We start from the raw sequence: 130,344 nt of genomic DNA, 5'->3' as shown, positions 1-130,344 counted from the left end.
TCCCTGAAAATGAGTCCCCGCTTGCTTTTTAACTTTACGCCCTGTCTGCATCTTTACACAGAAATTATGAGATCCACAGCTGAAACAGGCAGCTTTATGCATAGCACCCCCCCCTCGCTCCCTGAGATTGCCTTTTGTTTTATTGCCAGGGGCTGGTGCGGACAGTAGGTAACCTGTATACAGCTAAGCCCCGCATCAGGCGCTAAATGTCACGCATAGCCTGTTTTTATTGGCTGATATGGCCTGTTGTGCCCTTCTCCTTTTCCTGGAAGCCATTGTTAAAAAGCTGGTTGTTAATGCTGCTGACCAGATGGGCTCCTTCCCCTCACAGGTCTGACTGAGGGTGTTTACCATGCACTGGGCTGTGGATAACAGGTGAGACTACTGCTGGCTTGTCAACCAATCAGAACGCAGCAGATGTCTGGCCTCTGCCTGTAAACCTTTATTTGGCATTTGCGGCCTTATGGGAGTGGGTTTAATAATGACACTGAATCAAAGTGAGTTCTGGTTTATATGTTTTTCTGTTTTTACTCAATGCTATTATGTGAAATGTTCATGCAGGCTATAAGTCCTCACACTAATCCACTTCATACCCACTGCTGAGTACGTCAGTCCTATGTACTCAATATTTTTGCAGCGAGTAACTTGGATTAAATCAAGCCAGAATATCTTTCTGAGTATCTGATACTTCAGATGACAAACCACCCAGCCAATTAATTTTCAGTTCATGAAGTTCAGACATCATTTCCAGAAATGTTCCCTCATCTCCCTGTGTGACAAAATGTTTCCAGCATTAGATGGGCAAACACTGAACATTCCTTTCCCCCGTCCAATTCAGGCCATCTTGAATTACTGCAATTTGGTATCATGGCAACAGCAAAGGTAAGGCCGGGCCAGGGATTGTTGAAGAACAGTCTTTTAAAGCTTTGAATCAATCTGCCTTAATGGATGACCTGTGTCTAGCATGCATGTATGGATTAGTTTGGCTGCAGCACCTGTCCCTGTTCTGTCAACAGCAGATCATGTTACTGACTACACAGTCACCTGGCTGACACAACTTCCTGTGATTGGCAATGCACAGGCCTTTGTTCACTGCGGCTGCATGCGGAATAATGAAAGTTGCTTTACACATTCAAGACAGCAAACATGAGATTTTAAAATACTTTTGGAAACAATGCAAATTATCTGTGCAAAGAAAAAAAATCGTTTTAGATTATGCAGAAGGCCCTGGGTTTGAACCTGCTGGCTGGTTGGGGCCTTTATGTGAAGAGCTCAGCCTCCCCACGACCTTCTAAAAGGATAAGCAAGAAGAGCTAATGGATGGCTGGATAGATCATATAAAGTAAACAGCAGATAACCCCCCGTTATATAAAAATGCAGCACAGTGTATTTCCTAACAGGGTTGGCCTCAGGTTGATTATGGGGTTAAGCTGCCAGAGCGGCCCAGTGAAGCGAGGCTGTGGCTGGGCTTAGCATCCTCCCAAGGACAGCTTGCATCTAACACCAGGCCTGAACTGGGAACCAAAGCTCAGTCAAGAATGGGATGAACACTCTAGTCGAACTTTGCTCCTGAGTATTGAGATTTAAAAATTAAATGGAAAAAGTCTCAACCATTTCCCTCTGATTTCCAGTCAGATATTGTGCATTATGCATATCTGTCTGGGGTCTGGTGGTATTTGGAAGAGAACTGGGAAATTACAGCATCTGACAGGTTGTCAAGCATATCCTCTTCACACTAGACAAATTTTAGTCTCCTAATCAGGGTGGATATGTCCTCTGAGTTTCTGAGAGCATAGTACTGGGAATATCTTCACTCAGAATTAAAAACTGAAGACGCTGATCATTCTGAAATATCTAGTCAGCTCCATTAAGCGATGTTCAAACAGACATCTTCTAGCTCGTACACCCTGGAGGTAAACATTTAATGCAAAGCTCCATTTGGGATGCTAATATTTTTTATTTTCCAGTCAGGATTGTAGAAATGGATATACCCACTGATTTCATCCAGCTGGCATTGAGCCCCTTCATATATGGCCTTATACTTGTGGTGCAGCCTCCCTGCTGCTCTGTCATCTCAACTGATGACGGATCCCCTGATGATGAAACGATTAGCTAGCAACCGTTATGCCAACCACAAAGCTGGACGGGTGATAGATGGGCTAAGTGATAGACTCGGGCGCTCGGTTGGAGGGCTTTGTCCCGGATCTCTGACACTTTCTATCTTGTGATCCATTCAACCCCCACATTAGCTCCATCCAGGCCCCAGATCCACCCCGGTTACCCCCACCAGCTGCCTCTGACCCCTCATCATAGCGCTGCCTCTGCTTGCCATGTGCTGGGAGTCAAAGGGTTCCCACCTATCGCTCATCAGAATGGAACCCCACCATCTCCTGCCCCGTGCACTAAATCACAATCAATCGCTTGGCAGACAGAGATGGATTGGGACGTCCACGACCCTGTACCTTTCAGGGAGGCCTCCACCCTCCAAAGGGCTGCTGTCGCTAACAAATAATAGAGGGGATTCGAGGAGGAGTGTGCAGGTCAAGTCTCCTGCCCCTGGAAGGAAGTTATCACAAAGTGGTGGAAGGAAATCCTTTTCTCTTTAGGAACAACCGTCACAATGTCTAACAGCACGTCTGACAGAAGGTAGAGAAAGGGCTGCTTTGATGCAAAAAAATGACTCGATTTAAAATATATCAATGTGCAATTTAGTGCACATTTTGAGAGATAAACAGTGGAATTTGCAGGTCTTATGAGGCATTTGTTGGTTTACACCACTCATAAGAGCTTATTCCTTAAATCAAGTAACCTTTTGCCAGGTTCAAAATTAGATTTGTGCAGAAAACAGAAGCTTTTATGTTTTTTTCTAGCACTCTCTTTTTACTTAGACTATCTGTTGCAATTTAACTATCCCTATGTGCTCAGCATGAGCATTTAGGAGTAACATACATGCAGGAATCAAATTAAGCCCTCAGGTGTCGGTTAACATCTGTTAGTTAGCCTGTTAGATCAACTTAAAACGTTAATCAACAGCTGAAGGGTCACCAAGCAGCAGTTAGAGTGTAATCAGGCAGAAACAGCTCAACAAGTCTGTCTTCTTTTAATTTATATCAAAGATTTTTTATTTCAGCGGGCAGTCTAACATTATAACAATGCTTAAAACATGTAACAAATTCTAATATGCAATATAAGCTGTAAAATGGAATATTGTACTGTTTGGTGATGCCATACCAAGATACTGGACCTAGAAATATTCAGCACAGAGCCGCTTGCTGTAAAGCTGGCAGAGAAAAATCCTATCTGTGCTATTAGAGCTGTGACACATACACAGCGGCTTTTTTCACTTCTGATTAATTCACTTGTGTACTACCAGTAAGCTGCCTGTCTGCTTTCCCTTTCTGCTCTCTCAAAATAATAGTCTTGACATTCTGCCGCACACCATCATGTGTATTTGAAGAGTTGCGCTCTAGTGCTTCCTGATTTACTTCACAACAGACTGAGTGATTGCATCATTCACATGGGCATTGTCAACAAATATCATTCAGACATGTAAAAGTCTCCACAATGCCATAACACGATGATTAGGAGTGAAAGATCTTATTCTGTATTCACTGCCAAGGGCTCAAGGAGGATCATTCACATGTAGATGTGTCCTTCTGGAAGTGCCTCAGCTATACAATTTCCATTTAGATAAGGTGTACACACAAATAAAGAAAGGACATTGGGTTCTTCATTTGATTAACTAATCATAGTCTTTGTAATTCCACTCGGAGACCTTGAAGGGCAGTGCCGGGCTGTGCACCCTGATTAGCCAATGCATGATTGCTGCTGCAACGGCACAAATCAGTTCAAGCAACTCAGCTCTATATGCTACACAGTGGCAGTGATTAAAAAGGCGATTAAGACATAGAGAGTTTTTGTCTGTTTAATCCCTTTTCCCATTGTCTAAATAGATAGCCACAGTGTTGTCCCTGATCTACAATAACTGAACACCACAAGAACTGGAGTGGGAGGTGATTAGGGTCTTTAAAGCTCCCTGGAGTGCACATGCAGGTTGTTTGTGATTAGCTTGAACTTAAAGGTACATTCTGTTCTTATTTCCTCTTCCAGGACCAGGGAATTCATTATCTGATTCTTAAGCTGAAAGAGAAAAAAAAAAAACACCCACCCACAGCCCCAAGACAAATGTGATATCTCCAAGTGACAATGGAATAATCCTCATTTGCGGTACAAGTGAGGAAGCTTCTGATTCGAGGCATGTTGACAAACCAAACAAAACACTCCTCAACCTCACGACTCAAGCCTCAGAGTGCTTTCACCCTCTTCCCACTTCTCTGCTAGCCCTCTTCATGCGGTGCAGTGGTGTCTGTGTATCATCTGAAGGCTGTATAGAAACTCTCCATGACTGATCTCTTTTGATAGAGCTCATTATGCAAACTGCTCCCAACTCCCGCCGCATAATTAGTGCTTAATTAATTTGAGTGAAATCTTTCATCTGTCTGTGTCCGGCCAGCTCCTTCCTTCCATTTACAACATGATATTAATTTCAGAGGGGGGAATGGTAGCCCAGCTGATGAAAAGGCTGATATAATTAATCAAGTACTGTATCTTTTTCCTTCATTTTTTGCAGGAATAATAATAAGTGTGATGAGCAGAGTCTGATTAACCCTATTATGCTCCCTAATTAGGGTGATCATTTAATAATCAAGGAAGCAGCACAATTATAAGAGAATGCAAATTATGCCATCTAATGAAGAGTGTGCCAATTCTGGGAATTCTTTGTTTGGAAAATGTGGCATTCCCAAATCAGATGTCAAGAAAAGGTCCTTCTCTTGACATACATATGTTAAGGATGTATTTACACAGCTGAGCCCTGCATCTTTCTGATGCTTTTCATTTCTTAGAGTCTCGCAAATCTCTATGAAGGACAGACACAACAAGAGAAAACAATGAAATACATTATGAAATAGCTCATATTATATAGTGGCTAACTAAGAGATGAAGGCTGAAATGAAAGTGTAGTCTTGACATTAAAGGTTTGCCTTGCTGCTTTGTCATACAGGTTTGTTAAGTGCTAAGAGAAAATTATTTTAGTTGTCATAGCTTTAAGGAACTACAAAGCTTTAGCTTAGCTTAGTGTAAAAACTGGAAGCAGAGGAAACAGCTAGGCTGGCTCTGACGGTCCAGAGTCAGGAAAACACACAAACAACAGCACAAGTTTTGGTTTTACAACTGATTACTTGCTGGACAAGACCGGATAGAGTAACCCTTCGGTGTCCCGCTGCTCCAGTAAAACCACAAAGTGATGTTTTTATACTGCTACTGTTGATTTTCCTGGTTTCTCTGTCTCTTTGCTAAGGAAAGGCCAAAGAAAATGGTTTATAGGCTGTGATGTTTGAAAAGGAAACTATTTTTTCAACTTTCAACACAAAACAAAGGATTTATAATGCTGTAAATTTTAGATTCTTCTCCGGTCATTGATTAAACCCCTAAAAACTCATTGCTGTGTATTAGAGTTACATATTTTTGACATTTTTTCCATGAAAATAATTCATCCATGTCTTAAAATGACTTATATATAACTCTACACTGTTGCTTCCTCTAGAATACGCAGATCTATGAAGAGTCCACTTCTATCTTCAGTCACCTCAACCTATCGCTGCATCTTCAGCACACCAGTTCACCTACAAGTACGCACAAACACTGTAAAACGCTACATAAATAATAAAGTACTCCAAATTAAACTATGACAAATTCAGTCGTGTGGAGTTCAAGCCAATAACCAATTCAGGAGAAGAATAGTGACAAAGAAAGGCTCACCCTGCAAGCTGACAGGATTTGTTTTCTTATTTTTGCTACACATGAAACCACAAAAGTCTGAATCCATGTTTTTGAGATTGTCTTCAGTACACTGCAGCTTCAAGGTGGAAATACTCAGGCGTGGTGCTCACTGTTTATTTTGCTCATGATAATTCTTCTAGCATACAAAATACATCATTTGGACATGTTAACAATATAAGCCTCTAATCAAGGATCAGCATCATGAAGAAATAAACGTATTTAAAGTGTACTGTATCACTCATCTGAGAGCAGAAATGAAACCCTGAGTGTTCTTTAGTTTGGCTTTCATCACTCCAGCTGCTTAAAACCACTGACGGGGCACCAACTTTTATTTCCCAGCTGCCACTGTAAACTCAAGGACAGAAGTTCAGTACCATGGACAACAACCAGTCTCCTCTGCAGCCATAACACCAGGTGCACAAATCCATTCAGAGTAATTGTTTAAAACGCAACTTTGTGAATAATTCAGGAAAAAGACAGTTATGTGTTAAACAGAGATTTTCACATGGGTCTAATGCATCTTCAGATGAATGGATAATAGTCAATAGATAAAGGATATGGCCCATTAGGTCTGCCACAGCCCATCTTTCATGCTCCCAGATGATACAGCTGCTGTCTACACTTTCATCAAGATAATGGCGACCTCATATATGGAGTCCATGAGCAATGGCCTTGATTTCATTTCTCTTACACAGGAGCCATTATCAATATAATTACAATAGTCAGGGAGTCAGTGAGCAACATAGGATGGACCTTTATCACGTGTGTGTGAGAAATGTGTTGACTACTCAGCCAAATGCCTGTCAGGAAGATCCTTTATCTGCTGGCTGCTCTTGCTACAGTGTGCTTCAGCCTCCTGCACTTCTTTGTATCTCTGAGGTGTGTGAGTGTGTGTGTGTGTGTGTCTGGGTCTACATGAATGTACCTCAATTTGCTCCTCTTTACCCCCATAGTGCAGCTGTGCCTCAGAGAACTCTTGTGAAGTAATTGAATGAGCTGGGGCAGGGGGGAAACCTGTGGCAGTGAATGTGGTGCCCGCTGGACTTATTATCTGTAATGCGGCAGCCGCTCAGCCTGCGCTTTCTCATCCACTCATGAATACAGAAATGAATGTGATGGACGTCAGAGGTGAACGCAGAGGGGAGAAATGGGCCAGAGCCTGCTTTAATCAGCTCCCAGATAGAACAATCGCTTTATCCACCTCCACAGCCCAGAGGTGAATTAGTGTTTAACATTCCAGGGCATGCTTTCTGACAGGGGACTCCACCCCAACAACCAATGGACTGCAGAGATTATTGAGAGACACTCGGATGTTCTTGATGAGTAAATTAGAGCTAAATATGCCCCTGGGACTCCAGCAACCGATATGCAGGAAGATCTCTTTTTAATAAGAGGCTCTTTACAAGAAAAGGAAATCTGTGGTTGTCCCTTTTGAAGCTTTTGTTCATACGTCTGTGCACTCACAATATCAGATATAGCCACTAAAAGCATCTATGGTTTCCCCTTTTATACTTTATTAGCCTTGGATTTGATCATAATCCCACTGTAATGATGCATTGCATTATGGGATATATCTCACCAAATGACCATTTTACTAGCCAGCTCCACAGAACCTTTTCAGAAATGTCATTAAAGCCCCCCCAAAATATCTGTCCTCGTCCTCGTAGAGTCATCAGCATCATTGTCAAAAGTGCAGATGACATTGGGGACAGTTCCAGTCAAGTCCATGAGGTCCATTAGTCTTATGCTCAGAGCTATACCACTTTACAGGGCTTTTCACAGTAACCTGGTCTCATGGGCATCCTTCTAAAGTACACTTTAAAGTCTAGACAGTGACCTCTGTGCTGCTCTCATGGCCAAACAGGCAATTTCCCCATTGATCTTCTGGGTGCTACAGTCTGACTTCTTTTTCAGAGGCTCTTTACAGGTGCAGTTTGACTGTGGTTTCACAGTAACATATTGAATTCCCAGAGATTGCCTTTAGACTGTGGTGAAAAGTAAGTCAATTTATTCAAGTTTGTACGTAAGTGCAATTCTAAAGTACTTATACTTCGTTTGAGTAGTTTGATATTGAGCCACTTTCTTTTATTCGACTATATTTCAGAGGGAAAACCTGCAAGAATGTAATGATTTATATAAACAATATCAGTTTTGCCTCCGTCAGCAACTAGATTTAAATGCTGCTTGTGTGTTAATGCATGAGTAATAATAATAACAATAATTCTATGGTATAACATAAAAGTAGAGAACTGAAAGAGCACATTTAGGCATGTAATGAATATTTAAAGTGCATTTTGCTGATAATACTCACATACTTTTACTTGGTTATGGTTTGAATACAGGTTTATGTTATATTCTAAATTGTTGTATTGATTCTTTTACTTAAGTAAGAGATCTGAATGCTTCTTGTAGCACTACCTGCAGATGGTTTTCCAGAGAATAAAGAATATATGACCCTGGTAGACTGTGGTAAAATTACGACAAGGATCTTGCCCCTGAAAACAGCAGACTAAGTCACTTCAGGTATCATCTGAACCAAACCTGTTTACATTCAACATATGTATAAACTGGTTTGCTAAAAGACCAGGGATGTACAGGTGGCTTCTATGATCCGCACAGGAGCAGAAAAGTCATTTAAAGGCTAATATTCCTTTCATAAATTTCTTATCCAGTACAGCAGAGAGATGCTTTGATCCTAAACTACAAATTAAAGCAGTGAAACAAGCTTAATAAAATCCCTACTGAAACTTCTCTTTGGAAATAGCAGGTCTAGTGCATTATAAGATCATACTGAGCATCATTTTTTATCAGAGTCTAATGCCTTCACTGGAAAGAATCCATATCCTAAAAGGATGTTTCAACAAGTAGCAAAATGACTTATTTTGCGAGGAAAGACACAGCAGTGCAATTAATTGTGACATTTCAAAGAGCAGAAACAGTTAAGCCTCATAAAATACTATAAGTTATGCACACATTAAACTCTATGCAACATTAAAAACAAACAGATTAGTAAACAACATATCAGTTAAAAAGAATTAAACAGTATATGACTGACAATAATAAAAAAGATTTGAGTCACAATGAAGCCACTTTGAGCTGTTCTCCCCAAGAAGAAATAGTTAAAATGTATTTTGGAACAAACCCATTTAGAACTATATTTAAAAACCAATCACTTCATTAAACTCGGGCTCTTTTGTTCAACTGTGTCTTTGTTCTCTTGTTGGTTCCTGCCTGCTCTCAGTTTTGGGGACAAAGGCTGAAGCCGAGGCTGTGCTGTTCTGCAGCCAGTCTGATTAAATCTGGAGCCCTCGCTGGCTCTCTCCATGGTGCTGAAAGAGCCCTCTATCAGATTACAACCAGCCAGAATAGGACCTCAGCTAATCCATTACAATAATTGATTGACAGTGCATTGAAGGTGGTCCTGTCGTGAGCACCAATTACAGTCATGTCCTATTGCACTTTCAAATTGGCTGAGGTTGGCACGGCACAAGGAGGCAATCACTCATCTGGGAAGTACAGGAGGTTTCTGTACGACTACGTGAGAATAACTATAATCTAATCTTTGCGAAATAACCAAACTGCTGCACAGCTCCCCTGGTAACCACTGTTTAACAGAAACAACATGGGGATGGCTGCATAAAGACCAGAGTAGACAGCTTTGGTTGCTGGAGGTAAACTTTCCCTGTGTCCTCCAGATTAATCCTTCATCCTGTAGGTGGAGCAATGAAGTAACAACAGAGGTCTGATAAACTCACAGATGGACTATACTCTAAAAAATAATAATACAAAACAAAAACAATCAACACATTATTTTTCTTGAGGTATAAAAGTGTTCAGCTAAGAAACTACATTGAGTTAGGGGATTTAGCTTTTCCTCTGCAATCAAATGTATTTTTTAATTACCAATCTTAAATATTCAGGTATATTGAGATAGAAATTCTGAGCTCAAGGTGAAAAAAAGGTGAAGTTACTCCGAATTTGATTTAGTTTTAAATCAACTAATGCAGAAATCTGAGTTTAAATTACACAGAATATTAGGCTGATACAATTGCTAACAATAAAATGTCAGCAAATCCCCTTAAAGGAATGTTTGCAACTTAAAAGTTGATATAATAAGCTATAAATTAGATTTATTTATCAAGCAACAAATTAGGTGATGGTAATACACTGAAGAAAGATAAATGTTAGACTAACTTTAGTGAATTGCTTTAACTAGTAACACACAATTGAATTTGGTTGATCCAAATTATGTTAGTAACACCACTGGTTTATGTTAGACATATTAAATAATTTGATTCCTCTCAAATGTACAGTTAGAATTGCTGCAACTTAATATTAAGGAAAGTCAACTTGAAGTTTCCAGGTTTTAAGTATTTGCTTTACCCACAAGTAAAACATGATTTTGTCATTTAATGTGTTGTTTTGGCTTTACTCTCTAATTCTATTTCAAGGAAACAGCAGTTGAGTAGCAGCAGAAAAAAATTGAGGTCACATAATTCTAATTTTTACACCTTCACTGACATTACACTACCAGTTTAGAGCTACAAGGTGTAATTTCAAGCTGATAGAATCCACAAAAGCAAACCTGTATCACCAAAGTACAACATTACTCCAATTGCAGCTCAAATACACTTTTTACAGTGTAGGTGCCCTAAATTACTTTTTAGAGTGCAGTCTTCAGCTCAGACTTGTGGGTCTACAGTTAAGCCATAAACTGCAACAGTTCAGGCTTCATCTTCAAGTGCACCGCTTGCAGAAAGCTGCACAAGTTTAGCTCTATTGTAAAGAAACATGTTCTCAAATCATTGAAAAACATTTGAAAACTCTTTTTGTTTACATATTTTGCATGTAAACAAGTAGTGACAACATAACCTAGATGCAGGAGTAGAATGAGAGCACCATTTCCATCCTATAGATGAGCTGGGTCTGAGGAGGATGTGCAGCAGCCTGCCTTAAAGCTGCTGCAGCTGTATGCTAATGAGGCGCCTATGCTTCCCGTCCGCGCGGGGCAGCACGCGCCACTGAGCAAACACGCGCATGCGTCAGTGTGACCAAGGCCAGCAGAGCGGCCCACGCGCCCCACAGAAATGATCTCGGGGGAAAGAGGAACTCGTTAAAATGCCATCAAAGCTTGTCGTCCCAACAAACCACGACTAATGAACGCGCAGCCTGAAAGAACAACAAGGAGCCAAACACGGCGGAACCACAGCGAGTCAGTTTGTGTAGAAATCACATCAGGAAAGTCAGTGAAAGCCATTAACAACTAACAAAACTACAATTAGGTGACTTTAAACTGAACAGAAAATGTGATTATTATGGACTTTATTATTTTTTTTTAAAGTTTTAATTTAGTTTAAACTCTAAGAACAACTTTTATGTATTTCTAAAACTTTATTATTATTTTATTTCACCCAATCTTTCATTTAACCAACATAACGGTGTGTTTGGCGGCAGGTGAGAAGGCACCGGGACACAGAGGCCCATTGAAAGGAAGGCACAGGCCTGCGGCTCAGCTCCGATTGTGTAATTATTTGACTTGGTCATACTGCAGCTTTATGCAAATGAGGGGAACAATGTACGACGATGGAGATTAATTCCTCCCTGGTCTGCCGACTGAAAGGGAAAAGAATGCACTCTCTGCCAAGTGGCGCACCGCCGCATACATTTAGTCATTATAAGGGGAAAAAAGCAGACAAATGTACAATATATGAGATATGCACAGGAACCAGAGCAGATAAAGAAAATAGGTGACAGCTGTTGGAAAAGTTGGAACAAAGGAGGCCTTGGACTTTAATTGTTTCATTGAAATTAACTTGTGCTTTAAGAAATTCTACTCTTTACTTGTTTAATTATCAGGTTTAATACAACGCAAACTGGTGGGTTTCTTGGAATACTGAAAACTACACATCGGTCACATTTGAGCTCTGAATATCTGCGCAGCATTTTCCAGCACAAGCCACGGCTGCGGCCTTCTTTGTCTGGAGTCCTGATTCCGCCCAGCACGCGTCTAGCTGTGGGCCAGATTGGCCGTGAGTCCCGTTTCACAGTTAAGAGGTCAATTTGCCTTTCAAACGAAAAAAAAAAAGACAGGATATCCAAGCACGGGCAGACGTGGCCATTGTGCACAAAGACCAGAGGGCCTTCTTATTACTTATGTATGCAGCGAGATGTCTGATTTATATGTCGAGTTAAACTACCGAGACAGACACGTGCCCTAAAATAAAGAAACACTCCCTCTGTAGTGTTTATTTAAGACATAATAAAATAAAGTTCTATAAAAAGCTGTTTGCGTAACGTGCGTAAAGGTCGTGCGTAAAAGTGCCTGGAGCATGGATAGAAAAGATAAACTGTGAACCGTTTTGGAGGTTATAAGCAACCAATTTGGGAAGAATGTGCACTAGAGGCATGGCTTCAGCAAATCTGCTTCTTCTGAGCAGCATCACAGCAGAAATGAAAAACGGAAAGAACCTGAGCTCTGAGTTTGGATTTTACCAAACTCGTCTCACCCTGTCTTAATTCTAAGCTGTGATGATTGTGACAGTGACGGACATTTCCTTTTGGCAGCTCCGTGGCCCCCAGAGGAGAGCCACAAAGCAGTGGCACGTGTGCATTTGTGTAGGGGCCCATCAGACCGTAAAAAGAGGAGGGTCCCGGCGTGTGCCTCTGCTGGGGAGGGGCTGAGCGCACACATTAATGTAATAAACCGCCAGTACATCTGCTAAACTATCTGCACATCCTCCAACGAAATCCACCAAACCCAGGCTCTGAGCCCTCCCACAATAAAATCCACTGGGATCTTGGTTTCATCCGATTGGTCGGGGATGCTGCAACAAGGGGGGCGAGAACAATAGCATCATTCCGGCATAAAAAGAGTGGAGCTATGCCTTGGAGACGAAAACATTTCAGCAACAGAAGGATCGATATACTGGGGAGATAAAGTCCCATAAGCTTCTAGTGTTGCCATATTTTTAACCAACCTGGATACTCCAGACTTCACCCACCTCCCCGAAGTGCCTTTCCGCTGTTACTCGCCAAGATGCCCAAAGGATTCCTGGTAAAAAGAAACAAGAAATCTGCACATGTTTCCTACAGGACTCGGTCAGACGATGATGACCTCCAGGAGCCACCCACCCCAGCTGCCTTGCCGAGTCAGACGGACCCCTCCCCGCCGATGTCCGTGGCGTCCAGTCCGGACCGCGCCTCAGCATCGCCAGATTTCACCGCAGCTGAAGCGCCGGTGCCAAGACTGGAGAAGCCGGCACAGTTCGGTAACCCAGAAGCGGTGTGCCAAGCCCTCTACAGCCCCACCCGGCCCATCAGCAAGGAGCACGACAGGGGATATTTTGAGCGAAGTTTCAATCTGGGCTCGCCTATTTCTGCCGAGTCATTCCCAACACCCGCCTCCCTCTCCGGCCTGGACCATCTCCTGTACGCCCCGGTAGACCTGAAAATCGGCACCAGCAACAGCAGCCGCAGCGGCACCACCAGCAGCCTCCCGGGACCAAGCAACCGGGTCGCCACCAAAAGACCCGCAGCTGATGGAGCAGAGCGTAAATCGAAACCCGCCTCCAAGAAACCCAAAGCCATTAGAAAACTCAACTTTGAAGACGAGGTGACGACTTCTCCGGTGCTCGGTCTCAAAATCAAAGAGGGGCCGGTGGAGATGAAGCCGAGGACGCAGTCCTCCGGAGGAAACAAGCCTTTGGGGGAGTTTGTGTGTCAGCTGTGCAAGGAGGCGTACGCGGATCCCTTCTCCCTGGCGCAGCACAAGTGCTCCCGCATAGTCAGGGTCGAGTACCGGTGTCCTGAGTGCGACAAGATGTTCAGCTGCCCGGCAAACCTCGCCTCTCACCGCCGCTGGCACAAACCGAGGACCACCGGCGCACCGGCGATGCCACCAGCACAGGGCATCAAACCCGAAATGGCCAAAATGCCGCCGCTGGGTGTCAAGTCAGTCTCCGACGAAGCCAAAGACATGAGTGACAGAGACACCCCGAGCCCAGGTCTGTCCGAGTCGGGCTCTGAAGACGGCTCATATGACTGCCAGTTCTGCGGGAAGAGGTTTAAGCGACAGGCATACCTAAGAAAACACATCATGGGACACCAGGCCCTGCAAAAGAAAGTGCTGGAGGAGCACGGGTTTCAAACCGGCGACCGCGCAGCAGAGCAGGCTCCAGTGTCAACCTCCTCCTCCTCCTCCTCCTCAGCATCATCTTCTTCATCATCCTCAGAGGAAGCGTCAAACCAAAGCCCCCTCAATCTGAGCCCGGTGGACTGCCTGCTGTGCCCGGTGTGCGGGGAGAGTTTCACCAGCAGGGCCGGCCAGGAGAGACACCTGCGCCTCATGCACTCCTCCCAGATTTACCCGTGCAAATACTGCCCCGCCACTCTGTACAGCTCGCCGGGGCTCACCAGGCACATAAACAAGTGCCACCCCTCGGAGAACAGGCAGGTGATCCTGCTCCAAATGCCGGTGCGCCCCGCTTGCTAAAGACAACACAGAACTTGTGCCTTTGATGGGTTGAAATAAAAAAAAGGAGAAACAAAAAGAAAAGTGGCTTTGAGGTTTAAAAAAATAATAATTTAAAAAAAACAAAGAGTTTGTGATGCTCACTGCCATAACTTTAGGCCAATGAAAGGCAGGGTGGTTTGATGTTTCAGTGGTGTCTTTTCCATGCCAATCAGTGATTGTTGAATGCTTCTCTCTATATTTGAACTACATATAGGCCTATTTTGAGATTTTCTTTCTCAAATTAGTTTATCAAGTAAAAGAAAAAGAATACAAAGCGTTAGTTTGACTGTTAAAGGGTATTTTTCTAGGACAGCACATGCTCAATGATAGCTTCTAGACCTAAGAAATGTCTTAAAATTCTCAGAAATCCTTTCCACTCCCTCATCAAAGCCTTTTTTTTCAATTCACTGACCGTGATTGCTGTCTCACTGTAGCTTTACGCTAGTTTGTGAATGACAGAACTTCATTGTCTTGATGGGGATAAAAAGAAAGAGTGACTGAAGAATTCCCTGTTTAGTAGAAACCACAAATGCCTTTAGTATACAGATAGTCCGAAATAGCCTACATACACATCCAAATCCCGCTGTATAACTGCCTTAATTTAAAAAAAGAAAAAAAGTCAACATAGATTGTTTTAATTTTGAATGCTGGCACATATTTTATTATCATTATTGTTATTATTATTGAAGATTGTTGCAATATTTTTCATCATATGTTTATTTATTTATTTATTGGAATTATTTTAATGTAACTTATTGTTGTGTTTGTCGTGACTTTCTCTCCTGTGAATCGGTCTGGCAGTTTACATGTCGTATAGCCAAAACGTTTTTTTGTTTTGTTTCGTTTATTTTATTGTTTGATTTATTTTGTTGTCAGATTTCTGAGTTGTGATTTTATGTGTCGTGGGTCGGGTTTTAATCTTCAATCTCCACAGCTCTTGTAAAAAGAAAAAAAAACGTAAAGCTCTTAACTTAGATGCAATCTTTTTTAAGGACAAGTTATTTTTCTTAAATGTTGGCTTTTATAGCGCTTTGATTGTATGTGTATATCGTTGTTGTCTATCGAAATAAAATATTTTCAAAAGGAGACATGGTCTGAGTGTGTTTCAACTATTAATCAACTTTTTGTCTGAACGAAAAAAACAGCTCCTTATTTCTTTAGGGGCTCTTGTATAACGGATATTTTTAAGCATAGTGGCCTCACTGATTATTATTCAGTGAACAGAATACCGTGTCGATGCGCACATTTTTATTACTGCTGATGTGTTTATGGGAAGTTTTTCTAATCGGAAAGTCTGACTGATGAATTATTTCTTAAGATAACAATCTTAAGATACCGAGACGACTATAAAAACAGGAAATGTGTGTTTGATATGAACTACTCTGGGGAGTTGCAGAAAGGCCTCTAATTGTGTCGTCTTATTTTCAAAATACAATTAGAAATCATTATCGATTGCGCATAGAAAAAGCTCAAAACATCTGAAAAGTCAAATAGAGATGAATCCCTGCACATTTACTGTTGAACTATATGGATTTAAGATCGACTCATGTAGATGTATTTTTGTTAATTTCCATTCTGAGCAAAAACAGGAGAAAAAGTGCAGTTTGAATGTGACTTTTTTTTTCCATCAATTAATTTAATTCTGCTTCTTACAGTAAGGCCACTGAGCAACTTAGAAATGGCTGAATTTCTCACTCAAAGTTTTAATAACGCCAACATTCACAACATGATGCCAGTCTATGAAGTCGTCACCAACATGAGACCTTCTAACCCCCACCTGGCCAAACCTTTGCCTTCGATCCCCCGTTTATCAGATTCATCCTCCATAAATCATTGCTGCAGTGGCTCAATAGACGCCGTTTCGCTGCCATAGAGAAGCACTTAGGGCCTAATCATAAATTGCCTCCTTAATACCATGTCAGGACATGACAGGAGGACAAAGAGGTGGTGGATCAGAGCTCACCTCTGGAGCTGTAAAACATCTGCCTGCTTTGGGAAACTCACAGCTCGATTTTTGTTGGTTTTCAGCTGATTTAGGACGCATCGGGGCACAGCTGGCTTCATATCTGACCTGGAGAAGCCATAAAGCATTAAGTTAGTTGTAATTTAGTGGGCAGCCTCTCATTGTGTCACTTCAGGGTAAAAGGCATCGTCAGTACAGAGCTGACCCCCATCAACGGTGGACAAACTTAGCTAAAAGTCTGAATCAACCTGGTGCAACAATAAAACAAGTCTCACCTTTAGACAAACTTTGGTCTGTTTTCTGGCTTCTTCTGCTTATTAATGCTGTACATCTCTGCAAGGCCAAAGAAAATAACTTTTTGTTAAATGAGTGTCACTCCCCCTTGAAGCAACAGTGACAATATCAAGAAAGAGAGATATTTGAAGAGTGAAAATTGACTACAGCCAGCAGTGTAAGACATGAAATAATACAATTTGGCAGTAATCACAATGTCAGCCTGTTCTGTGGTAACTTATCCCAGAGTCAATGACTGAGGCAAACACTGCTGAGCCACAGTGAAAATGAGGCAACATTAGGTTTCTTTCTCACACACATACAGTTATAAGGCTCCAATTATGGTCAAGTGCTTTTGTGGTGTCTTTATGTGGCCAAGGAGGGGCAGGGCACCCCTAGGTGCTGCAGCCATTGCACCTGTACCTCCTGGTGAGGCTCCATTATGCTGGCCTCCTCTAAGCAGGGCTGAGCAGCAGGGGAGACAGATGGGAGGAGGGTCAGGTTACCCCTGCTGCTGCTGTTAGCATGGCCAGGCCAGGGTCAGACAGCCCATGGTAAAGCACCCACGCACACACTGACAGAAGTCACAACTTCAAATCTCTCACACATCACAGAGGTGGTGTGTTGCTGAGAGAGAAAACAACACACCGAGTGTAGAATTTCAAATTGATTTAATGAAATGTTTCAATTTTCACATTTCTAATAAAGATAGCAGGACTTCGGTCATTAAAAACAGTTTGATATGTTGACAAGAAATGATGAAATTTTCAAGCTTTTTTTCCTCTTTCTCTTATACAAAGATTATATTACAGGCATTAATATATTTAGAGTTGGAGGGCAATGACGCCCTCAAATTTGACACAATGTACAAGGATTTCTAAAACGAGAAGAAAGAAATAACATACTAAGACTAGGTCATTTTCTTCACGCATGTAAGACATACAGTCTTGGTCCAAACTAACACCTCCTAAGCCACCAAAAGGGGAGCACAAACCCCTTCAACAGACATTTTTCTATAACCTACAATCTTTAAGATCGACATCCTGGGTGGTTCCTTCAAGTGGCTCGGGGGGGGGGGGGGGGGTTAAAAACCATAGATGTGATCCAGGCCTATAAATCTATACATTCTTCAAAAAAAAAAAAAAAAAAAAAAAAGCACAAAAACAGATCTGTCAATCCTCCTGCTGTTTAGATTCCCCATATTCTGCTCGGGAACGAACAAACAAAAGGAGGTGAGATGTGAGAGAGAAAGACAGGGGAGCATGGGGAAAGTAAGGCATAGTAGTGCAACAGATGGGGATAGTGTTGCAGCTTGGGTGGAGCCCTCTGAGGGTGCGAGTCCATAGAGTGTGTGTGTCCATAGAGTGTGGGGGGGGGTTAGGACGACACCTGGCTACCATGACAACCCATGCGGGCAGGTTGGAGGAGTGAGAGCACCGGCCTGGCTGTTGCTAGGAGGGCTGTTGAGAGTTCAGCTCTGGCATGCCACCTAAACCCAGCCTCCCCTCCTGCAGCCTCAGGAGGCAAGGTGGGGAGAAGATCATGGGAAAGAGGAGGAGTTGGTGCCACTCGATTCCATTCACAGATAAAGATGGGGCAGCGCACCCCCAATGAGTGAAGACTAAACACAAGAACCCCATAATTCCAAATCCATCTGTTGTTGTTTTTGTGGGAAATGCGAGACACTGACCTTTAGAGATGCGGAGGGGAGGGAAACGCTTTGTTTAAGACGGCTAACGAGGAGGTGAGATCCAGGGCAGCCATGGTTTGTCTCACACAGTGAAGGTAAATGTGATTATGGGGTGCGGAGGTGATGTGGGACATCATCTAAGAGGACAGACAGGCACTACGAGAAGCTCCCCCACAAACTCACACACATGCACACACTCAAACGCTCACACACACACACACACACACACACACACACACACACACACACACACACACACACACACACACACACACACACACACACACACACACACACACACACACACACACACACACACACACACACACACACACACACACCAGTGCATGAAGTTAAGATTCACCTGAGGCTCTGGTGGTATTTTTCCTCTAAACAGCACATGAATACATAGTACAACACAACAGCAAAATAATTCATCAAATAGTCCTCTCTATATACATCTAGCAAACAAACATCAGCAAATAAAATTTAAAGCAATTTACATCCGAGAACAAAGAGACACATTCAACGCTAACTGATGAGAGCGAGTGCAAAAACAATGGTTGGTTGGGAACGTTGGAATGTCGTTGTCTCCGCTTCACAGGACAGGGAAACTGATCGCAGAGGAAAGAGACAGGAGGAACTTATTCAATTACCGGACATGAGCCTATGTTAATGACATCAGAAAACAATTACAAACGCAGTCTTTTCTCATTCCAGCGGAGTTGCATAAATCAAATCGTGACACAATCCATTGGAATTCATTTAAAAAGGAAAATGAGAGCAGTAAAAAAAAAACAAACAAAAAAAAACACATTTAGTTTCAGCTCAAGTTAGAAAGACGTCATCGATTGTCCACTCTGGGTTCAAAACAATTAAAAAGCCTCCGACTGCTACATGGACTGTGCAGTAGTGCAGTGAGTAGGAATCATTCTGGAGAGGCGTTTTCTATTTATCAGTGTTTTCTCCTTTCCGCTGTGAGAAGAAAAGTCCAAACTGGTGCTACTGTCCAGGATCTTCATCGCTCTGTCACTAACTGAAGTGGTATTTTTGACACAGGAAGGCCGTGGTCGATGCAAAAAGAGGTGAAAAGGCAGAAATGTAAAAATGAAAAACAATCTCTTGTGCAGTTTTAGCATGTCTTTTACAGCTGTGCCATTCAGTGCTTCGTTATAATGAACGTGGAGATGGATGAGATGCAGAAACAGGGTAAAGCCGTTCCCTTACTATAGTAAGAACCTTAAGTGTTTTTCTAGTGCATTGAGAGTGCACTAGAAAATGAGAATAAAAATTGTATTTTCATCACTGGTTGCTTTAAGACTTCTCATTCAAGTCTTCCTATGCGGCTCATTCTTAAGGTGAAACCACCAGGATGAACATAAATAGCTTAGTCTCCTGTCCATCTCAGTTAACGCAATTAAACACCACAACAAACTGAAATGTATCGACAGAAATCAACGATTGCCACTTAAATTAAAAATTGCAATATGCTCCAGTTACATTGTTTTATGATGAAAAATAAAACACAAGAAAAAAAAAAACAAACAACAAAACTCTTGCAGTCACGGCTGGGTGTGTGAGGTTCTTCAAGAGGAGATTAAAGGCTGCACTCTGGGAAAAGGGGACGGGTTGAAGAGCTCAGTTGGAGGATTTGCTTATAGCGCTGGCTGATCGGCGGAGTTTTCCGGAAACTCGGTTCTTTGTGGCACGGGGCATCGTGGGAGACACCTGGTCGGCTGTGTCCGTCGCTGTGTTTCCAGCTTCAGTGCTCGCACTGCCGGTGAAGGACCCTGAGAGAGAGATGGAGGCAGACAGACAGAAAAAAATAAACATGATGGAGAGAGACAGAGATGGTTAGACGTGGCAGGGGTTCACTGGGCTTTGTTTGATTGTTGTATATCCCAGCATGCTTTGTCATGCATGTGCCTGCTCCCAAAACCAAGATTATCCAGTTCATAGGATTTTCACCAACATTCAGTTACAATAGAAACTGTAAAAAAAAAAGACAAGTGTTAGGATTTGAATTAGTTCTGAATTCATTAGAATTAAGATGGTACGTACAACATTTTAGAAATTACATGCCTTTTTCACATGCTGTAGAGGAGCAAAGCTTGTTAAAAGAGAAGCCACCTGTATTCCCAATAATTTTTCCAGATGCTTATATGATATAAAAAATGAGAGGCAACCTTTGTAGCTAAAAAAAAGTATTCAGTTCACAGTGTGACAGCAGAATGCTTTGAATGAAAATAAAATTACACATTACGCTCTTGTTGTGAACATGTGGAGCCTTCCCATTGTCAAACATTGTCCTTTTCCACAAAAACTTCACATCAATGATTACGGGATGGCAAACAGCAATAAGCTGGGAGGTGGGCATGAAATGCTGGCGAGGACAATCAAGTATTGTGAACGCTGACTTCCTCGCTGTGCCCCTGACCAAACCCCAACTACGCCCCCCCACCCACCCGCCCGCCTCGGCCCCATGCTTCGAGTTTAAACAACTTTTCTGCTTTGTTGAGATGGCATCTGGTTGCCTATTTTCTTTCCTATCCTTTTATTTCCTGCCATTTTTTCGGAGGCATCTCAAGTTGCAGCGGCTAAAAGGAATGGCAGATGGCTGGAGTAACAGACACTCAGCAGCACAGTGGACACCGGCAGCATCCAGGGCCGTGGCTCACTGGGAGAGGAGGCTGGGCTGTGGATGAAACGCTGGGTGTGTGTATTGTGAGCGGGCTAGAGGGGAGGTGAGGGGGTCTGAACGTGGATTCTCAAATCTGCATATGAATATGAAAAAGGGACGGGCTTGGCTAAAAATGTAGGCGGCCTTCTGGACAGAACAAATCCTGCATTCCCGTATTCTTCTACTCATTCCTACAGTAAACACTTTGTGTTACAAATTAAACATCCACTCTAATGTTGGCCCGAAGGGAGACGACCACCTATTAAAGGTAATATACACAGAAAACAGCGTGGTAAAGTTCACCTCCCACACAACCAACTTCCCTTTTCGTTTAGCAGCCATTAGAGCACGCTGCACTACGCAGGCATTGCTCCCACTGAGGCACTTAATGACTGTGGTTGCATCTGTTTTGACATAATGTTCTTCACTGTATGGTCTTATGTAAGAATGAATTTTCCTAGTAAGCTACTAAGTGAAAAAATAACCCAGATCCAGAAGAGGCTAATGTGTCATTAATATCGTCATTATAACCCAGCACTTCCGCTTCTTACTCAGCCAAGACTGCCTCACGGTGAGTTTCATTTCTGACGGAAAGAAGAACGGAGACGGAGGGAGAAAGAAAACAAAGAGAGTCTTTAAATGGCCCTGCTATCCCATTGGTCCCCACTGCAGCAGTTCAAACAAGGCTTTAGATGACAAAGACGTCTTCCAGTGCGGCAGGTGTTAGTCTCAGAGTCTGCCCCAGGCAAACAGGCACACTCCAACAGGAGGAAATGAGGAGAGGGGAGGGTGGAGGGATTGAGGGAAAAAAAGGAAGGAAAGAAAGAAAGGAGAAAAGTGTTTGCTGGGGGAAGAGATAAAGGCGCGCCACATGCAGAAGCGAGGGCCAGAAGTGTAGCCGTATTGTTCATGCTGCTACTTAGTCAGGTGCTAATTGTCCCCACCATGCATCACTCTCAATTACCAGCCTGGCCTAAACAGTAGGACACCCCCACAAATAAACAGCCTGGTTTCTCTGTCCTTTTCCCTTTGTCACAGCGCTCAGTAAATAAAGCTTGGTTAGTACTCAATGAAAAAAGGAGGACTGGAGGGGGGGGCACAGCCAGGATGAGTGATTGAGCGAAGGGTAGGTAGGCTGCTGGACCAAAAACAAGCTTCCGGTCTGACTCGGGGCTTACCTTCGCCACATACAGTATTTGGACCTTTAAGTATTTTTAATCTAAAAGGGAAAAACAGAGTAGAGCATCATGTGAGAAAGCAGTGGACACACACCATACGGCAGAGCAGCAGAACCAAACACAACGCTGCTGAAACACCTGACGTCTCACGGGCGGATGGAGGAGCGTTCAGACAACGTGTGTGGCGTTGTGGTTAGTCGTCACTGAAAGGTTTGAGAGTCAGAGAAGGTTAGCTGATCTGGGTGACGAGTTAATCAACAAGTGTTATCTCTCTGAAGATACCTGGATGACCACAATATCTGATGGTACCTGACAAATTTGTCATTCACAGATTTCAAAAGTGAGAGCGTTTTGAAATCCAAAGCACGAATGGTGGGCAGTTCACATGGAAACAACAGGCTGAGAAGCATTTACCACCGATGTTACGAGTAGAGAGGGTTAGGGTGAGAGAGTAAAAGATGCTGGGGCACCTCAGGGGGTCATGTTGAGCTTTTATGTAGTTGTACCCAGAGAGGAGAGTTGTTTTTTTTTTCATGTGCACTTACTTATTGCAATAAGTACAGCGAATGATCACAAAAAACAAAACAAAACACTGAGCAAAGCAGTGCAAGGTGTAACAGCAGTGAGGATGAAGTCTTTGGCCCATATGACAGATGGACTAGCTCATGCAGGAAAGCCTTGATACTGGACTGAGGTTGCAGGGTGAGAGTGAGGCTACGGCAGCACATTCACGGTCATGGAGGACGAGGCTACGGAGGGTTAGCCAAGAGGGTAAAGAGATGGATGATTCACAAGAGAGGGCTAAATGCCTCACAGCACGCTGGTGAAACACTGCAGGAGCGCTTTATTTAGCGATTAGCATGCAGGACTTCGACTTAAATTCAAGACCTGCTCTGCATTTCTGCATTTACAAAAGGGCTAAATCAAGCGCAACAGCTAGTTATTTGAAGACACTCGGGCTCACAGGAAGCTAAATGAATGGATGGACATTAGCGGGATGTGGTTGGGGCGTCATGCCTAGTGTGGAGGAAGCAGGCAGAGTCTTACAGTCCAGTTTGGCCCAGGGGTACTCCATGTCCCAAACCATCCCCGGCCAACGCCTGCACACTGTCATGGAGCATGGATGACATGTTAGTGGCAGCAATGGGAGCCAGAGCAGGATGGACAGATAGGCAGATGGATGGACAAACTCACAAAAACACATGCACACACACGCACACACACACACTCTCACACAGACACTCCTGCACAAACAAAAGACATGGGAGAGCTGTAGCATGTTTGAGAAGGGTGAGAATGAGCAGCAGTGTCAGCCAGCCATCACAGCCACATTGAAGCTATATACCTGATAAGAGACGAGCGGATGAGTCATGATGGACAACAGTAATAGAAGAGATGCATTATATACAGCGTAGGAGACATAAAGCATTACACATATCATGCTTATGGTTTGAAAAGGCTGGAGTAGCTTTACTGTTTGGCAAAGAGAGTAGACAAAAACACATTAGAAGTATCTGCAGGGACTGAGAGTATTTGCCACAATTGAAAAAAAAAAATAGTCAAATAGTCTGCAACCATTTCAATTATGAAACAAAAATTTTAGCTTTTGAAGAGAAATGCAAAAGTATCATTGGTCCCAGCTTCTGAAATGAAAATATTTACTGTTTTTTTGACAGTGATAAGCAAACAAAACAATCTGAACATGTCAACTTGGAATTTTAAAAATCCTGAAGGAATTTTTAAAAATGTTCTTTAGTATTTAGCATTTTGTAGATCTGATAGATATATTCTGATTCATCTGGCAGAAGCCCCACCGTAGTCACAGAGGAGTATAAACTCTTTTAAATTTAGAAGGAAAAAACATTATATGACTGATTCACACACACACTGAATGATATTAGTGGGTAAGGTCATATTTGTATCAATTTTCCACTGAAACAAATATAAAATCAGTGATTTTTGCTCTGATCTATACACAACACTTCTTTTATATTGATATTTTGTGGCCCATTATACCTTTATCAAACAACTGCAGCTCATGCAATTTAAATATTTCACTTGAACATTTTGCCATTTCTGACCTATTTTAATTAATTTCAGTCTTAATATACAGTACATTTTGTGTGCACAGCTATGCTGCTTGAATTTTAAGGTGAAATATTTATACCTAAATAAAAGAGAAATATTCTAGATCATGTAGCATAAACTTTTATTTACAATGACAAAATTTATCCTTGTAAATTTTAAATGTTGGGTTACTTTGGTGTCCAGCAGAACTGACAAACATTTCTGTGGGTATGAACAATGCTTGTCCATGTTTTAAAGTTTTCCTTCACTGATTAAACCCCTAAAACTCATGCCTGTGTATCACAGTTACATATTTATTTATTTTTTCCCCGTAACAATAATCCCTTCCTATCATACAACGGCTTAGATGTAACTCTACACTATTGTGTCCTCTTGAATGTGTACATCTTTTAAGTTCATCCTCTTATTTTCACTCACCCTTTCTCGGTTACATTCAGTATCTCAAGGACAACTGGAACATCTTTCTTCATTGTAAAACTACTCTACACTGTACAATGGCAAGTTGTATTGGTGATTGGTGATGTACTTCAGCCATATGTGAAATAATGATACAAAAAGTCCGACCAATCCTGTCAATTTGCATGGGGCAAGTGGGGGGCAAGATGGGCTCCTTAGTTTTGTTGCGTATAGAAACTGTGCAAGTTTGAATCTATATTTTTGAGACTGCTGTGGTTTTAAAGCAGAAAGGCTCAGTTATGGAGTTCAATGCTTATTTCAGCCATGAAGTGTCCTCTAGCATATAAACACATTCTATGTCAACAAGGTAAAAGACGAGATTTTCTCTGGAGGAGTCTTTAAAAACACTGGATTGACCAGAAGAAGATAATTTGTTAAATCACTCAACAGCACTGTTACAATGCCGTGCAGAACAGTATTTCAGCATGCTACATGGGGTCAAGGATGTCCTGAACAGCACGTGAATGGACAGACATACACATAGCCTCACATTATTCTATTAATCGGTTTACATGCAGCAATTCTGAAGAAATACAAACTGCCATTCGTATTGAATAAGTGACTGTACAGGCTTCATTATGTGACAGCCTCTCACATTAGCTGCAGCATGTGTCCCATGCTGTTCTATTTTCAGTTCTGGCTAACCTCTCTAACCTTTTTTTCTGAGCAACCACAACAAAGGAATCTATGGTTGAAATAGTCCACAGCATCAGCTACCAGACATGAAGGACCAAGCTTTGGGCAGTTACAAGATTTTCCACTCCCCCTCCCCTGTATCTTCGCTGTGTGCTGTTTTTGTGCTGAGGATGAGAGCAGGCGACTACAGGTCAGACCGGGGAGATTTTACACCTCTGCAGGAGAGATGGCCCACCAGTATGGTAATGTGGCTGACCTCCTCTTGCCTGCCTGAATATCACACCTGCTGTCTGAGTATCTGAAGTCCGACACACACGTACACAGGCAGACGCTCAAGAAAAAAAAAAAATTAAATAAAAAATTGCAGACAGTTAATTTTCACATGCTCACATAACACAACAGAAATACTGCATACCCTCTAAACCAGTTTCAAAACATATAAGCCCTGACAGATTTGAAAATGACAAGGCATCTATGGTGTGGTATTGTGGAGTGCCTTCCTTGTCAAAACAGAACGTGTGTCGGGATCCAATAGAGTGGAAAAGTGCAATCCTGTATTGATTTCAGTGCTGTTGCAGATCGATCAGAGCTGGTACAAGTAGGAAGAACAAGATAAGACACGTTTTCCATTCTATTCATCATGGACTGATAAGAGTGCTGTGCTGACATCCGTCAGCTGTTTGTTGGTCGGATCTCTTAAGTGTTGGTGGATGAGCTCATGAAGACACACATACACACACACATGCGCACACTCTGCAACTGCCATTTAAAAAGGCTGCTTATATTCATAGGAAAGTAATTGCATGGAAAGATGCAGTTAGAAAAAAGAAGAGATGAACAAAGTAGTGGAGTGGGGCTTAGGGGAGTGGAGAAAGCAGAGTGTTTGAAGTCGGTTGGACAGCGTGAAGAGCCAGGGCCCGTCGTTTGATATTCATCAGCCAGCGTGGGCGTGGAAAGAGAGTGGAGAGAATGAGAGGGGTGGAGGAGGAGGTGAATGGGGAAAACAGGTGTGATGTGAAGGAAAAGACTGATATTTAAAGAGAGTTAAAAAAAGAGATGTTGAAGAAAGGAGAAGGCATGAGAGAAAAATGCCCAAAAAGTAATGAAGCAGCAGTGAAATAGAAAGACAGAAAGAGAAATGGAGTGGAAAGAGGATAGAGGTTCATTTCTCACCTGTCCCGCTTATCGGATAGCCAGGAGAGGGGGAGAAGACCTGTGAGGCAAAGTCTTCAAAGGTCATGACCTCTCTGTGGTTCTGAACAATGGCCTCCAAGTAGAGTGCCCGCTCCTCATAGCTGGTTAGGTCTCGTTAAAGAGGGAAACATAATGGCATATGGCAGAAGAAAACAAGGCAATTGGTAAAGTCTTTACCTGTAATTTAACTGATGATTTCAAATAGAGTAATTACATTTCAGACACAAAAACACCAATTTATGCATTGCACAGTTCAACAGTTAGAACAAATCATCGCAACAGTTAGATTTTTTCAGTGCTGCACTGCACACGCTATGAGAGTGAGTTATGAGAGTGAGAGCCGGCTTCACCAGGGCAGGACAGCTCCACCATCAGCAACCCAGCCAGAAGCAAAGATGGAACAATCAGCCATGCCACACAGCACCAAATGAGAACGCAGTCTCCAAAATAATCACAAAAAAAAGGAAAGACAGAATACATCACTACTGGCGTGATGCTCAAAACCTCTCCTCTCCTGCCTCTCTTCTCTCTAATAGAACCCCTGCTGCAGGCAGCATGTCTAGGACCACCCTCCCCGATGTGCTGCCTGCCACTTCTCCGTGCCATCAGGGGGAAAATTGGAGCCATTTGAAATTCAGAGTGACAAGCAGTGACTGGGGCCTGGGCAGCCAGCATGCAGGATGGATGGCTGGATTTGAAATGGGAAAGCTCCAATAAATAAATAAATAAATAAGCCTGCAAAATGGCTGCTGGGTGAGGGTGGAAAACATTCTGATGGCCATTATCATATCATTATCATAGATATATCGTGCTAAGTCTGTTGTGGAATGGAGGCAAGTGCGGGATAAAATATGGTGTACGGAACTATTGGAGTAAAAAGGTCTATCTGATGGCATAATGATAGTAAGCACTCTGAGATTTAGCAGTGTGTGTGCGCATGTTTGAGAATGAGCCTGATTATTCTCAGCTGTCTGTTGTGGCCATGTTTCCGTCACAGGCGACACCTGACAAATTGCTTGACAAATACATGCACTCTCGCTCTAAAACACACACAGCTCTGGTTACTGAACGCTGATGCCCACCTCCCCCTCATCTCATTCTGATTGCCAGGGTGGAGTGACACTAGGCTGTTGCTGCCGCCAAGGATGTACCAGGCTGAGCTGAGATAGGATGGACTGGGCCGAGAGGCTCTGGTCTGGGTTAGATAGATAGGACGAGACAGTGACTGGGCAGGGGGCCTGCCGTGGGCACATGCCGCCACAGCAGGGGCCAAGGCAACCATGACCAATGGCTTTGAGGAGAACCGTGGCAAAGCGGGGATGACGGGCACCTGAGCCGGGACACACCAGAGAGTACGATGGCCAAGCTGCTCAGAGTTTCAGACAAAATGCACAAAGGGTAAAGTAAAACAAGAAAACAGTGAACAGGATGAATCTGTACTGTCCATTGACAGCAAAAAAAACCCCCAAAACTAAACATGATTAGTATTCTTCTGACATGTAGAAGATAAATACCAATGAGAAAAAAACTGAAATACTCAACTTATTCTCTGTAAAAAGTTAAAATGTAAATCCAGTGATTCTAATTCAATACAGTTTTTTGTCAAAGGGAGTGAATATCTCCTTTCAGTCCACTAGCTGTTGGTGATTTGCATGTGCTGAAAAAAAATCAGGTGTTCATGCACAGTATTTGCTCTGTAAATGGGAAACAAACTGAGTGACTCAGATTGATCCACACAGCACTTTTCCAGCATGCCTCGTGTCCGTTTGAGCTCACGCATGTTTGTGCTTGTGTACAGGACAGAGGAGAAAGTAGGGGGAGTGGTGGGATGGGGCTAAAGGGGACAGTTTGGGCAACAGAAACGCTAAATCTGGCTAAATGTGCAGCCTATCGGACTGTGCTACAAGCTAAATATCAATAATTTTTCTACAGAATCAAAGACTCCACCTACTCCACTGAACAAGCAAACGTTAACAGTCCACACTGCTCAGTGATTTGTTTTGGCATTTTCATTTCTGCAAATTGAGAGCCATGGATAAACACATAAGATTTGGACATTTGTCAGGACAAAACACAAAGAAATCCATTAAATAAAAGCTCATAGTTCCCACCACAGGTAGAAGAGAGAACAAGGGGACAAAATAAATTAGTTAGACAAAGCAAGTGGGCTGTAAGACGTGACAACAGTTATCTAACTGATCATTCCACAGTGGCAACATTTCCATTTAAGAGAAGCAGAGCAGCATTGACTTTAAGCACGTAAATGTTGGTCCCATGGAACTCAGTATCTGTCTTCCAGTCATAGCCAGACATGCAACGTCACTGTTTTCTGTCACTTGCTGGAAACAGTGTAGGACAAAGAGTGGGCATCCCGCGCTCTGCTGCCATGGTAACTTGGGTCACAGCGCTGTGAGGTGGGTCATATCCAGGTTTTTGTGGATGACAGATAGAGTGAAAGGATGTTTGTAAAAAGAACAAAATGTGCCCAAAGACGTGATAAGTAGAGGACAAAATATAGAGGAAGGAAGGACTTGATGAAAAGAAATGAGACAACTTAGAAAGAAGCTGATAAATGAAAAACAGGGAAGGATGGGGAGAGAGAACCTCGGCACAGCGTGGGTCAACAGAGCCATATGGCTGTCCATTATCAGAGATGCAGATGACTGCAGGCCTGTTATTGAGATTCCTAAAGCAAATATTGACTCCAGCTGGAGCAGACGCTCTCCCCGACTCTGACACACGCCTCTCCTCCACTACTTCCTTCCGCTGCCCTCTATCCAAGTTAGACAAATGGATTATAGTGGGTGAGAAAAAAAATTTCAAAGAATAAAATGAAGAGAGATAGTGTAGAATTATCAAGAGACGAGAGAAAATATGACAGGCAGCGGTGGTGAAAGACAGGTGGTGAGGGAGGGAGACTAATAAAAGGCATTTTGGAGATGAGTGAAAGCGAGAGCCATAATCAGCTCACTTAAGTAAATGTACGATGCTATCTGTGGGTAAAAAAATTGCTGCACAGAAATCAGACCTGACGCACAGTGAGGGGTGATCTTGCTTTCTCTCTGGCACTCTCATTTTTATGCTTGTCTCTAATTACTAAGCCACGGGCACAGCTTGTTCCCCTGCATATGCACAGATGCTGCTACCTCCATGGAGTAACTTAATCAAGGGACACGTCCAGAACAGTGACGCAAAGACTATGTCCATGTCATGGACACCAAACCCGCTGACACTGACCTACTTCTGGGGAAAAAATAAGCTGAGGCTACAGCTGATGAGTGCCCGGAAAACATTTTATGTCGGTAAGGCTAGAAAGGTGGATGATAACATATAAAACATTACACTCTCTGGAAACACTACCTGCTATGAAAGCTTTCCTGATGAACTGTATTTCTGCATCACAGAGGGCTCAACTATATTTTGTGCCATAAAAAAATCTCATAAAGCAAGGGATGGAATATAAAAAGGAAAATTCACAGGTCTACATTTCCACAGATGGACTGCAACTCAAGTCACCCTTGACATAACTGTCATTTACAGCTGAACTGGGCAGACAAGCAAGACAAGCAAGTGTGTAGGAGGAGAGCATGTTGCACCACTTTGGGAATTTCCAAGTAACCCCTACGTTCCAAGCGGCTGCATTCTTATTAGGGAGAAGAGAGGGAAACCAATGTAATGTCTATGGAGCGTGGCAACCACTGGGATAGTAACGAGAAAAAAACCCTCCCAGTTCTGAGTTGATGTAAAACAACTTTAGTTAGGAGACTGACATGTGGAGGCTGGAAGGTTGTCGTTATGGAGTTATGAGGGTGGGGTGGGAGTGGTAGCTATAAAGAGAAGAGCACAAATCCAATCCAATAATCTGTCTGAGTGGAAACGGTCCTTTTTCACCCTGTCCCCAGCTTGCCCTCTCTTTCTTTTGTCATTACTGGTGACAAAGAAAGTGACTTATGGCTGGCATGTAGCAAGTAAGTGTAGGTGTGTCACCCAAAGACACAGACAGAGTCCCACTACTGCTACCTGTGTAGACATGTGTGTATGCATATACAGACCAACATACGTGTGCATGCATATGTATCTGTGGGTGTGCACACATATGTATACATATGCATGCGTGCTGTCCAGATGGCAGGGAGGTAGCTCTGGGGGAATGGTGGGGGTCAAGCATCTTTGTGGATCAAAGCCAAGGTCAGGGCAGCTGCAGTGGCCCATGTTCAAGGTGAATGGAAGCCTCAGATGGCTCTTCATTAGCAGGCTGCTCCATCTCTGCTGGACCTCATCGGCCAACCGCCACCAACCCTCATCATCCTCTCGCTCCCTTTTCTCTCTCCATCCACAGGGACCTGTCCTGAAAATGCCAGTCCACTGGGATCCATTTTGATCTGTGTGTAACCTCACCCAGCACATGCGGACACATACACATGCTCGCACATAACACACACACTGACGCCCTCCATCCACACTCCCGTTTCCCCAAAAGAGCCTAAACTGACCTCTGAACTGGTGTCTCTCTGGAGAGCAGCATCCTGACCATCTAGCCTCATTCTTTGTGTTCTCATACTCCCTGCTGACAAAAGTCCTCACACCACCAATGGCCTCTGACACACTCTCAACATCCTTCAAACACACAGAGCCTTTAAACACACACAGCCAACAGGGCTGATTATGCATCAGAAAACACTGCTTTACTAACGGTTGTTCTGAATGTGAACATTTTACATCCAGTGTTTCCTTACAACCGACACATTGTGCTTATCCTTTAGCATATTAACTATAAATGCTTTTTCTTCTCCCTAAAACTTTGGATTTTAGAATTAGCTTTAACTTTGCATCATTAGTATCCAAATTCAGCAATCACACAATAAGAGTTGCGGTCAGGAGATGTCCCGACAACCTATTAACTTTTGGGAGTTGACCAATGTTAGTTCTGTGATTCTGACAACACAATGAGGCAAAACACAGTTTAGTGTGAATGCCAGGTGAAGACCCATGCTATATCTGGTGAAGACAAGATAAAGCTAGACTCCTCAGGAATACCATCCCAACAGTGAATCGCATTGGTTGCAGCATCATTGTATAGATACTGGAGCAGCAGGGACTAGTTGAGACAAGGATGGTTTCAGACCTTGAGTCCAAGAGTAGCCTTGCCAAAATCTGAGATTGGAACACAGTTTTATGCTTTATTAATATGAAAAATGAAAGACCATAGTCACATTCATATGAAAGACCACGAAAGAAGACGATTTGTGCATTGATTGAACAAATGAACAACATGAATAAGCCAGACAGTGACAGAGACTCCCACACACTGCTAATCTGCTGATAAGGCAGCGTAGGGGGTGAAGGTCCAGATTAGGCAAAGGAGCATTAGAAGGGGTCTTAAGACGCCCCATACTGACATTTCACTTCTTAAACCCTATTTCTATCCACTTCTCAGTCACAGAAGTCAGATGATGTGTGTAGGGAGGGTGGCCTTTTCCTCCTCCTCTTTTGTCAAAGATGCCTTTTTCATGTTGAGTTTCATATAGTGTACTGCCTAAAGCTGCAATGTCTTTGCTTAATTAGTTTTCAGAGTAAAATTACAATATGGGCCTTGTAGTTGTTTACTCCTGCTGAATGCAGTTAACATCCATGTTTGCTCAAATGTAATATATGCATTGAGGACTTTGAAGGAATTTAATAACAGTGTATTTTTTTTTAACAATTTAAATTATCTCTATTTGACATTCATAACTGCAGTTAATTACTTTCAGTTAAAGACATGCAGTCTTTACCTTTTGCGATTCGGGATGTTGCTGTAAAAAAAGCTACAAATTCTAAAACAAGGATGTGTCACACATATTAAGATCTACACAATCACCACAGTTTTAAGGTAGGTACTCAACCAGACCAAATATGAAATACGGTTACAATCACCTCTCCAGTGCCTGAGTTCAGATGTTGAATAATCGCCAGAAAAATGTTTTTTCAGAACATCATGATGTGAAGTTGATCTCTGACCTTTTGGATACAAAATGTAATCATTTCATCATTTTATACCAGCAGACATAATTAGTGTATAAATCTTTGACCTTTGACCAACAATTCTAATCAGTTCATTGTTGAATCCAAGCGAAAGTTTGCACCAAATATGAAGAAATTCCCTCAAGGCGTTAATGACTTATTGCATTCACAATAAGGGGATGGATGGATAGATGTACAGATGAATAGACAACTTAATGTCTTCAGCCACAGTGGTTGCTGGCCCCGAGGCATAGGAAGACAGAAAAAAGATTAATAAAGAGTGCCACAAGGAATATAGGTGCGAGATCAGCTGTGAATCCAAGACACTGCTTTCACATGGTTGGCAATAGAACACAGGAGTTTCTATGTTCTTAAGTTCATAAGAGCAGCTGGGCAGCTCAGTGATTAGCACCCCTGACTTTGGCACAGGAGATTGTTGGTTCAAATCCCAGTCAGGATGGTGGGGACCAGGCTGCTTTACCTACCTATCTCGTGTTGTATTTACTCTCATGTACGCCGGTTTGGATAAAAGTGTCAGCTAAATGAAATTGTATGCAAGTCCTTTCTGGAGCACGATCCTTTACAGGTTCCTACCCAAAGAAACACTGTCTGTGAAGGAATGCTAGTCTAACAAGGACTTTCATTAAGCTAAAAATAACCATCTGTACCCAACCAAGCCACAGTCAGTGTACATCTTATGTTTTGAGTGTCCACAGAGAGGGCACACAACTGACCATCTAATCCTATGACTGGAAGTTTTAGCAAAAAAAAAAACATTTTTAAAAACAACTTCTAAAAAAATTAAATGCCCCTTAAAAACATCTTTGCCATGCACAGGGACAAAACCACTACTATAGTCCTCAGGCCTCCATGGCAGCAGCCAAGGTTAATCCTGTTTGTAGAAGCGCTGGTGGAAAAAGGGGCTCTTGTAGTGAAGAGGGACAGTTTAGAGATGAGGTGGAGAGTGCCTCTAGGTGCTTGACCCCCTCCTCTCTTAGCCCCACATCTGCCCATTAACCTGGGCCAATCAGCTTGACCTTGGTGAGGAGAGGAGCACAGGAGTAGTTCACAGCGCCATTGACTCCCAGCAGTCACATAATTGGTCTGTTAAGAGGAAAGGATTGTGTGTGTGTGTGTGTGTGTGTGTGTGGTTGAGGGGGGGCTTGGTTATACCGGGGTACCAGTGCAAACAGGATAAAAAGAAGATGTGGTCATTAGGCTTTTTGTTGAAAGGCATAGTACCCTGACTCTGCATATCAAATGAAACTCTAAACAGTATTGCCTCATATCACGTAGATGCTAACCAATCCTAACGATACATTAGGAGGTTAAGTTTCATGTTTAGGTGGAGAGCTAACTAGAAAAAGTGACAGAACTTTAAAAATAAAGATTGGTAGCAAAAGGAGACACACTTTAGAATTATTTGCATATAAACAATTGCTACTTGTCATTAGATTTGGGATTTAAATGAAGTAATGAATGTGGATTAGTGAATCAAGAACAGGGTTAAATCAACAAGAGATCACAGTGCAATCTCCAGGTAAAAATGGCATCATTTGTCAAGGGAAAGGGACTGGAATACACGGGGAAAAGGATTGTTGGAGCCACAAAAACAAGGGATATGACTATGGAGGAAGAAGGTGGAGATGGAAAGGAGGGAGGGGAGAAAGATGGAAAAGAGGAAGGAAAGAAAGACAGATAAAGCCGAGCAGGTGTTGATTGGAGAGAGGCCAGGCGGTGAGTGCCAGCGGTACCTGTTGTCACAGTGAGGGTTGAGGTGTGAAGTTCGTCTCAGCAGAGGCCCTCAGAGGTGTGAGGTGATTATGGGAAAACGGAGAGGAAGACATTTAGATGGAGAGACAGAGGGGGGAAGACAGAGAGGGACAGAGAGAGTGAATGTGGCAACAAAGCTGGCTGCAGGAATAATGGCAGAGTGGGAAGGAACAACAGATTGAGATGGATAAAGTGAGAGCGTGTATGTATAGTGTATATGTGTGTGTGCCCCACTCCTGTTTTATATAGCAGCTACTCAAACTTTGGTGTCTCATTAAACAGCTTCTTTGCTGTAGACAGCTGTAGCACCAGAACAGAAAATGCCTGAATGCATCACAGATGCATTAAATTGAATGGAGGTGTTTGTGTGTCCATTTTCTGGGTGAGCATAGACTCTCACAACATCAGATGCTCCTGAAGAATAGCAGGTTTCCAAGACTTTTAACAAGTAGCCTAATTAGTGAGTCCAGGATAAAGGAGTTCGGGAGTTGGGCCAAACAGTAAGCCCAGGTTAATGACATCTCCTGAGGGGTCAGTTTCCCACAGCAAGAGCTTTCTAAGCTCCAACCTCCACACCTCTCTACCGTCCATCTGGCATTCAGACAGCAGGATGGGGAGTTATGGCTGTGACATCACTCCTAACCTGTGACATCATCACTGCCCATCAGTGATTTCACACAGGTTTGCCACAGCTGCAGACAAAATCTGATGTCTGCTAGCTGGCATGACCGGGTTATTTACGAGATGACTGGAGGAAGTAGTCACCCATTTTCTCAAGTCTCTGGCAGCCCACCATTCCGCTGGGGGACACTAAAAATCGATTTTTTTCTTCACAAGAAATCATAAGCGCAGCACCTACACCGAGGTCAATGTTGACCCCTAAACTATGTTACAATCACATGATTGTTGGAGGCTCACAGAATATAAATGGTGAAGCAACAAGTCATCCTTACACACCAGAGACGCAAGATACCTGGTGACATCATCATTTTTTGAAGCATGGTTTGCTCAACACAACATGACTGCCATCAAAGCCTACCGGGCTTGTGTATTCAGATGAGCTGAGTCTGTAACCAATCTCCTTTTCAAAGGACTCTGGCCTCCATTGATGAGTCCTAACACAGCAGCCTTAGATGTGAAACACAAAAGATCGACATGATTAATCAAACACAGACCCATTACAGCCAGACAGTCACACAGGCCTCCACTGTGTATTAACAGAAAGTCATAATAAGATGAGCTACAAAAGGCTGATAGGGATGAAGATTAACAGATACAGTTCGGTGAGGGGCTGGGTGAGAGTTCTCTCTGAAGGTCTCCTTTGTCAGTGATGATGACCAGAGTGACATGAATGTCTGCGCCCTCTGGAAACATTATTAGGTCAGGACAAAGGTGGGCATCTTATGAGTTATCTGGGGTGAATGTGTGTCATATTTTTCCTTCAGTTCCTGAAATTTGAATTGTTTAGAGTCGAGACAGGGAGCAATAGCATCTATCTGATCTCAATTTGAACTTTTAATAAAAAGTCAAAGATGAAACAGGGAAGGGCATGCCGAACCTGGACTGTGATTGAAATCTGACAACTTATGAGGCATTTCACCTCCTGTTTCTTCCTGTTCTTCAGATGAAACTTAGAGCATGATAATTATTATCAGGCTACAAACTCAAACGCAGGTTTTGCCCACCTGTACCCACCTCAAAGCATGGCAGCAATCAAACTACCTTGATGTTCTGTAATCTATTTGACACATGTACAAAAACAGCCTGGCACTTAAATTGCAGGAGTAGTCTGCCAACTGTGGGTCATGCCAAATTACTCCGATTTTAACCCTACGATAACACTGCTCAGACAAGTACTGATGAAATATTAAAACAAAATGAACAGAGGCTTCTGCAATTTTAATGATGCTTGTGGCATGTGCAACAGAATAACCGTGATGCATTAACGCCAAGAATCTCTGCCTACTTCACCGCCAAGACATGCTAAACGTAAAGTCTTTGTTCCCCCATTGCCCCCTCTGTGAAAGGTTCATTGGACCAATTAGGCTGCCTGGCCTTATGCAAAATGCCAGGCATTTAGCGGGAATGATAATGATTAGCACCAGGTTACATATGATCACATCTGTGGTGAATGCACAGGACACAGAGGGTTAGTTACTTGGGGGCAAGAGTGGTTTCATTTGCCCCCATATTTGCATTTTGGACATTTTTTAATTCACGCCATTGTTATTACAATGAAATATGCACTCATCTAAAATGTACATACTAGATGATCAGGCCAATTTGTTCATGCTAATTTGTCAAAATGGTGTTAATAATGATGAGTGAAAATGTTGTTGAAGGGTCAAGGATGTGATGCTAATATTCCTGCAAGATGATAAGGTTTTCTTAAGTTTTTCCTTGCAGGGAGTTTTTGTCAGTTCATCTCTTAAAGAGCTCACTGTCTGAGTTTATAGCAATGTACACCTGGAACTAACACCCTGAGTTAGTAAGTGGCTGGGACATGGCCATGAACAAGGCTCAGCCTCATACCTCTTATAACTGTACTGGATATGGAGGATAGTAAAGAAAGATGTAAATATGTATACACACATATGCATGCACAAACAGAGAAACCCACACACTAAACCTTGGGCGAAAAAGAAAATAGACTTCTGTGTTGGCAACAGCTTTTTCCTAATCCTCGCCCCTGGGCTATATTGTGCAGTCAAGCAGGCTATTACATGGCAACAATTAGGGGGGCTGGAGCCCAACACCTGGTCGTCTCCTATTCTGGCCCTTCAGTGGCAGCTGACTGTACAGTCTCACAGCCAGGTGGCCCTCCTTCAATGACATTAGCTAGTCACTCCAGGGTTAATCAGGAGCCTGCCATCATCCAGTGGGCATGCACAGAGCCCCATTCAGATTGGATGCTTTTATTGGGAAAAGGGATGATGAGACAATGTTGTTGTAAAAACTTGTTCAACTGAAGATCTCTGACAGAGACCCCACATAATCAAAATGAACTTGGGGGAGGGGTTAGGGCCCCTTGGATTCATGGCCTAAGTTCGGTGCACTGCCTTGATTGGCTAAAGCGTAGCTCGCAGCACGTCAACTGTGCATCCTGCAGATTATAATGGACCTTTTCATGGGTGGACAAAAACAGATGGAGGAGCGGGAAGTGCTATACATCCACACAGACGGATGATGATGTTGGGGGAGGGAAACTGGATTTTGTCAAAGTCGGCAGATACAAAAACAAGTGGGTCTAGCTTGAGCGGGCCTGGCTATATCTGCCTGCACAAAGCCCCATTCCAAAGCCCCCTGGCTTGGAGATCTGAGGGTAAATAACACTCATTAGAATAACAAAAGCTATAGATTTGTACCCAAATCAGCCAGAGACTCATCAATAGTAATTAGAAGCTATACATAACTAATGAAAATGTGTACGCTACATTAAACAAAGGTATTGAGAGCTATTGTGTATCAAAATATAGAGCACTGCATAAGTAGACGTCTGTGGCACAAAGCTTTTCTTACATTTTAAACACAACAAGAAGAATACACAGGTGGAATGATGAATACAAAAATGACACATATGGTCTGAATGTATGACACACTGTGTGACAAAAGGCCTAAGTTTTTATGGTAAGAAGGTAAGACGGTGCTGTGCATGCTTCTACAACCAACAATACTTTTTCTTTGCCTGACATTAAGCTCAATATTATTACAGCCTGTTGCAGTGGAGAGACACAGGAAGATTTGAACAGCATTTCTCACTGTTGCGCTTTCAGCCACAGCCACCACTTGACAATGAAACACAGACTATCAGTATTAACACATCAAAGGCTGCTCACTGTAAGAAGAGGCAGACAATGCACAGCGATGCACACTTAAATGTTTTGTTTTTGTTATTGCTTTGTTTGTCTCGCCTGTCTGTCAATGCAAAAAATTCCATTTAGTGCAAAAATGCAAATGCTGCGAGGCACAAGGACATCCTGTGAAAGAGAACAATGGCCACAGGCCAGCAGATGAGCAGATACTGCCTTTGAACCATTTAAAGAGGCATTAATGTGCAACTTATAAATAATCAACTAATTCCTTCTTAAAACAGCCAATTAAGTATGCAACATTAAAAGCAATGCGGCCTTATGGATAAAAAAAAGAGCAATCGTAGTCTCTGAACAAAAAAGGAGAATAGAAAATTTAATGGCCATTTGGGGACAAAGACGCCCAATAATGTCACAAGGTGTCTTCACAAGAGTCTCCAAAAACCAGGGCCACATCAGAGACCAAGAGATTCCAGCGGAGAACGACGAGTGACATTTCACTGACATTTCCCAGCAGCATTCAATGTGAGGCTGTCTCAAGACGGCGTCAGAAATATCTATGGATATGCTTGAATGTGACACAGGCGTTAAGGGATGCGGGTTCTTTCAGGGGACGGCCTCAGCTCTGGGGCCGGTGATGAGGAGCCTGGACCCTGAGAGATTGAATGGTAATCACTGAAGCACAGATAATGGATGATTGAAGGCTCTTTCTACGCCGCTGTTGGATTTCAATATCAGAGAGGCCCTAGAATTGGGATTCTTATCAGGAGCGGTGTGTCAAACAAAGGAGAGCTGAGCGTGAAATATGGGGTCCAACTCAGGCACACGACCATGGCGATTAGCACAAGGATAAAAAAGGCCGCACAAACAAAAGAGGGCAGCTTTAGCTGGACAAAAGGCTGTCCACTGCCTTGTAGCAAGAGACACGGAAGGAAGAGGGGACATAAAGAAAAGGAGAGTCTACTTGGTGGTAAAAGGAGGACAGGACAAGAGTTTTTCTGAGATGGCTGGAAGATGAATAGTGACAGAGCCGACTGTTAAAGAGTGTTCCAGATTCCCTGCTTCTGAAGAGGAATAATGGACCAGCAGGGATGAAATGCAATATACCCCGCCTCAAAGCCATTCATACACATCCAAACAAACACACATCATCATTCACATACGCACAAACACACACAGTGGCACGAGGCTTCACATCTCTGCCAAGTCCATCACAAAAAACAAAACAAAAAACAACAAAATTATTCCCATTTATCCCCAGATTCCAAGCACTACTGCTTGCCAGGAAAGCTCATTAACCCTCCCTTCAAGAACCCTGAGACAAAAGAGGGGAAAACAAAACATAACTAATCAATGAAAACGCACCCATTGGAGGGGTGCGGGGGTGGAGGGGGCAAGAACACGCATCCATTTGGATAACCTGAGAGGGCTAACAGCTTTTTTGCTTTAGTGTTGCACTGGCTGGCTGTGGGGTGGAAAAAGAAAGTTCATTAATTAAACAGGGCTAGGGGTAACAGATGGAATGGCTAGCTGGATGCTAATCACTTAAAGCAGACAGACAGGTTTTTACACCCGAGCTAGAAGCAGCCGCACCACACATCAATCACAATGAACATGTCTTCTCAACGGCAGAGCAGTCAGTGTGAGGTTCAGTAGTGACTCTGGGGTCAGGGTATCTTGGCTACGGGTCCAATGACTTATCAGCAAGACAATTATTACAGCCATTAATTTTTTGTTGATACTGAGTAAAGATATTTGTCAAATTTTTGGTGAGCAATGTTGATATCCAACTAAACATAGTCACAGCCTTACATATTAATGGCCTATTTGGAATGAAAACTCACTGGTCATAATAATAACAAATGTAATAAGAACTATGCTATCCTATTTGACTCTTTAATCTGTAGAAATGTGCTCTAAAAAGCAAAAACAAACTTGACAAACAGAACATTATTCAAAGCAGTACTATTTAAAAATTCCTAGTAAGCTCAAAATTTCTTGGTGTATTTTGAGTGTCAATATAAAAAAAAAAGTTGCCTGGGAATTTAGAAATTCTTTACACATGATAATTGGCTCCACTTAAAATATTTTTGTCAGACCATTAGAAAAAAGCTCAGAAAACTTTAAACTCACTTTGATTTTACTGAAATTCATCTATAAATCCCTTGTGCTTAAATATATAACAAAACACGGAAAAATATTTAGATTCCCCATAACTGATATGCCAAGCAGTTGCCAAAAATACATTAAATCCATTACACAAGTGTAATAGTCTTGTTTAAGCATCTCTACCCGACAGACCAATGCCTAGTTGGGACAGAGAAGGTGATCTCACACAAAATTGGCTTTCACTTCGCAGCTCACAAACAGACAGATGTCTGACATGAATGCATAACAGACGGAGAGAGAAGAGGCGGGGCATGAGGGTGGGGGTTCAAGTTTAAAAATACACAGAGCATGAAATTCTTTGGGTTACACTAGGCTATGCAGTTTTTACTACTGATAGCTGATAACTATGGTTTCTTACTGTTTTGTGTGCTGTATAAAAATGGGATTATTTTAGGAACTCAAAAGCTCCATGGCACTATATAATGCATCAATAACAGTCAATATTCAAATTTAAGTCAAAATGCGAAACAATAGGAAGGAGATGAACTAGACTAAAATAATAACAGGAATAAAAAAACCGCAATAGTTACATGCCAGAAAGGTTGCAGTTCTACACATACAGGACACTTGGTGCACACAAATGATTAAGCACATCGGCGCACAAGTAGCACGACGGGTTTGTAATACCAGAGGCATAACAAATAAACACGGCTCACTATATATACAAACAAAAACTGAAATACACCAACAGGCACAACAGTTTGACACCAGCAGTGTGTGTGTATGCTACCCCAGGCGGGGCTCTGGGTCCCTGCTGTTGGCCGTCTGGTTCCATGCTTGCTCTACCTGTGTTTAAAAGGGGCGGCCCCCATGAAGCTCAGACCCCAGAGTGCAGGCTGGGCTGGGCTGGGCTGGGCTGGGCTGGGCTGGGCTGGGCTGGGCTGGGCTGGGCTGGGCTGGGCTGGGCTGGGCTGGGCCCCCAGGGCTTTCAGGGTGTGGGTGCCATGCAGTGTACGCCTTTTGTTACAGGCTGGGTGGCAAGAGGAGGAGGAACTAATATGGGGTGGGGGGGCTAGTGGAGAAAAAAATGAGTAATGCTATGAGTCATTCTGCATTAGCAGCAGGAGAGGGAGACAGGGGGAGGGGGGAGTAGATGAGAGGGGGCGAAGGGAGAGAATACTTTTGCATGTTGTATGAAGCTAGACGCCATATGCCATCCGAGCCGGGTTGCCTCCTGAGTCAGGGCTCTTGGTTTGACAGGCCTGTGCTTGCCCCCTCCACACCCCCAAAGCTACCCCCTCCTCTTGCCTAACTAACACCCTCCTCCCTCTAGGCCTTCCTAGGCTCCAGCAATGGGCTTGGCAATTGCTTTGCTTGTGCATGGACTGCGCTCTGTTCATTTGTGTGTGTGTCTATTGGAGGGGGGGTACTCAGTGATCTGAACACATCGGACATTGTCGTGAGTCCCGGCAGGAACAGCTGGTCAGCTGGAGAGAGAGGTGGGAGGGGGCTGGGACAAGGAGGGGGAAGAGATGGGAGGCAGTGCGCTACACTGATAATGGGATTAGGTTAAAACATTCAGTGGGAGAGAGACCCCTCCTCTCTTTGTAGCCCCCCAAATACTGCGTAAAATCTCATCTACTCCCATCAAAGCCAATGCCAGCCTCCGCCAAACTACTCTTGCCAACTCCAAGCAGGGACACTTCAACTCAGAACTGGCCCCTAACCCACCCTCCAACTACCTACTCGCCTAACAACTTTAGCCTCCAACTAAAGGTCTTGCAGCCATTAATACAGTACGTATCTAGAAATTTTATAAATCATGCAACAAGTCAAGGTGCCGCCCTCTACTAATTTACATATTACTTTTAGTTGGTCAGACCTGCTCCAAAGGAACAGGAAGTTGGCTAGTTATGCTCACATCAGCTCAGACCATCACATGAACCCTGCATATAATGACTAGCTTGGCGTCTCACTGTGCCCAGTCAAGCACTGTGTTCCATAGTGATATAGACTGCTGAGTATTATCCATGAGACTGCCGACAGTTATGGCACAACAGCTGGCAAATTAGACCTATCAACGATGCTAAATAATTCATGTGAGACAACACTAACATGGCAGATCCTATTCATGACACCCTATCATGCATACAGGCGCACTTTCATCTCCGCTAGGTGAAGAATCTTACAGTACACAAAAGAAGACGCTGTTGTCAGACAAAGACACGGTGAGAGTGGGACAATGACTTGCTCAGAAGGGGTGTGAGAATATGTCACTGTCAATGCAGAGACTGTAATAATTATGACGGTGTCTGGAGACGCAGCAACAGCACACAAAGGGGCGCATACAGGATATCATATCCATTATGTTTTCAGTATACGTCCTTTGAATTTATGCACATCTAGTTTTGGCCACTGGGAGCTGGGGGACTGCAGATATGCTCACATGAGCCTGTGAGGCAACATGGCAGACTTCAGCAGCTTTCTGGGTTCCACTGAAAGGATCAAGCCTCCCTCTCTTCTTTCTGCTACTGCACACAGACACACACACACTCACACTCTCTCTCACTCACACACACACACACACACACACACACACACACACACACACACACACACACACACACACACACACACACACACACACACACACACACACACACACACACACACACACACACGCCACCTAAAAGCCTGGCTCGCATGACTGGCGATGGGCAGAAACAGATTATGGTTATTGATCGCTGCCTGGAGATGGATCTGTGCATGTGTGGGTGTGTGTGCTTACTTGTGTGCCAGAGCAGAGGATGGGGACTAAGGGCAGTGTGCAAAAGCTATTGATTCTGTCCAGTAGGGAGGCTATGTCTCTGAATCAAGGTCAGTTTCGCATTGTCTCACCTATTAGTAACTTGCCATCTCCTCAACACACACACACACAGACAGTTTCACCTTTAACAATACCCCTATCACAAAGAATGATGGATGGCACATCAAACTCAAGTGCTTGTTGAAGAGAGAAATGAATCCCACCTTCTGGATGAAGACATTATTCTATAGTGACAGTATGAAGGATCTTCATGATACCGTAAATGGCACCAGACAGGAAAGCCACCCAGGTACAGGGTGGGTTCAGGTGACACAAACAAACCCGTCATCTGTTTCAAATCAACGTCATACACTTTATGTGCAGAGTGATAAGCTCCAATAACAGAAGTGCAAAATGATATTCACTTATGCAACTATTTTGCTCATAAATCAATAAAAACAACTGCGGTTTAATAAAAATCGAAGTTGCTTTAGATTGAATGTTTTGGGGTCGTAAGTATTCACTATGCAGCTGTGAAGGGCAGCCAAGTTGCAGACAATACACTTAGAACATAAAGCCAGACCAGCTGCATTTTCTATCAGGCATATAAATAATAAATGACACTTTATGAGTTGTCTGTGAGAGGCTTGTGTTATGATGCCTATGTGGCCAGGGTTGTGTCCTGACAGAAGAGATAGAGACAAATTCTAACTGACATTAAAAGCTGTACACAACACAAGAAGGCATATGCAACTGCGCAGATTTTACAAATCAAAGACAGAGGAAAAGGAAAGAGAGAGAGAGCCACAGGATGTGATGGGAGAAAGATAGCAAGGGGTGGTATCCATGTGAAAAACACTTTCATAGCCTATCTGTGTGTATTTTCTGAAAATGTTGCTGGTGGCCATTTTTCAATATCAAATCCTATTAGCTTGAGAGATCCTGTGAGCGTTGCAGCAGACTGCTGGAGTCCTCTCCAGCCTTGTGACGGAGCGAGAGAGGGGGCTGCAGAGCCATACTGGCCTTTTATCTGGACACACAGGGGTCATATAGCTTCTCTTTGAAGAAATATTCAACTAATTACCTTGGAGAGTGGCCTCACAGGCAGAGAGCAGGCGGTGGATTGTTAAGGCATTGTGAAGGGGTAAACTAAGGATGAGGATTTTCGTCTCACACAAAAAACACACATCCTGAAAAAAAAAAAGAGGCTGGGTCATTGTTCCAACCTGTGAAAGATAAAGAGCTGCATATCCTGAGAAGATAGAAGAATTGAAACAGCTGAAGAGGGAAAAGTGCAAAAGGCTGAAGTAATACAACAGCAAATTCAATGATCAAAGCATCTAAGAGTAATTCCACCTGGCACTCGTCTGGTTCATGCCACCGCTGGACATTGTGTCACTCAGGACAGTCGGTGAGACTAATTCTCCTGAAATATAAAAACTAGAGTTATCACTCAACACTAAACACTTGGGTTATTCCTAAGTTTATACATTGTCTCTGTCCTCACAAGCTCTCTAGCTAGGCTGACAAACAGCAGACAGACATGCAGATATTTATTTTGGCAGGGAGCTTTGCCTGGCACATTCATTCATCTACTCTCTTGGAGTGCGTCAGGCCTGGCAACCTATCAGTGCCAGAACTCCAGAGGCAGCGCTTATCTCCTCTCATAGATCATGCCTTTGTGCCGACTGCTTCTCTGCTAAGGAATGCCAGGTGAGGCTTTTGTGGCCCAGCATGGGCCTGTTACTCCCCCCCTCGACTCCCCCACTCCCTGAGGCTCACAGAGGCAGGCAGGCCTGTGGCTGGCCCCCCTCTGGCACTCAGAGTCACACTGGGCTAATTCACTTGGCGTCGGGTAACAGACATCTGTCACTCAGGATGCCCCCAGGGACAGACAGACAAGGCCTGATATTGGGGTGGGGGGCCAGGCGATGTGATGCACTGCGAAACACATACAGACACATACTTACACACACCCCATGCAGTGTGTGTTGCAGTGTAATTAAAGACGCAAAGCCTTTGTTGTAAACGGCTATGATACATGGATAATAGTTTAAAGACAATAAGTTTTTGAAATATGCCAGTGTCTTAAAACTAATAGATTCTGGTCTTCCACCCAAATGAAACCTCCTTGGGGGAGGTTTCTATAGCAACCGCCAGAGGGGCAGCGTGGTTCTGGTGAGGCAGTGCTGTACATGCTGTCCGAGGAGGAGCGGGGCGTTAAGGGAGATCAGGTTTCCCCCTCCAGGGGCCATCCCAACTCTGCCCCCCATCTCACCCCCCAACTCTGTGCTGCTGGCATTCACATGCTAATTCATCTCCATTGGTAATTACACTCTCTTTAAACCAACTGACAACTACAGCTGGAGTCAGGCTCTTAACGGCACACTGTTGGATGGATGGGTGGAGGGATGAGAGCGAGTGTGTGTGTCTGTATGCACTTGTATGCATTTGTTGATAGTGCTTTTATTCTGGCTCTCCTTGTCCTCCATAAAACAGCAGTGATAGATGATGACACATTATCTGTGCTCATACCCAAAACAGCACCACAACCTCCCATGTTGCTCCAGGCTGTGAAACAGCCCGGGTCTAATAGTTGTATGTAAATCAGGTAGCCCATAAAGATCAGTGTCAGCACTCAGCTGTGCACACTGGCTAATGTGACAAGCACGCCACATGTCTCAATGAATTTACCCGAATGGGGTGCTGAAAATTTAAGCTTACTTATGTTTTACACCTAATGGAATAATCACAAAAATATTGTTAAATCTATGCTCATAACCTTAATGATCTCAGCTGTTTGAGTAGTTGATCGTTTTTAATTGTTGCATTCCTCTGATGAGCTTTCCTTGTATAGAATGGTGAAGAGTAAACGAAGCAGAAGGCTCGAGGGCTAAAGGATACAAGCTCTGGTAGAGAGTCAGCCGGGACTTGACAGCTCTGCTGGCATTGATACAGGTGGCCCGTACTAAGCTTGGCAGCAGCGTCCCTGTGACGATGGCGCCATTAAATAGAGGCCCAAAGAAAGGAACCTGAAGAAGTTGAGAAAAAAAAGAAAGAATTAGAAAACTTGCCATTAAAACACATTCATGCAAGACTAAACTGACCAGGATCCCATTGTTTATATATATATAAAAATAAAGAGAGGGTTGATTTAAAATCTTTTTGTTAATTTTTTTAAAAACGGTTCCTCCATCTGTTTAGGGCAAGGGTTCAAGTTGAAATTGGATTTCACCTAACGTTGCATGACAACTACACATATCTAATGTGAATCAATGTTAGGCAAATGAAATTAAAATGACAATCAATACTAAACAATGCCCTCATATTGAGCTACTGAACAAATACAAAGGAGCAATATGAATTTTAGCAACAGCCCGAATGTGTGTGGGTACACGCGTCTGTCCATGCATATTGGAAGGGGGCCCTTAATCACTGAAGCTCAATAGTCATTGACCTGGAAGTTGACGTGAATGTCAAAGTCGCTCCAAAAGGTCCTTCTGTCGTCAACTTGGCAGTTCAGTGAGAATAATGACCAGTCAAATTAAACAATAATGCATTTTGAAAAGAAATGATACATACCAATTAATTTAATCACATGCTAGAGACCTGTGGTGGTATTACGCAAACTAATATCAAAAAGCTGAGTAGATGGTTTTACAGGTTCTTTCAGGTAGAGGTAGTTTTGGAAAAAAAATCATGCTGGCTTGCCAAGGGTAAGGCTGGGGGGCACTACAATAGCAGCTCTTCTTCTGCTCTCCTCCCTGTACTTTATTTGGCCATGGCTTGTATATTTTTTTCTCACGAACGATCTTCAACCACTGTAGTTTACAATTTAATTCCAACTTGTATTTGTGCATTACTGGGGAAGCTGCTGCATTTCTTTGAGAACAATACTGAAATGGAAGTATAATCACACTGCCACATTAAGTTTAATTATATAGTGTCGTTTAAACACTCTATACTTTAACTGTGATAATTCTCATCCAAACAGAGACAAAAATGGTACTGTACTCATATGTACTCGCAAAAAAGCCTGTGTAAAGGTGTTAATTACTGATAGATACATGAAGAGGAAATACACTAACAGAGTCAACACCTTTGAAACAAATGCCCACCACTGTAGTACATCACTCTGAACTGTCAGAAGGTCCAGAATCATCAGAGCACAATATTAATACAGCTGGGTAAACAAAGTATTGCTATAAAAAACAGTGAAGGACAAGAAGAAAATTACAGTAGTGTCTTCAGAGAGGCGATAGGTCCTCTGAGATTGCTGCTATATCTGCCTAATAAATATACGCTGGGACTACAATTTCTTGCATTATGGTATCTATTTGTCAGTCATCTCCCTAAAAATTTTAGAAAGACTAAAGTAAAGACAACCAGTGCCTTACCAGTGAGTAATACAACACAAATTACATTATGGAATTATATTAATATTGTTCATGTAGACAGCACTAGGCATATATCTGAAGATCCGAAGCCAGTTCTGTTGAACAAAGAAATTTCACTGTCCTCAGGGAGGCCACACATGGAGTGCAGTACTACGGAGTAACCAAGATGAAAGCTAGCAAACAAAGGACAGTAACCATCTCTGAGAGCACATACCCACAGTGTGGGTAATAATGCACTGTTGGAGTAGGGGAAACTGAGAGCCTTCAGACAGACACTGCAACAGGACAAATAACCTATAAAATTCATAGCAAAGTCTGAATAGTAAGCAAGGAAAAAGAACTGTATTAACTTCTAAACACAGACCAGACATGTTGTATGCATGTATATGTCACAACAGATATTTTGATTTATCACTGTAGAGAAAGCATAGATGGAGTTAATGATGGCTTACTTTCATTAATCCCCCTTCTAACAATATCTAATATACAATGAAGCAGTGGTGGTTCATCAATCTGTTAAAGTGCTGACATTTTGTCATTCAGACATAGGTCACATTTATGATAACGCTCCTCATGTCTTCATTCAGACATAGTCACAAAAGCCACAACTCAATGACAGCTCACTAGTTTAACAGGAAAAAAAATACACTGTGTGACTTGAATTTATAAGTAATTAATGAAGTTACCACAGTACATAAATGTGTGCAACTCTCTCTCTTTGGGGACGCTTATATGCATCCTGCAGTTGTTTGATAAAGCAGCAGAGGAAAGACTTCTATCAACAACTGGAAGCAAGAAACTAAACTAAGCTCCTGTTAGCACTTTGTCAAAACCCAAGCTGCATTCAGTATTGGTGAGTCTTGTCAATCTGACCTGTTAAAGTTGGTCTTCATTGTAGTAAAGTTATATTTTTAAGGACATTTCAGCTTGGGATTGATGTGAAATTGTAGAGCAAAGTGAATGAGAAAGGTGTGATTTCAGCACGCAATCTGTTGTCTGCACTCTCTGTGATGTTTTTGGACCAATATTGGTGCTGAAATGTGGAAAAAGCCCAAATTGCTTCACACAACTTGAAGTCTGTCTCTTGTGTGTGTCTTTCAGTTAATATGGCAGCATGCAGTTCAGACCTGTGCTGTGCAGAAAGTGATACAGAAATGTTACTGACCAACCTGGTAAGATGGCTGTTGCGACTTCTATTGATAAGCAGGTGCTCATTCAGACATAAAACTGAGACGCTTGGATGATGTCAGATTAATGGAAATAAGCGGATGTCTGAAAGTAATCCATGACAGTAAACAGGCATGCATGAAAGCCGGACCTTACCTTAATTGAGTGCAGTCACCATTAATACACCTGCAATTTTCCTGCTGTCACAAGTCAGAATGTAAAAAGGTCTAAAGCCCACTAACTGCAGTGGTTTACCTGTGGTTTCTTCATGATCTGGATGAAGTACATGTGGTTCTTCATTGGGTAGATGATTATCAGCACGTCTCCAAAGTCAGTTGGGATGATGCCACGTCGGTAGTCTCTGGTGTGTTCAGACCATACTATGTGCACCTCATCATTTCCCAGGTGACGTAGCTGACAAAGAAAATCAGTTTATTATAAGGACTGGGCATGTAATTTTCATCATAATGATGATTTTGACAGCAACATTTAGGTGGATTAAGGCATATCCGTGAGTTTATACAGTGTGCACTTTAGGCCCACATCGCCTCCAGAATGCTGAGGAGTGAACTGATGTATGTTGAAGGGGATGACTGATAATAAAATACTACATAGTGGGGAGCCAAGCCAGTAGAGGTTCTGTAAAAAAGTGAACTAGCTTTCATCACAGCATGCAGCAGGTGCAAGAGCAAGGTGACTGTTTACAGCAAAATCACAAAGTTTGTATGAAAACAATGGGATGTGTGCTCTTGTTTCTAGGCTTTTTATAGTTTTTCATTACAAATTCAAATAGAAAACACAAAATGGACAAAATTGAACATTTTAAAACCAAATAATTCAAATCCAATTAACCTTCCCTATCAGAGATTAAATTGCTTCCCATTTCCACTCTATTCACAAACACAAATGAAACTGGGCAGGACAAGAAGATACACTTAAATGACAGGAAATTGACTGATGCTAGTTTAAAAAAATCATAAACAGCTTTTCCCTTTCCAAGGCAAAAACGATGAACACATCTACATCATATTCTCTGACAAGTGCAGATCACTTACGAGCTGGTAGTCCAGCGATGTTGGATCAAGCAGTCTTTCCATTTTCTGAGGTATCATGGACACTGAAAAGTGAGCCTCTACTCAGTAGAAAACATCTGCCAATGTACTGTTGGCCTAATGAGCCATTAAGAAACATGCCCTCGCCACCAAAAATGCAATTAGCACATTCTATTATAAGCCCCTAATTATGGTAATACGGTAATCTTAAACAAATCCACGGCATGCTGATTACTGGAGCTCACCAGTTCAGTCTGTCTGTCCAAGGATCAGCAGGTACCAACCAGGTCAGTCACTGGGACAATTTCAGAGAAAATGTTGAATATGCATTTGTGGTAGACAATCAACACTGGGATGTTAATTTGGGTTAAGATATTAGCATTTGGATGAGCTGAATGACAAGTTTAATGAGGATGCTTATGTTCTAGTCAATCATCTTCTGCACCAATCTATTTACCCTCTTGTTAATCACATCCAAATGTTTGAGACTTCTTTAATAAAATGTGATTCAAGTCAAAGGCTCTTGTCCAATTAGCCCTCTTTGACCTCCCACCCAGCCAATGGGCGTCACACACAGAAACACCACACCAGAGGATCCCAGAACACAAGAGGCTTCTTACAAAAACAAACTGCAGCAACCCAGTTAAGCCAAGCAGCCTGGGGGTGAATGTGATAGCTACAGCACCCGTCTATCTGCCTCTCTTTCACACACACATACACATGCACATAGTCTACGTGGTCTGACCCCAATGCTGCAGGTCGCTTCTATAACCACATTACTGAAGCCAGCTGCTACTGCTGCAGCCTGCACTGCCCTAAAACCCACAATTGGATTGAGGAATTCATGGTTTTTCCCTCTTTTCTTTTTGGTTTAGCTGTTTCCCCCTCCTCCATCATCTTCAAACAGGCAATCTGCTCAGCAAGAGCTACCCCATCCATGTCTCCCCCACAGTATGCCTCTATGGTTACAGGCAGTAAAGTGGGTGACTGCTGGACTAAAAGTGTTATTTTTAAATTGACAGAGAAACATCCTACTTGGACACAGACAAAGCCTGTTTCTCATTCCAATTCTTCATACCACTTTCTCCTCTCTTTTGTCTCCCATTCTTTTCTGAAGCATTCACGCATCCAGCCAGCCTGCCAATTTCTGTTGGGCCTGTGGTTGGTGTGGAGATCTTTGCAAGGTGCCCATGAGCAGTTACAAAAGTTCCTGGTGAAATGAATGGAAGCGGAGTGGCAGCACTCTCCCCTCTGAGCATGGGCACCACTCCAATGCCTCACTCTGGCCAAGTTAAGTGAAAATCTTTCCTGTCTAACTAATTTTTGTGGCCACTAAGCACAGGTTCAGAATGGGTTTGGAATGAGTAGGGGATTATTTGTGAAATGGAGAAGGGAGGAGAAGTCTGTTGAGGGCTGAAATGTGGTTGGATATGAGGAGAGACTGATGAATTTCCCTTCTCAGCAGGGTACTGTATGAGAAGATTGGCAGCACGGGCAGGGGCCTTGCGGCTCATTTCTTCGCGCTAACTGCTACTGCTGCACTACTGCTCAGAATCCCACTGCAGAACCCAATCGATCGCTCCTGTGGCGGCAGCAGGAATTGGATAAAAGGATCCTGCCGGCATCCGGCCGGCGCCTGCCCTAGCAGGGAGAGCTAATGGCTGAATCCAGGCCCTGGTCACAGCACACAGGGAGGGGGGCAGGGGCTAGCAGAATCATAGTCATTACCACAGCGGCACATGCCCTCTCTTCACTCACGCGCCTGCGATTCTCTACTCCTCAGGCCTTCCTGGCCAGGGTCACTAATCAATGCCCGCACTCTGGAGTCACACCTCCTGATCACAGCTTAACACAGAGCTGAAGGCTACAACAACATACTGCTGTGGACAGGCATGGCTATGTAGCCATTTCACCGCATCAAATGGACAAAGCATTAGTTTTCTCTTTAATTAAAATACTCAGCAGAGTATTTCAGATGTCACTGCCAGAATGTATCGTAATACAGGTTAAAAACAAATCAGAAACACAAACTGAACTTTTTACCTTTTTGGTGAGGCAGTCATCAGAATTAGATGGCATACGCGTGGAGACATGGAAAATGGCTTCCACAGTGGAGGTAGCATAGTAAGGAGCTGTTAGACCTGTGCTGCCATTCCTCTGGAGGCCCCCCATGAAGCCACAGTGAGTGGCGAGGTCCACCTGCAGGATACAAGTACAATTTAGTGTGTTCTGAGTGTGCTTATGTGGACAGGGAGTGTATGCATATTTAGCCTGCAACTGTGGGTACAGCGTGTGTTGTTTTTAAAGGTGTTGTTGTTTGCACCTCCCATCCCAGTCCAGATACAAAGTCTTCAAAGGCCTGGCTGCCTGCACTGTTAGACAAGATGGAGCACTTATCTTCTTGGCCTTCTCCAATGTAGAACACAGCAATCTTGTGTGTCTCTCGACTGGAGAACAAAACAGACAAGCCAACGTTTAAAGAACAACACAGATGCAAATTTTACAAATATGGCTAAACTTGAAAATCTATAGCTACTTCAGATAAAAATACTTTAATATGGAATCCAATAACTCAAACAGCTACACTTTACTAATCAAAGTAAACCATGCCTCTAAGTGCAGTTGTGTTGTTGAATAAAATCAGAATATCAGAATGTGATTAAAAACATGGTTCCCAGCAAAATTTGTCCACTATCTCTCCAGCGTTAACATGATTTTTTTTAAAAATGGAAGCAAAGCCCCCCTCTCTACTTTCCCTGTTGCCATGGCAGTACATTGTGCTGGGGTAGATTTAGGGCACTCTGCATGCTTTCGCACAGGTTATTTCTCAACTAAGTCTGGCCATCTGGGAAAATAAGGTTCAATCCTGGGGGCATTCTTTAATAAGCTCCTGTTATTAGCAATGTGTGAAGTACTTATTGATTGGGCTAAGAGAGACACAGTTAGAGAAGGACAACCAGAGTGATAGTGGGATACTTCCAGGGCTGTGACCAGCAGGGGCTGGAACAGATTAGGAAAATCATGGGGGAGGAAGAGGGCAACATAATGCTATTCGAGTAACTGCATGACTTTTTTTAATATAAACAAGCTCATGTGTAGGCTGCAGAAGCAGTTTAAGGATTAGCAAAGGTCACTAAATTACAGGCATTCCCATGTTCACATGACAGACAAATCTCATTTCTACAGGACAAATGTGATATTAAGTATTAGAGTGAGCCTTACCACTGCCTTGAATCCAAGTTCTTCAGTTCCCTTAAGAGTTTAGAGTTTTTCTTCAGCAAATGGAAGCTTTTCCTGTTCGACAAAAACAATTGTGATTAGACTTAATAATATCACTCATGTATATAAACCACAACTCAAGAATCTGTTGCTCCGGCAGCATGAACAGCCAATTGTGGAATAAATTACCAGGAGGAAATTGCTGAAAAAAGAAGTTTTCCACCTAAGTTTTGTACTGCAGTTTTGTTTGTCAAAGGCAAAAAGCCACAGGTGCAAACCACAATCTCCTACTTGCTCTGTGTGCCTTGTACCATCACCATTAAGAGGTGTAAGCTTTTAATTTACGGGGTAGCACTGCAAAGATGTAGCTCTGCAAGGCAGATGTTAGTGAAAACAGCTAGGAACATTTATCCTGTGGAGAGGAGATTACTCCTCCAGACTGCAATGTGGCCTTAACTTCACGATTTCTCTGTTTGAATAATGAGCCAACAACTGACTTACTTTAAAGATGATGGAAGAAACTTAGTATCAGACTGGAGAGATTATCCATAACACAATTTTGTGTTTTATGTTTTTCCTTTTATTTGTAGACAGAAATATGAAAAACTAAACTAGGTGACAAATGGGCCACAGATCCTTGAATTGCATCATACACTCCGTCTTTCCTCTATCACTTTCTGTCTCTTGTACAGTCTAAACCAGACGAATGACTGTAGCCAATTTCAGTTGGTAATACCTGCGATCCCATGAATTCATGCCAAGATCATTAAGCAGCAGCCGGCAGAAGTAAAAAGGAGCTTTTGGTTCCTGGTGGGAGGGTTCCTTCTGGCAGGCAGCCCGAAAGCTGACATCAGCATCCCATCTTCTCACTTGCTCCTCCTCCTGCTGGGTCTGCCGGAGAATGGCTTCCAGGATGGCGCTCTCTTGCTCCAGGTTCATGCCGTGGGGTGAAGGGGCTGGCTGGTTTAGTTTGAGTCGAGGCTGGGGCAAGCATTCTGGGCTGCTGTGGCCGAGGTCCTCCAAAAGTGTATCCAGAACATCGATTTCATCCTCCTCACAACAGCTAGACAACGAGTCTGAGACCGAGCAGTGATCTTTGTATGGTCCCTTTATTGGAGAACTGGGCTGGTTTCTGCTGTGAGGGACTGTAGTGGTCATTGAAAGAGGATGGTCAACTGCACTAAAAACACCCAAATCAACAGAGTCTTCCTGCGTGGTGCAGTAGAGGATTGCACCATCCCAAGAGTACTTGCCCGAGATGTCTCGGACAATGACACGCACTTGGGAGGAGGGTTTTGGGGGCTGTCCAACAGTAGGTGTCTCGGCTGGTATCTGTAGGTAGGACACCAGTGTGCTGTCATTGAAGACAAACAGCTGCAGGTTGGGGCTTTTAAAGACCTCAGAGGACAACTCGGATGACTCCACGTATGGGTTGTCGTGATTTTCGCTCACTAGGCTGTGAAGAAGAGCAGGGCCACCGCTCAGAGGATGATGACCTAGATGGTTCACCAGGTGTGTCATGACCATCCGTGCTGTCAGAGGTATCAGCTCCATGTTTCGGCGACGCTTTTCTGGTGGGACAATGAGGGCAGCAGGATTAAAATACTAAGACCTCCTCTAAAGGAAAATACATGTGAGTGTAAAACGTAATCAATAGCAAAAATTACGGCTGGGTTTAGAATGCTGCTGCTCATGTGGCTATCTTTTATAATATATTGAGCGAAGACTTAGCTAACCATACTTAAAAAGCCCCACATTTGTGTGTAGACATGCTATCACCTCTATTAGCTCTTTTTACACAAAGCCAAATCTCATTTATGATTACTAATGGGGGTACTTTATTCATTTCTCACAATGAATGGCCAGCACACCTCTAAGTAGGTAGCATCTAATCATAAGAGACAACTTTGAAAAGCCCATTGAGTCTTCTTACAATGGATAAGCGTTGAGACTGGCCAAGTGCTAATGAGAACCACCATCTTTACAGGCTGCTGAATAGAACTGTACTTTGTGGATTGCATTTATGTAAATGCACATGTTTTTGCTTCCAAGTGAAAGACGTGACATGCTTTATTCTACAGTGATGTGGGAAAAACAAGAAGATGTACTCTTGCATTTTGACAGTGCTATCAATACCATCATCCCCCATCAAAGTGGAGAAAGCTCTTTAGAAAGCAGGCCAAGCTGCATTAGAGATGCACTGGTCCTTTGATGTGACTTGATCAATATGAGGTGAGGGCATGAATATAACAAGGCCGGCACTCTTTGGTTTGCCCTTTTGATAGTGTTTTGTTATTTCGACCAAGACACCGTGCAGCTTTGCACCAAAAAGCAAAAGTGCAATGAAATTTTCCTGACAAAAGCTACTGTTCAAATATCTTACATTGTTTCAGTACACACTGCACTTTGGGCTTTGGGGATTTTTTAGAAGTTAAGGACATGAGGGAGAGAGACGACTATATTGCCTAATGGAATCACAAGGTCACAAAAAAGAAGGAAAAAACCCAGCATTTTTATCTAAACCTCATAATGGGTCTTCTCTTTAGGGCTGAGCACTAATGTGAACATTCCATTCCCTGTGATGGTTGATTTCTTTTTCATACTTTTAATAAGATATTGACATTTAATGGAGAGGCTCCAAATGGATGGGCTACTTAGAGATAGCTTTTACCTGTAACCTTTTTGGATGATGTTTTGGAGCGGGGGCGCTCCATACTGTAAGAAGTATAGTATGGAGCTGAAAGTAGTGTGTCAAAGTGTGGAGAGGGATTGTCATCATGAGCTGGCAGTAACAACTAACTGCAAGTTTTTACTCTCTCACACAAGTGTCTGTACATATCTACACATGCAACACATATTGCACTAGGTGTTAAGTAATGTCCCACCCACAGCACTACACACGTGGACAAAATTGTTGGTACCCCTCGGTTTATGAAAGAAAAACCCACAATGGTCACAAAAATAATTTAAATCTGACAAAAGTAATAATAAATAAAAATTTTATGAAAATTACCCAATGAAAATCAGACATTGCTTTTGAACTGTGGTTTAACAGAATTATTTAAAAAAATAAACTCATGAAACAGGCCTGGACAAAAATGATGGTACCCTTAACTTAATATTTTGTTTCACAACCTTTTGAGGCAATCACTGCAATCAAACCATTTCTGTAACTGTCAATGAGACTTCTGCACCTCTCAGCAGGTATTCTGGTCCACTCCTCATGAGCAGACTGCTCCAGTTGTCTCAGGTTTGAAGGGTGCCTTCTCCAGACGGCATGTTTCAGCTCCTTCCACAGATGTTCAATAGGATTTAGATCAGGGCTCATAGAAGGCCACTTCAGAATAGTCCAATGTTTTCCTCTTAGCCATTCTTGGCTGTTTTTAGCTGTGTGTTTTGGCTCATTATCCTGTTGCAAGACCCATGACCTGCGACTGAGACCAAGCTTTCTGACACTGGCAGCACATTTCTCTCTAGAATACCTTGATAGTCATGAGATTTCATTGTACCTGCACAGATTCAAGACACCCTGTGCCAAATGCAGCAAAGCAGCCCCAGAACATAAGAGCCTCCTCCATGTTTCACAGTAGGGACAGTGTTCTTTTCTTGATATGCTTCATTTTTGCGTCTGTGAACATAGAGCTGATGTGTCTTGCCAAAAAGTTCCAGTTTTGTCTCGTCTGTCCATAGAACATTCTCCCAGAAGCTTTGTGGCTTGTCAACATGCAGTTTGGCAAAGTCCAGTCTGGCTTTTTTATGATTTTTTTTCAACAGTGGTGTCCTCCTTGGTCGTCACCCATGAAGTCTACTTTGGCTCAAACGACGACGGATGGTGCGATCTGACAGTGATGTACCTTGACCTTGGAGTTCACCTTTAATGTCTTTAGAGGTTGTTCTGGGCTCTTTTGTTACCATTTCTATTATCCGTCTCTTCCATTTGTCATCAATTTTCCTCCTGTGGCCACGTCCAGGGAGGTTGGCTACATGGATCTTAAATTTCTGAATGATATGTGCAACTGTAGTCACAGGAACATCAAGCTGCTTGGAGATGGTCTTATAGCCTTTACCTTTAACATGCCTGTCTAGAATTTTCTTTCTAATCTCCTGAGACAACTCTCTCCTTGGCTTCCTCTGGTCCATGTTTAGTGTGGTACACACCATGTCACCAAACCATCTTTCCACCTGGTACGGGAGCTGCACTGAGGCAGACAGAGCGAGGCTTCAGAGGACAGTCAAAGCAGCACAGAGGATTGTTGGCTGTCCTCTCCCCTCTCTCATGGACATCTACTCCACCCGGTGCCTCAGCAGAGCTCAGAACATCATCAAGGACAGTTCACACCCCGGTTATCAGCTTTTTGATCTGTTGCACTCTGGAAGGCATTACAGATGTATTAAAGCGAGGACAAATAGACTTAAAAACAGCTTCTTTCCGAGAGCCATCGCCACCCTGAACTCTCACGTCTCATGTCTCACACCCAGTCAAAAATACAATGTGAAATGTGCAATATACACCACTGCCTCATTCACTCTGCTATTTATATTCACCCTATTTATACTGTACATTTGTAAATAGACTGTTTTGCACTATCTTTAAGATTTTTTGCACTGAAAAGGAGAAGCTCTCCAATCTCGTTATACACTGTATAATGACAATAAAGCACATTCTATTCTATTGTATTCTATTAGTTTATTTTTAAAATAACTCTGTTGAACCAAGGTTCAAAAGCAGTGTATGATTTTCATTGGATAATTTTCATAGAATTTTTATTTATTATTACCTTTGTCAGATTCAAATTATTTCTGTATCCATTGTGGGTTTTTCTTTTGTTAACCGAGGGGTACCAACAATGTTGTCCATGTGTGTATCTGACTGGTTACGTCACATGCAAAAGTCTATTAACACTAAAGAAAAATGTTGAAAAGTTCTTTCATTTAACATACACAAAACATACACACAGAAAAGCATTTTAAGAAAGTCTTGTGTTGGAGTTAGCTCTACAAACCAAACATCATTGTATCTGTAGTCCAGTTCATTAAAAAGGATATTCAGATGCCCCCCAAAACACATCACAGAGAAATGGCACTATTATGTGACCTTACCTTCGGCTACAGTGAGTAAGTTGCCAAACTCTGTGTTGGCTGTCTGGGAGGGTGGTGGCTCGAAGCTCTTAACCTGACCCAACATGAGGTCATAGTCACTGGACAAATCTGACAGAGTGAGGAGATAGTGGCTCTGCTGGGTGTGCAGGGTGGAACCGGACACACAGCAGTGCAGCACCTGAGGGACGGTAAAAAATAAAGTAGAACTTAGTGATTATGTCCACACAAAGAATGCCTAATGGCTAGATTTCTACAAAGTGACATGGGAGGTACTTTTAAGACTGAACTTCAACTGTCACGTTCAAAATCATGATCTTGTTTGATATGGCGTTGTCTAATAAAACCAAGTACAGTGATGTTTCTGTAGGCCTGCTATTGATTGGCATGATCCAGGAGCATGTGAAAGGGGAATATATGGTCTATTTACATCATAAGGCTATGGTGAGAGGGAGGGAGAGAGGGACAGAAAAGAGGGTCTTTATTGCCACTAATCCATTTCTCCTGTGATGTGTGAGTGTATCGATCTACATAACAGATGGCAGAGCATCCGTTGGCAGTGCTAGATAAGGCGCACTGGGGCAGTTGATTACAGCCATTGGACAGGTTTACACTGTTTGATTTAATTAAGACTTTATCCTTGTGCTCAGCTCCCACCACAAACATGCACGCTTATCCACATATACATGCATGTGTGCACACACGCGCAAACACACCTGTATTATGTATATGAGTGGAAGTAACGATACCATTTGAGGGAGTAAAACATATGCCTAATGTATGTAGATGAGGGTGCCTCTCATTCAAAGTGGAGCAACTTGAGTAAAGCCATGCAAAGGCTAATCCCATTCAGTACACACATACGCTCACACTTGGCTGAGAGACGCTCAGAGAGGCAGGCTGGCTCTGCCATGTGAAACAGTATTGTGTGGGGCAATGTAGACAGTATGTGGATGATTCTACTGAGCAGACCTCTGGGTGCATGGGGGAGGGATTGAAGGCTTGATGCTGAAAAGACCTGAACCAAACAGCTGCTACACCAAGGCCCCAACGAGCTTCCTCTGTGGAGAGGTAGAAAGGGAGGGGGGAAAACCCACGGCTGTGCTTGACAACTAAGTGACTGCACTTCACATAGCAACAGTTCCTGGACGGTAATACACAGTGAAATAAGCATACTGTAGTTAGAAAGGCACATATTGTATGGAGATGCGAGTACACTATGTACACACATAAAAGAAATAATAAAAACGCAGAGACGTGCGCCTAAGCAGAACTGTACATATCCTTGCTCTCTCTCTCCCTTACACACATAAACATGCATGCACACATATACACACAAGGGTGGTGCAGCTGGCTACTGAGGCAGGCAGAGAGCAGATGGAGAAGCTTGAGCAGAACCTCAGTGAACCAATAAGGTCTAGTGCAATGTTGCTTTTTACAATGATGGGCATGCTGTTAATCACCAAAACAACTTTTCACTTTTCTCTGTACCTTGGGAAGCACAGCAGCCTTTTGATTAGTTTTATTGAGGTTGATGATTTGGAAAAGACAAGATTTCAAGCTTTTTAAAACTTAAAATTATACTCAAAGGAAGGTGGCGCATAAAAAAAACATATCAGTAACACTCACTGGTGACGAAAAGCGAAATGTATTCTATACACGAAGATATTCTCTGCTTTGCACACATAATAATTAGCAGCCAACGGATCTGTGCAAATGTACAGATTTGGGTCTTGATATTACATTAATATTATCACACCTTGTGATGCCTTGAATGAAACCAAGAGGGGCCATGCCTTTTGTGTGCCGATAGACAACCAATCATGCCTAATTGTCTTTGCCTTCATAGCAGCTGCAGTCTCTCTCATATTAAGACATATTCCATTCAAATCTCCAGGACAAGCATTTATAGCCTGAGCTTATCAAATGGACAAAGGGTCCTGTTTGAATAATTGGACCATTTCTTATCAGGGGTGACATCCCTACAAAGATCTGCCGTTGACCGCATCTGCCCAGACAGGAGGGAATGAATAATACCTCATTCATTTGTGCCTGAAGCTTGGCCCTCATCCTCAGGGTCACACCATAAAATAAAGAGTGAGAGGGACGAAAACAGACGTACATTGGATACTGAATATTTTGCATGTTTTAAACAAGGGTGACTAAATGCAAAGAATGCTGTGAGGATCTCCTACATATGATGACCACCAATCACACGTGTCAGCCATGGAGGGTGCTTCTAAGCTGTTGTACCACTAAAATGTTAAATGAGGCATAGTCATAAGGTCCCAGTGGAGGTGAGTCTAATTAAAGTGGCAAGCCCATGTGTTATGGTGGGGGTGGAGGTGTCAACGCTAAAGTTGTTGTGTCTGCAGGCAAAGGTTAGGCATGCTTTGAAAGGCAACAAAAATAAATCAGCAAAAAGTGGCCATTTTCAGGTCTTTCAGCTTTTCCCACCTCCGATCCCATGAGGAAACCCACCCTGTAGATGTAGTCCAGCAGTGGGGCCTTCTGGGATGTGTGGTCATCCAGTGAGGGCATGGTGATGGGCTCCAGCAGCAGACTCAGGGGTACAGCCATGCACCAGTCCAGCAGGCAGAGCAGCAGCGACACCATCAACTGAGAGTAGAAAAAAAGAGGCTGCTTATTCAGTTCAGTTGATCAACGTTAAAATAAAAATATGTATTACTACTATACAAAAAAAAGGCTAGGAACAGGTAAAAGATGAGAGCCAGACGTGAAAAAAAGAAGACAACAAATTACTTCAGTAGAAACATTCCTCTGCAAATGCACCATTCCAACATGATAGATCAAGGGCCTTTAGATCTCAGCCATTTCATGTCCCCTCCTTTCCAACATGTACCTTTTTGTCTGCTTCCACTGTTGAGTGCTCTGCGCTTGGCAACAAAAAGGCTATTGTGGCCACAAAGATCTGTGTTGGGACAAAACAAGGATAAAGATAATTGGATGACACACTCCTATTCATTAGTTGAGTCAGGGCTGTGTGCTGAAATGAATATAAAACCACGGGATGTGGAGTATGCATATGTACGAGTTACTAACTTATGTAAGACCTGCATTTAAAAGGTAAAATGAATTGACAGGAATTTCTCGATGTTAACACAGGTTAATGGCAATGTAGCTGCGTGAGTGCACGTGTCTGTATGTCACCTCAATAATTTTCTTCGGGAGAGTGGACTCCAACCTCTGGAGGTGTTCCCAGTGAGCGATGAGCAGCTGAAACACGTCGCAGGCCACTTGAGCCACTGCTTTGTTCCCAAACTGGAAAAACAAGAGAATGTTGCAAAAATTGACTAATAATTTAGAAGACTTGGATCTTTGTTTAAAAAAAATACATAGCAACTAGCAGTGGAGAGTAACTCATGGTACAACATATCATTGTGCACTGCCCTTGATAATGTTGGTGTCCCGGTACAGCAATTCTACAATACTCAACACAGGACAGTCATCTTTGACAGAAAGCGTTATCTGTGTAACTCACACAAAACAGCCCTAATAATGCAGAAACCTGGAACTATGTATATAGTCACTGCATGGCGGTGTCTCTCTCTGTTTTGTCATTATTATTTAATTGGAATAATGTGGTACTTCAGTTAATAGGTCTCTAATTTTCTTTCTCCTGCTCTCATTTCTCCCCTGCTTCTCCTTCTTCACAACAGGTTTGTTAGATTCTGTTCACTTTAGCCTGATTCATCTGAAAAGCCCCACCCCAGGTAGTCATGGAATAGGAACCTGTCTAGAGTTCCTGCATGTTTTAATAAAATGTTGTTATTTGGTGCCAGAATATTGATGAAGTATCCCAACAGTATAACAACTTTGCGGCAGTCACCCTGTTAACTCCTTTGTACAAGACATCAGATTTAGTTGTTTCCTTAAGTTCCAGAAGGAGCTTCATTTGAGTAAATCAATCTGAAACCATTGTTTCCCTGTTGAAAATATGGCTATGCCTCAAATTTTTAGCAAAACGATGTTGACTTAATGTCGTTGTGATAGTAGGAAACACGGCATTAGAAAGAAGTCAAAGTGTCAGAGAGGAGCAAAGAGGGGCTTTCTTAGTGTCAAATCATAGATTGTGCTAGCATAGGGTTTGTGAGGGGGAAATGTATAGTGTTCTGAAATGCTTTGAGAGAAGCGGATTAGTTGCAGCCAAAGCAGGATTAGGCAGACCAAAAGTAAGCACACCATCTGAAGATCAGTACAGCAAGCTTTGCCCACTGAGAGCTAGAAAAGCAGCTTCATCACAGACACAGAATTTTCCACATAAAGAATGCATGACTACAATCAGCAAAAGTCCTGTCAAAAGACGGCTGTCTAGCAGTGGTCTCTGAGGATGAGTAGTGGTCTCAAAATCACTTTTCAGGAGGGGAAGCAACGACAAATGTTGGGGTGGGGTAAAGACATGTATCCATATGTTTTTCTGTCTGGCAGAAAAATGCTGGCAGAGAACTGGGGAGCGCTTCATCCCAGCCCTTCATCAAAAAAGTGTTGGAAGGAAGAGGTTTTGTATCTATGACAACAAATCATCACTCTAACTGCCATTGTATGGTAGACTAGCATCGCCTCTCATTGTGATAATTCCTGTCTGACATAACACATAGTTCGGGATAGACAAACACGCAAAAAAAAGCTTCTCGTCCATTTTCTTACCAGGGTGACGAGTCCCACCCATATGATTGGTTGCCTTAAAAGGAGCACGAGTGGGGACACCAGCACCTTTCTGAAAAGTTCACAGATTTCCTACTAGAAGTGCTCAGAGTGGCTGCACAAAATAGGAAGAACACTCTAAAAAAAAGACAGTTGGTGCAGCGATTTTACTTTGATGCTGGTAGTCAGAAAAAAACCACTATACTGACACTCCGCCTTACGATATGTGTCCACAGGATCCGCTATTTCAGCGCTTCCAGTTCACTATGTAAACATCTGTGGAATACATTTTGGTAGGGTCACGACATGTCTTGAGAGATGGGAAGTCAACATCACAAAAAGCTCTTAGGAACATTGTAATGTCAGATAGGTTATCAGGTTTAGCAGAAATTTGTGTAGTCCAGCTTGAGGACTCTGCACGCTAACTTGAGGTATCTTCAGTGGTGGCCTCAGACTTTGGAAACCTACTGTGTCGTCTTGGGGACGTTTTGCTTTCTTGCTTGTTTTCCTAAAAATATAAGTTTAACTGACAGTGCTTCCTCCTAGTTCCAAAATAAAAGCAAACTTGTGAAGAAAAATCAGCTCGGCTGCCAACTCATTTTAATTTTTAACAATGTGGAAAAAAGGCATTAATAAAGCAATATAATATACATGATTTGCCCGTTTAAAACTTTTTACTAAAAAATGAGTTCTTTAGTTAGGATTAAATTGGAACAAAATGTAAACAACTGATATCCACACTAAACTATGCCTAATGCTGACTCACCAAAATAATTTTAATAATCAACTGTAAAAAAAAATAGTCATTTTAATGTTGTTTGTGCAGTCAGAAGAAAAGTTCTTTACACATTTCAAAACTGGGCAATCTTCATATAAGCACATATACACATAATTAACATATGTACAAAGTACTACTTATGTAATTACTTAAGTAATTGCAAATTTCTAGACTTAAAAGTTGCATGAGAGAAACATCTTGGGATGGTCACCTATTCTCCACTTACTGTTGATGCATCTGTTTTACTTAAATACTGAATTCTTAAACAGCAGAGAAAAATTGCTGCTTGAAGATGGTGACAAAAGTTTAGGAACACTCTGACTGTGACAAAATTCAGGGTAATTTTCCTTAAATTTAGTTTTTCAATCGCTGTGCAGATAATCAGCATAATTTCATTTCACTTCAAACCGTGGCTCATTTTCTCCAGACTCATTGGAGGAAAGAATTGAGCTATTGACAATTTTCTTTCAAATGTGGATTTCTTCAGTGATTTGAAATTCTTTGTGGAGAAATAGAATTTCCCATTTCTTCCAGCTGAATGCCTCTCAACATGTAACAAGGGCAGACAATGTGGGGAGTGCAGAAATGGCCAAACACAAAAAGGGGCCCTGAGAGTTCAGCACCTGCTTTTAGAAAAGACTCTCAGTGCCACTCTTCCCCCTAGATCCCCCACCCAGCCTATACCCTCTATTTTGGGGCTGGCTGAGTCTGTGTGTCAAGTTGTACGGGGAAGTGATTACTGCTCCATTAGAGAAGGGGGGAGGAGGGGGAGAGGGGGTTGCTCGAGCAGGAAGCTGGGAGATGTAGCTGCTTAAATTGGCCCACATCTACTGAGAGCGAGCAGCCTGGAAATTACGCCACCGCCCCAAACCCTTTTCCCTGGAAAAAAAAATACACACACACGCACAGCCGCTACTGGTTCTCTGCATCTCTTCACTCAGAGAGAAAAGAGGGCTCTTCCAAAATACACCCCTGAGTCACATCACTGGACATGTTTTATTCTCACACTTTTTCTCCCCTCACTATGTTGAAATTGTTCTGCAGTCCTTTTATGTAATCAGCTGTCATTTGTGTTAGAGCTAAACAGTATAGGGCTTGTATGGTAAAACAAAAAAGAGTTTCCTGCACCTATTCATTTTAAGACACTGTGGCTAGCAATTTATTCTATTAAGAATTTTTGCTAACGCCGTCAATGGTGCAAGTGTTATTGTATACTGTAAAACAAGAAAAGCTCTCAGAGAGTGCAGTACTCTGCCAAGGCTGCTCAGTTGTTGTATAATTTCCGATGGATAAGTCCCGTTAAGTCTGCAGCGGTGGATTTGTGTTAGAGTTGCAATCATGTTATCATCAGCAGGCAGCTGACGTAGCGTTCACTTGTTGTCATAGTTACAATGCCGCTGCGCCGCTATCTCGCAATGATACAGAAATCTTTAACAAATCCGTGGATCCAGACTATTAGCTGCATCACTGACAAAATCTAATCAGGTGGTTCTTGTGTCATTTCTGACCTTCCCAGAAAATTTCATCCAAATCCGTTTTTGAGTAATGTTGCGCACAGACAGACGGAACGACAAACGTACGCCGATCGTAACATGATTGTTCCTTGGCAGAGTAATCCTGTTGCACACGCTAAACAGCAAATATCATGTAAATGTGTATACAATGCAATAAAGCCTTCATGGATCAGGGGGGTACTAACCTTTAGTGTTACTCCCAGAACATTGATGGCATCTTTAACCTGGTGGTGAATGCTTTTTTGCATTAGCTCCTCACACACCCACAGACCCAGACTGCACACAGCAATGCACCTGAGTGACAGAAGCAGAGTACAATCATATCTTAACTTAAGGATAACGCAGAATGTAAAAACAGTGCTAAATGTATTCAGAAAACTAAACTACACTTAAATTCAAGGACAAAGATACTATTGAAGGTAAACAAGCTTCAAAAGCTTTGCGCACATTTTTTATATGATGGTTAGTAAATGCTCAGTATTCATTAACTATTTAGATTTCCTTATGTGTATGTGTGTATATATATATATATATATATATATATATACACACACACACACACATATATACATATATACACATATATATACATATATACATGTGTGTGCATAAAAACCTTGCCATATCAAACTAATAAAATGATTGAAGACAATGTAACCTCAGAGTAAATGTATCACAACTATTGCTAATCACACCTTGCCCCTTCACAGTGTTCCTTCGTGGCTGTCTCTAGCAGAATGTTGACCAGATAATCCTAAATCGAAAAGACAAGACAACAGGTTTGCTATTAGTTCTCAAATGACAATGCAATCCATTCTTTACTTAATTTTCAGAAGAACGTGACGTATCCCACATGTGAACGGGGTCAATGTTCAGGCTATAACTATATTGATACAGGTGATGATCAACTCATATACAATGATAAAGCAGGTTTGCTTTTAAAAGTCATCACTGCACTCCAAGCACCACATGTCTTGATTATTTACCTTGATATCCTCATTGCCTACACTGATTTCATCAGAGCCACGCATATGCTTCAGTACAGGAATCTGGAGGTAAAGGTTGGGGAAACACACAAGGGAGCCCAGGATTGACTGAGCCTCCATCCTTGGAGCCTAGCAGAGATGAAAACAAACAAACAAAAAAAAAAAAAACAAGCTATCATGAGTTCCCTAAACCAATATGAAAACAACCCACTCCCAGGAAACAGGAAGGTCACTATCCAAGGGAAAAGGATTGAAGGGATCTAGCAGAATTAATTTGATCTTTATTCATGATTCTGCTCATGTTGAACAGAGAGACGTGACACATGGTAGGCGTTGGACAACAAAATGAATGATTACATGCGCGGTGGATGCAGCTCCAAAGCAGATGGAACATGTTGCACCTGATGAGCAGCTGTGAAACTAAAAAGAGGTAATAAATCTATGATGGAAGATATGAAGATTTCAGGCAACCAAAAAAGGAAGAAGTAACACATGTAAATGTCCATCTAAAGTGTTCTTTATATATCATGTAGTTGGAGATGGTTACATTACCTGAACCATGCTTAGGTTTAAATCCGTGCACAGTGGAAGCAAGTAAACACTGAGTGGTTATTGTATTAGTCTGTCAACATAATCTCAATTAATTGCTCCAAATCAGGTCACAGTCCACTGCAGGCCTGTGTGTTCACATGAAGCTATATTATCAAATAATTACACAAGATTGTGCCATCAAATGTTTGCACTCATTTTGAGAAAAAGACCACGGTACCTAGTTAGTTTAATATCATAATACTTTGCTAAAAAATAACTGCAACACATTGGTTTCCAAAAGTAATTACGCACAACAAAGTTCCATTAACATATCACATTTAATGCTCATGTGTCTGTATTTAAAGTTTCTCAATAATCACAACTATTTGTTTTATTTGTAATTAACTGCTCTTTCTTCCTCTAATACAGCTGCAGGCTTCTACTAAAGATTTGTATCTTCAAGTTTTGTTTATATGCATAACATGCATTTTTCTCTAAGCACAAAGAGTTTAGTTTATTCAGTCCCAAAGATGGAGGAAAGTAATGATGAATAATTATATGTAATATTAGGAAAAATAATTTGTAGGTATAAATTCAGTCGTAGTTGCTCAGTCCTATATTTAGGTACAATGATTCAACATCTGAAGACTGCATTTGTGATTTTCTTGCAAGCCAAAGAAAACAAAAGAAGCTTCAAACATTTGTACTATTTGGTCCTTTAGACTCTCTTCTTATTTCTGCTCAATTTCACAAAAACACTGAAATAGTTAAAAGTCAAAAACTTCCAAAAAAAAAATTAAAAAATTACTACGGGGTACTTTGTTATTGATGGAACACGTCTGTAGATCATTACCTATAAGGAGGACCTTTGACTTTGCATTTTATTGAAATCTTTGTAACCATGATTTCCTTTATTGTTCTGTTCCACCAGAATTACTCAAAAAATTTTAAATATATGGAATATACTATAGCTTCCTTTTTGAATAATAAATTTGTGTGTGGCTCATATAATATATCTGAATGTTTTACCTCTAAGGAGTCAGAGGCGAGGACGCAGGCAGCAGCAGTGATGAAATCTCCAACCAGCATAGTGAAGCCTGGCAGGCCAAGGAAGAAAAATCGAGGAGAGCAGGAGCGAATGATGGTGTTCAAAACATCCTGATAACAAGAACAGACACACATAAATATTAATAGGAGGCAAACAATCATTTCTGCATTGATGCCTCTGTTATTAGACACAGACAACGGACTTGATACAGGAATACACTGAATTACAACTCAACCAAAACTGAATTTCTTTGCAATTCTCCAGTATGTTTACAGTTACAGCTTGGGGTTTTTGCATTTGGTATGAGCATTTGGGTCTTGTTAATGTGGAACGAAGTAGTAAGAAATACTTTGCCATGTGAGAGATGTGGCAGGGAGAAAGCTTTTCACTTCACCAGGTAGGGTAAGCATTTTTAAAAGTGTTAAGGAGAGTAAAGCACTCAACAGTACATGCTACTAAAGGACATAAAAAAAGAGAGTGGTAAAGAAACACAGAAGAAAAAGAAAGAGAGAGAGCGAGCGGAAGAGAGAGAGAGAGAGAGAGAGAGGGAGAGAGAGAGAGAGCAGATGGATTGCTCACAGTGGATAAGAGGGAGAGGACAAAAGACCAACTTTCATGAGTCACATGTATGTACACACACAAGCAAACCTGTAATTAAAGACAGAGACAAGGTATTGTTTTGCTGAAGTACAGGCAGCGCAGTGGCAGATGGGTGCTCTTTCAATCCTGACATATGCTGTTCTGCAGAGGGTTCTGCACAAACTGCTCAAGTATGTACAGTGTAACACCACACTAGACAAAAGCATAAAAGATGTTAACAGGTTGTCTATGCTATATTTAGACCTGAACCAAAGAGGTTTTTTCTTATTCACTCTCCAGTGACAGAAGAAATGCTCTTGTTCATTAAAAAGAATATTGGTATGAGAATGCAGCATCTCAGCAGTAAAGCAGAAAGATTGTTCACCCTCTTATCTGACAAATGCATGTGCATATCTGTGTACAAAGGCAAGGTCCAAGCTAGAAACACCTGCCGTCTTGGCCATAAACTTGTGTAAATCAGACAGTTCAAACATCAGCCTGTTTCTAGCCGAACCAAGGGGCAACTTCACACACACACACACAAAGAAAACCAACAAAAAACACATGTACACAATTTCTCTCTCTCAGTTGCACACACAAAGACACGTACACAAAGTGGACCACTTATCTATCTGTGACATTAATCACCCAAAGCTTTGGTAAACAGGGAATGCAGTTCAACAAAAGAAGGATAGAATAAACACACAGAGGCAATAAGTAGGAAGTCAAACCAACACCAGGACTGCATGTGGAAAATTGGTGGAAAGAGCTTTAGGATTGAGGGCCCATTTTACCTTCATTTTGTTGGTAATTGACCTCTGAAGCATAATGTGCAGTGCAGTCAGAGGTAATTAGCAGGCAACAAACTGTTTCTTGATTGCCTGAGATGAGCATTTTAGAGGAAGCCACAAATGTAGAATGCAAAGTGCTTTCAATTGTATGTGTAAGTACAGGGAACATGATTTGAGGTGTGTGTATAGAAGTCAGAATTGAGAAATGTGGAATGGGAATAACCACGTGTGGTGCTGTGTTGGCAGTAGGAATGGCCCCCGCATCAACAAAAGGTGCATTAACGTAACTCTGAATAGAGCCACCTCAGGCCTTTTTATGTGGCCTCATCTCCAGGAAAGCACACGCTTTCCACCTGCTGGCCTCTGGGGTGACGGGGTTCACTCTGGCATTTCATCACTCTGCACAGTATCAGACATTTTTTGCATTCATTTGCTAAACATGGTCATTTCCAGTTTAGTATGGGATAGATTTCCTGTTGCAGTTCACACCCTGTTTCACTTCACAAGCTGTTGGGAAGGGATATAACCCAAATGCATGACTAAAAGGTCACAGGTTTAATTAAAAGCCTCATCAGCGATCTAGCAGTCAACCTTCACATTTTAATCTGAGAGTATATAAATTACATAGCACCTCTCTCTTTTGCTGTGGCAAAAGAAACTAAGTTAAGATGTAGTCAGTTTTGCTTAGGCAGGAAAACTGTTTATCTACTTGCACCTATGGTGTTATGTGTAGGTGCTTTCAAGTTCAATGGGTGTTTTAAGTAAATGACTGATGCTTTATCTCACCTTCAGAATGCAAAGTGAATAAATACATAAAGCTTTGTGTGCACTTCACTGCATTTCACAAAATATGCTGTTGACTATTGCAGTCCAGATTGTAGACCTATTAGACAGATTACTGCTATTGTGCTACGGTCATGCCTTTGTGAGACCAGTGACCAGAGAATGACGGGCAATCAGGACAATAGCCCTGACCTTGGCACTCTGTCAGTTGGAAGGAGAATCCCTCCAAGGGAACTGTCATTTCCCTCTTAGCTTAGTTGATTTTAATGGTGAGGATTTACACCGGGATTTCCCTTGTAGTCCATAAAATACGGCTGTTGAAGGCAGATTTTTTTTAGTTGACAGCCAGGTGGGCTAAAGAAAACATTCAACATTTAAGTGAGACTATTTAAAGGTACAAAAACAGAGAAATAACCATATGGAAAAAACTAAACTAAACACAAACAATATGCTAACTCACAAATAGCACAATCATGTAAGGTGACTTGCTCACTAGCCTAGAAGAATAGTAACTTTAATCATGTTATGTCTAATTGATAGATTTGTGAATTTAAAAATGCTTAAATATGCACATGCATGATTTGAAAATATTAGAAAAAGTATTTTTTTTTGTCCTTTTTTAGGTGCAGTGGGGGGTGGGGGTGAAGGCAGAGAGGAAGGAGGAGGGGGAGAATAAGAGCCACTTTCTTATGTTAAGCAGGCGTGCGGCTGTCCTCTATTGTGTGGCGTGAGGACTCTTTTCTCCGGCCAATTTGAGCATGCTTCAGTAGCCAGCCTGGCTCTGGCCCCCTAACGCATTATACAGAGCCACAACAAAAGCCTGAGAATGCTGCCTGGTCCCTCAGTGTGCCCCCCTCATTGCTCTACTCTACTCTACGTTCCCTAGGCTCCCCTCCCACTCCTTCACACACACGCGAACACACAAGCAGCCAGGCAGGCCAGTCTACTCTGGGCCCCTGGCCGACGTGTCAGTCTAACGGAGCGCGACAGACGTCAATCCTTAATTAATCACGTATACACGGCAGGGGCTCAAAACATTATTTAACGACATGGAAAACATTCTAATAAGCTTGTCGCACTGCCAAGCTGCAATAGAAACCCAGCCAGGAGGGCACATATTTTTTTATGCATTTGTGTACATTTAGAAATTATACAATAATGTAAATATATTTCTTTTTTTCCAAACACAAGCATACATACATACATTCATACACATTTGCATCACCTACACACACACACACACACACACACACACACACACACACACACACACACACACACACACACACACACTTTTTTATCCTTGCCTTTTGTTTTAGGGACCTCTATTCATCTCTACTCAGCTTTGTATAGAAGCAATGGAGCTATGCCAGATTTAAATATGAGGAAGGGTGTGGCTAAAAAGAGGCAGAGGATGCCAAAACACAGCATTCTTCATCACCACTGGTTGGCAGGATGTTTTTTTAATACTGAGCCACAATCATAAATTGCAATGCACCTTTTGGACCTGTCTTCACTCCGGACAGTAACTATCCTCAAATTGATCAAAAATACATTAATTGGTACATTTTGTTAAGTATACACACAAAAGCAAAACTGTTTACCTGAATTATGGCAAAAATTACTAGTTGAATAAGAATCATTAAGTAATACTGATTTTTTCCATTAAAAAGTAAAAAGGAAATTGGCAACTACAAATGACTGTTTTCCAGTTTTTAAGCAGAACCAGTGCACATCAGTTGGACAGATGCGCCATCTACTGGTAAAAAAGAAAAAACTACCAGCCTTACATTACAAGCCATCTGCTGGTTGTACCTGATCATCACTGGTGAAGCCCTTGTGCATGATGTGGTAGAGATGCACCAAGAAATCACTGTTAGGTAGCACATCCTGGTGCCTGGTCATCATCTCACAGATCAGCTTGTAGGCCTGCAGCTTGCCAGCCTTGTACTCTGCTGGCAGCATGGTGGCCTGTGGAGGACAGAGCGAGTCACTAAGGTCAATGTAACTCTGAGATCCTGAAGACTTTGACATGCACACTATATGCCGAAGAAATGGTTTGAGAAGTTGATGTATTTGCTTATTTTTCATTCTGCATAAACTTGTCACCACAGGAGTCACTTGCAATCACTGTGAATTCTTTGTGACAACTGTCACTGTTCTCCAACAGAGACACAAATGACAAATTTGCTTCATTTGAATTAACAACGCAAAGCTTTTGTTTCACAAACGTCCTGCTAATTTGTCTGTAGCTGCCAAAACTAACCATTCAGTCGGGTTTTTTACTTGCTCATAGCAATGCAATTTTATTACTTTCTGAGTATTAAAGGATTCTCCAAGAGAAACATCGACCACACCTTAAAACACCTGATGGAGGTGTACAATGATGTTGGAGCCAAAAAAAAAAACCAAAAAAAAAACCCCAAACAAACCAGCATTTAATGAAAACGCTAGGATTTTCACTTTTGGTACATTTCAGTTGGTCTGAGTATCAGAGCTTTAAAGCAAAAATTTACTTTAAATTTTGACAGAAATTATTAATTTATTATTTAAGCTGCAGTCCGTATACCTACTAAACATTAAAACACAAAGAATCATATTTTTAACTTATTTTCAACTATTCGTACCTGCCACTCTGTTAAAAATCTTTACCAAATCTAAACTTAGTATCATGACATTTCATCAAAGTCACTTTATTCTTAGTCTCAGTGAAACACTGAGGACACATTAATGACTCAGTTGTCCAACAGTGACTAGTGACCAACAGTTCTGTGACAAAAAATATTTTTGTCTGACCTAGGCTAGACTGCAGGCTGTGTTTCCACAGTGCAGAAAGGAGAAAGAACTAGGAATACATTAAAAATTAAAGTAGTAAGTATAGTATGAAGAGTCACTTTTTATTTCTCTGTATTGCTAACAGCTGTGGACACTGGGAAAAATGTTGTATATGTTGATTCCAGGATTTTTTTCAAACAACTACAACAACAAATTAGCTTTCATTTAATTATAGATTGTGATTTATGGCAGTGTAACTATGTCACACTGCACAAAAGACATTTGTTTTTTCTAGCTCTTGCCATGGTTGTGCTGTTTCCATAGAGGTGCACAACTTTATATGGCAGTGAAAAATGAGCCCCAGCAGGTAAAAATGTGACAGGAGCAAAAAACTAACAGAAACTTCTTTGGTGTTCAGTGGGTTGATTATTGTGAGTGTTCTAAATGTTGTCTTCTGTGCTTATGTGCTGGTCATACCCTGAAGAGCCAGGATGCAAGCATTCGAAGAGGAGGGATGAAGGCAGGTTGGGGAGGAGAAGACTGGTTGTCCACACTGATCCCAAGGTTGTCCCTGATCTGTAAGCACACGCTGAACTTCACTAAATGAACGTAACCATCATAGGCAATCGTATTAAGAATCTCTGTGTGAGAAAGGAAAGGATAACCCCTCGGCTAAAATGTCATTTCATCCATAAACCTAATTAAATCCTTACAACATCACTGTCTTTCATGCAATGAGTACTTGAAAGCCATCATCATTTAACAGTAAGTTGAGTTTTGTCACTGTGTACTAAAATATAATGCCAACTACACATATTTTAAGAGGAGTATATATTTCTTCTACCTTATGTACAGGGGGGGGGGGGGTGTGTGTGTGTGTGTGTGTGTGTGCACTGTCTCTTAACTGTACCTTGGCCAGCTTGTGCCAGAGCTCATAAAGGCAGGAGAAGACCTTGGCATGGATTTTGGGGCAGCGGATACTGTTGACATCTCCTAGGATACCCAAAATTCTCCTCCACAGGACAAAAGCAGAATCAGCATGCCAACCAGTCAGAGTCCCACCAGCTATGATGCTGACATCATCAGCCAGACACTCACTACTATCTGCATGGCCAGAGAGAGAGAGAGAGAGAGAGGGTTTTGGGTGGTTTGGATTACACAATAGATTATTTGGTTACAGCTATACTTGTACTTGCTAGTACCCAATACAAAGTGAACCAGATTCAATTTTATCAAGGAGATTGGATTCAGTCAACAAATGCAGAAGAACCATGATTAAACCATTTATGATTTAATACTTGCTAAACTATACTAAAGATTAAAAATCCTCAAAGCCATCTTGTCATTGTTTGAGCAGCTGTTGAGCAAATCCTTAGTTTTCCATGCATTTTCCCAAATGCATTTGCGCATTAAGATTTTTGTCCTATTCACGTGATTAATGCACAGAAACACTTTTGGGAAACAGGCACAAATCACATGCATCATCCGAATGAAGTGTGGAAGGACAGTGCCACCTAGTGGGCAGCAGAAGAACTTGTAGGGAGTGAAGGCCTGGAAATTACAGAAATGGACAGTGTAGCAGATCTGAGGTGTTATATTAAAATAAAACTTTTCTCCAGTAAAATCTGGTGCCCTGCAAACACAAGACTTACACAATTACATGTATGGTTCCAAAGAACCAACAGAATAGTTTCATTTATAATGTAATCAGGTAACTGAACAGGATTTGCCACGTAGTGAGAGAGAAGAAACACAAAAAAATGGAAGAGTGTAATGTGAAAAATAGAAATGATGGTAAGGCTGAAATATAGAGCAGGGAGGGTCAATGGTAAATGAAGACTCTATGGTCCATATGATGAGTAGCAGCTAGGGAGCAGTACCCAAGTGGTGTGGCATGTGTAAGACAGACTGATGTATGGTGTCGTCCAGGGGGCAGTCCCGCGGGCACTCTGTGTGCACCAGCAGGGCTGGTGAAGCAGGGGGGTTCTGGGGATAGTGGTAGTGGTTTTGGTGGTGGTGGTAGGAGGGTGCAGAGTGGGGAGGGAAGGCACACTCGGGACCTAAAAACGACAAGGGGAAAGGGATAAAACTGGGTTTGAGGAAGGGAGCACAGGGACACTATGATCACAATGTAGGAAACAGACAGAAGTTCACATACGAGGGTGGGAAGGGTAGAGGGGAAGCTGCAATTTCTCCATCAATGATGGAGTGAGTAGACTTAAAGTCGAATGGTTAAAAGCTGAGGGGATGGTTAGATTTCTTTTGTCCATGAGAATACAGATAAGTGCAACTAAAAACATTATAGATTCGTCTCTATCAAACCACGGGTCACTTTTACCTTCACAAGATTCCCAAATAACAAAGAACACAAGCTGTGATCAGATTTAAAAGATTAAATGGCTAAGTCAGAGAAGTACAGTAGCAGATACCAGGTCTCTTCATCCAGCTATGATTAATTTATCCATCAGGGGTGAGGTTATTTTGGAAGCATCAAATCCTGATATAGATGCAACACACCCCAGATGAACTTGCAAAACTGCTTAACTCTTTCTTACAAAGGAGTTACTTGTATAATCTGTTCTGCTGCTTAGTATGTATCAAACCTGCTTTCACTCCACAGACAGACACTTGAGCAGAATCATCTTATGCACCCTGAAAGGCATCTGCATTATTTGTTAGCGGGAAAGTACAAACACATTGAAATACATTAACAACTTGAATAATTACAGGGCAAAATCAGATTTTAGGTGGATGGGGTGAGTTCTGTCAGCTCCTATACCTGCTAGAGCCTCATTGTGGCTGAGCAGCAGACTCCCGTGGCTCTGGGGATCAGCTGTGACGTCCATGTGAGCTGACTGTGTGGACTGTGTGTCAGCCTCCTCATCAAATGCCTGCCAGGTAACTTCAGCTTCATTGAGGTAGCCGTTGGACGTCTCACTACTCACACTCTCACCTAGGTACGGTGGGTAAATTGGAATGATAGGACATTTAAAAAAAAAAGTTTATTACAGACAAGCATATATATATACAAACAGCTATATAGATGACAACAATTGTTATTTTAAAGATATAATCAGTGGTGTAATGTCTAACTTTTCTCTCTGAGCTTGGGCCGTGTGTAGTTTGCGTGTCCCTCAACATTGCACTCTGTCTCGGCTGGACTACTGCTCCGTCGGATGAGGATCTAGGAATACAGACACAAACATTAAAAGAGGAGAAACTTGAACGGGGGATTCTAGCTTCATTACGTTAACATAACACTATAATACAGGATAAATGTTCTCACCAGTGGTGGCTCATTGCTCTCTCTCCTGGCTTCAGACATCCTGCTGTCAGAACCACAGGAAGTAGGGGAGTACTCTCTCTTCTGGGCTGAAAGACAAGACGTTGTAAAGAGCCCTTGCGTTTAATTCCACTGGCTGAAATGCATTAAAATCAGGACGATAATACACTTTAGATCCCAAGTTTCCCCAGATCATAACAAATTGTTTGAAAATTACTTTAACACAACCCAGGACATGCATAGTCAAAAAGTAGAGGAACATTTTGTCAAACATTGCATGTACGTCTCAGAAAACAGACAACCCTGTGAATTAAACTAGAAATATTACATCTTTGATTGTAGAAGGACTTTTTAAAGGGCCATGAGGATTTTTCTTGATTTACATTCAGTAGTACTCCCCAAAATCCTCTGTGCAAACCATTTGGATTAAACATGTTGAATGCACTTCCTTCCTCATAAAACATTTACAAAAGCTGATTTTTAAGTATTGACATCCTGCATTGTTTAGCTCGATCAGTGCTTTCCATTTGGCTAACATGGCTCCTCACTTCTCTCACTCATGTCTCTTTCTTGTGTCTTTGCTTTTCCCAGTGGGGAGAAGGTGCAGAAAGATGTAAGGATGAAAAGTGAGCAAGAAAGAACTGTATTTACCCAACTATATATACTCATTCACCTCTGTGTCGTTTTTCGAGTTGATATACTCAAGATGTACAGCATCTCAACTGTCAAGAGTACAGACTTTAGTTACAGTGACACCTGAAGTCTGATGACAAGAAGTAGTAATAAAAAAGCTTTAAGTATTCTAAATTATAGTTGCAGGCTAAAAGGTATGAAGTCCTTTTCAGCTTAAGGACTTTGTAGCTGCAAATTTTGGAACATAAAATGAGAAAAGAGAAAAATCCTGAATGTATTTGAGCTTATAACTTAAGGCAACAAGCCAAAGCATGATTCATATTCTACACACATGCAGTAGTTAATTTATGACTACACAAAGCTGCCATTGGTGCCGTCATCAATATTTCCACAGGAAGTTTGTCTAATTAGTATTGCAATCATGCAATATAATTAATTACAGTAAAACTGATTCCACAACAGCCCACTCCCGCCTTTGACTCTCCCATCAAATTAGCTTAGACATTACCTAACCAACCAATAATTGGATTCTGATTGTAGGGGTGCTACCATCCAGTAAAACACAGCATAGGTTACACCTGTGCTCATGAATCTCCTCTTGCCCTGACTATTCACTGATGCATTTAAGGGATTCAGTCGTCCTCAGTCATGTAGCAAATTGAAATCACAGTCAGAGGATGAAAGATAAAACATGCAATTAAGTATCCATTAGCAGAATGGAAAGCACCCAATATTTATTTCCTAGCTGGTCCATTCCAGCATAACTTGGTCTGTTATTGACAACTGTTGATCAGTGCAGTAGTGCGACACCGTTGGTAAAACTTTGTATTGCAGATAAACAAAGATGAACTAACAAAGGACTCACTAATGGAAAAAACACCTCCATAGCACTAATGAAGGTCTAAAAATTCATAGGGAACCTTCAAGTGTTTAAATTCATTTGTACAATATGAGAAAATGTTTATCTATCAAAGGAGTCCCTCACTGGGGTTCAATGATACAACTCAAGTACCACTAACTACCTTAACGTCTACAATATCTGTCAGTGTCAACAAAACAAGGGAACATAACAAAGCCATTTCTACTAAATTACTTTAGACTGTATTAAATTTCAAAGGGCGTGACGACAAAATAAAAACTGAGCTGAAACTGACTTTCTTTTCAAGTATACCGAATGGTTAATTTGTATCACAGCCTAACTGTATCGACTGAGGGTATACTTCCAGTCAAAACAGAGATTGATCAGAAACTAAAATCACTTGGGTGTGTATATACCTGGTAAAGTGTCAGACAGCTGCTGGGTGATGTCCGAGGTGCTGCTGCTACGTGGCAGGGGGCTCTCCCTGCCTCCCAGCTCCTCTTCTCCCCCACACTCTGACAGCTGACACTCCTCCACATCTGACAATCAGGAGAAAAGGATATCATTAGGCAGAGCCAAGAGACCAAACACACGGTAAATCTTAAAATTGGAACACGTTGGGATATGTCGTGTTATTTTTAGGGATTTTTAGAAACAGCACAGGGGAGGATTTGACGTTTATGAGGATATGGAGAGAAAGTAGGACATGCAGTCATGCAGTGGTGATGCATACTCTTGACATATTCTTGTTACCGGCTGTACAATACAATACAAAAGGGCTGTCCAGAGCATTTTTTAAAGTATGTTCAGTATGGTAATACTATCACAACAAACAGAAAACATGAGAGATTGTGACTGATGAGTGGGAAAAGCAGGTCGGAGATCACAAACACAAACGGATGCAGCTCTCAGAAAACACTTTACCTGAGAGTCTGTGAGAGCAAGTAGAGTTACCAGAAGAGATACCAGGCAAGAAAGAGCTCACAGTGTGGAGCAGCATAGGAACACTTTTAGTAGCGGGCAAAGCCTCGTATAGATGAACACAGTTGCTGATGGACTGGCTTCGCTTAGCTTCCATCAGGGAAAGAGAAAGAAGAGGAAAAAGAAAGAGACAGTGGAGACAGAAAAGAGGTAAAGAGAAGAAGATAATATTCAGCGACAGCAAAGTACGAAATGCTACAAAGGAGCTTTCAATACTGACTACATTTGATCAGCAAAACCAAGCAAATAAAGCACAGTAGGACAAGAGCTTGACCGTAACATGTCCAAATTCAGAGTGGAATTTGGAAATGAGGGGAAAAAAATTGCATCAAAACTATAATTGTGGTTTTGAGAGTGAACTGTAGTATGTCCTACATCAGAAGAAAAAAATCTGAGTAAAGTTACTGAAACTATAAATTCAGAACAATGAGACCACAGTGTTGTTGCATATACCAATGCTGTTTGTGTAGCATCACAATATGAAAGTTTGACCGCTAGTGGAGACTGATGTTGACATTTGCGAGTTTAAAAATTCATCATACCGACAAGCTTAGTTATACATCTTTTAAAGCAATATTACAACATAATTTACATAGTTACAGCCACATTATAACAAATTAGCACTGAAACGACATAAAATCCAGCAGATACATATTACAGAGCACACTATAATAAACTGTCCTAAATACAGTAATATAAACAACACAGACTTGCACATGAAGAAAATGGGTAAAAGGCCAACAATAATAAAAACTTTTCAATAAAAGAAAAACTTAATCAATTTCATTTTTTATTAAAATCATTAATTTATTAAAAGCAGAGTAGCTGTGATATGTATCGACTCATTAGTGAGATAGCTTGTCTGGCTCTTGATAAACCAAAATGCAACAAAATGTCATCTTAAAAGATTGTGTGTGACCTACAAGACAATCTTTGCACGTGAAGAATAACTGTTTATAAATAATAATGATGGCATACTGTGGATAAGTTTAATTGAACACAATTTTTTTTTCAATTTTCTATGCTGATTTGTCGAAAATTCCTATTTATGTATTAAGCTGCACATTTTACAAAAAAAAAATCTCCAAAGTACAATGTCTACGGTATGTCTATACCATGCCGTTAATTACTGCTCATCACCTTTTCATAAGCTGCTTTTGTTTATTAGACTAGTACATGCAGTACTTGTGTATTCATGGTAAGCATTTGAGCATGCAATTTAACTAGATGCTACTAGAAAAAAAATTACCTGTGTACAGACCAATTCTATTACATTTGATCTAATCTCCTGTGTTATCTTATATTACAATCTTGACATAAATTTGTATAATTATAAGCATCCCCACAATGGCAGTGAGAGCAGGTTCTGGTTCAACTAGGCCTCTGTAGCTGTAGAAGCTTAATGAGCACCATAATGAAATATTGAGCCTTTTCCTCTATTATTAAGACATGATCTCAGAACAATATTAGTTTGTATTTGCATGCATAAGTGTAACCAAGTTTTGACAGTTATCAATGCTGAGGCATTGCCATTGTGTCTGGATAGCACTTCAAGCTTAATCTCAAAGAGAGCAATGAAAGAGGACAGTTCTATTCTCTGCTTTCAGCACACTTTAATTACGCCTTTTAGTGTGAGAGATACATCGTCTCTGCTACAGCCCACCACTGCTTCCCATTTATGCATATTAATGAGCATTAATTACACTCTTAATGAAACTATCAAAAACTGCCATGCAATTGATGTGTGGGCCTTCTCTTGAGGAGTGGGGAGGAGGGCTGTTGGGCCTTTGAAGATCAATGTGGGAGAAATCCAATTAGGCCAAAGAAAAGGAAGGGAATTTGAAGCGGTAGTGTTTAATGCCCATCTTTGCTTGCAAGCAGCTACAAATAAACAGACTAACAGAATAGGTGCATAAACATGCACAAGACTTATAATAGATGTGTCAGCCCACACATACACACACAAGTGTGCACATGCGCACACACACACACACACCTTGTAAGACTTCATCCTTCAGGCACAAATACATCTGCTCCTTGCTCAACAAGCTCGTCATTTCAGAACATTGGTGGTAATTGGGGAGGCGGAAGGCCAGGAAACAAAACGGGATCGTCTCTGTCTTTTATCCCCCACATTAAGATTCTGTCTAGACAAAATTAAGACAAGCAAGACAGGCACTGCAGCTACTTATAACTCCACTGCCTTCCAACTCAACTTATAATTAGCCTGCCACTCTCCCATCAGATAAGGGGTGTTTGCAGCGTCCAAAGCTGGCCTTTGACATGCTGTCGGGGGGATTGTGCTGTATGCCTGCAATCAAGCTGACATGGAAACATGTTGACATTGGCTAGTGACATGTGAGGGAAACAATGGGGGCCATCTGCTGGCTCTTTTGTCTTTGGTGCAGGGTCTTTCAATGGCACCTGGGCTAGTGTACACATGGACCTGTCTGGAGACCTTCACACACAATAAACACTCTGTACTCTGATAAACCCTGTGGCCTGAAGTTGTGCTTCAAAAGCTTATCAGTACTGCAAGTATAGAATATTAAATACAGGAAGATTGTTTTTTAAATGTCACACCATTCCATTATTTGTCTGTTTTGATGATACAATAACATACGGCTATTGCAATAATACCGTTACATCACAGCTACTCACCAGATGCCTTCTGTCGGACGTTGTTACGGGCTGTTTCAACACCGGGTGCTCCTGAAGTAGTGGCTGAGCGAATCCTCATGGGCTCCTGGACTCCCGGCCCAACTTGTTCCCCTTGGTTCCTCCAACTGAGTGAGAATGAGCGTGCAACAGCTGCCCCCTTGTGAGAGTCCTGGATCACTCCTGACAAGCACAGAGCAACACTTTCTTGGTACTGAAATGCCAGTGGACATTTTTCCATTAATAATCAGCTAAAGCACCACCAAACTCACAGACGAGTGAGTAAGTAAGACAAGCAATGGTACTTTTTGATTTAATTAAACCTTATTAAAACAGTACAGTAGTGTCTTTCAACATCAGTGATGATTGCATTAAACGTTCATGTAGTGTGTAAATTCCCTAAACCAGCATGAGCAAGCGTAAGTGCACACTTTAGAATTCTAGTGGACAGAATTTGAAATTTTCAGTGGTGGAACCAAAAAAAATTTTACCATGTGGCAGACAGCTGTGTGACTGAAGGATGTAAATCAAGCAGTATGTCACAGATCTATGTTCACAAATTGGAGCCTGATCAATCTAAGTAAGGTAGATGTAGTTTATGGCAACTTTATGTTTAAAAGCTTCACAATGTCACTTCTTCGGTTAGAAGAACAACAATGGTGTCCATAAAAAGCATCAATCTATACTTTTTCACATTTTAATGCTGCAAAACACTGATCACCAAAAATGACCTTTTAATGTCCAAGTGACAGAAGCTAACACAAATATCGATCATACAGTAAAAAAGAAAAAGGATACAGCTGGAAAGAAACCAGAATTATTTTTCTGGAAATCATTTCAAACCTTTTATTCAATTAAATTATAGCCATCCCATTTCCCATCTTCTGCCATTTTTATCCCTTACCACGTCCTCTCTGCTTCTTCTCCTTCTGTTCACTGAGCTTGTCCAGAGGCAGGTTGGCCATGTCCAGGCCATAAACAGAGCGTGCCAGCACAGCCGTCAGCGAGTCCATGATGCTGGCCCACTCTGTCACCAGCTCCTCCCAGCAGGTAAGAGAGGACAGCACTGCCAGCAGCTCGTCCCATAGCTCCCGGGAGATAAATACGCACAGGTTGGCTCGCACCCATGCCACAATGATGGTCTGAATGCAAGAGGAGAAAAGGAAAAAAATGAGCATTGACAGACAGGGTTGTAGCAAGAAATTCCAGCTTCTGATATAATGTGGCAACATGAAATTCACCCTGACACATCTAATTTGGTGTATTGTTTCCTTGCCTTTCCCACAACAAATTACTCCAACTAAGACAGATACACTCAATATACAGCTGGTTCCTAAACGACACATTTTCTTGCTGCTCTTCAAAGAAACTTTGTAGAACAATATGTCAATACTTTAAATATTCAAAAATTAAAGTGTTCTCTCGGTAAAAGTACTGACAGTAGGTATGATCACATATCCATGATATGCCTTGTGCATCAGTTAATGTGGAAAAATGTACATGAAGGCATACCCTAAATAGTATAGATGCTAAATTTTCAGCAAAGCTGTCTTTTCTTTGGTTTTCCTGTGGCCTCTTCATCACTGCCTCTGTGATTCTCAGTAGTACCTGCAGCATCTGCTCCCTGCAAAAACAGATGGTGAAGTAGTGCAGTGAGGAACCCCACACAAAATGACAACATCTGACTGCCATGAAGTAATAAGTAACAAAAGTGTTGAAAAGCATGTACAAATCCTACAAAACCACTACAAGAAAATACTGACCATGTCTGTGTATTCATGGTGTGCTCCATTATCATGTGCCGATAAATGCTGAGAACACCCTTGCACACTTCAACCTGATTATCCAGGAGTTTAGGTACATCCTGGCATGGCTCCAACAGGAACACATTGGATGAGTTGGTCAGGAACACCTACACTCATAGGCGTAGGAAGACACACAATAAGGTTGGGCAGACAATAAGACAGAAAGTGACTAAGACAACAGTGATATTAAAAAAAAAGCATACATTTAAGAAATGCCAATTGTGTTTACCACATGATCACTGGATAAAAACAAACCATTGAACATAGAAACAGACCTGTAGTGTGGGCTGGATGCCAGCCTTGACGTCCCTGTTCTGCTCCTCAGTGAGAAAGCCCCGACTGATGGCACTGCTGAATGAGTAGGTCCTCCCCCAGCTGGACGACCGTCTGTGACCATGACTCTCCAATGTCTAGTAGAGGACAAGGCAGGCCAGTCAGTTGTTTAGTAGACATGACCAAAATACTAAGACACGTATTATCTATGGTAGACAAGCTCGTTCATACTTGTTAACAAACAGGATGTTTTGACTTGACACAAATTGTAACAAATAAATGAAACAAGCAACTAGCTTTAACAAAATCATTATTCAACAACCGAATCTCACTTGATTTTTCTATATCTTTCTATAGAAATATTCCATTATATATTGCACTGAACAAAATAGATTTTCTGTTGCATTAGTAACATGCAAACTAGGTTGCTCACAGAACATGTAACTGAAGACAAGTGCAAAGAAACCTAGCCCACATTACACTATCAATTCTTTTTCAACCTCTTTATAGTATAATTAACAGCACATAATTTGCATACATGATTGGAAAATATAAATTTACTGTCTGGCTGTAGTTTTTACTTGTGCATGTATGCTGTTTGTCTCTGTGATGAGCATCTGCTCAGAGCTGTCATCCACTTCATCTTCCTGGGTAGCTCTTTCAGGCTCTGTCATGAAGCTGGGCTTGTCCTGCAGGATCCACTTTCTGTACACTGTGATCACCTTCCTGGTTGCTGACGCCTCACAGGATGGCAACAGGAAAGCCTTCAAGACAAAAAACATGGACTTTTATTATAAACTAATTTGAGGTTCTGAATAGTTTTCAAGGGTGGCTTGTTAGGTAGGATATTAAAGTTATGTTAATATTAACAACCAGCAGAGGGCGACACAGTACATGTTTTAGCAGTGTAGCCATCTAGTCTGTATTAATCAATTTGAAAAATAAACAACACTTTCGATGTAATTTACTTTGGCAACATCATAGAAAGAAATATTGCTTGGTGACTTCACTGTACCTGGTGGAAGACTTCGTTGACAAAATTGACATTGTCCCTGGTGGACAGTAGAATGGAATGCACCATCTCATAGACATGACGGTGCTCCTCCTCAATGCTACACAAACTGGAGTCGCTGGGCCGTCGATCTGATAGCGTGCTGCTGTTGGAGTGGCTCTTCTCAGGCTCCCCCACTGGCCCGTTTGTATCCCCATCTGAAGCTTTATCCTTCTCCTGGCTGCTACTGCCTGCAGTGACAGTCTGGCCATCACAGGGAGACAGAATCAGTGAGGAATGAGAATCCATGGGTATGCTACAGGGGGCCTCCTCACAGTTAAATAATGGGTTGCTGGAGTCTCATTTACTAGAAATTCCTTAACTGATTAGCTGTATGAGTATTTTTAACCAGAGATGAGCTACTATTTAAGTTGCAATTGATTTTCACTTCTGTCTAATCATGAGGATATCCACTGTGTTTTTGCCTATAACTTCAATAACTCCATTTAATGCAAAATGCTCCAAAAAATGTAAAACAAGAAAAGTATACTATAGGCATAGTACTATATCAGTCAGCTGCCAGTTTATTAGGGATACCTAGCTAAAACTAATGCATTCCACTACAACAGTCTGGCAGTAATTCCTCACAGGTTTCATGATGAGTAAAGATGTTTGTGGTGCTGTTCAACTATACTATATTACTTAGAGAGTTGTTTTCTGTTACTTGGCCTAAACTAACTGATTTCAACAAAGCAGAAATTTGAAGACACATTTATTAATAAATGTGTGACTATTTTTTCAGGAACCTCCATCTGAGGTATCATTACACAGATGCTCTGGGATTTTGCTTTAAAAAACTACCTTCATAACAGCCCTCAACTTCACATGATAGAATGAGAAATCAACACGGCGGTTCTGTCATGTTCACCTGGATGAGTTTGGGAATGACCTCGGTGCCGTTCTTGGCACTCTGCGCTGCAGCAGCACTGCTGACATACTTCTTCTCCAGGAAGAAGGTGACCAGCCAGGTGATGAAGGCCACACGGGGTGCCAGGTATTGGTCCCTAGTGCAGAAGGTGCTCTCATTGTTCCGCGTCACTGGCACATACAAGGGTTTCGGTCTGTGGTGGGGGAGGTCTGATCAAGTAGGACAGTGGATGAAGAGCAGAGGACAGTGGCAAAAAAAATGGAGAAAAAAACAGAACAGAAGAGAAACACAAAGACAGACTAGTGTTAAACATTAACTCCACGTGTCTATCCATGACAGAAGCTCAGACTACTGAATCAAAAATTGTTCATTTAATCATAAAGCCTAATGTGTTTGTACCCAAATCTATACAGTCTACTTGTTACACATGTAACAAGACTGTTAGAATTTCATGTCACAGCAACACACAAGGGAATAAATTACATGCTTCTAAAAAAAAAAAAAACCCAAAACCCTATAATTATCATTATAAGATGAGCAAAGTAAGACAAGGTTTAAATTGGGTTTTCAAAACTTAAAGAACTAATTTGGTAATAGTAGTAAAATTTAAAGCTTTCTAACATTACTTCAAATATTTGATTTTCAATGAATTTATTATTTAATCTCTGTGTGACCTTGAGTGCTACTGGGCTTAAAGATATTAGCTATGAGAGCCTGCAGAAGTAAAGAATACCTTTAATACCTTTAATAAAACCATGCAAAATTCTACCTTGGTAATGTCAAGATTTTCTGAGTTACAGTCCCATAAAGTACAAGGTCTGAGTTGAAATTTTGTGCCTTATAATTGTAATCCTCATGACCTCATATGTAAAGGTGATAGCACATAAAATTTTCAGGGCACAGAAAAACTGCACAAATTTAATGTTTATGAAATCGAGTAAAAGACACAAGCATTAATAACCCAGACACGTAAGCTGCTTTATGACAATTCCCTGGGCAAATTTTCAAGGGTCGTATCACCATGGCAGGTGGTTGGTCAGAACATTTTATAGCACATGAAAGGTACCATCTTTTAGTCATGATTTCTTCTGTGTAAAAAAAAAAAAAATTTTTTTTATAATAGTCACATTTTAACACACATAATATAACTTATGTCTGTGAAATGGAGAAATAACAATGGTGTTCACACTTTTTATATAATAGTTCGGGTAATTCACACTGATAAAAGGAAGATAACAGCCTTTCAAATTCTACTCAGATGTGTTAAGTTCTAATTCTGTTAGGTTGTTCTGTTGGCCCGATTCTGTCCTCAAATTGTGAACAATGGTGATGTTTTATCATCAAAAAAAAATCTGCGATTCTGTGGGGATCGAGTGGGATTTTTTTCAGATTTGGTTAACTGTATATGGAATGACCTATGCAAAATATAATGAATTATAAATAAAGGAAATCATAAATCTGTTTTTTTTACTGTTTTTATATATGTTCTGGTGGTTACTGATGACAAGCGGAGAGTTGAGGTGGAGTGGTTGGTAAACTAGGCTATAACCATATCAACCATGACAACCACAGCAAAGTTAAATGCAAACTCTGTATGTCAGAACTTGCTCTTCATTCAGCAACATCACATCAAAATTTGCATCATACATAGATGTATTTCAAAAGTATGCTTGCATGACTCCCATGACAATGTGTTCAAATCCATCACTGAAAATCATTGCATTGGATTTCCAGATAGTCTATATGGAAAAAAAGGGAACAAGCAGTAAAATCGTTGTATTAAATAGCCAGTTTTGAGTAGCAAAATTTTGCTTTTAATAACTAAAAAAACAACCTCCTGAATCCATGTAGAGAGTGTGTACCTTTGCAATAAGAAAATATTCCTTTTGAAAAGACTTCAGCACAAAGGCAATTGTATACACACTATATTCTATACGCCAGCTTACCTAATAAAGGCTTGTAAAGGTTTGTTAGCTTGGTGAAGGAGGGGAATAGATGTGGAAGGTAGTACTTCTTGAACAGGCTGAAGAGAAACCTGAAGCCTGTGTCCTGGTTCTCTTTATTCTTCCATTCTAAACTGGATGCCTGGCAGACACACAGCACAAAGGTACACAAGGTCAGGCTACAGGGAGAGGAGATGGTTCCAGCATCACTCACACAATGACAGTGTATTGTTGGAAACATAATAGTTTGAAGGTTCCTTTAAGATAAGAAACAGTTTACAGTGGTAAAATGGTTTGGCTTAGGTACACATAAGAATGACAACTTAATAGACTTCACAACTGATACTGAATTTAGTTGTTATCTTATTGTTGTATAATATGTAGTTTACAAACTACCTGAGCACTCACATCGTGTGTGTGAAAACAAACATGTAGTGTAACCAGAGCACAGTCTGCAATTTGCCGTGTTCACTACTTCCAACATAGCTGTTCTTTAAACAGTGGAAAAAAGGGCACCAATATAGTGCAAAAAACAATGTTAATGGCATATTCTCATGGCATTTTAGAATAAACAAAAAAGTCTGTTATGTAGATTTTTGAAAGTGTTGGCATGTGACAGAAAACAATGTATAGAATCATTTTCATGCAAATATAAAAGAGTCTAGTTTGACTGTTACTAATTGTGAGCAACAGAAATGTATCCATCCAAGATGAATCTGTCAGACAAAACATCCTGTCCCACTGTGACAATCCCATGCTAACAAGGGAATCAGTCATTATGATAACCTCATTTTTAAGTACTAAATATGTGCCATTATCTATGTAGTCTTTTACCTGTAAAGTTAGTTATTACCTGGATGACCATGTACTTGAGCAGTGTTTCAAGGATGTAACAGGTTGGGTCATCTGCAGTTTTTTCTCCCACTACGGCTGGAACTAGTGGGGTAATCTCCTCAGGCACCACCTTGGCTGCTCAGATTGACAGATACAGTAAACCAGAGTTATTAAACCAGAGAAAATCTACCCATACAACATCATTTAAGTATGTTTGTAGATTACCTCAAATACCACCCTTACAATATAAGGCTATGCACATTTCAGAAAATATATTACATTACAAATGTGCACACAACTCAGAAGCATGCATAGTCATACATGTCTGCCTTGTCTCACCATCAGGGGGGTTGGAGAAGGGGTTGTAAATGATAGTGTCAAGGGTGCAGGGTCCTCTAGAGGAGGGCACAGCAGGGAATCCTGGCACCAGACAGGCAAAGATAAGGAACTGCTCCTCGGCACAGTTGTCCCTCAGGGCCTGCAGCCACAGCAGGAAGAGACGGATCCCCTCACAGCGGATCTAGACAGCAGGAGAAGGAGTCATATTCAAGTGTGCAGAAAAGAAGTGAATTTTATTATTTTAATTCAACACAGAAAGATAAAATACTGATTTAAGACTCTATGTAAATGATCACAACAGTGACAGAGTGCATAGCACTCACTTTGAAGGAATTTCCAGTGTGTAGAAGCTTTTTCAGAATAGATCCTAAATGAAGGAAAAAGTTGCAATTGTCAAGAATTTTTACAATTCAAATATTGAACAAAAAGACCCAGCAAACAGCACAAAGCTGTCATCTCCACTGAGACAAATTGACCTTGATGAGTGGTCCTGACTAACTAGTGGGTAGAGTGGCAAGGCTTCACATTTCCCTGATGAAAATTAACATCAGTTGGCAGTGACATGCATTCATGAAGGCAATCTGGTTCCACTGTAATCAAATGAGACACTACTCTGATTGCTAAATACCTTGGGCGGAAGAGGTCTATGTGTGTGTGAGTTAGGACAAGCTCTTGACAGGCTGCAGGCAGAACTGTTCTTCTGAGGACAATGCAGGCTGGAAGACATTTTAACTGGTCCTAATAGTGATTTTAAGTTTTGGAATAGGTTAAAAACAGGGTTATGCTACATTAAAAGGTAAGCTACTCCACAGATGTGTTTAAGTCTTAATCAAAAAGGCCCTTAAATGAGTGAAGTATAGCAAAGCTGACATGTTTGCATATGAGCCTGTGAGTTTATGATCGTGTTTGTGTGGTGCACTCATCAGGATGATGGGCATATAAAAGTGTGAAGGAATCCTTTAACAGGTCATGGGCTCAGGATAGAAGGATGATAAAAGATGTAAGGATTTTCTTTAGCATCTTAATGGTCTCTGTGAAAAGTCTGTGACTTTGCAATCCTCTAATAAAATGACAAAACAACCAAGTTATTTATGCTATTCTTGGCCTGCTCTATCCTTCACAAGGAATTTGTCACAAAGCACTGAATTTCTATCAGTAATGGTACTGGATGTAAAATGTGATTAAAAAAAACTATGTCAAAGAAAAAGTTATCTTGGCTGAACTACATAAATAACAGCACTGCATCTTGACCAGTGACACCTGAACTGATGAGTGTTAAAGAAAATTCTATGTGAGAGCAGCAAGAGGCTAAGAGGCAGCTTGAAACCTGAGATGATTTGTTGTCCACTGACGGACAAAATGGTGAATTTGTCTGGGGCATCCACCCAGAGATGAGTCTTGATATTTGAAATTACAAGCCTGAGGGGAAGGCAAATCTGCAGTAGTGATCTAGACCTAGACTGTTTGGCTGCCAGAGGCTGAGAAACAACAGCCATAATTAGGGTTATCGCTTCTTGCAAGGGTTTTCCTTTTTTGTGCAGGACTGAAATCATGCAAGCATAATTCAATTACTTATTTGCATTTCAAATGAAGTGCTCATTTGCATTTTCCATTTACATCCCCTTCTAAGACTAATTATTTTCTCTTCATTATGGAAGGCTTAGGCATGGTTGTGGTGACATTTTTTGTCCTAAAGTGTATCTCAGAGGTTACAGAAGCTCAACGAAGACAGACAAATACACAGTGCATAACTTCCCATCAGGTGTTACAAAGAAACAACGGTTAACAGTGGTTGTGCAAAGTATTTTTTAGAGCAAAAAAGGTTTCATGTACATACCTATGCTGTGAAACTGCCATCGGTTGTAGATTTTCTCCGGCAGATGCTGTAGAATTTTCTGTTATAAATAATATAAGAAGTAATAATTAGGTTTATTAAAGTTCCAGGTATTAAAGTTTGGTAAAATTCAGGAATCGTAAAGGAGTAAGGTCTGCATTAAGCTAAACATCTTCTTTATATGATCCTAAAATGAAATAAAAGGGGAGGAAACAACTGACTTTGCCTTGGTAAGTGGTGCTTCTTGACCAAAGCAGTATATATTTAAGGAATACATCATCTTTGCCTTTTCTCTCCACTTCACCTCGCATGTCCACAGAATCCGGTGACAGCACTCATCGCCTCACCAACAACCGCTTTACAACTCAATTAGTGCGCTCTAACCTTTCAGCAGCCTATCATTATTCTTGAATACAGCGACAGGTTAACTGGGTCCCTCTGGAGAGATGAAAAAAAGGCAGGGTGCCAGCAGATGTGTGTGCCTGTGCACGCACGGCTTGTTAATAGTCAGTTCACTTTGAGCAACTGATGCCCCAATGGCTCACTTCTCATCAAATCCTAATCACTGACCCAGTAAGATTTTATGATTGCAATGTAGAGGTCAAGCCTGTCCTTTACCGCTTTACGTATGCAGCTCTGACCCACTCCACCAGACAGCCAACTCTGGTCGGCATGATAAAAAGCTCATCTGCCCTGGAGAGTGAGAAACACAGGCGAGAGAAGGATCCAGAGCATGACAGAACTACTAAGACTAAGCTCTCTCCAGCCACAGATGCAAAATGCTACAGCAGAATCTGAGAGGGAAAAAGACAAAAAGAAAGATGACAGAGTTCGAAAGAAAGGCTTTATTTTACTTTTGGGATCTCAACATTTTTTTCTATTTAAAACAACAATGACGCTTAGGTATATTCAATGATTTAATTGATGAAAATAAGCTGATAGCTTTCAAATTTATATAAGTGTTAGACAGATTGTTTTAAATTAGCAATTGCAAAATGGTAGACCTAACAATATTTTTAATGCCTTTTTGTTGGTTGTCATTGTTTTAGAGAACCAAATGATTATACTCTAGTTTAAAACTGTCATATGATCGGAATGAAATTGCTCTGAAAGGTGACATGATATCATTATTGTGCCCTGTGCTTTGTCACATTATGCTGAGAGCTGTGGTGGCCCAGAAGTCATCCCATCATTTGAGTGTCTCAGTTTGTCAACAGCTTCCTTCTTCCCTTATCATCCTCCATCTTTAACTTTCCCGTCTTGTCCTCTGAGACTAAATCCCTGTCATTATCAGTGACAGCGGAGATATTGAAAGGCATACATGACTTTAAGGAGGCGCTGGATGACTATCTGTGTTGCTCAACTTCTCTTTGATCCACAGACGTGATGATATTCGTGTACAAGCGTGTGGCTGCACCTTGGTATTGATCCCACATGGGATTATTACATCTCCGTACAGGCTCTGTACAGGTTTCCTTCACCATTTCCTTGGGCCAGCAGAGACATTATGCTAGGCAGAAACACAGCAGGGTAGCCTGCTTAAGCCTTTCTCTGTGTGCGCGTGGATGTGCACATGAAGACACAATACCATAGTCATTCTCTGTCCTCACAGAGCACCAGGAAGGGAGAGTGGGAATGAGATGGAGACGCTAGCTCAGAAAAAACTCCCTGTGGAGCTGGAATAGCAGCCGCAACAATGAGGAATTTACTGGCAGATACGAGCCGAATGCAAAATCTACCGGACTGGAGGTTGTTGGAGTTACTCTAATCTGCAGCCATACTCCAGCATAAAGATAGGGGCATTATTGTGGTACAACTGCAGTCTTAACACATTTACATGATCCGCACTTAGGTTTCCAGTGGCAGAGCCTGAACATGACACAGAATATACTGCTCCCAGAGGTGGTCTACAAGGGCTTTTTGATGGCAGCGGTAGACATGCAGTACACTAAGATATTTAGTCATTTACATATTGCTTAGGATTTTTCACAACTTGGAGATGGAAGACAAAAGATGATGAAATTTCCAAGTCACAAAAACACTGTAGATACAGTGCACTAACGTACTAAGATAGCACAGAATTACAAACGCATATACGGATATGTGTGAATACAGTAATGAGAAAATTATGAGTGTGACAATCCTACTACAAAACATAGCCAAAATGCAGACTATAAAACACAGAAAGTACAGTAGGGAATAAAGTGAAAAGTATTGTTTGCATGATACCCAGGTGCTACAATCATTTGTTGGTCTACAGTAGCAGAACACCTAATTTTCTTTAAAATGCTTCCCAAAAGTGTGGACCCAGCAAGAATATTTACATACTGACTAAATTTCTTCACTTGCCCTCATTGGTTTTGACATGTCTTAGTAAATTAATGCTAGGTGCATATACCCAATGGAACATCAAGTAAATATAGCTGAAAACATAAAACACTGGCTTCTATGTTACAGTTATTACCAAAATACCCAAGCATGAACAGCATTACTAAAATGTTTTCATTCTCCTCTGTGGCCAGTGGATGGCAGCAGCAGAGTGCAATGAGACTCTCTTGGCTTCTCAGAGTCAGTCAGCTCAGCCATCAGCTTCAGGTTCCTCTTTGGTCTATGTGAAAGCAAAGCTGCAGCATGTTTCCTCTAGATACATCTTTAAAATTCTTTTCATGATCAGACATGAGGGCATTTAGATGATTAGGGAGCTAATGTTAATGCTATTTTTAAAAAATAATTATTTTTTAATAGATAACTTTTGAACAAATGAATTTATCAAAATTTGGCAGGTTAATACTCTTGCTAAAGTAAAAAATAAATGTTTTCTAACAGTGACATGTTCAACAGAATTTGAGATGTCAAGAGTCATTTACTCAACCAGTTCCATGCACAGACCCAAATTACATTTAGTAAATTTGCATTGAAGCATTAACCAATATTTCCTTTCTGGTGAACTATGATTTATGACAAGGGATGCATGAAGGGGAATTTAATGACTTTGGGTAAATTTCTCAGACATGTTAGCCAATTTTTAGAGGAATGGTTTAGTTACTCTAAAAGGCAGGAACAGACAGGATAATAGATGTCTGCTCATTATACAAGGTTACACTGTGTGAATAATTATATAATTATTAATTACAAACCATTTACATTCACAATACTTACATGTCGCATTTTGGCATGGTATTTAAGTGCAAATAAGTCACAATCAATTGTATGTTTACCATAAGCTATGGCAAGTAAGGAATAACAAGCCTCAGTCTAACGTACATGATCTTCCTTTCAAAAGTTTCCTCTTTTCCTCTGCTCACAGGCACCATTTTACTTTTCAGTAAGATAACTGTGCTGCTATACTGGCAAGTACTGTGATAAAATTGAAGTCTCAAACCTGGTTACATAAAGGTGAAACAGTCAAAAGCTCCTGATATGCAGCTGTTTTCAAAAGAAACTCTTTAAATATAAGACTCTAGCTGTTGCACCACCCAAGGTCAGTTATCCATCAATAAAGTTTATAAAGAAAACAATCAAAAGGTAGATTTAAGAAGGCAGATTTACCCATATAAGGGAACTCAGTAAGTCAAGTCTCAAATATAGATGGGGGGGTTTACAGAGAGGATGACAAGGAGATATTCAGAACGCTGAGTCAGGTCCGGCTGACAGACGATAGGTCATGGTGAGGTCATATCCTGGAAAGAAAAAGGATATGCACAGACTTTCCTCTGAGTTTTGTTGGGCCCAGGGCTGTCCCTTAACCTGTCCCATAACCCCACTGGCACCAAGATCGAACTGCTTTCAGACCATGAGAGGTCATTTACGGTCATACGGGAGCATAAACAAACTGGAGTCCCTGAAGGCCTGAGAAGCTCACTCTGATCTTGTGACAGCAAAAACAGTCTACTAAAACAGAAACTGCTCTCACACTTGCTGTGTAATTAGGGTTTGTCTACAACAAATTTTCAGCACCCTTCCTGTTATGTACTAGACATACTTGCAGTGTAGCTGTAGAGCAGCAAGAGGCGACAGAAGAAGCAATTTGAAAGAATACATCTGGACAACAACACAATACAGAAGTGGTTGTATAAAAATGAGATAGAAATTACTCCAGCTGGAAAGCATATTGCATCAAACACCTCCCATAAACACTAGTACTGATAATCTAAAATTCTTTGTAAACACACGAACACTTAGTAATATAAAAAAATGCCCATGGAAGATAACTCGCACTATGATAGTGCCTGTAAAAAAAGCTGAACTCTCATTGGACCCTCTGTAAATAAATCCAAAAGTATTGAATTACACAAGCCCTCTGAAACTCCTTTGCTAGTAATCATCAGGAAGGGTTATGTCATCCAAACAACAAATATCTATAAATATGCCGACAATTAGGAAATTAATCTAACAGAAGAATTCAACTCCATTACAGTCAAAGAGTAACCTGGGCCAGCAACTGGATCTCTGAACCCTTGACTATACTCCTTTGTGGCAATGCACACTGACAGGTGCGGAGACTCATGAACACGTACATGTTGGTATTTTATGCTACTTTTCTAGTCTGGAGTCTGCGTGGAAGATTCCATTGCATATATTAACTGTAGATCATATGTACATATTACACTCTCTATGTGATATTAAAGTTATGCCGATGATCAGAATCATGCAGTAAGACATGTCTGCTTGGTTCTTTTGATGAGTTGGCCCTTTTACTGACAGTGCTCCATTGAAACAATTAGCAATTCACTATCTTATTATTTACCGCCGCACAAGGTGATTATGATTGTTTTAAAGAAATACAAACGAGCCAGAGCATTTTTTCCCCATTCGAAAAGAAAGATAATAAGTTATGTCCGGACCATTCAGCGCAATTCAAGATCATTTGTAGCATAGTCACTGCAAAGACTGGAAGCGCAGACACAAATTTTGCACTGTCGCTGCTGTGAGAAGACTAAACTGATGTGGATCCTCATATACTCGTGATACCAGCAAAGCATAACACTGGCCTGAGTCTTTGTAGGTAGGTCTTTAACAGCACTGCATATTTGGATTGTGTGCTTTTCCATCATTTCTGCTAAACTGCATGAACTCAAACTGCATAAGGGACACTAGCCAACTTTAACTTTTGAAGTTCTAAGTCGGATTGAGATGTCAACTCAGGACGTTCACCAAATCTTTGCTTTTAAGCTTGACCTTTACCTTAAGGTTCATTTTGATCCTTGCTGTAAAATAAATCTTCTTCCAAGGTCTTCTAAGATCTCTGGATACGGTAACCATTTTTTTTTTTTTTTGAAGGATTTGACTTTTTGCAGAGCCGGTTACACGAAAGCAACTTTGCAGCATGATGCTGCCACCACCCTGCTGATTCATGGTGGGGATGGAGTGTTTCTGCTCATATGTCATGTTAGGATTACTCTACTTGTAGCATTTAGTATAATTATTATTAAGCCTTAATTTCCAAAATTCAGTCTCATCAGACCAAAGAATCTTCATTCAGACTGAGCCACTGAGTCAGCTGCAGGATCATACGTGTCATAGGCTTCATTGTGGCCCCCCTCTCTATTAACCTTTTCACTCTAACACTTTGAGAATGGTCTGTTCGAAGCAGATTTTCAGTACGAAAATATTCTCTCCGTTCTCTATGGCGAGCTTAAGCAGTTTAAGGAATAGAATTTACTTTGTAAAGTATCTTTCCAGTGCCCTTGTTGCTGATGTGCTTGAATGTTCCTGCATGAGGTAGTTATTGCCAGGGTACCGACAAACAAGCAGTTGCATGAAGAAGTGTGTTTATCTTCTAATCACTTGCCACATCCTGATTACACACCCTCTCTGCTGAATTTGTTATGTGCAGATGCAGATGATGATTTAGGTGTGTCACAGTGAATGCTTAAGCAATGCAGTGATTTGGATTAATGAGAGAGAACTTCTAATTGAACCCTCTGTGGTCTCACAAATCTGGAATAACTGGAAATGCAGGCAGTTGATTTTTGTGATTGTTACCTGAGGTTTCAGGCTGAAAGAAATCTAATACGAATAAACATAGTTTATTGTGTTAAATCTAATGATATACATCTAAAATGACATTTTAGTTTTTACTATATGGATAATTATAATGCGTACTATTACAAAAGCAGACAAATTAAAATAGCTCTGGTTGTACTGAAAAAAATTAATATTCTTTTTTTCATCCTACTGCACTGAATTTCTACATACAACGTAAGACATCTGAGGGAACATTACAATGAAACCACTGGCCAATGATCCAGAGGGTGAAAAACAAAATAGAGCTTATTGTGATAATACTAGTCAAATGATAATAGGTCAGTACTGAATCAAATTTCATAAAATGGCACCAAATATTTTTTCAGTAGGTTTTATGTGGTAAAAACCTTCGTCTACAGTACAGATATCTAAAAATAAAAGGAGCTTCACAAGATAAGAGAAGACTCTTGTATACTGTATCTTCAGCAGTGTTGTTGCATTCTCACAAAGATCAGGTCTCTCATCTGTCAGTTCTTGTGCAGCATCAACAGCTGCCATGGTAGGATGCCTCTGTGCAGCAGACACAAAGAAATCCTGGAAGGGAATGGCAATGGCTGCTGCTAAGGTGGGGGTGGAGTGCTTCAGCAGAGTTTAGGGAGAGGGACAAAAGATTACCCCCTCTAGATATCCATTACTCAAACAGGCTCAGCATGGGAGATCATACTCCCCAACAGCAACCCACGAAAAAGGGGTCACATACCTCATCATGACAGCAAAGTAATCCCTACGTAGCCAGCTCAAAGCAAACACACATGGAGACATGTACTGTATATGTCAGACAGATTTGAATGCAAGGAGGGATTCAGGTGATGAAGAGTGCAAGGGACCATGTTTCTCATTTCCCTGGAGTGATGAGGACATAAATGTGGCTTTTCAGGAAAATTCCTACAAAGAATAACAGGGGCAGCGATGTCGAGCTGTGTTGTTCTTCTTAACCTGTCATACACCATTAAAGTGTGTCGCAACGCACTGTGCTACAAAATGGCTTTTGTCCCAGCCATTATCCATTTATAGGCTATTCTACACAAAGCTCTGAGGTTCCCTGGACAAAGGCTGCTCAGGCTTATGCTCTGGTTGGTTGATTCCCGTGACTACAACTAATGATACATATTTTCCATAGAACGCATTATTCTGCACTGAGCAACTAGATTTGTGATACATTTGCTTAGATTTAAATTTAACATAAGCGACAGCATGCATAACTGTGCTGGCTGCAGAAAGGAGAATTATTAGGTTAGACTACACATTTGCTTCAAAATATTATTAATCTATCTTTCACTGCATCTGCCATGTCCCTGTATTACATAATACAACCTCTAGGATAACATGATGAATATTAGTAGTGCATGTTTGTGAGAACAAATGCATCCATTGATATCATATTTATGACTATATATGATCCAACATACCTAATCTAATACTGTGTAAAGAGAAAGTCTGCACAGTGTACCAGAGCTCAGGATCAAAGCCACTCTGTATCTGTCCTGTACACACCACTTAAAGCAAGCTTATCTTCTCAGTGCACGGGTAAAAGCACACGTTGTCACAGACAGGGGCTAAAAGGGGACAAATGAGGGTTAAGCTGCTTTCAATATTAGTTCTTTCTGAAAAGATGACTCCATAAATATGTAGAAGGCATGAATCCAGGCTTTATTTACAGGTCAGATGACTGGTTGTGTGCAGACAGGCAGGGTGGCTTTCTTATGTAAGAGTTGAGAAAACTAAATGGAAATCTAGTAAGTTAGTTTTCTTTCCTTTAAAACCGATGAGGTACACCAATCTTGATGTCATTTTTTTCTTCTTATTAGAAACTAACTTAACATCCAAACAGCAGCAGAGGGCCATAGACACCAGCTTCATTAATAAAGCCAATATTGTACAAAAGATTGCTAGCCTGAATCAACATCAGCAGACAAACAAATAATGCACATAATGCATGCTCTGAAATCCATTACTAAGTGCATGATGCATCACCCAGACACGGCCAAAAATGTAATGTGATAACAGGAAAATAATTGGAGTGCAGGTTGCATTAGATATGCTTGACTAGCAAATTAGGAATCCATAGCTAAAGACAGACAGCAGTATCTGATTTGATGTCTGGTCTGATGCGAACAAACTCATGAACATGTCAGTGAAGCTGAGTGCAAAGTTAAAGATTCTCTTCTGCTCTTTCTTTGCTGGAGTGACTTACTCAGTATTGGACATTATTCAAGGAAAACTCTTACACTGCTCCCAGGTGATCAGAAAAAGTAGGACAATACATACTGTAGAAAAAAAGGGACAATCAGACTGCCCCACATTTTGATCTGCTGCCATCCTTCCAGTCCTGCCCTGAGCAAATGTAACCGGAGAGTCGACTGTTTGTGTTGGAAACTCAAGCTGCCTTCGCAGTCAGGTGGGAAAACAAGGTAGGAGACATTAACCTGTTCATGTGCAGCATAAAAGAGCTCAGAAAAACAGAGGGAGTGGCCATAGAGCCAACAACATGTTGGACACACAGGCACTCTCCAATTTGCATACACACCTGGGTTTTAAAAATAAGAAATGAGAGCTGGTCTAAGACTAGGAAATTAGTAAGCGTGGTCTTTTTTTTCATCTGCACAATCTCCCACTGATTTCCAGGCTATTTGAGGGAAATCCAGGAAGTAGTCAGGGTTGCAGTATGGCACCATGGAGACTAGGATCCCACTCCTGAGTTCAGCAGTAAACAGGCTGAGGCTATAACAGCTATCAGTGGAAATCAGATATGGAGACATCATCAAACAAAATGACAGATGACTTACTTCAAAAATAAAGAGAATAGAGTCCAGCTCCTCCCTTTGAGATTTGTTCCCTGAAACGCAAAGAAAGTACTTTTAGTACTACAGTAGGTTTTCAAATACATAACCTGCAGCTACACTGCATCAGGCTCATCAATAATTTAACAATAATACGGGCCATTTGGTGAACACTTATTCAAAGAAATTTGTGTTACCATGAGAACATACTCCCAGTGGGAATGAATTCTCGACCCCCAAGTGCTGCAGGCGGGTTCAATGCACATAGCTGTACTCGACATATGCAGAATGCATTCTCTAAGGGCTTATGCTCAGTGTACTGAAAATGTGGGGTAGACGGAAAATAACCTCTGCCATAAAGCGTGCCAAAGAGAGCAGGGAGAGGGTTAATTATTGAACCACCATTTAGACTAACGGTTAACTAGTGAGTGTGTAGTTTACAAAAAACAGCTTGTACTCACCTTTTTGTTTTAAGTTGCTTTCCAGTGTAATGAAATTTTCATAGAAGATAAAATAAATCTGAGAACAGTTGCTCTCAAAGAACGCCTTCAGTTCACTCTTGTCAATGATATCTGCGAAAAAAGAAGAACAGTCAATGAATGGAAAACTGCAATATTGTGGAGTCGCTCACATTTGTGATCTAACGGTCATAAAACAGTATTATGGTTAATGAATGCAAATCCATCTATAGCAAATATGAATGGTTCTACTTGTTTGATTGTGGAAACAACTGGCTGAAAATGTTCTAAGAATTTCCTGCACATTTTTTGTATTTACTTCACTACCACACAATTTTAGTGCAATGAATGGTACATGAATGTCCTATGTGCATATCCAAGTGTCAAGGCTTGTGAGTGAAGAGAGTTTTTCTAACCAACTATCTATCAACTCATTTGATCTATCTATTTTGAGATACTTGAATGCATTCAAATAGTGAGCATCTCTCTTTAATTCTCACTTTCGGTTATGACTTCTTGTCTCTTTAATTCAGAAATGACTGTTTAACATCACTGTTGTTGCACAGTTGACTTCCTATTTGTTCCCCATTTTACAGACTGCATCTGTTTTACATCAAGGCAAATTACTTCACTCCTTACACAACAAAACTTTGCCCACGCCTCACCTGTAACCATTAGCAGGATGATAGCTAGTTTTGCTGTTTGAAGTGTTGAGAAACAGCTTTGACTTCCAACTGATCATTTCACAATCCCTTTAAAAGTGCAGAGATTTCCAAAGTATTCCTTCAGTACAAATGATTTCTGTCTGAGGTGACACAATTTATGGCTTTCTGTAGAAAGACACACATCTCTGAACAAGAACTAAATTTGCTACTAAACGTAGGCTCAATTTATGCATCTGCTATAGGCCTATATGCTGCTTCGGAATACGCAGATTTCTCTTGACTACAAGGGTGTGTTTTAACAAAAGTCAAAGCGATACAGAGAATGCTATCGGTAGGTATATGCAAATGCTCCAACCTGAACCCAGGCTAAGATACAGTGGCCCCAAGAAATATTTGGACACCTGAGCCATGCTAAACCTAATGCATGACCTTCACTGCATTAGGCTACACAATGTCAAAGCAAATTACATTTATTTTAAGTTATTTAAAGCTAAGTGCAAGCACACTTGCCAAGCAAAAGTTTCTACAAAAAGAAGTTTAAGTTTTCAATAGTAAAATAAAGCTCATACAGATCAAAATGATGACAAAAGGGCATTTGGACACCCGACAGAGGCATCACTAAAATCAAAGTTAACAGTTTGCCAGCCTTAAACTTGCAGAACTACGTGGACATGGAATCAGCTACTAATAACTGTGATGAAAGTTTCCTTCATGTTCTGCCAACAACAAGCTCAGGAAATTTACACTACAGCATCAATTAACAGGCACGTTTGTTCTTCATGGCATCCCATAGGTAGGTCTAAGATTTAAGTCAGCACTACCAGAGTATCATAAACATATTGTTAAAAAGCAGACGGGTGCTTTGGATCATTATGATGCTAAAGGATCCCACTTCTGTTGTTTGAATAATTCTTGACTGATGGGTATGTTCGCCCTTTCTCAAGTAACAAGCTGATTCATCTATTTTAACAGGGATTATTTGTTTAGAATAATGCTAAGTCTGTTTTTCTATGGATTTAATACCACTTTTCACAGAATGGCAATGACAAAATCCCAATTCTCCACGTAAAGAACTGCTACAATGTGCTACACTTTTACAACTTGAGATGGGCCTGGTCTAAATAATCAAATATAGGCCAGGAGGAGCCCTGGCAAAATAACAGCAATTAAGGTTCACCTTCTGTTGCAATTCTCCCTTTACCACATGGCAAACTGGAAGAGTCCCAGAAGCCGTCCAGCTCCTGTGGAGTGCTGGAAAAATGTATTATGTGACAAAGACTCAGATGACTTATCTCTGCCCTGAGATTAAAGCAGGGATAATGAAGATGTATGGTGGGAAAATCAAGTCAAAGGCAGGACTTTTGAGTTTTCAGCCTCGATACAGGCAAAAATCAGCAAGGCATAATATGGGAATCCTTCAGTAATACCTTGGCTGTTTGAGAGACAAAAGGTCTATAATATAACTAATGTTCCCTAAATGCAATAAAATTTGACAAACTAAGAGGTAGGGGCTTGACAATGAATCAAATAAAATGATTAACAGATGCTATTACTCTGTAACTGGCCTACTTTTACATACATCAGTATGTGCAATAAATTAATCATTTCATTTCAGCTTTCCCTTAACCCTACGAACCCCCAAACCTGCTGGCGAGTTTGAAAAGCATGTTATTTAAGAAATTGCAAAAACAATAACAAACAAACAAACAAACAAAAAATATATATATCAGAACTAAAAGAACAAAATATTTTCAACTATCTGATGCTTCTTGAACTAATCACATATGACCTCTGGTTGTGTCAGGAAAAAAATTCAAAATGTAATATTACATCAAAATAATTTTATTGCCGATGTCTCATTTGAAAATTGTCAAAAAAAATTGCATGGACCAGCCGCAGTAAAAAAAAAAAAAAAAAAAAAAAAAAGCACAACTGAAGTCATGAATGACTCACCTGTGACCAACATTCACATGACAACAATTCAAGGACAGTTTGGCTGAATTGGGCTGAACTGCAAGGTGTGTTTACACAGAGCAGATAGGAGACAAGTATAGAAAGAAATCAAAAATGTAATCTGTAAAATATCTATAGCATGTAGAAACACTATTTTTTGGCCAGTACTGCTAACACCTGTGGGCACTTCCAGCTTTTTCAAAAATGCTGTAAAATATATAATCAAAGAAATTCAAATTGTGTTTTTTGTTTGTATTATTATTTATGGCATTATAATTTGCTATACTGCACAAAAGACATTTTTGAGTTTTTTCTACTTCTAGCCATGGTTATGCCGTTTCCATGGATGTGTGTTAAATTGCAGTACAAAAATAGGATAGTTAATGCTTTGGAAGTACCTTAACTTGCCTGTAACTTCTAGAGCAAATCAAAGCATACCAAACCAAATGAACAATCCAGCCACTGTCAGTTAGCATTAGCTTGCAAGATTATGTTCACACACACACAGAACCACCTGGCAAGCTCATGCCCGGCTCGAAGCAAGCAATTTACACGTGTGACTCGGCTATGATCAGCCTAATGATGGAGCAACAAAAGCAGCCACAGGTGCATATGAGGAAGAATTGGTACAAAAAGAGAAGCTGTATGAGTTGTGTGAACACACTGCGGCTTTTGTAAACGTGACACAGGAGAGAGTTCAGCATGTCCGTTACAAATATTACAGCAGAAAATTGCATGCTTAACTTGGGGACTTTGTACAAACAGAAGTCTATTCACTGGTGTTTGCTAAGGCTATTTCATATGCTACAATTATATAATCTTGGTGAGCACTTCTCTTTTCTCTCTCCACTCTCTTCTTACCCCAACCGAGGAAGCCAAGTGCTTTCTCAATGGGGGAATAGTTGGGTTAAGTGTGCCCAGATGACATATGTTACAATTTGGTTCCATATGAACAAAACTGAACTGAAAACATAAATTTCTGATTATCAAAAAGGTCTGATCAGTAAAAATGATGTACCCGTATGTGAGAGAGACAGAGAACGAAAGAAGGGAATTCTACTATAATTGTTTTTTTCCTGATTCTAATTTGAATATTGTTGGTTTGGGGGGGGGGGTCAATTTCATACATCATGCTGCATGTCAAACAGCTATCAGAGCCTGTCATCCTGTGTTTTCCACCCTTCAAACTCACTGCTCCCCATCTGCTGGAATGCCCCTAACCAGTCACTGGAGCATGACAGATGGTGAAGAGGCCTTAACGGGATGAAAAAAAACGTTTTTTTTTTTTTTTTTTTTTTTTTTTAAAGTTATTTTTTTGGCCTTTTATCGGCTTTTATTGGATAGGTGCAGTGTGAGAGAGACAGGAAACAGGAGAAGAGTCAGGGGAAGACATGCAGCAAAGGGCCGCGAGCGGGAATCGAACCCGGGCCAGCTGCGTCGGGGACCAGCCCCTGTACACGGGTCGCCTGCGCAACGCGTTGAGCTATACGGGCGCCCGAAAAAAAATGTTTTTAAAGAAGATCACAGGACTTCTGACAAGTACTCAGGTGGACACTGCCCATCTTGGAGAAGGCTGACAGAACACTAGTCAGTCTTCCAGTAGTGAAGTTCAGACATAGCTGTTACACAATTCAGAGCATACAGTATCACTAAGAGTAACAGACCTACTGCCAAGGCTACACACAAGTATATAGCAAATAGTCCTGACCGATACGTTGTTTTTTTCATGGTCATCATGATATGGACATGCACAGTAAGCTCATTGCATGAGACTGTCTGAAATGGGATGAATAAGAAATATAATTTTAGTTACATGTGCCATGCACTCACACTCAGCATGCAAACATTTAACTTATCAGATGGAGCCCTCATTTTATCAGCCATGCAGTCATACACCAATTGGCCAGTCAAATGAAGCTTCACCTAGCCGTCAAGTCACCCTCACATTAATTAGTGTCAATTTGATGGCAGTTTCAAGGTTCGCTATTATGATGGCTGAAGAGGAGGAGAGAAGTGTGAGGAAAATGTCAAGAGATGTTATTATCAAATTTACGAGAAAAGATCTTAAAGGGACCAAGGGATAATACCCTTTAATTTCCTATAATTATAATGTCTTATTTAAATTACTATTCTGTTAAACTGGTTGGGTATTTATGTGTAGTTTTTCAATAAAAGTTGTGTATTTTTTTCATCTTTTTATTCATTACTGGGAACAGGCTGCTCATTGTTTGATGTCTGTGTTAGCAGGGTGCCTACTGAAAAAGAAGAAGATGGGAATTGTATATCAAATACACTTCGGTATATATTCGACATAAGCCATTGCAACATTGAACAATGTTAATGCACATAGCAGATTTTCATCATATTGTGCAGGCCTAATAGCAAACCTATTAAAAGCCAGTAATGAGAATCATCTGAGATCTGATGATATTGTCAGTTACTAATGGCAAACTCTAACAGTAATGATCTAGAGAATGACAAGAAGTTCATCTTGGTTTCATGTCTTGCTTTTGGCAAAGATGTCTGGCTAAAAGGATGAAGATTTCAATAGTTGTCAGCGCTGTGAGCCATCCCGAGAGATCCTTCACTAAATGGCCTTTGCTGCCTTCTCAGGTTGCAGCATGCAGGCAAAAAGAGACAGAACCTGTTCTCCAGGCCCTGGGAATGCCTAGGATGACACTATATCCTCTGAGCTCAACAAGATAACTGTTTCCTTCAACTGACAGACCTCTGTCTGCAAGACTCCCGTGTCAAAGAAAGGCAGACATGGATGAACAGCAGCCGTATAAAGCTGGGATCACAGTGGGCTGTTATTGTCAGAGGAAACCTTGTGCTTGCAGGTGAATGAGATGATAATTTGGATTTCTTTTAGTCAGACTCCCTCTGTTAGGAAGCAAACTTAATGCCATCATTCAGTGACTCCCACAAAAATCAGAGGGGGGGACAAAACATGATCTCAGTGACTGTGACAATGGTATGATTGTTGGCTCCAGACAGGTTGATTAGTATATTTCTGAAAGAGCCGATCTCCTAGGATTTTTACACACAACAGTCTCTAGAGGTTTCTTAGAAAAGTGAGTGTCAGTTATGACTGGCTTGAGCTGGGCAGTAGTAACTTAAGGTAAGAAAAGCACCGCACAACATGTTAAACCTTGAAGGAAATGTGCTACAACAGCAAAAGATTACATTTGGTTTCATTCCTATAAGCCAATAACAGAAATCTTGGGCTGCAGTGGGCATAGGCTCACTGAAACTGAACAGCTGATGACTAGAAAATCATAGCTTGGTCCCATGAAACTCAATTTCTTCTGAGGCATGCAATTTAGTATCATCCACAGACTCCACCTGCCTTGTGTCAACAGTCCAGCCTTTCATGCGGAGTCAATGTCACAAAGAATCACTTTGAGATCAAATACTAGTTTTTACATGGTGGTCCTAATAGACCTTTAATAATCAATCTAATATCAAATTAATCATCAACTATTTTGATAATTGATTCATCGGTTTGATTGATCGTTTTAGGAAAAAAAAATCACCATCTTCTAAAGCATCCAGCATCTTAAATGTGTACTTCTTTTTTCTTTACTCTGTGACTGTATATCTTTGGCTGTGGACTAAACAAGACCGTTGAGGCCATCATGGGCTTTCAGAGACACAGATCAACATTCTTCATTGAGTTCTGAAATTTTATTGGCCAAACAACTAATGAGCTAATCAAGAAAATTGTCTGCTCATTAATCACCAATGAAAATAATTGTTAGTTGCAGCCTTAGTTCTGAATGAAGGGCTCAATAAGTGTCAATACTAAGCTGGTGCCCATTAGCTGATTAAAATTCAGAAAAACAGACTATTCTGCAAGATGGTCATTAAGTCAAAGCCATAGTTAACTGACTACAACTTGTCTGACCAATTTTTTAAATACCCAGGACGGTGAAAAGTTAATGAGTCAGATACTTGCAATCATCTATAGTGGATTTGATAAACACACGCCAAACAGAGTACCCATGTCAGGTTCGGGTTGGACGACTATTTTCTCCACTGTGATATGTTTCCTGTTAGCTGTCAGGGAAGGGCAGATGTTCCACCCCCATGTCAGAGGACCAGCTGGAAAATAATAATGTACAGTATGCAAAGCTGAGGGCCATAATTTTATATTTTGGAGGGCAGACAAACACAACATCTTCTTAAAATGTTCTAAGAAAGATATTATCAGCTCACTGTCACTTCCACAAAACTCAAGAGAAAAAATATTATGAATGATTATCCTGTTTTTTCTAACCTCTGGTTGCATAAACACTGTGGTGCCATTTCAGGTCATGTCAGTAAGGTCCCCCTGTTTTTCACTGTGACATCTGGGGCAAAGACTGAAAGGGAGGACTGAACAGACCCACACTGTATTATATAAGTCTGTGGTATGACTTTGGTGCATGAGAACTTCACATAGGGTAACCATGGAAAAAAGGGCACCATCCAACATAATTTTAAGCTTAAGCTGAATGATTAATGAGTCTTTCTGTGGCCTACTATTCTAATGAACTGATGTTAAACTGGGTTTGACCAGCAAGCACTAAGAGAGTGCACACAGCCATGAACACACTGGGCTTGTTAGGCAAACAGGTGAAGGTCACCTAGCCAGCAGAAGCCTATGGTACATTTAAACAAATGTCAAGCCTCTCTGCCCCTGTTCAAACTTTATCAGCACATAACATATACAATTAGAACTCACATTCAATATTTAACTCTCTGGAAACTTCCAATATATGCTGTTTATACCACTTGAAGCTGAATCATTAATATGCCAGGTCATACACGGAAAGTAGTCTAATCAAGTCTTTGATCAGACTCACGCTCATTTGCATTAGCTTTGGGCTAGCTTACACTGCAGGTGCACGATACTCTTGCCAGAAAGGAAAGAAGGAGAGAGAAAAGACTGATATGTTTCTTTGGCTGTATGCTCAGATTAGACACAGAGGACTCTTTAAGGGCCCCAGCAAAGGGATGCCTGGAGGGTGCCAACACATAGAAGAAGAGAAATTGGGTAGCAGCTAATGTCGAAGCAGAAAGATGCACCATGGAAGGCGTTTGACACTCAAAATACTACCTAAAAACAAAGAAAGGCCATGACAAAATTCAAGAGACTGCAAGAGAATGATAATTTTAACGATTAAAGACGTCTTTTAAGTCATCTCAGGATATGAATGAGGGAGATGCCCACAAGTCCAAAATGCCATTTCATTGATCACATATTTTTAGCATTAATACCACAATTTTTTCACCATCCTTTTTTCGGTTCAAGCTGATATCTTATCTAAAACAATTTAAAAAATCTAATACAAGCAACAAAATTCTCCCATTTAAAATGTACAATACACATTTAAGAAGGCTATATTGTATTAAATGTGTTGTGAAGAAAAAAGAATAGGGAGGCACAATATATCAGTGACTGATAAACTATTGGTCAATAAGTGAGAAGATTGAATTGTTGTTAGTCTTCCAAAAATAGAAATGGAGCCATTAATTACTTTTGATAATCCGTGAACCATGTTTTTTGAGTGGTGATTTTGCCTCCTCTCCTGCTCTGTGTCACAGCCTATTTTGCTCTTCCACAAACAAAGCAGACAGCATGACTAATGAAATGGACTCTGTGCTGCACTTTATATGAGTTTATGATGACAATGCTTACTATAAATACCAAAACAAAATCTGCCAGTAAGGGAAATGGCACAAGCAATTTATCAAATACCAGCTGAACTACCTGGGCATAATAAACTTGTAAAAAAAATACAGTATCTTTAACCACCTTTTCCCTAGTAAACTCAATGTCCAATTTGTACTTACAAATTCAGCATGCTGTACACAACCATATGGAGCTTGTCAACATAAGAGCAAATAGTTATGAATGAACTAAAAATGAACACTATTAACACTATGGGAGAAGAACGGAGGAGAAAATAATGACAAATTTCTGCTAGTCAGTTTAATGTTAAAGAACTACAGTCTAGCAAAAACACGTCAGGTTATTCTAATGTTTATACACCCTGTATATGCTTCTGTTAAGTCAATGCGTGCTTTACTCTAAAGATGGTCAAGACTAAATAAATATATCTATCAACGTCTTCACATTTTAGCATTTGTAAAATAATTCATTATCACCTATTGTGTATATGATGGCCACAACAAATCGGTGGTTATCAGTTAGCATTGAAATTCCACATCAGTGCTTCTCCATAAAAGAAAAATTTTGTGAGGAAAAACAGATCAGCTGCAGAGTGCTTTGTGACCCATGGAGAGGTTGATATTTGACCACTCAGCAAACAAGGTTAATCATAAACCTGTTGCAACCAGCTGAGCAGAGCGAGTCTGTCACATGATGCAACAAGGAGCAGTCAGTATGAGCCTCATTCGAGGCCTTGATAACACATAGCTGCCTCTAATACCTCTGAATGTTCTTCAAGCAGTGCCAGTGTGGAGATGTCAATCATAATTCATCCCTTACTGGGACAAATTGATGCTTCTTACCAGGGGGTCAATTACAGCCAATTGAATTAGTTTTCTCTATCAGTATTGACAAGAGACTCATCTTCTATTGGTCTGTTTTATCTTAGAAAGCCTATTGTTTGCAGCATAGCGGCTTACAAACCCCCAGTAGGCTAACTGCTTTTGAGCTGCCACAGTTAATCAGGAGAAAACATTAATAACTGCCTTGGCGATGCCATGCATCATCCTCTCTGACCAATGTATTCACAGGGAATGATTAACATACTGGCAGGCTAAAACAAAAGAGCAAAGCATACTGCTCTCTCATAGCATGAGCTACAAGGCCATATATGCATGTCTATAAAAACTAAAATGTCTGTACAATGAAATCTCCCCAGGCTCCCCATGTTCTGCCTCTAAATATGTAACAAGATGCTCTGGATAATACAACAGCAGTATCAGTGTAAAGCTGCATTAAAACAAACGCAAGAAAGTAATCATTATTAAAAGGGTCTTTCTTACAATCATATCACTTTTGGTGCATGTAATTTGATTCTGATGCCACAGTGCCAAACACTGCATGAACCCCTCTTGACTTGTAGTCAGTGTCTAGCTGTGTAACAGATTGGGGCGTATGGGTCTACACAGAGCACAGTGTGAAACAGTCATGGAAGAACTGGCAAAGTCTGACCTTATCCCAGTCTGAGCCCACACATTAGAGAGTGGCTTATCTGAGCAGCTTAACACTGAGGAGCTGCTAAACTGGCAACTTTCACACTTCCTTTTCAGGCAGCCCTAAAATTTTTGCCTTTATGAAGACAGGGATGACATTCATTTCATTTTTGTATATAAAACATAATTTAAGCCAGTATAGTAATACTTCCTTCAAACAGAGGCACAAAATGCCACAGTTCACTACAGGACAAGGTTATATGGATACTACAGTTGTGTTATGCCAAGGAACACTACCCACTAAATGTCGCTCATTTCTTCTGCAACAAAAATTTCATCACTGGGGAAATCAAAGAAAGGATATATTCTTTTCATGGTTTTCCCTGGCATAGTCTCACTTAGCCAGCCAGGACATCATGGTTTGGCTGCACAAGTGCTCTGGTATGGTTCACATTTCTTTCAACAAACCATAGTCGTCTTAGACAGAATGGTGTTCACTCAACGCAGTGACAGGTGAAATGGTTTTGGCTGAGCAAATCCTTGGCAAACTTTCAGTGTGGTACATTGTTAGCTCAGAGGTTGCTGTTTCTCACAGTGAAGGGGATTTTGAAAACAGTAACTTGCAGATAGCGGAGGGAGTACAGATAGGTGCCTGACATGTGCAGCCAATGGCAGGTTTATTCCCATAGCCTACATCCGGTGAGTGAGACCATCTCTGATATAACATGGTACTTTGGGTGACAGACTATTCACAACAGTAAGTAAAACTTGTCCACTAACAGTAGTAACAACTGACCTTCTTTGTCAGAAACCTTTGCATTTTCCAATTATTTCTGACCAAATGATAGACATAAATTTTATTTTGCAAGAGTAAATAAAACATCAAATAATAAAACAACTTAAAAAGGCATTACTCTCAATTCTTACCATTTTGTCTCCAGTGATTTTCCTTAGGCACTGGTTAAAACTACTTTGAGGGGCACTTAAAACCTCTTTGAGGGGGTGCCAAAAAAACCTCTATGCATGGAAAAATCTGTCTTTTTCACATCAGTGGTTAATAGCTTCAAAATTGCTATTTAACACCTTCAAGTAGCAATTTGCACTAGAATAAGCCGGAGTTGAGTGTTTATTTTGCTTGCGCTTTAAATCTACCAAAGATTAGTGGGAGCTTGGGCATTCACAAAAGAAACAAAATATGTAAATCCACTTTGAGATCAAGTCTAGATAACATGTGCTGCTCTGGTAAACAGGTCTCAGTGCAGGTTGGCTATTATATAGGGAGGACAGGCAAACAGTGGAACTGGCCAAACTGGTTTTGCATGTGCTATGTAAAAATCACACAGACATCATCCACACAGACATCATCCACTGCAGAACATGAGGCAGTAGAACTTTATTATGTCTAGCTCCCACACGGCCCAGTGGCTAAAAGAAAAAAGCCATTCATGCAACACCATGTGATTTTTATCATTTTTGAAATTTAGATTTTAAGGAAGCTCTAAAACACATGACAGTAATGCCACAGATTGAAAAGAGAAAAACAAGGCTAAGAACACTGCCAAGGTTTATGAAAGTGGAATACATCATCAGCTATATGGTTATATTTAGAAGTCATGTGTTAAAACACAACAAAACAAGTAGTTAAGTCTGAAACCCTTATAGAAATGAAACATAAAATACTACCCAGTAGTGTTAACAGTATTTAGGTACAAAAATGTTTAAAGTGCCATTAAAGGTTTACTCTTTATATTTCAAATTCAAATGAGACTGAACACAAGAAAATGAAATTGATATCTATGTTATGCAACCTCGAAACATAAGTCAGTGAAAAGCTTCAACCCTCTTTTGTTTTAAAGGCCCAGAACACTGCACAGTCTGCTCTTTGATGGTAAATGGGAATGGTAATAAATGATTCAGCTGGTTTTCTGGTGCTTCAAAAACAAGTGCCTGAAAGTCCTATAACCCACAGTGGCACCCCTGCAAAATTTGTAATTGACCAGTCATGCTACTAATTTGACAAACTGCCATTACTGTGGTATTGACACACTACATCCAAGCAATACAAGTAAGAGCCCTCCAGACACTATGAGGTGTGGTGATCTAGCACTTGTAATAACTGTAATGTGCAATAGCTAGCTTCTGTGCTTTATCTTAACATGATTTGCAATTCTAATGATCTAGGGATCGTGGCAAAGGGCTTCTTTATACTACCAAATGCTTATCTTGACACTGCTGCCAGTTTGGAAGAGACCCACAGCAGAAGTAGGAGTAAAGAGACGTTTTGTGTAGTACTATATAGCAGAGCAAATTTCTGACCTTGTTCTTTATACCTGCATATTTCTGCATTGCCTGACTAGTTCAGTTAACAGTTATTTTAAAAAAATATAACCTGAATAAAATAACTTCTAAACTCTCTCAATCTCAAGTCTCAATGTAAAATAAACCAAAAACAGTGACAAGTCATTAATTTCCAAAAAGTGGCTTTTGACAACTGTTTCGCAAAACATCGGTTTACGTGTGCACCATTTCTGCTCAGTGTTGTCTGATAACTCTGTCTTACGAGAGGCACCTGACTCTTCCAGCTCACCTTTGTCCCACTAGCATCTGCATATCTCAAGAATTTTCTCATAAAAGGTTTTGAAACTGAAATATGTGGCTGAGATTTTCAGATACTGTGCCCAACAATTGTTGTTTAAACCCTGGTTCACATACACTGCATGATGTATATCCTAAAGTGCAGCCTTTGCAATTTGCTAATTACATTGTTTGAAACTGCAACTTCGATTTGAAATTGATTTATTGCTTGGTCTTACTAATTAGGGTCAAAAAGCTTACTCTACTGTGGTGTAACTTTAGACAACTTTAGTGTATGACAGCATGTGTAGAAATAACACAAAAAGCTTCAAAACCTTGATGTTAATGTTAATAAAAGCCCTCAATGTTTGTTTACTACGACAGCTACATTGAGCTACACTACACTTTTAAAGTGTCGATACTGTGCCTACATAACGTCAGATAAAAGATGGTAAGAGGCTGAAGTTGTTCACAAGTCTAACCTGAGTGTTTTACAAAAGGGGGAGAATCAGAAGTCGAGTGATCTCAGCCTTTACTTCAGCCACACAGAGAACCTTCTTGAGAGCCCTTCCAGTGTTGTGCTCATTGTTTCCCCTGGTGCTTCAGCTTGTGATTTCCTCTTCCAACAGCAGCACTTTCAGCTGACCCTGACCCATACAACACTTACAGCCAGCACATTGAAAAAGGTAAGGTGTAATGACACTACATTTCATTGCTACTGAAAGATTACTACAGAGCTTCCTTTAAAAAGCATTACCTTTGGCTGCAAAGTCAGACACCTACACTCACAAACAAACACACCTGACTGTTATCACTAGCAACACTTGCACACATTCACTGTTGTTCCATGCAGGTTCAAGCTGAGCATGTTTGCACCAGTTGAGAGAGCAAATAAACAATAGCTACTTAGGATACAGCTTTTTCTATTCCGCTGCTAAGACGATGTAGGTAGGTAGAAAAGCCTTACGTCTGACAACAGCTATGACTGGACTATAGCTGACTGAGCACTTTGACCCTCCAGATGTGGGAGCAAGTGAAAAAAGAAACATTGCCTTTGGGTTTCAGTGGGTACTCCTCTAGACAAACACTCCCGTGTACAGTCAAATCAATGAAGGATTTCCCACACTCAGCAGCACCACCAGCACTTTGACCATCATCTTCAGGATTATTTTTGTAAGAATTGGGGCAGTGGTATGCAACAGTGAATATAAAATGAGTTGGAACCAAGAATGAGAATGACTATGCACTCGAAGAGTCAGAGGAATAGCCGTTTACCACCAGTGAGAGAAGCACGGAGTGATCAGGTGGTTTTATGGGTTCCTGTAATTAACAACCTCAGTCAAATCCAGCCAGGCATGACCAGCAAATTAACATGCAGCAGCTTTCACACTCTATCCCACAGATCTGCTCAGTGAGCAGAAAACCAATACAGGGCCACTCTGAAAATAGCCCAGACCACAGATTGTCCTCTCAACTACAATACCACTGATACTACGACTGGATTCAACAAGCTTGCTTAACAAATTTCTGGTCCAGGTATTACAAAGCCATAGATATAATTAGAGACAATGCTATGCCCACTGGTGATTGCATACCATCTTGCTTCTGTGGGGGATTTTTTTTTGGGCCTTTGTATAGGAAGATGGCCTGTGTAGGCCCAGCCGTGGCTGGTGAGAGCCTCTCCAGAACCCCAGCTGTCAGTCATCTCAGCTAATGAGTCCAGAGCTGAAGACCTGCACTCCAGCCTTTGTTCTCCCCGCCTGCCGACATGTCTGATTGGGCCACCACCCAGTTTCCTCCACCTTCATCCAACCAGCTGCAGCCATCATCACACCTGGAGAGTATAAATCCTCAACCAAACTATCAGTCAGGGTGACTGGGATTTAATGTGACCAGTTTGTCCTGGTGCTTCTTGAGTCTTTGTGTTTTGTGTGTTCTGTAGCCACTGAGGGGTGGCTACTTGGAAAATATAGCTTCCATTAGCAGCTGCTGGTTTGGTGAGGAGTTATGTGTGTCTTGGTGAAGACTGTAGCGTCTGGTAGCAGCTGACTAATTTGGTGAGAAGCTACTCACATCCTGTAGCCACTGAAGGATGGTGATTTGCGTACTATGTCTTGTTGCAAATGTGTGTTTTAAGGCACCAGTTATTTAGTTAATTTTGTGCACTCAGCACTCATTTGTCTTAGTTTGTGTTGTTTGGTGTGGGTGTTGCGATTGCAATTACGTTTGCGTAAGGAATTTAGTTGTTTTGTTTTTTCTTCATTTAGATTGGGAACCCTGTCAGCCTTTGTTTGGTTTTATTTGGTTCTTTGATTTAGCAACATCCACCCGCCCTGTTTTCCTTTGTTTGATCACTTTGATGTTAAATTTGTCACTGAGCAATGAACTGCTTTACCTAACCAATGACATCTGGTTGTTTTTGGTACACACAGCTGACCCTAGCAGCTGGGTCATAACACACAATAATATTTCATATCGCCAAAGAAACAGCCAAAAGTCTTGGACAGGTTAACAAGCTGCCAATAACTCTGGCTTGTGCAGCTTTTGTACAGATATTATAGAAATGTCTGAAGTCTGAGACATTTAATTTCTAAACATTTTAACATTATCAGTGCCTTAATGGTATTATCTATTTAGGATGTAGTAAATGACTACTGCAAACTACATTTGCTGATGCTTGTTTCAGAAAAACATTTGGATTTAACAATTTCTCATCAAATGACTTACAAAACTTGCTACCAACACAAGCTATTACAGCCATGTTTAATGACTGTTCATATAGTGGGACTGTTGACATTTCACAATCATCATGTGAGGAAAATGGACCTTTTTAAGTTTTCATGTACAGTAGGTCTTTCTCTTGTGAATATTATTGCTAGGCTATACTTACTTTGCAAAAACAAAACACTGTGAGCAATAAAATGAGGCCTGCTTTATTTCCCCAAGTCCCTGTACTGTCCTCCACAGCACCCCATCTCTCAACATCATTTCCTGCCCACACAGGAACCAGCAGCACCAGAAGGAAATCCTTCCTCAACTGAAAGCACAGTGAAATTCTGGAGGTTGGGGGGACATCAACATGCAGGCCCAACTATCAGCTGCTGCACAAACAGACCAGCCTTATCTTTAGCTGCACATGAGGGAAGGGAAAACACAAAGGACACGCAGAGCTCTGTATTGACCTCCACCTTGGTTCGACTACTCTTGACATTGAAATTGTGCTATGATAGCAGAAAAATCTAACCACACTAACTCCCCACAGTTTTGTTCAAGCTTCTAAACACCATTAAACTGATAGTGGCTTTTACATTTGTGCTACTGTAGAAGAGATCAATAAAACAGAGAACATGCCAGTACGAGAAGGTTACAAGCATGCATGCATCAGTCAACAAATGGTTCAAATCCTCTCCAGTGTGACTCATCCTAGAGAGATCCTTCCATTTCACTGACTTCCACTGCTACTATAGACATGTCAAGCCTTCCTGAGGTGTATTACTGTTTACTATTAACAAATGTTATGGTGAAAATGAGTGACAATGTGAAGCGATATTGTGAATGTTTTCTGAAAGTAGCAATCTAATTATATGTCATGTTATTTCAAATATATAATCAATATTTGTAGTAGTTTGTCATCATTTCCACAATATTAATGTCATTTCTAAGGCATACTCACACCAGGAAGAAGTTTTGTCTCTTTAAAGCTTTTAGATTCTGTTTAATTTAAAAAACAAACAAAAGAGAAAAAAAATATATAGAAAAATCAATACTGTTCATTCATCCTGTACTATTATTCTGGAATTAGGATCATTCATAATCAAGTACAAATAAACAATGACTTAATCAGACAACATATCAAACTGTATTACCTAGATATTCACCCTAACAGATTACGGAGTAACAGCTATGTGCAAATGACCTATTCTGGCTGAAATTCTGGAGAGAAATCACATAATATGTGGCACATATAATCCTATAATGAATCCATTGCAGATGTTCTCCATATCTCACAATTCCCTACTGACAACTTTGCTCCTCTCCACACTTTGCCAAAGGACTCACTGACCCCATTTTGTCAGTGATGCGCTGAGAATAACAGAAGTGTTCGACGTAGACACAGTACAATGTACTATAGTTCCCAATACAACTGCAGTCATGGTGGTTGTGACAGAATGAGTCTACTCTGGCGGGATGCAATGAAAATGTTACACCTGCATGCCTAAATACAGCTGAAGTTATGCTATTGAGCCCAAAATACTCCTCCATATTGTTTAAATAATTTTTGTTCATCTGTAATGCAATAATCATTGCATCATGTCGGAAACAAGTTCCACAATGCAAAATTCTGATGTGTAACACCAGTCAGACTACTACTTTTGATTATCATAGTGCAGGGAGAAGATAGGAGCAGCACCTACAAAACAGTTTTATGACTGTCATAAATACTGCACGTCCTTGTCCTATGAGAGAAACAAAGGACTCCAACAGTGTAGCACATTTACATTTTTTTCTATCATTTTCATATCAAATATCTGAAGGAAAGGGTAACTTGAGTGCAGCTCAACCAGGCAACCGGCTAGAAGAAAGTCCAGGTCTCCCTAAAGTAAAGAAACCGTGACTTATATAAGATAAAGAGCTGCAATTACGCTTTAGAACAATCACTATTACACATAACTAAATGACACAAAGACTGTGGTGGGCATCTGCTTCCCAATGAGTGATGCCCTGACAAGGCAGCATCAGTTAGCATTATTGGCTGGCTAGCTAGCCACAAGGAAGCTAGCTTACATTAGCTAACATCCATGCCTCATAACAGTGCGGCTTATCTGATATTGGTACGCTTTACAATATAATTAAAACAGGTGGGGAGTGACAATCACTTCAAATATCAAAGGGTGGCTTTTTTGCCACTGTGGGGGTGCATGTTACCTGTCAGCTAGCTCGGACTAGTAACCGCAGCCTGCCAGCTAACCTGACGCCTTGTTTGACGTTAGGCATTGGCTGGTGCCAGCTAGCTAGCACGGCTAGCTAAGCAACGGCGATGCAGCATCTAGAGCCCGGTGACATTTCACTCACCTAACAGTGACCGAAGGTGTTTGAGCCGGGTCAGCACATCCTTCTTTGGGTCCAGAACTTTCTGTGTAGATTTCTTGACGTCTCCATGCCCCCTTCGAGTGAACATTCCGCTGTAAAATGCAACTGTGGCAGCTGAAATCACCTGTGTTTCACCATACACCAAGCCTCCAGTGTGACTGTCACTTTCCTCACCACCGCTCTATGCTTGCTCGGTAAACATTCGGCCGACGGTCGCTGGTGTGTCCTGTTTTCTGTGGGTGTGTAAACACGGAAGCGCAGACTGACAGAGAGGAGTGGTTACATTACATGAATACGCCTCCTTGTTTATAACAGTTCCACCTTGCACTTCCAATTGGTTTTTCATCCTTGTTCATCACAAAACAACCTACTTTATTTCCATTTTACACTTTAGGGACACCCATAGATACAGTCTATGGGGACACCCTATTGCATTATGCAGAAAGGTTGCGTCTCGGTTAGGTTCCATACCTTTTCAGAAACTGAGAAAACTGGTTCGAATGCACTCACTCTCCTCTCTAAGACCAGTAAAATTTGAGTACTGGCACCAAGCTGTAGTTACAATGTGGGTCTATTAGATAGCACTCTGACAGCGATTTAATAAAGGAGGTTGGGGTCTGATCGTTGTCAAAGCTCCTAAGCGCCCTCTGGTGTCTGAAATAAATAGTACAGTGCAGATGGGAACGCATCATTTTGATACCGCATTTGTTAATGCTATTCACTGGGAACCGCTATATATATGAATGGAGAGCAAGAGAAAGAAAACTAGCACAAGGTCACTCTTTCAAACAGCCCTGACCATACATTATCCTCTCAACTACAATGCCACCAATACTCTGACTGGATTCAATAAACTTGCTTAGCATACTTCTGGCCCAGGTATTACAAAGCTAAAGATAATTTGACAAAATAGGAACATTCTCTACAGTCTAACAGACAGTGGCCCTGAGAAAATCTTGGACAGGGTAGGTTAACAAGCTGACAATAAGTCTTTCTCACACAACTGTTGTACTGACATTATAGAAATATTTGTAGCTTAAGTAGTCTTTACATCAACAGTTTCCTCATGATTTCATCTATTTATGATATGGTAAATGATTGCAGCAAACTCCATGTGATAATTAATACAAACATAAAGGTTAAGCAGTTATACAACAAGCAACTTATCAACTTTACTACTACTACCGCAGTCACATGTGGTAAATGAATGGAAATACAGTAAGAATGTTGACGTTTTACAATCATCATATGAGAGAAACAGAGCATTAAAGTTTTCATCAAGGCTAAATCTTTCTCTCACTAATATTATGCATTCTAACATTTATTTTAAAAAGACCAAACACAGTGAGCAATGAAAGGAGGCCAACTATATTCCCCAAAGTCCCTTAAGTTAGACAGTCTGATGTATGGAGACTTCTCCATTACCAAGTTGCCATATTCAGATTGAATGTTTTCTCCAACCAACAATCAAAAACAAAAGAAAAAGAAGCAAATGATCACGTTCAAGAATTTGGAACTACTGATTTCTTTGAGCATTCTTGCTTAAAAAGTGACTTAAACAACCTTTTGATTATCAGGGTTCCTGGCAATTAATTTCCTTTTCTTTAATCAACTTTGAGTGATTCAAGACGATGTGTATGCAAACTAACTCAGCAACTCAGAGTAAGGGTTAGTTGTAGCAAGCAATAAACTTATCCAAAACTGAGTGCAAATAATGATATACGGATGAATGCCAGACATCGTTTCATTACATGATAATTTCCAATACTATAGAGTTAGTTAGAATAGCACCATTTAAAGCAGTTTTCATTAAATGGTTAGATTACTGTCAAATTAACACACCTTTATAGAGGGACCTATAAGGATATATGTATGTGGCTTTTCTGTGCTACAAACAGACAAAGGTCTAACACTGAATAAAGACAGATGAAGGTAGCTTTGCAAGTTTTCTCTCCTACCTACCTCTCTTGTGAAACCGACGTGTGAAGAGTTTCTTTGTTTTGATATATGTCTAAGTACAAGCTCTGCATATTTTAAAATCAGGAAACATGTAGCATGCATGTTTGTCAGTAAAAAGGAAATGGGCAAACACTGTGTGGTGTTTTGAGTGTTTGTAATTCATATATTATTACAATGTAATGAAAAAAATGATGTGTGTAACTTTATTTTTAGATTTGTATCATTACAAAAAGCATTTGTCATTGCATGATTAGTACAGACAATTAATAACTTTAACAATGGCTGCTTTCTATTTAGGAGTTTCAGTTTTCGGTCGCTTGTATTCCACTGCATGCCACCTCAGACACACAGCTACTAGGACACTTACATGTAATAGAGTCATCAATAATGTTATTGATTACATCTGTGTCCCCCTGCTGTGACTAGAGATCCATCTAGGGTCTTTTGAGTACTGAAATACTGGAAAAGCACTCAACTGATACTATTGCTTGTTACGAGGGCTACAAGTTTAAGGATACCAAACACTCTGACATAGTTTTTGGTGTTGAAAATTAAACTGGAGTTCTGCTTTACTATTTCTACTACGGTTTGGCATTGCAGCAGTTAAATGCAGGTGTACAGTAAGTGCTCCGTCTCAAAGAACATAGCCTTGTAGTACATCTGTTCTCATGCTGACATTATGTCTAACTGTAATTAACTCCTGGTCACAAGTCAAAGTCTGTACAAAAATATTGCTTGTCTTTCTGCTAATTCTCGTAGCTGAATGCACCAATTGTTACAACGCAGTTATGAATGAACCAGGGAACCGAACTTTCAGATGAAAGACACCTGCATTTTTTTGATATTCACACCCCGCTATGGTGACACTCTAGAGAATAAAGGTAAAACAGCTTTACTGCTCATTCCAGCTGCTGCCTCTTGACACTTTACACTGGAGGTTTTGATGAATGAATATAAGAATACAGGGGAGTTTTTAAAAAGAAGAACTCTCCCATACTTTCAGTAAACTTAGGGTTATGCTAAATTGAACGGAGTTCAGTGTGCTCATGGCATTAATGGGTTTTCAAAATAATTTGTTCTACATGGTTGTGCAGGCAGTAAATTCCAGCTTGGAAATGAAAAAAAAGTGTTTATGTTCTGAGATGAATCTTAACTTTGAAGAAATTGGATGCATCCGTTAATCAATCCCACTAAACTGACATTCTGCGCAATCTCACACTTTCGCTTGTCTGAACCTATCTGTCTTATTTTGGAGGCAATTAATTTTGAGGCTAAGCTGAGAAAATTATTTTATTTACACATCTTAGACACATCTCACTGAAAACAGAGCTTAGACTGTCGATTTAACGTGGAGTTCAAGTTCATGAGGGAGAAATCATTTTCTGAGTTACTGTTAGATGAAGTCTACAAACATATAAAAAACAGACATATAGTCTATTCCTAAGGGTACCATTGTGCTCCTATTACATGTCCCATGAAGCAATACGACCTTTCCATACTTGGTGTTATAAGAAAAATTCTACTAATATAGAGGAACAAGAAAATGCTTTAGTTGTACTCTCAAAAACCACAAGTGGCCCAGCTGACTACTTCAAGTGGACTAAATTTACCAGAAGATGGCGCCTAAACCATTGCTGTGGTGAGTTCAAGCAAACAAACATACTAAACTACACACATTACAGAGTATGTTATGCTTTCATAAATAACATACATACGTAGAGACATTCCTCATGAATGGCCCGCATGTATGGCTGTATCAGTGCAGACAAACGAGACAGAATTTATTCGTATGGCTATAGAAACAGAAGCTGTAACCAAAGAAAATGTAGAAAGTCTCATAAAGGAGTATGTTTTGTTGGAGTAACAAAATTCTGAAAGTACAATAAAGGCATTCACAAGAATGGCAGTGTTCTGGAGTCAGCTGTGAAGGATCCTATTCAGTCAATAAAGAAAACAAGACTGCGTTCTATTTTATCTACCACCCCCACATACTGAGCACTGACAATGTTGTGAGAGCATTTGTCTCTCTTTTTCAAGGTTCTCCACAATGGATGTCTTGAATGATAGGAGGGAACAGAGGGTAGTGAGAGCGGAGGCCAGAGATGAGGAGTAAAAAGAGGAGTAAAATCAGCCTTTGCCCTGCAGTTTGGTATGACACTCATTATCTGAAGTGGGCCATCCTGAGAAAGGAGGAGGTTGCCTGTCACAACAGATGTTGATTACACAAAACCGGGTAGTTTGGAAGGATGAGTGAATAAAACACAAGCTCTCTCTCACACACACACACACACACACACACACACACACACACACACACACACACACACACACACACACACACACACACACACACACACACACACACCAAACCGGGTTATTGTTGGTGCTTTGTCATCAGTCTTAATTGATTGTAATCACCATTCCTTCTTGGCAAACCTCCCCTGTTCTTGAAGTGCAGGTTATTGCTCATTATCTAAGATGGCATGGACCTCTGATAATCTATCAACAATAACAATGGGACTGGATGTTTTCTTCCCTCTCTAATTCTGCACCTGGAAGTAGTTCGCGTCCAGTTCATTTCTGAAATGATATACCGTAGGCTAAGGCTGTAGAGCCCTACACTGCTTCTTAAAGCGAGATCGGTGCAGAATTAAAGCAATTACAGTACAAACTGTGACATTATTTTTGAATGAGCTCATTCATCTTGAAATAAGATTTTCACAGTGTAAACAAGCAATTTATTATTTTTCATTCAGGCACAGTGCTGCCAATTGGCAGGACCTGGCAGTGCAGTGAAGTTCTCATCATGACCAAATGGTGGCACTGTAAGCTTACAAATGTAAGTGCACCGCTCTCATGGCCAGACTGTCGGACTGATTCCAATCCAAGGTTTGAAAAGCACTTGTCTGCTCTAAATTGTTCTTATAAAGAGCTTGGAAATACTTGACTTTTCTCCTTATGTGGTTATGGATTTCCTTTTTGTACAATTAAGTGCCATTAAAAGCTAATGTATCCTGTTAAACCATATTAAGGTGTGAGGGTGGACAGTGGCACAGCTACCCATCCACATATTTTGAATAGGAGCCCACTTTTGGAGCATTTTTTTGAAATCTATATCGGACCATTCAGAAACTTCAGGATGAAAAGGATCAAAAGGGAAATGTCCACAGGACTGCTGATTTTTCAGACTGTGAGACCACCCACAGCTGCTTGACATAGATGAGCTACGGAGCAACGAAATGATGAAACAAAACCAGTCTGTGTTTGACTCAACCAAAGAATAATAGTATCTAAAAATGGCACTATCTGTATTTTAGGTTCCTTTTGTACAGGCTTTAATTTTAACAACCAGAATTTATTTGGAAATCTATGCTAATGAAATTCTAAGAAATATATTTAATAACCTAAATATATTTTAGGTCTAATATTAGACATGTTAAATTGGAAACCTACACACTATTTGTTGACAGCATTTTTTGAAAATAAGGCACAAACAAGGGCCTGTAATTTGAAAATACAGCTCCCACCAGGGGTCGTCACAGTGCCCTTAGCTACCAAGGTTATATCATAATGCACAAGTTCAAAGCAAAACATCCCTAAATGTGCCGCCTGTTTCTTTAATCTGAAAAAAAATTTAACATTTTTAAAATGAGAAACAGACATACTATTTTGTAACAGTGCAAATATGGATATAAGTATCTGAATATGGATATAAGCAATTTCCGAGTCTAGTGTTTGTAATGCACACTGTAGTTTGGAGCACATCTCCATAGAGGTTAATGAGGGGGCACTCTGAAGTAATTAAAACAAGAGCATTATAAGGCAGCAGTTTCACATAAAGTACTCATAGCAACATACCCCATACTTAATTAAAACTCTTTGCTGACAGCATTTTGTATCTTCTCAGGTAATCTGCTGTGAAATTAATAAGGAGAGAGAATTAAATGACTAATGTTGGCAAAGAAAGGCTATTTTTTTTCCGGCAGTATGCATGACAGGGGTCTCTATCAGGAATGCGTGATCCTTATTGCGCTGAAAAATACTTCTTCAGATTCTCCCCGTAATCTGATTCCAATTTCACTTATGGTGTGACATCGTCGCGACAAGCCAGGGGGAGGTTTAATTGAAATGTCCATGCTTTTAATTGGATTCTGTTAAGATGTGAAATTACCTCCTGAATTACAGTCTTGTACCTTTAAATGCTGATACAGAATGGTTTCCAGCGGTGATCAGTTAAGGAGCTGAAATAATGCCTCCATTCAGTGGTGCATCACTGTGCCGAAGCAAAAGAACATTCTTGAATATTAAAGACAAACTGTTCAATCTGGGGCCTTGCATTTCAAAGAGAGGCATTTATCTAGTGAAATGAATTGTTGTTTTTAACAGGGTAGTGCTTGAGAGACAATGCAATACTTAAGCATCTGCACTAGCAGGCATGGGATTTAAGGTACTGCCTAGTAGTTCTGGTAAGATTTCTTTATCAAACTCGAACATTTCACAGACATGGTATACTCTACTCTTTATCATGATGCAGCATTTACACCCACAAATGTCCACTACCAATAGTGGCTGCCAGATATCCATTGCGACGCAAGTGAACCTGGCTTTCATGATATCATAGTTGGGCTGAAGGTGTTAGCATCAGACTCTGACATGTTCAGGTAATGTGTGGGTGGCAGACGGCAAAGCTTCCTTCACCTCCTTGAGGGTTGCGCTCCTCCAACCTCCCACACTGAGATTTGTGAATTTTCCCATTCTACGGCCGGTGTCACCCTGCTGTGGCTGTGCAAAACATCTCTGCTCTCCCACTGCTGCCTCCTCCACCTACATCCATGACCCCTTCTGATAAGCTTGGAGTTCATCCCTTTCACTGATTAGTTTGCTGGCAGATTGAATGCCCATGTCTATAGCCCCGAGTCACCCGGGCTGGCTCTACCTGTGTGTGGTTGGATCAGCAGGTGGCTGGCACACTGTCCACTGTGATACTGAAACCATTATTTATACATAGCAGTTCACTGTGTGCTCAGCAAAGCCACGTTTCCCACCTCACTGAGAATGTATGGAGGATAGGCAGCATCCTTGCTTATTTCATAATATTAGAAAAAATAGATTGTAGCTCTTTTCATATGCTAGAGATGTAGTGTATTTGGAATAATGTAAAAAAAAAAAATAGTGTGATTCTAGGATATTTCGTGTGACTGAGGTGCCTGGAAATGTGGGGTCATTAGTAAGTTCTCTGCTGAAATCCCTTCTCTTTAGTATACTGTGTGCGTACGTGTGTGTGTGGTATGCGTGAATTCACGTGTTTGTTTGTTTACACTGCCACCGCTGGCCCAAGTTGGAGCCACAGGAGTGTGAAATAACAAGCACAAGAGGGATTTCACGCCTTTGCAGAGCTGAAAAGATATGTTTTTGTCAGACAACTCCGTCCATTTCCATCCCCGACAAACTTTGTTTACTTCCAACTACTCACAGCCTACCTATTTCCTAAAAGCCCGTACAATTAAACCACATCATTATATATGGGTTCCCACGGGTATGGTGTGTCCACGTTTGCTTATGCTACAACCCTGACCTGTTTTATCGCCGTTATCAATGGCACACGGTGCATCATTAGAAAAAGACAAACAGCCCTGTTTTTTGGGGGGACAGACACGCTGACAGAAAATCAATGCTCGGTTTCCCATGAGCACCTAATTAGCTGGACACTTGTGCACTGTTGAAACACGGGCCACATCTCTTTGTCTGCCAAGTCGATCAGGTGAAATGCATGAGAGACACCTTCAGAGCTGATAAAGTGTCAGAGAGGTGAGGAGTAAACACATAAGTGACACTTATGGTCTAGCACGTCTCACACCCACTATATGCTTTGGCAGACTTGATTTGAACTTTATCGTCCATGTCACAGAAGCATTTCATGCTGAGGGCAATATCTGCTTATCAAGAAAGCATTCTTATCTCAGAAATTCCTCCAATGATATCTGTAATGCATGCAGTATATACGTGCAATGAGATATTGTAATGCCGGGAAATGGTAAAGAATCTATTTTAGGACCAGATTTCATTTACCTGTTATACCACAAATCCAGGAAACAAGTGCAAGAAGTGGATTTTTAACTGGAGTGCCATGCAGAAGGCAGTATTCTAAAATGACTCGGACTCAATTGGTCTCTCAGTGGAAATTCTAAACATTCAATGAAAAAAGGGAAGAGGTGGGGGAAAAAATCTTAAATGTCCAATCTTATTCTATAACCCGTTAGAGTGACACTTGCGAATTTCCACTATGGACATGGTGGCAGTACAAACGCAGATAGACGAAGGGGAATAAAAGGGCCTTCTCATGACAAACTTTCTGGAAATGTCAGCCTTTCATGCTGTTGAGAAGACCTATTTCATATCTATTACAGCAGGCATTCTGTGTCCGATATTTCAGATTTCGGTCCTCCCCGTACTGCAAATCCTCTGCCAATCTTCCACCCTTAAGAATCTCTGCCAGCCCCAATGCATTATTCCCCCCACCGCCTCTCTCTCCCTTTTGATGTGACAGAACAAACCGCGACCTATTAGGATTAAGGCTTTGAAAAGGTCTTTGAAGCCGCTCAAGGTTCCTTTAAACTGGGGAATGACAATATGAGCTGTGTGGCAGCAGATGCTGAATGGAGTGATTGCTAGTCCTTAGCGAGGTCTGCTGTCACATAACACTCACACACACACATGCACACACACACACACACACACACAGGCATACAAACACTCACACATCCGTGCAGGCACATGCACACAAACAACTCGCAGCATCCACCCTTTACCCAAAGCACCGCAGTTGTCTTTTACAGTACATGTTTTGTGCTCACAAATGCAGATTTGGCTCATCACTTTTCTTTTTATGCAGTGATTTGCTGTGAACTGTCAGGGTCGAGTCTGGCTCCGAGCCACTGCTATATCTGAGCTGCTGCCCAGGATTAAAACAAACGATCGTGACAATGCTTTGCGTTTTCTCCTTTAATGATCAGTTTTTGTTTATGACACAGCCATGTCGGAGGCATCGTTGGAAGCATGATGCTGATATGTGAAGGACGGGGGTCAACACAGGAGGATGTGGGCTGCTGGAAATCAACATGAAAGAGACGCATTGTAGCCCACTTGTGTGTGCTAATGATGTCAGTATGAGTGCGTGCCGATGAGAGTTTTGTGTCTCCTTAAAGCATAATGGCATGCTGGGGGAGAGCTGTTTATCTGGCTGAAAATTAAGGGAGTTCAAGGTGTCTCAGTGTTTACTCAATTTTTCTCAATAGCACAGAAGAATTTTCAGTTTCATCTGTTTTTTATGATGCCTCACCGCTGACAGTTCATCTGATGGTGTTGGAATGATGGAATGCCGCAATGATGCAAAGGAGAGCAAATTAAGTAAAAATGACACCCTGAATGCTACCTATACACTTTACTTCAGTCACTTAGACATGGCAGAGTGCAAATAGCATTTCTATGCATCTCCCTCAATCAAAAAAGAATTTAGCTTTCTTTTATCTAATCACGCCTCTGAATATCCCTTATCGTACCTGCCTGGCCCCCTGAGGTAGCCAAGGACAGATGTGATATCAAATATTCAAACTGGGTGATACCTGGAGAGATTTATCATGGCAAATTTCACAGGCGATCCTATTTAGATATTCACCGTCTGTTTTGCGTGGTGTCTGGGGTTAAACATGCCCCGGTGTGAGATGTCACTGAGAGACAGTCACTACAGATAGCTGGTCCGTGGAGAAATGAAGCCATGGGGCACACAGGGTAAAGTCTTCTTAGTACACAGACAGAGAGACAAGTTCTCAGGGAGCTGCCACCATAGAGCACATATTGATCTGCCATTGCATCTTATCTTTGTGACTCTAGATTAAAATGCTCAACATTGGCTCTCCCCCTCTCTCTCTGCCAGGCTGAAGGCCTTTCAGTGTCCCTGAGTGGAGGAGCTCTAATCTCCCCATGAAGTAGTGGGAGCCTATCACTGGCAGAAAAACACACAGTTCTTACAGCAGAAAGGGGTGAGCTCAGAAATTAACCGTCTCAAAATGCTTCCTGCCTAAAGAGTAACTTGAATAATAATCAGGTTTGATCTGCGTTCTGCATCTTTTGATGCTGGCAGTTGTTTTTTTTCTTTATACGACGTTTTTCTCTGTGAGATGGTCTGACTTTTTTTTTTTATTCACCCCTCCTTTTCCACTCTTTCTTCAGCTTGAGGCAGTGTTATCATAATACAAACAATTGGCTGTTGTAACTGTATGTATTCCTCTTGTGGGAAATGGCTGGGAATCAGATCCTCTTGGGTCTTGTTTCATGTCCTGTCCAAATGAGCAGGGAAGAGTTGAAGCTCTGACAAAAACTGGCAGGAATAAAGGCGAGAAAGCCTGGGCAGACAGACGGATGAGCCCCAGGCTCCAGGGCTTTTGACTTTGGCCAAACAAACGTTTGTTTTTCAAAGTGTTTTTATAGTAGGATGGATTAAGGAGGATGTGGACCAAAGCCCCCCACCACCCCTGCCCATCCGTGGTCTTGTCAAATGGTGCATTGAGAAGAGGGGTCGCACCTGTTAGGGCAGCCCAGAGGAGCAGGACCAGGATGATATTGAGCAGGGCTTTGTGTGTATCAAAGTCAAAACAAAGCTGTCAGCCAGGGCTCATTCATCTTTGATGTTCATTGATGAGGAAACTGGTGGGCCTCAACAGGGCATTGTTTCCTCTAAGTGGTGCCTATTGATAGCCAGAAAGCCACGTTTGTTTTTAGTCTCTGACGGGTGGAGCTCATTTTAAAAGGCTTAATGGTGCATTTAACCAGTCCAGAACACTGTGCTTTGGAGCCTTCCTTGCACCATTGGCTCGAGGCTGTCTTCCTGCTTCCTAAATGGCCCATAAACAATAATAAAATGCTAATCATGTGTGAATGGCCAACACCGGTGGGCATGCATGTATCGTCAATTCCTGGGCTCTTCTAAATGCCTGCTGTGACAAATCAAGATCCAGAAACGAGGGCATTTGACTGCCACCATGTCTGCTTCCTGGCCCATTTTCCACCTCTCCACTCTCTGTCATAAAAACCTGGATAGCCTTCATAAAGTGCATTTCTCATGCTATTGTTCAGCTAATCATATCCTCTCCAACAATTTCAGGATGTGACAAGATAAGATACGGAATATTAATGCTATATCGCCTCATCTCAAATTATGAAAATGTGTGGATGGGGGGGAGGGCACCTAGAGAGGAAATAGAAATCAATTTGTAGCGCTTCCATTTTGTATATTGCCTTGAAAAGAAAACAGTAATTTTCCATGTTATCTACCTCAGATCCTATTAGAATCAGGTTAATTTAGTGGCAACGATTTCAAAACGTTATCATGCTGTCCTATCAGCTAATGTCTTTGAGTGCTCTCTGTTTGTAAGGTGTAACTGTTCAAATTTAATATCATGTCAGATACCGCATCTGACTGATGCATGATCTTGGATATCACTTGCAGAATGGCGAACACAGGGAGACCACATTAATTAAATTCTCAGTAGTAACAAGCTTACTATATGGTTCTCCTCTTCAATTAAGTGAAGGTAACTGTATTCGAGAAGATACCCCTTTATTTTACTGTAGTACAAAATGCCAAATAGTTTACCACCCAGCTCTCAGTTTGTCCTTGCAAAGTAGTGGAAAGTAACTAAATACATTTACTCAGGTAGTGTAGTTAAATATGGTGTTTTATGATTAAAATTTTTTCTTGTTTTTCACATTTTACAAAGAAACATAGAGGTAGAATGAAGGTAAACATACATCAGTAAAGATTGTAAGAGTCCAGCCTTACAATATGCCCACATACAGACTCACACACACACACACACACACACACACACACACACACACACACACACACACACACACACACACATATATATTCCCATACACAATATGCATTGCATATTTGCAAGAACACATATATTACAGTCATCAACTTCATCTTGACCTTATGGCGTTCCTTTGAGTATTTCCTTCTTACTTCCACTCTACTACATTTTAAAGGGAAATACTGTGCTGTCTACACCAACACATTTATCTGGCTTTAGCTTTACTTACTCTTAAGAAGAAGATTTTACACAATAGATAATATATCAAGTTTTAAAAATATGGCACATTATTAAGAAATACACCAGCGCTTTTCAACGTTTCTGCCCTCTGACATGTCACACAAAGCGGCGTGTCGTCAGGGTCACATTTAGATGTCTATGAGTTATTAACAGCTCCTCCAAACACAGATTTTTTTCTTCTCCCACTAAACCTTTCATATAAGTTCAGTTCAATAAATGTACAAATGATCCAATGTGTCACAATAATCAAAGATGAGAGAAAAAGTCAGAAAACTGAAATGTTTTATGTATCAGAACTTTGTCCTTTCTTTCTTCCTCCCCAATTAATTATATCATGATTTCTCAGATTTATCTACTATCACTCTATATAAAACTATATATAAAGTCATTCAAATCAGTTCCAAGTGCAGCAGCTACAACAGTAACATGCTGCAGACACACTGATGCTTCAGTATTAATAATATATTGATGACATGTATAATAAAAAAATCAGTCAGAGGGGCCCAATCAGTACTTTTCCTTTAATACATTAACTACATTTTGCTACTAATTTTAATCGTGAGACTTTTAATTGTAATGGAGTATTTCTACACTGATGTATTACGTTTACTTAACAGCTCTGAATACTTCTTATATCGCTGTCCGTACATACCTTGTTTTTGTATTTCTTATTCCCATTCCTCCACCTTTCCATAAGGACTCATTCAAACTACATTTAATCAGACCTATTTCTGCCTTATCTATTCTGTATCGTCTAGAATATATGTCTTTTTCTACTAACTAGCATGAATACACTACATGATTATGTTATTAAAAAGGTCTGCAAGTTTCAAATATTCAACATTTCCTAGAGAACGTTGTAGCTGCATGCTCATAACTCACCACTATAGATCCTCAATTCATGAATATGAATGTATCTCCCTCAAGAGCAGGCCCCTATTGTTGTTAAAAATCAAGGGCTCTTGCCTTGTTTCAGTGCAGAGGTGTATCAAGGATGCACAGCCACATCTTACCTTAAATAAGGGTCTCTGTTTACACCTTCAAAGCACTGGAAGAAGAAGCTCTCACAGAGTTCCTTTTCCTCTCCCTCCTGATTGTTTGCAAGCTTGATTCGCTTGGATTCTTAAATGATAGGCTCATATAGAGTCCCAGACTTTGTTTACCGTGGCCGTGTATTGGTTGGCTGCCTCCTTAAGCGCGAGGAGATATGCAAGAGCAATCAAATATTTCTATGACTTGTATAAATGATGGTGGATGGGAGAGGAAGTTTGAATTTTTCACTCCTCATTTGTGGTTCAATTGCCAGAGTGTGTATTGCCTGTTTTTCCGGAAAGAAAATAGATGGCTTTGTCACTCAGTATGCATAAACTGTTGGTCTGTTTGTTGTACGCTGTCAACGGAAATGATAGCAATTCTATTTGTCTTATGAGAAAGACATTGTTACAAAGTCTGAATAGTAGTTTTCATGAAAGGGATTGTTTGTCCATTCTGAAGTTATTTTCCTCAGACATTATATGACATATCTACACGAACCCTTTCAAATGCTGAAACCCCTGTCACAATGTGATATGTTAAGAGGAAAACGGAAAAGTAACTTGACATTTTTTGTGTACATATCCACCCCCACTATTACTGACTGAACACAGTGCGACACATTGTCCTCTTATTTGTGCACAGAGTGTGCAGAATTCAGCGGTGGCATCAAGCAAAAACTTGATTCAAATGCTGGTAATTATGAGCTACTCATCCAACACTAATAGCACACCACAGAGATTACAATTTGTCTCTTTATCTGAAATGGCAGACTGTCATACAC

General features: G+C 41.1%; 2 protein-coding genes across 8 annotated transcripts; one reads left to right on the top strand and one right to left on the bottom strand.

The window, feature by feature from the left end:
* The first annotated feature begins 12,606 nt into the window (after positions 1 to 12,606).
* insm1b (insulinoma-associated 1b) lies at positions 12,607 to 15,439 on the top strand. Its single transcript, XM_023286894.3, has one exon. It carries the CDS (start codon positions 12,878 to 12,880, stop codon positions 14,330 to 14,332), a length of 1,455 nt encoding a protein of 484 aa, XP_023142662.1. The 5' UTR covers positions 12,607 to 12,877; the 3' UTR covers positions 14,333 to 15,439.
* A 1,804-nt stretch (positions 15,440 to 17,243) lies between these two features.
* ralgapa2 (Ral GTPase activating protein catalytic subunit alpha 2) lies at positions 17,244 to 116,713 on the bottom strand. 7 transcript variants are annotated; one of them, XM_035955704.2, is made up of 43 exons: positions 116,434 to 116,713; positions 99,023 to 99,133; positions 98,568 to 98,617; positions 89,758 to 89,815; positions 88,244 to 88,287; positions 87,921 to 88,101; positions 87,601 to 87,716; positions 86,751 to 86,889; positions 84,805 to 85,013; positions 83,901 to 84,140; positions 83,467 to 83,649; positions 82,888 to 83,022; positions 82,571 to 82,719; positions 82,320 to 82,431; positions 81,712 to 81,949; positions 80,811 to 80,990; positions 78,093 to 78,239; positions 77,585 to 77,707; positions 75,680 to 75,765; positions 75,487 to 75,577; positions 75,173 to 75,346; positions 74,274 to 74,453; positions 73,304 to 73,497; positions 72,871 to 72,969; positions 71,434 to 71,589; positions 67,447 to 67,575; positions 65,887 to 66,015; positions 65,596 to 65,654; positions 65,086 to 65,194; positions 61,115 to 61,225; positions 60,807 to 60,875; positions 60,425 to 60,562; positions 57,947 to 58,124; positions 53,583 to 54,417; positions 52,850 to 52,921; positions 51,951 to 52,074; positions 51,671 to 51,826; positions 48,831 to 48,989; positions 45,916 to 46,043; positions 26,491 to 26,612; positions 23,185 to 23,244; positions 22,138 to 22,178; positions 19,930 to 20,069 (listed from the first exon to the last, which is right to left on the bottom strand). In XM_035955704.2, the coding sequence occupies exons 1-42, from the start codon at positions 116,537 to 116,539 to the stop codon at positions 22,174 to 22,176; spliced, it is 6,084 nt and encodes a 2,027-aa protein (XP_035811597.2). In that variant the 5' UTR covers positions 116,540 to 116,713; the 3' UTR covers positions 19,930 to 20,069; positions 22,138 to 22,173. The 7 variants fall into 7 exon arrangements, 6 of the variants coding, with proteins under 6 accessions (XP_035811593.2, XP_035811598.2, XP_035811594.2 ...); XM_035955700.2 differs by lacking the exon at positions 22,138 to 22,178 and having other exon boundaries at positions 17,244 to 20,069; XM_035955706.2 differs by lacking the exon at positions 23,185 to 23,244 and having other exon boundaries at positions 116,434 to 116,711.
* Between the last annotated feature and the right edge of the window lie 13,631 nt (positions 116,714 to 130,344).

The sequence above is a fragment of the Amphiprion ocellaris genome, chromosome 20, assembly GCF_022539595.1.
Source record: "Amphiprion ocellaris isolate individual 3 ecotype Okinawa chromosome 20, ASM2253959v1, whole genome shotgun sequence".
In the NCBI taxonomy this organism is placed as follows: domain Eukaryota; kingdom Metazoa; phylum Chordata; class Actinopteri; family Pomacentridae; genus Amphiprion; species Amphiprion ocellaris.
This window is presented reverse-complemented; position numbering and strand designations above follow the sequence as displayed.

Excerpts from the sequence above, each read along its gene's own strand:
- insm1b (XM_023286894.3), top strand. The coding sequence starts at position 12,878 with ATGCCCAAAGGATTCCTGGTAAAAAGAAACAAGAAATCTGCACATGTT.
- ralgapa2 (XM_035955700.2), bottom strand. The coding sequence starts at position 116,539 with ATGTTCACTCGAAGGGGGCATGGAGACGTCAAGAAATCTACACAGAAA. Across the intron at positions 75,766-77,584 it reads GCTGTCTGACACTTTACCAG|CCCAGAAGAGAGAGTACTCC; the intron begins GTATATACACAC and ends CTTGTCTTTCAG. Across the intron at positions 46,044-48,830 it reads AGATCATGAAGAAACCACAG|GTTCCTTTCTTTGGGCCTCT; the intron begins GTAAACCACTGC and ends CAACTTCTTCAG.